At 38.5% G+C, this 144,179-nt stretch overlaps 1 protein-coding gene and 1 pseudogene across 3 annotated transcripts; one reads left to right on the top strand and one right to left on the bottom strand.

Moving 5' to 3' along the window:
- Positions 1-6,645: 6,645 nt before the first annotated feature.
- Positions 6,646-7,342, bottom strand: LOC129082223 (protein FAM220A-like; annotated as a pseudogene).
- A 25,682-nt stretch (positions 7,343-33,024) lies between these two features.
- On the top strand, positions 33,025-139,216 carry TEK (TEK receptor tyrosine kinase). Of its 3 annotated transcripts, none has more exons than XM_054588113.1 (23): positions 33,025-33,620; positions 73,537-73,848; positions 82,208-82,318; positions 84,853-85,005; positions 88,142-88,273; positions 88,729-88,869; positions 98,692-98,820; positions 101,739-101,890; positions 103,111-103,255; positions 108,026-108,187; positions 110,268-110,402; positions 113,476-113,763; positions 119,303-119,602; positions 121,414-121,565; positions 123,059-123,269; positions 125,551-125,661; positions 127,803-127,993; positions 128,541-128,654; positions 133,544-133,614; positions 134,641-134,681; positions 135,594-135,690; positions 137,265-137,364; positions 138,203-139,216. In XM_054588113.1, exons 1-23 carry the CDS (start codon positions 33,569-33,571, stop codon positions 138,275-138,277), a joined length of 3,375 nt encoding a protein of 1,124 aa, XP_054444088.1. In that variant the 5' UTR covers positions 33,025-33,568; the 3' UTR covers positions 138,278-139,216. The 3 variants fall into 3 exon arrangements, 2 of the variants coding, with proteins under 2 accessions (XP_054444088.1, XP_054444086.1); XM_054588111.1 differs by having other exon boundaries at positions 121,414-121,568; XR_008530416.1 differs by lacking the exons at positions 134,641-134,681; positions 135,594-135,690; positions 137,265-137,364; positions 138,203-139,216 and having other exon boundaries at positions 121,414-121,568; positions 128,552-128,654; positions 133,544-133,610.
- The last annotated feature ends 4,963 nt before the right edge of the window (positions 139,217-144,179 follow it).

Raw genomic sequence — 144,179 nt, 5'->3', positions numbered from 1 at the left:
AGTTTTTTTTTTTCCCCTAGTCTCTCTTTCAATGTGCCTACTTCCCCTGTGAGTAAATACTACTTTGAAAAATCTATTTGACTAAGGGTGCCTTTTAATTTAAAATAATATTTACATTGAGAACTAATATAGGATAGATGAAGTTCAGACAATTCTTAATAGGGATTTATTTTAACAATGTAAATTTTTTGTAATTGTTAGTTAACAGTGTTTAATATAGGCTGAATCAAATAAACTAACATTGCAGCCTGCTGCCTCGAGTTCTGCATGAAGCTCTCCCTGCCCCCTACCCAGGCACCTCTGGCTTCCCAGGCCTTCCTTTTAACCTCACAGATCTCTGGCACTAATCTCAGCAGAGGAAGGAGTGGGGATGGAGGCGAGTATATTAAAACAATGGGGAGGGGAAGAAGACAGAGTAGGCAAAGTACCTTGTGACCTTAAAATAACGAGCTGTGTTTTCCTGTGTGTCTGGTGAACTGTCTCTAAAGACAATTCCAAAAAAGAAGCTATAAAAATGTTTACAGTAAAGGCAACATCCTTGGGCTATAAAAGCCCTCCCTACCAGGCTTGCTACTTTGAAGCTTAAAACAGATTTGAATGCAACTGAAAAACAGATTTCATTATTTTTGGTTGGTAAGAAATGGGGGTGAGATGAGGATTAGTTTTACTACTAGAAAACCATTATCTGTAACTCATATTTTAATCTTTTGAAATAATTGATAAAAGAAATAGTGTTCCTTCTGATCCCATTTATTAGCAAAATTAATCTGGACTTCTTGGTTGAGATAGAAATAAATTCCCAGTTTTGTGATTCAGGGTGAAACTCTGCTGTTTACCTCCAATTTTTCCTAATTTTTCATTTTTTTTTACACTGAAGCAACAACATAGTGAGTAACATAGAGTGAAAAGTAAGATTTCTTAATAGCTATAGTAAACAAAGTAATATCCTCAAAAGATGTCCACATCTTAATTCCCAGAACCTGTGAAAATGTTTGTTACCTCACATGGCAAAAGAGACTTTGAAAATGTGATTGAGGATCTTGAGATGGGAAAATTATTCTGGGTTATCTGGGTGGGCCCAAGGTAATCACAAGCATCCCTTTAAAGGGAAGGCAAGAAGGACAAAGTCAGATAAAATGTGAAGATTAGAAGCAAATGTTGGAATGATGCACTTTGAAGGTAGAGGAAGGGGCTATGAGCCAAGAAATGCAGGTGGCCTCTGGACTCTGGGAAAGGAAAGGAAACAGCCTCTCCTAGAACCTCCAGAAAGATTTAGCCTGAGACCTCTCAGGATTCTGACTTCCAGAACAATAAGATGACACATAATGACATATGCAATGTATGCCTCAACCCTCTGCAATTATGTTTTCACCAACTATAGTTTCCATCTTTATACTTATTTATCATAATTTTATTGCCAATAACAGGAACTGCTAATGCTGTGAAGGCAATTGTATGGGGAAAGCAAAACATATCTGTATACATAATGGCACCCATACCAGCAAGTAAGGCTGCCTATTTCCATTTATCAAATGTATTCAACTAATATTTACTGAAAATAGATGTGACCAAAATCAACAAAATGCCTGCCCACATATAGCTTTCATTCTAATATAGAAGATAAACAATAGACAAATAATATAGTTTCATGAGATGATAACTCTTCTTGGTAAATGCAAATGCTGATTCTGAAAAATGAAACCAAGTGTCTCTTTGTAAGCCCAACTGACAAGTTCATGAGGCCTTTGATACTATATAAGACATGTTTTCCCAGGGACATTCAAATAAAAATCTCCAGGGGTTCCTCAAGATCTGACATCTCATCTATTTCATATCAACTTTCTTAAATTTGATTTCTAAAGAAGAAACCATAAATGAATATTACAGCCTCTGTTGCTGTGATCTACCTCTAGCCTAAATGCCATGTTATACTTATGTTGGCTTCAGAATCTTTGTATGGCGGGTTTTAGGGAATGGTAATCTCATCGAAAATGTGGCTAGGAGACTTCATCTTAAAGCTCTGTTTGAATAGCAAGTACAATATTTATTTCAGCAATAGTAATATGGATTAGGGGGTAGAATTCAAAGGCTGCCCCTAAACCGCACTTTGATATTACCACTTTAAGACAGGTAACTAGAGAGTTGAAGATCTATTCACTGCCATGGGCAACTTGGGAGAAAGTCTAATCCAAATGAAGAAGAAGGCTGAACTCAAGTGAATAAAAAAGCCTACCTAGTTCACTAGAAATATGACAGGTACCAACCAAGCTCTATGTGTGAGCCTTTATATTAACTTGGGAGTACAGCACCTCCCAAGGAGATGGGGGAAGTATAATTTTATTAATTATGTGCCTGAAATGATTAACCAGTAAGTTTCCAAGAGACACTTAATGGAACTCTACAAGTATTGTCATACCATCCATGTATTTGCCCAACAAGATCAAACTCTAAGCAGGAAGCAAGTCAGCATGCAAAACAGAATTAAAATTAAGAGACATCCTTTATTCCTTCCTTTCCCTTAATGCTTATATTCAATTCAAGAGCACTTCTAAAACTTTACCTCCAAGATATCACCTTATTACTCTTTTTTCTTTCCATTTCTATTATAATTCTAATTCAAGACACCATTGTGTTTTGATTGGACCTCACCTAATCTCTTGCCTCTCTATAATTTATTCTTTAAGAGCAGCCGTAGTAATGCTTTGATTTTATTGAAAAATACTGTCCTGGTAGAGTAGCTCGGTTGGAGCATTGTCCTGATGTGCCAGAGTTGCCGGTTCCATGCCAGTCAGAGCGCATGCAGGAGTCAGCCTGGGCACATGCATGGGTGGGTAGAGCAACAAATCAATGTTTCTCTCTCTCTTTTTCTCCCTCTCTAAAAGTCAATAAATAAAATATTTTAAAATAAAAAATTAAAAGTTCAGTAAATATCAAAAATTTTATGTGTACTTACCACCTAGAATTAGTAAGTTATTAATATTTTATCATTAAAGATATGAATGGCATTACATATATGATATAAATAGATGTTAGAAGTATGGTGATATCTTCTTTGTTCCTTTTCTTATTCTCAGAGCCCATACCTAATCACCTTAAATTGCTGTTTTCCCTTTCAGGCTGTGTTTACACTTTTACGCCATGTACGTATTTATAAACAACATACAGGTTTGTTCTGTATGCTTTAAAATTTTACATAAAAGTATCATTCAGCACCTTTTCTCCCCCAGTGAATATTACTTTGTTTGGAAGTTATCCATGTTGATTCTTACAGATCTTTTGTATTCATTTGAATTGCTGTATTGTATTTCACTGTATCAATAAACCACAATTGACTTTTTCCAATTTTCCTACTGATTGATATTTAGGTTGCTTTATATTTTTCTCTATTGGGATGCCCCAGTGAACTTCCTGGTATGCGATTCTGTGTGCATGTGCATGATTTTCATTACCTGGATGTGGAGTGTATAATTGCTAGATCATAGGCCCTGATAGGGTATGCACATTTTTAATGACCTTTTCCCAAAGTGGTTGTGCTGATGCACACACCCACCAGTCACCTCCTGGGCTTGGTGCTTTCAAACTTGAAATTTCTTAAACTGTTGTCTTAATGAGATTTCCATGATGACTAGTGAGGTCAAGAGTCTTTTCATATGACTATTGGACATTAACTTTTCTTCTGTAAATTACCTGTTCATATCTGCTGTCTACTAGTTTTTTGGATCATAATCACTTATGTTTTATATGTATCTCCTCTCAATCTATGCCTTATCTTTTCACTTTGTATATGATATGGTCATTCAAAATTTTTAATGAAAGTGATATTTTAAAAACATAAATTAGTTCACAGTTCTTCCCTGTTTAAAACCTCAATTGGCTTCCCACTGCCAAACATTTTGCTTTGACCCACAAGTCTGTTCTTCATGATCTTGAGGAAGCCTTTTCCAACCACCCAATCTAAGCTCCCCCTCTACACTCTATATCATCCTGTTTTATTCTCTTCAAAGCATTTATATATATTTTTTATTTCTTTCTGGTATGTTCTTAAGTGTTTGATTAATGTCTGTCCCCACTTTCCAACCAAACTAGAATTTGAACTCTATAACAGAAGGGAGTTTGTATGTCTTTTTTACTTTGGTACTCAACAGCGCCTTGAACAATGCTAGTAAGCACTTAAAGTTTTGTTAACAAGATGAAACAAAGGTCTTACTATAAATCCTGTATAGATTGTAGTATATATCAGTATATAACAGAATGTGGACCCATTCATTTTCAATAATGCCTAGAATAATGTTTTGTAAATAGGAGGCATGCAACATATATTTTTTGATAAATGAATTATTATTTTTATCATTGTCATAAAATCTGAATTAAACATGATCTGTGTTGGATAGTCAAAAAAATGTTGGATGGTGAACAAAACCAGATAAACAGCACTCATAGAATTTATCTTAAAGGGGTTTCCTTCTTTCTGGATATAACACACATCATAGAAGCCCCACAACCAGCCTTAACAACAGTGAAGAAGATTGGGCTATCACTACAACAACCATTCCAGAAGAACAAAGTTTTATATTACAGAGGAAACCTGGTTTCAGGATAATTGGGAACACATATAGAATAGTAGTCAAGAGCCTGGGTCCTGGAATCAGACAAATAAGGGTTTAATCCTGGGTCTGCCATTTATTGGCAGGGAAACACTGGACCCATCTTCTCTAATTCTCTGTTTTAGCTACTTCAAATTAAGGAAAACAATGTCTCCCCCATAGCATGGAAGTGAAATGAACTAACATAATAAAGCGTCTGCACAGTGCCTGACACCAAACTGTTCAATAAATGTTAGAAGTTAACATTGTAACATGAAAGTTATTATAGATTCCTGGATATTATTTAATAGCAATATAGAGATTTAAAATTGTAATGGCATTTAAAAATCATAATATAGTTATAATGTACTAAGGAATACTTATTCACCATAAGAACATATTGCCTTAGGTGATTTACTTCCTATCTTGATTTCTAGTTTCAAGTTATAGATTTGTGCAAAACTTCAGGTACTATTTCCCAAGTTTTTTATTTTTAAAAGATGTTTGTTTTTAAGTACATTTATATATAATTTTATATATAATTTTGAATAATGCATAAATATGATCAGACATATGATTTTATAATCAAGTTTTTTTAAATCTCATCTCTTCTGTTTCTTGTTTTAGCTTTCTTATATCCCATTCCCATGATAATCCATGTTAACAGCCTAATATATATCCACTCATTTTTTCTCTTTATTTATATAATTCTATGCAGATCTACTCACAACATACATATGTATATATATATATAAATACAGAAGTCTTATGATTATTAAATTTAAAAAATGGGACCATATTATTAAGCTTTGAGAATATGTTGCTTTTCTCATTTAATAATACCCAAAGGAAGTTTCTGCAGTTCATTTGAGGATAACATGAATTATTTTAATAGCAGCACAATATTCTGTGATTTAGATGTATCGTTGTCTACTCAGAAATCCGTAACTGTTGAGCATTTGTTTCCACTTTTTTTGGTGCTACAAATAACGCTAAAATAAACATCTTTATATGTCTTTATCTACTGATACCTTTATTTCTTTGGGATAGATTCCCAGGAGTAAAACTACTAGGTTGGTGGAGGATGCATGCACTTTAATTTTAATAGATATTGACAAATCTTTTCTTTGTGAAAACATTCATTATGTTAAAAGACAGATTTTACTTTTCATTTTCCCAAAACACTAAACTAATGCATGACATAATAATCTAAGATACAATATACACTGATAGTGCACCCATTATCTTGAAAATGGTGATCTTACTTTGGGAGTTTTTAAAAACATACACTCTTAAGGGACCTTTATTAAAGTTACCAATAAACAATCACAAAAAAAGGAGTTATTGCAGAACAACCTTAGAGTAAGAGATACCTTAACTCCTAGAAACTGGAAGCTTTCAGTAGGGGAATATCTGAGGTGCCTCTCCAAGACTGAGTCTCATGCTCACTTCTGTTTCAGGTAACACGGATAGGGGGTCCCAGTTTGAGAAAGGTTTGTTCTAAAGGTAAGTTTAATTTTGCAACTTTCACTGTAGGGCCTCCATTGTAACTGCATTTCACATGGAAGGAATAGGAGATGAGAAAATAAATCAAATTTTTCTGTAGATGAAAACTCTTCTACAAAATGCAGAAATGGTAAGCAGTTCACCATCAACTCAGCAATGCACAGCAGGTACAGAGGGGCTGATGTGTATAAGTACCCACTTTTGTTAGATGATCAGACAACCTGGAGTAATAGCATCAGGAACAGTAGCCCTTCAGAATGGGTGTGAATGTATATAAAGGGCTTTATGTCAAATCTTTATGGTCTAATTTGATATTTATATAGGATAAATTCATATTCTCCTGGAAATGGTCTCCCAATTCTGAATGTCTTTCAAGCATAATTTAAAACATGCTCAAAAATTTCCTTCTACATCAGCAAGGTTTCCATGAATTTAAATTCCACTTACTTGAAGCCTGTTTGGACATACAAACCAGAGCAGGAACTTAATGGAAAGAAACCATTCTAAGATAACTTTTAAAACCAATCTCACTGTTTTTTATTGCTTGTCTTATACCTTAACTATGGCATAATGGCTTGGCTACTTCAAAATCTTGCACATACAGAAATCCCAGTTATCTGAAGATCATTTGAGGTACTTTTTGCAATCGGAAGCATTCTCCTCTATTCTGCTGTTCGCTCTGAAAACACGGACTTTGAACTGCCAGGGGAAACACTCTTGTCTCGTCATCATTAGGGACTACTTTGGAATGTACGTGCAGCATATAGGCAGGACAGAACGCAGGCTAGCCGGAGCTTCTCCAAGAAAAGCACTTGATTCATCCTCAGAATGTCCCCTTTCTGACCTCGTTGGACCCCCAAGGCTCTCCTCTGCTGCTTCATCCAGCCAGTCCCTCACCAGGCCCTCCTGGACACCACAGGCCACCCCAGCAAAAAGTTCTGCCGTAGGAAAACACAGGTCCACAGTCTTGCTCTGAGCCACTCTGGAAGAGGAATTTCTTACTGATTCTTTTAAATACAGAAGCGCTTTGCTGCCATTGTGAAACAAGAGGTTGGCCTCACTCAAATCACTTTTCCAAAGATAATGTTTCATTTTGTTAATTTCCATGCACATTAATCACAGGCTTTTTCACCCAGGAAGGTGCACCTTGATGGGCGAGGGCTCTCCTGTGTTCGAAGGCGGCATAGTAGCTTGTGCCAGGCCTCTAGCTGCACTTTGGAGAGACACATGCGAGTCCCTCTGCCGTCCCTCATCCCGCGTTCTCTGTGCGGCGAACCCTATGACACGCCTGTGTTGGCGGGAGGAAGTCTTCAGTGGATCTCGATACCAACCTACAGCCGGACGCTGAACATCATGGAAGCCACGAGGCAGAGGCAGAGGAAGTTGGTACACAGCCTCCAGGCCCGGGCGAGGAAGAAGAGCAGAGCAGAGTGAGGGACAGCCCCTGGCGGAAGCCCCACAAGGAGCGCACGGCGGCCGAGCCCCAGAGCCGCCGCCATAGAAATCCGTGCCGACCGCCCGCCCGCTGCGCACCGACCGGCGTAGACCCTACCTGCTGCGTCGCCCGCGGGCTCGGCCTGGCTGTAGATCAACGCTCTGCGCGCTGACGGAGCCCGGGAGGCGGCGGGGCTGGCAGGCGGGCGGCGGGACGCCATACGTCCTTTCCACCAGCAGCAAATGATGTAAAAACATTTTATGTCAGTTTTATAGAAAATGACACTTGTACATTACAATTATGTAGCAATGTCCAACAAAGACTCTACTGAGATCTGTCCTCTTTCAAAAAAAGATTTAATTACATATGTCAGTGTAATTGGCGAGTGAGTTGGGTACGGGATGGGGACAGGGGACAGGGGACAGGAGACTGGAAGAAGAGTATCGAAATAGAAATCTGGAGCCAAGTTTACTTTCCTCAGTCAGTGACTTTCCCTCCGTAAGCATGCCGTCCTAACACAGGATGTCTGAGCATCTGGGTAGTACACAATCGTGCTTGTCTGTTTCACACTTTTTCTTGCAACTTCATTGGCTTCTTACTGTTTTGGCTAAATGTTTTGTGGTGTGCAGCATGCTGATATATACCACTTAAACTTTTTTCACTAATTTTCTGTGGTAAGGAATGGAGGAAGTGGGGAGAATCCCAAGCGGGGCCAGAGCGGGGAGGCGGTACTTGAAAGTAGAGATGGTGCTCTCAAGTCCTTCAGCAAGTCCAAGTGAAGACTTGACATAATTAATTGCTCAATTCACCAAGTTTAGAGTGTGCTTTTATAGGGAGGAGAATAAAATACTGTAATTTACATATGGGAATAAAAAATTCATAAATTTATCAGACCATTTATGTTAATAAAAAGAAAACTAACAGAGGGTGGTTAGCATTTTTAAAAGTTCTCCATTAGTAATATCCATAAGGAAATATGAGTTTTGTACACAGTAGATATATAAGAAAGATTAATGCACTTAATCTGCACATTTACTTAAAAATATGATGAGAAAATAAAAATTGGTTAAAAGGAAACTTCAAAATGATAAAAACTCAAAACTATAATACCTCTTTCCTACAGATTAACAAAAAGAGCTAAGTGAGCACTTATAAAGGACATGCAGGAAGATGAAATTTGGATCAAAATAGATATAAAATTTTAAATTATTTCACGAATAAGTCATACTCTCCTATAAACATATTTAATTAAACATGAAAATGTATATTTTTAAACATAAGCTTGTTTAGGTATTCTTATTAGCTTGCTTTCTCAACACATTGAGAAGCTGAGGTAATGAGAATAGTACCATGATTTCTTACCAATTTTATTTTCTCCTTCTATCACAATTACTCTTCTTAAGATGAGGCATCCTGAGGATATTTATATATATTTTACTGAAAACTTTGTTATCTTAAAAACACTAAAGAGGTTTGGCTTCATTGTTTTTAAAAAATTTTTAAAAATTATTTATTGAATTTATTGAGCTGACATTGGTTAATAAAATTATATAGCTTACAGGTACGCAATTCTATAATACATCATCTGTATACTGTATTGTATGTTCACCACCCCAAGTCAATTTTCCTTCCATCACCATTTATACCTGCTATACCCTTGTTTACCTACCCCCACCTCCTTACCCTCTGGCAATCACCATACTGTTGTCTGTGTCTGTGAATCTTTTCTTTTTTGCTTAATCCATTCACCTTTTTTACCCAGCCCTGCAGCCTACATACCCTCTGACCACTGTCAGTCTGTTCTCTATGAGTCTGTTTATATTTTGTTTGTTAGTTTACTTTGTTTATTAGATTTCACATATGAGTGAAATCATAAAGTACTTTGTCTTTCTCTGACTGGCTCTCTTAGCATAAAGCTCTGCGGGTCCATCCATGCTGTCACAAAAGAAAAGATTCCCTTTTTTTTTTTACCGCCAAGTAATATTCCATTGTATAAATGGAATATAGTTTTTTTAATTCACTCATCTACCAGTGAACACCTGGGCTGCTTCCAAACCTTGGCTATTATAAATAAGGCTACAATGAACTTAGGTGTGCATATATTCTTTCCAATCGGTATTTCAGGTTTCTTCAGATAAATTCTCAGGCGTGGAATCACGGGGTCATAAGGTGGTTCCATTTTCAATTTTTTGAGGAAACTGCATAATGTTTTCTCAACAGTGGCTGCACCAATCTGAATTCCCACTAACAGTGCATGAGGGTTAATTTTCTCCACATCCTCACCAACATGTGGTGTTTGTTGATTTATTGATGAAAGCCATTCTGACAGGTGTGAGGCGATAACTTGTTGTGGTTTTAATTTGCATTTCTCTGATAATTACTGATGCTGAGCAACTTCTCAAATGTTTATTGGCCATCTGTATGTCCTCTTTGGAGAAGTGCCCATTTTTTAATTAGAATGTGTGTGTGTGTGTGTGTGTGTGTGTGTTGAGTTTTATAAGTTGTTTATAAATTTGGGATTTTAACCACTTACCAGATATATCATTGGTAAACATGTTCTCCCATTCAGTGGGTTATCTTTTTATATTGTTGATGGCTTCCTTTGTTGTGCAAAACTTTTTAGTGTCATGTAATGCCATTCGTTTATTTTTTTCTTTTGTTTCCCTTGCCTGAGGTGATATATTAGAAAAATATTGCTATAAAAAAGTCCAAGATTTTACTGCCTAGGTTATCTTCTAGGATTTTTAAGGTTTTGATCTTACATTTAAGTCTTTAATCCATTTTGCGTTTATTCTTGTATATGGTGTAAGAAGGTGGACTAGTTTCATTTTTTTTTTTGCATGTATCTGTCCAATGTTCCCAACACCTTTTATTGATAGACTATCTTTACCTTATTGTGTATGTTTGCCTCCTTTGTCAAATATTAATTGACTCTAGAGGCGTGGGTTTATTTCTGGGCTCTCCATTCTGTTCTATTGATTATTGTGTCTGTTTTTATGTCAGTACCATGCCATTTTGATTATTATGGACTTAATAGTTTGATATTAGGTAGTGTGATTCCTCCAGCCCAACTTTGTCCTTCTTTCTCAAGATCGCCATGGTTATTTGGGGGTCTCTTGTGGTTCCATATACATTTTTGAAATATTTGGTCTAATTCTGTGAAATATACTATTGGTGTCTTGATAGGAACTATGTTAAATCTATAGATTGCTTTGGGTAGTATGGACATTTTAATGCTGTAAACTCTTCCCATGCATTAATATGGTATGTGCTTTCACTTATTTGTATCTTCTTTCATTTCTTTCATCAGTGTCTTATAATTTTTTCAAGTACAGATATTTTACATCCTATATTTATTTCTAGGTATTTTATTTTTTGATGCAATTGTAAAACAGATTGTTTTCTTTTCTGATAGTTTATTATTGGTATGTAAAAGTGCAACTGATTTCTGGGTATTGATTTTGTATCCTGCTACTTTGCCAAATTCATTTATTAGGTCTAGTAGTTTTTTTATGGAATCTTTAGGGTTCTCTATGTACAGTATCATGTCATCTTCAAATAATGACATTTTTACTTCTTCCTTTCTAATTTGCATGCTCTCTATTTCTTTTTCTTGTCTGATTGCTGTGGTTGGGACTTCTAGTACTTTGTTGGATAAGAGTGGTGAAAACAGCCATCTCTGTCTTGTTCCTGATGTTAAGGGAAATGCTTGTAGTTTTTTCCCATTGAGTATGATGTTGGCTGCAAGTTTGTCATATATGACCTTTATTACATTGAAGTATGTTCCCTCTATTCCCATTTTGCTGATAGTTTTTATCATAAATGAGTGCTGGATATTATAAAGTGCTTTTTTTTACACTTGTTGATATGATCATGCTCTTTCCTTCATTTTGTTTGTTCGGTATGTCACGTTTATTGGTTTGCATATATTGCATCAATCTTAAATCCCCAGAATAAATCCCACTTGATCATGGTGTATGATCATTTTAATGTATTGCTGGGTCTGGTTTTCTAATTTTTTTTTGAGGATTTTAGCATCCATATTCATCAAGGCTATTGGCCTATAATTTTCTTTCTTTGTAGTATCTTTACTTGGTTTTGGAATCAGGATAATGTTGGCCTCATAAAATGAGCTTAGAAGTTTTTCTTCCTCTTGAATTTTTTGGAATAGTTGGAGAAGGACAGGTGCTAGTTCTTCCTTGAATGTTTTGTAAAATTTATGTGTGAAGCCATCTGGTCCAGGGCTTAAGTTTGGAGTTTTTTGATTACTGCTTTAATGTCACTAAGTGTAATCTGGCTATTCAGATTCTTTAATTCTTCCTGATTTAGTTTTGGAAAATTGTATGTTTCAAGGAATTTATCCATTTCATCCAGATTGACCAATTTGTTGGCATATAGTTGTTCATAATATTTTCTTGCAATCCTTTGTATTTTTTTATGTCAGTTGTTACTTTTCTTCTTTTATTTCTGATTTCATTCATTTGTGTTCTTTCTTTTTTCTTGATGAATTTGGTTAAAGGTTTGTCAGTGTTGTTTATCTTTTCAAAGAACCAGCTCTTGATTTCATTGAGCTTTTGTATTGTTTTTTAGACTCTATTTTGTTTCTTCTTTAAAGATTTAATTTATTTGTTCTTAGAAAGAGGGTAAGGATGGAAGAAAGAGAGGGAGAGAAACATCATCGTACGAGAGAAATATGGATCGGTTGCTTCTCATGCACCCCCAACCAGAGATCTAGCCCATAAACCAGGCTTGTCTCCTGACCAGGAATCAAACTGGCAACCTTCTGCTTTGTGAGACAATGCTTAATCCACTGAGCCACACCAGTCAGGGCTATTTCATTTCTTTCTGTTCTGATCTTTATTATTTGCTTCCTTCTATTCACTTTGGCTTTTGTTTTTTGTTCTTTTCCAGTTGCTTTAAGTGTAAAGTTAGATTGTTTATTTGAGATTTTTCATATTTCTTGATATTTGCCTATAATGCTATGGATTTCCCTTTTAGGACTGTTTTTGTCATAGATTTTTGGTTATTGTGTTTCATTTGTTTCAAGATAACTTTTGATTTCTTCCTTCATCTCATTGCTAACCCATTCACGGTTTAGTAAAATGTTACTTAGCTTCTACATGTTTGTGTGTTTCTTAGATTTTTTCTTGTGATTGATTTCTAGCTTCATACCATTATGGTCAAAGAAGATGCTTGATATGATTTCAATCTTCTTATATTTATTGAGACTTGTTTTGTGTCCTAACATGTGATATGTCCTAGAAAATGTTCCACATACACTTAAAAAATGTATGTTTGCTGCTCTGGGGTAAAATGCTCTGAAGTTTTCAATTAAATCCATGTGATCTAGTTTGTCATTTAAGGCCACTGTTTCCTTGTTAATTTTCTGTCTGGAAGATCTACAAATTAATGTCAATGGGGTGTTAAAATCCCCAACTATGATTGTATCTCTGTTGGTCTCTCCTTTTATATCAATCAAGATCTGCTTTACATATTTAGGTGCTCCTATGTAGGATACATAAATGTTTACAAGGGTTACATCCTCTTGTTGGATTGCTTCTTTTATCATTATGTCGTGCTCTTCTTTGTCTGTTACTATAGCCATTGTTTTAAAATTTATATTGTCAGATACAAGTATTGCTACTCCAACCTTTTTTCCTCCCTTTTCATTTGCATGAATTATCTTATTCCTTTTTTTTTTTTTTGGTCTGTGTGTATCTTTTGTTCTGAGGTGGGTGTCTTGTAGATAGCATATATATGGGTCTTGTTTTCTTATTCATTCAGCTACCTTATGTCTTTTTATTAGAGCTTTTAAGGCATTTACATTTAAAGAGATTATTGGCAGGTACATGTTTATTGTTATTATATTCTTTTTTTTTCTTCTTTTTCTTAAAGAAAGCCCTTTAATATTTTTTGTAATACTAGTTTGGTCGTAATAAACTCCTTCAGTTTTTTATTGTCTGGTAAGCTCTTTATTTCTCTCCTTCAATTCGACTTCATTGCTTTCACAAAATATAACATTAATTAAAATTAAGTAGGTAATGCGTTCATGATAAGGGAGAGAAATTCTTCCTCAAACACTGCAAGAAGTCAGGGGTAGGATTTAATATTTTTTTTTGTAGTAACACTGAGGTTGTCTTTCTTAATTTAGCTGTAGGTTTGTATAAGTGTTAGGTCTGTTCATTATCAACTTTCCACTGAACTTAAGATACAGATCAGGCATATCTCCTAGTATGGGAGTAACTAAGAAGTACTGTATTTCTTCTTTTAAGTATAAATCTTCAAAGGGGTAATGATTACAGGGTAATTTAAAATACCAAACCAAGGAAATGCACATATCTAATACCTGTCAAAGGGGTGATTCACAACTTGGTTGCATAACTGGAGGAGAAAGAGAGTCTTTGGGATCTGAATGAGCAAACATATATATGGCAGTTGTACACGACCTGCCACACTCCAAATGGTTCTTCCCATTATTGGAGACTATTTTAAGAGAACCCTGGATATCCAGAGCTTATCTAGCATCAGCTCAAATTCAACACAAACCAGAGACATTTTCCCCCTAACCTGCTCCTCTACTTTTGAGTCTTTATGACTCAAAATATAATTAGTTGTGTTTTATTTATATTTTGTATTCCGCTATTCCTTCTGTATTTATAGAGAAATCAGAATGGGGCTATCCCCATGAAATTAACTGCTTAATAAATACTATGTAATATACACAACCCAGACTTCAGTTCCTCATTTGAGGAACCAAGCCTTGTATATAAAAAGACTATATAAAGACTATACCTCTCTGTTTATAACCCAACTCTACCACTTAGCATGTGTGTTGTCCTGGAAAGTTTTAACTTATCTGCATCAAAATTTCCTAGATCTAGCATTCTTTAACTTAATGATTTATCTGATGATCTTTCTATATTTGTTATTTTTTAAAGAAAATTCAATATTAGCTTTAAGAGAGCCATGAAATTAATGGACATAGATTGTGGAGCCTGTTTACTTGTACATTGTGGTTAAAAAAATTAGAGTTGAAAGACTCTTAAGAAAGTGCTTCAATCCACTTGACTTTTTATACAACCATGCTTTTGCTTGCCTCTATAACTGATTTTAGCCCCTTCCACCTGAAATGTCTCCTTACCCCAATATGTTTATATTCTATGCATGCTTAAAATCCCACCTCAACTCTTATCCTCTCTCTGAAGCCTTATCTGAAAATTTCAGTGGCCATTAAACTTTCTTAGTAAACACTACTTAAATGTGTTATATATTTCCACCTTTAGCAATATACTTTATAATATACTATTTGTCTTATGCATGACTTGTACTTAAATCATTCATTGTTTTATTTATTTCTTGTATATACTCACTGAAAATCTACCACATACTCTGTGATCTAGGACTTTATTCGTGGGATGCTTGTTTGTAAAATGGGAATGGAAATTCCTCTTTCAGAATCATAGGAGATTGAATAAGATAATGTATGTAAGTGTCTGGCTGTGTTTTAACGTAAGTGTTTGTTTTTAATTCTCTTTTATAAACACTATTTTTCTTTAAAAAAAGACTTCTTAACTTGTATTCGGAAGATTAAAGCAGGTTTAAGAAGGCAGGTTTCTTTCTTTGTCACAAGAAACATAACTAGCTCTGCTATCTTTATTAAAGTATTGTAGGATCTACTTGAAGATGTCAGTTGAAAAAGTTTCTAACTTTACTAATATTAATAGAATTTCATGATCAAATGTTTGGAATACTGGGATAAAAACAGTAAGTAGGTTCCTTCTTTTCCCCCCATCAGTGAGCTTGTTTCATACATTTGTAATACAGTTAGAATCTTTTGTTACATTCTGTATTATATCCTGAGGTCACCCTGGCCTTCTAAAAATATTTTTAAAATTTACATGCACCAAGGTTCACTCTTTGTGCAGTAAAGTTCTATGAGTTTGACAAATAAATACATAATGTCATATACCTACCATTATAGTATCATACTAAATAGTTTCATTGTCCTAAAAATCCTCTGCTCCACCTATTCAACACTCCCTCCAAACCTCTGGAGACTACTGATCTTTTCACTGTCTGTATAGTTTTGTCTTTTTCAGAATGTCATATAACTGGAATCATACAATATGTAGCCCTTTCAGGCTGGATTTTTTCATTTATTAACATGCACTTAAGATTCATGAATATCTATGTGTAGCTTGATAGCTCATGCTCTTTATTACTATTCCATTGTATGGATGTAATTGAAATATTTTAAAAGTACCATTGGTTCTTGTTTCATGTTTACAATGTCTTCTCAAATATTTCTGATATTAATATTAGTCCTTTTTATTTTGACATTTTCTTCTTCCTTAGTAGTCTCTATTTTCTCCAAGTTGCTTTTTTTCTGTCTGTTTTTATATACCTCTGTTTTTGAATGAAAGGTTTTCCTTTACTACCTGGTTGTTTTGGCTGTCTGTTTAGGAATGGGGACCCAAAAAACTGACTGGAAGCTCTAAGCCTGAGTTCAGTTTGTTGACTATGAGCCTCACTGTACCAAAGCTAGCAGAATGGTTCTGTTGGAGGCACTGTACTAGCATACCTGTTGGAGAAACATGAACATTGTCAGACCTATGTACTAAGACTATCATATTCTTCAGAGATCTGCTAAATTTCTATGTGGAGAAGAAACTCTCCCTGTTTTCTGTGAGCCAAAATGATAAGGAAGGCCTAAGGTTTAAATTCAGTTCAGGACTTAAGTTCTGATTCTACTGCCTGTAGCTGAATAGTCCAGAGAACCTCTCTTTTATACCCCCCAGCCCCAGTCTTCTATGTAATGGAAAAGGGATGGTTGTTTTACTGTGTGGAGTAGAAGAACTGCCTAAAAGGTCTAACCATTGTTTGGCAGGGGGACGTGTTTGGGACAGCTTTACTGAGCTGTCATCCATATGTTATGCAATATACCCATTGAAAGTATATGATTTAATGGTTTTTAGAATATTCACAAAGTTGAGTGAATTACCACATCAATTTTAGAACATTTTCATCACCTAAAAAGAAGCCCAAGTCCTTCGCAGTCACTTGCCTCCACTCTTCCACTCATTCTTCACTGCGCCCACCATGGACCTAGGTAAACCACTAATAATATACTTTGTTTCTCTAGGTTTTCCTAGTCTGGAAATTTTATATAAATGGATTTAAATAATATGTGATTTTTGTTTTTGGCTGGATTCTTCTACTTAGCATAATGTTTTCGAGGTGCATCCATGTAGTAGCTTCTCATTGGGTTTTATAAATAATGCTGCTATGAACAATTTTGTGCAAGTTTTTGTATGGACATGTTTTCATTTCTCTTGGGTTAGGAGTAGAATTGCTGGGTCATATAATAAGTCCATGCTTAACCTTTGGAGGAAGGGTTGGTCGGCTTTCCAAAGCAGCTGTACTACTTGCATCATCACCAGCCATGAAGGAGCGCTCCAGCTCTCCACAGCCTAGACACTTGTATCACCTGACTTTTTCTTTACAGCCACTCTAACCCATGTAAAGCAGTATGTCATTGTGTCTAACTGGTTTTCAAACATACTTGCATTCAGTCTCTTTAATTCCACTCTAACCCCACTTCCAGAGATACAAGTAGCTATTAATTTATCATCACTATATCACTATAGTATATACTGCTTTCCCCTCCACCAATTGCTTAGCAGTAGCATTTCTGTGCCTTTTAGATCAGGTAACTCTTGCCCAATGGTTTTCCAGCTTCTAGAATTTTGTAGGTTCTGTCTTCTCTCCCATTTTCTCTGTCTGGTTAGCCTTAGGTCCTTCAACAATTCACTTACTTTATTTTAATGGAGGTTAAGAGGGAGGGTTAGCTAATGCATATGATTAATTCACCATCTCTAAACTGGAAGTTTATTTTCAATTCCATTTATATGTTGAAGTTTTTAGTATGTTTGCTCGTTTTAAGGAGAATAAGGTTTAACAAACACTTCCTATTTCTAAAAGAGGTATTCAACGCATTAGCCACAGTTGAGTAAAACATTACTTGGGGGAATAAATGAAAACAGAAGCATTCTTGAATTATTTATGATGGCTCTTTTCTCATCATTTAAAAATTATACAAACATTACTGTATTGATTGTTTTTATCTTTTAAATTAATGACTGAGAAGATGGAGATGTAGGTAAACATGCTTTGCCTCCTCGCACAAGTACAGAAGAAATTACAACTAGATCACAAAACAAATATCACCCAGAACCATCAGAAAATCAAGCTGTATGGAAGTCTGACAATCAAGAATTTAAAGAAGCCACATTCATTCAGACAGGTAGGAGGGGTGGAGCTGTGGAACTGTGGGGGAAAAGCGTGGAGACACAGTGCGGTGCAAAGAGGCAGCAGAACAGGTGGTCCCACATTAACATGTGGTGGATAAAAATTGGGAGTGATACACTGGGAGTGAGGGATCCCAGCCCCAGGCCAGACCACACAGTCCAGGGTTCCAGCACCAGGAAGATAAATCCTCATAACTTCTAGCTGTAAAAACCATCGGAAGTTGGGGCAATGAAAGAAATTGCCGGATTTTCAGGAGACTCCTCTTAAAGGCCTACTGTGGACTTAGGACTTACACAGACCCATTCCCTCTGGGACTCAGCACCAGAGCAACAGCTCAAAGGGCACCAGTGGTATACAGGAAGAAAGTGGAGTGACTGGAAACAGGGTGAGTGCTGGAAACAGTTTCCCCTGGGCAAACCACCAGAAGCCAGGCAGCTCTGAGCCCACCCTCTACACAGAGCCACAAACAGAACAGGTTACACAGCCCTGGTGATTACCTAAGGCTCTGCCCCACACAATTTACAGGTGCCTTTTCCATTAGAGGCCATGCTACTAAGACAGAGAGTCAAAGCAGCTGTACCTAATACACAGAAACAAACACAGGGAGGCTGACAAATTGAGGAGACAATGAAATATGGCCCAAATGAAAAAACAGAACAAAACTCCAGAAAAAGAACTAAGCAAAATGGAGATAGCCAGCCTATCAGATGCAGAGTTCAAAACACTGGTGACAAGGATGCTTAGAGAACCCACAGAGTACGATAACAGCATAAAAAAGACCCAGGAAGAAATAAAGATTACATTAGGTGAAATAAAGAAAAATCTACAGGGAGCCAACAGTAGAGGGAGTAAAACTGATATTCAAATCAACATTTTGGAACAAAAGGAGGAAAAAAGCATTCAATCAGAAGAGCAAGAAGAAAAAGAATTTAAAAAAATAAAGAGAATAATCTAAGGATCCTCTGGGGCATCTCCAAATGTACCAACATCTGAATTGTAGGGGTGCCAGAAGGAGAAGAAGAAGAGCAAGAAATTGCAAACTTATTTGAAAAAATAATGAAAGAAAACTTCCCCTAATTTGGTAAAGGAAATGGACATACAAGTCCAGGAAGTACAGAGAGTCCCAAACAAGTTGGACTCAAAGAGAACCACACCGAGACATAGCATAATGAAAATGCCAAAGGTTAAAGATAAAGAGAGAATCTTAAAAGCAGCAAGAGAAAAGCAGAGAGTTATCTACAAAGAAGTTCCCATAAGACTGTCAGCTGATTTCTCAAAAGAAACTTTGTGGGCTAGAAGGGACTGGCAAAGTGATGAAAAGCAAGGACCTACAACCTAGATACTCTATCCAGCAAAGCTATCATTTAGAATGGAAGGACAGATAAAGTGCTTCCCAGACAAAGTAAAGCTAAAAGAGTTAATCATCACCAAGCTATTATTATATGAAATATTAAATAGACTTATCTAAGAAAAAGAAGATCAAAACTATGAACATTAAAATGACAACAAATTCATAATTATCAACAACTGAATCTAAAAAACAAACTAAGCAAAGGACCAGAACAGCAGCACAATCATAGATATGGAGATCATTTGGAGAGTTATCATTTGGTAGGGGGAAGGGGGAAAATAAGCAGAAAAGTGCAGGGATTAAGAAGAAAAAATTAGTAGGTACAAAATAGACAGGGGGATATTAAGAATAGTATAAGAAATGGAGAAACCAAAGATCTTATATTCACAACCCATGGACATGAACTCAGGTGGAGGGGTGGTTGCTGGAGGGAATGGGAGTACTGAGCAAAGAGAAAATTGGGACAACTAAAATAGCATAATCAGTAAAATATACTTTAAAAAATAATTTAATCACTGAGATACATTATCTTAAACTTCAAATGGTAGTTAGCAACTTCCTTTTTAAAGCTTTAACAATATTAATAGTAATATTTACTTTGCACATACTCTATCCCAGGTATGGTGCTAAGCATTGTACATACATTATCTCATACAATCTTCATAAGTATGACTTGAAGTAAATACTTTCAAACTGCTATTACAGATAAGAAAGCTGAGGCTTAAATATCTAGTGTAACATGCTAAGACATGGTGGGCTTAAGCATTTATGTTTGCTTTTCTGATTCTGAGACCTAATCTCTTAATAATATGCTATAAAATACTGGGGAGACCCTTGCTCACTCAACTTAGAGACACTCCAGGTTAGTTAATTTATTCCATAGCATGAATTGTGTCTATGTGTTTATACATTATGCATGGGTCTGAAAGTATTATTAATATATATCTACATTTAAATTAAACATATAAATGATTAAATAATTTTTTTCTACTTATGGATTTTCTGTCCTTTAATCCAGGTTAAAGTAAAGATAATTATCATCAATTAACATCATTAACTTCATATAATGCTGGAAAGACAGTTTCAGAAATCAATTCAAATAGGGACTTTCCAGTGTCAAAAAGTTTATATCACAGACAAACTCCATGCCCGAGACAGAAAGAGTATTTTGCCAAATGGAAGAGGAAAAAAAAATGCCTCCTTACTTATAAAATTAGTTTCTATTTTGAGTTGTTTTGTTAAATTCCTCATTACAGTTGTTCTGTGTGTGTGTCTGGATCTGATGAGAAAAACTGATTACTATCTCCTGGGTGGGTGTGGCTGAAGGGATGATACACAATCTAGCACTCCTTCCAGGGAATTTTCACTGAAGTGATTAATAGAAAAAACTTTAAGGACTAAAGGAAAACATATTACAAAAAGCCCAAGGGGGAAATGGCTTTTGGGGCTATGGGTTTAGGATGTTCCAGGAACAGTGGGGAGGCCATTGTGCCTCAGTGCAGAGGAGACAGTGAGTTCAGCTTGAGACAAAGCTGGAGAGGCTGGCATTATTCTAGATACTTTATATAAATTAAATGTTATTTAAAAATAGATGTTTCACCCTCCTTCATTTAGCTGATGAGGAAATGAAACTTCTCAGAACTAAGTTAGCCCAAGGTGAAATAGCTAGTGAGAGGGTCCCTGTGATTCCCAAGTCAGAGATTGTGAAACCCCCTACTTATTGCTTTTCTACAAACCAACTCTTGAAAGACTGGTTTCTGGATTGAATCAAAGGCAATTTGATAACTACTTTACCACCAGCTCTCTAAGGACATTTACACTGCTTTGGTTTTTGAATGGTCATAAATTGTCCTCTATAATGTGAGCCCTTCTGTGTTCACTTATCAAAATTTCATTGAATATCTGTGAGTAAAGCAGTGTATTAAATGTTAGAGATACAAAGATGATAAATACCTGGTCTTGACTCTGAAGCACTCATAGCCCGGGGGGAAAATAAGGAATTATAGCACAGAGTGACAAATCCATTGTTAGAGTCGTTTCTTCCTGCCTCAGAGTCATGTCTATCACACTCCTTTACTCCTCTTCCTTTATCTGTTCCTGATAGTCCAGGCTGCCCTGGCATCCTTCACTTGGCATGCCATCTAAGTGACCGTATTCATTCCTACAGCAATGCTCGATCCCTCTCATGAGTTTCAATGTATCCACTGCAAACTGAGTATTTATCCAGACTTGGCTATCCCATTCCCCACCCAAACCCATGTGTTTATCATAGAATTTTGTATCTCTCCACAAATGAGCTTCATGACCCAAGGCCCCTTCACAGTGAGGACCCATGTCAATGCTGTTAGATTAAACAACAACCTTGTGCTTATCTTAGTCTCCTTCCTCTGTGCCAACCTCAAGCAGTCAGTAAAATTAATATTTCTATCACCTTAACACTTAACAGTCTCTCTACCTCTGGTGCTACTATAAACTTAGCTCAGAATTATATGAACTTTAAATGCCACATTGCAATATTCATCTATCATGATTTTTCCTGGCGTTAATCTCTACAAATTTAACATGTCTCTCGCTCTCAAAGTTATCTTCCTAAAATGAAAACTTGATCATGATACTCCTTGATATAAAACCTTTGTTTCTCATTGTTATAAACTTTAATAGAGTACACCAAATCTGGACCCAGTTTGTTTAATGCACCTTGTCTGTGGCTAAGCCCTCCCTCACCCTATTTCAGCCTTGTTCAATCACTTTTATTTTCCTTAATATGGTATATTAATTCACACCTTCATGTTTTGACTCAAACGACTGGTTGACTTGTCAGAAATGTTTGTCTTAAATCCCTCCTTTCTATTGTTATGGTTTATTTGGAAAACACAACACCTCAGCTTCCAGTGCCAAGCTGCTGATTACCTTCCTTTATATGGCTCTTTCTAGAGTGGAGGTATGAATAAATAGGTAACTGTGAAGAAGAGAGAATAAATCTGCAATGATAAATTTCAAAAATCACCACAATATCAAAGTAGACTTCAGAAGAGAACAAGGAATATTATCAGAGATAAAGCTAGACATTAATTAAATACAGGTGAGTCAGTTTACAAAGACACATAACAATTCTAAATATGAATAAAGCCAAAAAGTAACCTTCAATTAAAGAAATATCAATACAGTTAAAAGAGTAAATACAAATCAATAATTAGAGTTGGAACCTTTAACACTGCTTTCAAAAACTGATATAATAGGTAGAAAGGAAATCAGTAGGAATATACATGGAAGATATAAACAACACTATAAACCTACTGGGTCTAACTGTAATTTTTGGAACACTCCAGCCATGTACAGCAGAACACATATTATGTTAAAGTGCAGATGGAACATTCACTAAGACCATATTATGGGCCATAAAACAAACCTAAACAAATTTAAAAGATATGAGATCATATAAAGCATGTTCACTGATCATAACAGTTCCAAGTTAGAAATCATTTACAGAAATACACCTAGAAAATTACCCAAATACTTACAGAATAAACAGCACACTTCTAAATAACTCATGAGGTAAAGGGAAACTGGAAAATATTTTGCACTAAATGAAAATGAAAATTCAACACACCAAAATGTGCAGAGTGCAACTAAAGCAGTGCTTAGAGGGAAATTTATAGCATCACATGATTATATTAAAATAAAAAAGACTCAAATTAAGGATACGTTTAAAAAACTAGAATATAAAAAATTCTATTAACAATTAAGTCCAAAGTAAGCAGAAGGATACAAAGGAACCAGAACAACTAAAACAATTTTGAAGTAGAAGAAAAAAGTTGGAGGACTTATACTACCTAATATCAAGATTTACTGTAAAGCTCTAGGAACCAAGACAGTATAGTATTCACAAAAGAGCAGACATGAAGATGAATGGTATAGAATGGAGAGCCTAGAAATACACTCACATGTTTGTGGCCAGTTGATTGTTTCTATTTTTTATTTTTTTAAAGATTTTTATTTATTTATTTTTATAGAGAGGGAAAGAGAGGGAGAAAGAGAGGAAGATATACATCAATGTGTGGTTGCCTCTTGCACCACTCCCTACTGAGGACCTGCTTTGCAACTGAGGCATGTGCCCTGACTGGGAATTGAACTAGCGACCCTTTGGTTAGCAGGCTGGCACTCAATCCACTGTGCCACACCAGCCAGGGCTGGCTTTTTATAAAGATGCAAAGAAAGTTAAATGGAAAAAAGATAGTCTTTTCAACAAATGGTGCTAGAATTACTGGACATCCACGTGTAAAAAAAAATCTGAATTTATACCAACACTTTATACAAAAATTTACTCAAAATGGGTAAGTAAGCTAAATTTAAAAATTATAAAACTTTTAGAAAAAACAGAAAATAATTAATCTTTGTGTTAAACAAAGACTTCTTAGTGGCAATATAGAAGCAATATTTAAAGAAGAAAAATTTGATAAATTGTACTTCTTCCAAATTAACTTTTTCTCCTACCAAAGACAGTGTTAAGAAAATGGAAAGAGAAGTCATAGATTGAGAGAAATTATTTGTAAATCACATATTTGACAAGAGTATATAAAAGGCTCTCAAGACTCAACAATAAGAAAGAAAAAACTGAATTAAAAGATGAGCACACAATTTGAACACTTTACCAAAGTAGATAAATAGGTAGCAAATGAACACATGAAAAGATGCTCAACATTGTCAGTCATTAGGAAAATGCAAATTTAAATTAATACAAGATATCTCTTCATACCTATTAGGATTGCTGGGGAAAAATATATCTTTACAAACCTAACAATGCCAAGTGCTAGGATGTAGGACAACAAGAATTTTTATATGTTGGTAGTGGAAATACAAAATGGTATAGCCTTGACAGAAAACAGTTTAGCAGTTCCTTACAAAGTTAAACATACTGTTACTATATAATTCAACAATCCCAGTTCCTGGTACTTACCCAAGATGTATGAAAAGCATATATTTACACAAAATATAGGTTTACAGATGATGTACAGCTTAAACTATACAGATGAATAAAGTTACACACTATTAATAATGACCCAGAACTAGAAACATTCCAATTAGTGAATAAACTGGCAAATAGGTAAACAAATTATGGTATCTTAATTCAAGAACATACTATTCAGGAACAAAGAAGAAAAAACTACTCATATATGCAAACACATGAGTGTTTCAAGTGAATTACACCAAATGAAAGAACCCAGATTCAAAACACTGTAGAATATATGGTTGCTTATATGACATTTTGAAAAAGTCAAAACAATGGAGATATAAACATATCAGTGATTGCCTGGGGCTCTTGGTTAGAAGATGAGATTAACTGCAATTGAGCCCAAGGGAATCTTGAGGTGGTGGAAATTGTAATGATTGGAGTAATGTTTAAACAAAGGTATGTATTTGTCAAAACTCATAGAACTGTACATTAAATGGGAAGCATTTTCACATGACCCACCATTAGGGTAGCTACTGTCAAAAAGAAAAAAAAAAGGAAAATAAGTTTGGCGTGGCTGTGGAGAAATGTAAACCCTTGTGCACTATTGGTGGGAATGTAAAACAATGTAGCTGCTATGAAAAACAGTGTGGAGGTTCCTCAAAAAATTAAAAATAGAATGATCATTCACCAATCTCACTTCTGGAGATTATGTGTGTGTGTATATATATTTTCAAAAAAAAATTGAAAGCAGGATCTCAAAGAGATGTTTACATATCCATGTTCATTGCAACTTTATTTTCAATAGCCAAGAGGTAGAAGCAATCCAAATGCCCATCAACTGATGAATGTACAAAAAAATGTGGTTATATACACAGTGGAACATTATGTGGCCCTTAAAAACAATGAAATTCTGTTACAAGCTACAGCATAGATGAACTTAGAGGACATTATGCTAAGTGAAATCAGCCAGTCACAAAAAGACAAGTACTGTATGATTCTACTCATATGAGATATCTAAAATAGTCAAACTCATAGAAACATAAAGCAGAATTATGGTTGCTAGAAGCTTAGAGAAACGGTAAGTGAACAGTTATTCAATCAGAATAGAATTTCAGGTTTGCAAGATGAAAAAATTTCGGGCATCTGTTGTATGGAATGTTAATATAGTTAACACTACTGAACTGTACACTTAAAAATGGTTAAGATGGTTCTGACTGGTGTGGCTCATTTGGTTGGGCATTGTCCCACAAAAGCAAAGGGTTGTGAGTTTGATTTCTGGTCAGGGCACATGCCTAAGTTGCAGGTTCGGTCCCTGGTTGGGACACTTACAAGGGGGCAACTGATCAGTTTTTCTCCCTCCCTTCCCCTCTCTCTATAAATAAGTAAGTAAATAAATAAATAATTGATTAAAATAGAAAACTGGTTAAGTTGGTAAATTTTATGCTGCGTTTTATACCTTAACTTTTTATTTTTTTATTTTTATTTTTTTAATTAATTTATTTATTTTTTCAAATACATTTGTCTCTGCTATACCTTAATTTTTTAAAAGTGGGGGGGGCATTGATTTTATGGCATATAAGTTGTATCTCAGTAAAATGACTTTTTAAAAAATTATCAAAACCTTTATTTTTAAAATTCTTGCCTTTGCAACTCTTTATATCCAAAGGTAAAATCTAAATTTAAAAAGCTTCTACTGTCAACAATGCTCTATCAAAGATTTTCTTTATTTATTTTTAGAAAGAGGGAAAGGGAGGGAGAAAGAGAAGGAGAGAAACATCCATGTTCTATTGGTTGCCTATAGTATGCGCTGCTATACCCCTGTGGGGACCGAACACACAATCCAGGCATGTGCCCTGACCAGCGACCTTCCCTTTGCAGGACAATGCCCAACCCAACGGAGCTACACCACTCAGAGCTCTTATATCAGTTTAAATCAAATACCAAGAAAACTAATTTAATTTTGTCCTATTTTCATCCTAAAGCTCTTTCACTCAATAGGTTATTGCTGCTATAAAATCGACATTATTAATAGCTTCTTCAATCAATAAAAAAATGCAAGCTGAAAGGTTATAGAATTCTTATTTTTGAATTAGTCTTTCCCAATTAAATTGACCTTAATTTTTATAATTTTTCTCCAACCATCATATAATATCTTAAAATAAAAAAAAATTGAAGTCTATATTTTTATCTTATGGATCTTGTCTTAGCCATGTGACTTGATTTGGTGACCATAACATGTCAGAAATAATGATGTGCCAATTCTAAGCCTAGACCTTGTTGAAAAGATAAACAGACATATTAAAATGTTAAGAGTTTGAGCAAAAATCATTTTAAGTCAGTCAGCATCAAACTGAAAGTGATTTAGAGTACTCCACTCACAAGAGCTGGGGAAAGACCTTTACAGTGAAAACATGAAAGCAAAGTAGAAAAATTGGCTATAGCTTTAACGCCTACTTGGCTGTTTATGATTGGTTGATCTTAGTGTTTTGATTTCCTAACTTTGAGGCATTTACAGGCTTAGATTTGGTTTGTTATATAGGCTATCAGGGCACAAGAACTACATGAGTCTAGGGGCTGCCTGAGTCCTGCTTGTTTAATTAATTTAACAGCCTCAAGGGAACTTGCATATTTCCAATCACTCTTGGATTTCTGAACCTGCCATATTAACAAGCCAGCTAGCTTTGCAGAAGATAAGAAATGTGTGGCTCCTTCAACCTTGTTGCCTCACAGCCAGTTCCTGAGGCTGAACTATGTGATGATTGACATGTGACTACAGACACATGAGGGATACCAAATGAGATCAGAACTGTCCAGGTAAGCCTGAGCTGTTGACCCACAGAATCATGAGCCACATAAATATTTGCTGTCTTTAAGCTATAGTTTGGTTTGTTGGTATTGATAGCTACAATTGAGAAAAGTTTTCAAAGATAAATGACACTTGAATTGCATCTTGAAGGATGAATAGGAGTTTCTTTTATTTTTATCTTTTTTAAAGGTTTTTTGGAGGGATGGAGTGGAAATAACCGCAGCCTCTTTGGTCTGCAAATTGGTCTTACTGATTTTAAGACAACCTAGTTACTCTTTCCTTTAAGCCATTGAAAGAATAGCACAGGATCACCTGAAATGAAGTACATACTCCCTGCCATAAGGGGCTTATAGTCTAGCCAGAAAGACATCACATGTGCTGAAAAGGAAGAAAGGCATGAGAATTGGTGTCTCATGGCCTAAAGGATACCAAAGCAAAGACTACCAAAACTTGTACTGCCAGTGACTACCCTTTGATATTTAACCACCCAATGCCTGATTTTGTTATTTAACCTTTCCTGCTATGATGCACTGTTGCCATGCTGGGATTGTGTTATTGTGAGTTTCAAAAACGGGGACCACATCTTCTATATTTGTGTCTCTTCCTGCAGCAACTAGCACAGTGCTTGCCATTTAGATGCTTTAAAAAAAGGTTTAGAGTAAATGAGGTTCAGAGGGGGTCAGGTATTTTCCATAGCCATCAGCTCCCTTCCAGAACAGAATAGGTGTTGCCATTTTAACTATGGTGTCCTGCCTGAAGGCCAAGACTTAATTGTTGATGACTCTTCCTTTTCTGCCAGCCACTGTTAAGTACAGCACGTTCTCCAAAAGTTCATTAAAGTTCTTGAGAAGCCAGGCATGATGGCTCTAGTGATTCAGTGCTCATGGCCCTGCAAAAGGCCTTTATTCAATATTTACTTGTGTCAGATATTGTGTATCTGGCTACATTGTGGGAAGTCAACACCTCAATTTATTTGCCTCACCTCCTGGAGGCTGAGGTTCCCTTGGATTATGTTTCTTATTTGCCAGGGGTGTTTTAAGGTATATACTATTGCCCTCGGTTAACTGTCTCAAGAACTACCCCTCAATCTTCCTCTCCGCCTTCTCCTCTTCCTTCTCCTCTCCTCACCTGCGGATGTGCTTATTGATTTTAGAGAGAGGTGGTGAGAGAGAGAGAGAAACAGAGATCAGTCGCCTGCTGTATGTATGTATGTAGGGGGGATTGAACCTACAATCTTTTAGTGCACAGGACGATGCTCCAACCAACAGAGCCACCCAGTGCTCTGTTGGGCACTCATAATTTTTCAAATGTTGAAATTATAGAACATTATAAAGAAGAAAATAAAATTTAGTTTTCAAAAAATCCAGAAATAATAACTTTTAATGTTTTGGTGTATATTTGCCTTGTGTGTGCATGTATGTGTATAAATTTTATGCCATTCAAATTGTATTTTTTCCAGTCAACAATATAACATAAATACCTTTTATATCTTTCCATGTCAATATGCCTCTGCCATAACATTTTGACATTTGTCTGGTGTTTCATTTTTTACCATGATTTATAGAAATAATTCACTTTGTTAGCTATTTAGATTATCTCCACATTTTTATTGTTATTAACAATGCTTCTATACATTTTGGGGCATGTCTTTGATTTTTGGATTGGTATAACTTAAAAGTGGACTTTCTGGGCGAAACAATATACATATAACTAGGATGTCCAAACTTTTGGCATCTCCGGCCACACTGGAAGAAGAAGAGTTGTTTTGGGCCACACATTAAATAGATAGTGACATGCAATCACAAAAAAAATCTCATAATGTTTTAAATAAATTTACGATTTTGTGTTGGGCCGCATTCATAGCCAACCTGGGCTGCATGTGGCCCGTGTGTGGCAGGTTGGACACCCCCAACTACACTACATAGTTGTGATACTGGCCTCTAGGCATGTGATACCAATTATAATTTCCACATCTCTTCAAAAGCATTATTTTCTTGTCCATTGATAATTTTGTCAATCTGTCTGAAAAATGTTTAATGTTTTCTATTGATTTTTTTTCATATGTAAAAGGCAGAAAGCAGAGAAACAATGAAATATCAGCCAAATGCCTTGTTTGTTTTGTTTGCTTGTTTGTTGGTTTGGTTTGGTTTTCTTGTCTTGTTCTTGCCTAAGTGTGTCTGGATACATAACATTAAACTGAGTAAGCTTGACTCATGAGGAAGCCCCTGTTTAACTCCCTGCTGCAAGGCAGTAGAATGACCACTGATCCTGAGAGTAGATATTACTATTTAGAAAGCACAATAAGAACTGAGGGCACTTCTCAGTGTTATCAGACTTTTCCATTACCTGTCAAAGTTTCATTTCAAATATTTTCCTAAGGTCTGGGTATACCATGTTGGTGTTTGTGATGTTTCCTATATTTCTCTTTACTTACTTTTCTGCACAGTGTGGTCCAAAGGTGAACTATGAAAAAAAAAAAAAGGAGCCACATAATAAACATAAAAATTGGAGGCAAAAAGATCAGGATTCTACCCGTAGCTAGGCAAGTTCTTTAGCCTGTGTGGAACCTCATTTCCTCATTGTAAATGATTCTATACAACAGCTCAAGAGTGGTGGTAATTGTTGTGAATAGAGAGGAACATCTAGAGAGCCTTTATTCAATATTTACTTGTGCCAGATACTGTGTATATATATGTATTATCTTACTAAGTAGGTATTATTTTTTTCTCCATTTTAAAGATGAAGAGTTTGAGGTTCATAATGTGAATTAAATTGCCCAGGTCATACAGGGAGTAAATTATAGCTATTACACATAATCTAGGTTTGCCTAACTCCAAAGCCTATTCTAGATGTGGCTATATGAACAACAATGGGAGTATTTTTATTTATTAGCTCATTGTATATTTATTTAAGACCTATTTGCCAGATACTGCGCTCAGGTCTGCGAATTCAGTGGTGAATAAATTAGATATGGTCCCTGCCCCTTGAAGATTGCAGTCATGTGGCTATAAAGAGACATAAAAAGATAAAGATAAATTTACAAATATATGATTACCACTTGTGATTGGTACAATGAAACAAAAGAACAGGGTGTTGTGAGAGAATAAAGGGGAGACCTACTTTGAATTAGGGAAGACATTTCTTAGAGTGAGAAGTAGAAGATAACTGGGAATTAACCAGGTAAGTTGGGGAGACCATTTCAGCCTTTCAAGGTGGATAGAGAAGCGGGAAGTAGAGAGCTGATCCAGTTGGACCCAAATAAGGCTCTTGAGGGAATGAATGGAGATGCCCTGATGACGGCCACAGCCAGCTTTCTAGAAAAGGGTTGTGGTCATGTCCAAGCATGTGGTATTTCCTTAACATGCTATGTACTGGGGAAAAATCCTAACAGACGTGGATATAGCCTCTCCCTTCCCTTGGAAGTCCTGGCATGCCATTCAGTTTTGCAACTTCCCAACATGCTGCCAGTCAACTCTTCTGCCCTGTTTGGCCCAACAGTACATGAAGTGCATATTATTGTTCCTTGAATGCTTCTCCATCTTCCAACATCCATATGGCAGGAAGCTGGAGCAAAGCACCAGGTTGGTCACTTTTATACACAAGTTGTCTTCACTTTACACCTGGTAATTACATGCTAAAGAGGCAGATGTCCCAGAGAAAAGTTGCTCAGCCTTTTGACTAGCTGTGTAATCATAGGCTCAGGAAATCCAGCAGTGATTTTTAAATAGAGTCAATATTCTGGATAATAGTGGAAGATGAGATTAAACTACATAGCTCTTTTGAATAGTAGAGATATAAACTGAGCAACATTTCTGAATTGCAAAGAGAAGAATAAAATGGAGTCACTCCTTCTGGATAAGTGAGGAAAAAAGAATTTGACTAATAATCCCAGGTAAGGGTAGATCTTTCTGGATGATGGGGGAAGGATGAAACTGAAATGCTTTTCTGGACAACAGAGGGAGGCAGCCCAGAAAACGAAGCAAGGCAGTAGCATCTTCAGCCCACAGAACTAGCCAGCAGGAGGGAGTGTGAACAATGATGGCTTCCTTGTATGGACATCAAGCACAGAGGAAGCTGTGCCCAGGAGGCAGGTCCACTGGAGTTGGTTTATTTCCAAGGCCTCTTGTTGCTGCTTCATATGTGGCCTAGACCCAGTTGACCTCACAAAATCTCAGCCACCCTGTTCCTAAAAGTAAAGCACATTTTTGACACTCTCAGGCTTTCACTGTGACAGAGATACAAAACTAGCATCTTCTTTGAACTGTCCAGATGAGAGGACCCTGGAATTGACTTGGGGATGCTGAAAGTGGGACAATTTAGTCATTTAGTCTTGTGAGATGTTGCATCAGAAGGAAAATTAGTCACGTCCAGTCTAACTCCTTCAATTTATAGTTGACCAACTGAGGCCTAGAGGTGGGAAAATAACTTGTCCGAGGCAAGGTCTCCCAGGCAGATTATGGCATAGCTGGGACTAGTAACCATAATCTCTGATTCTTAGATTGGTTGTTTACAGTGCCAAATTTAAAGCCATTTTATGCGATTAGAGAATGGCTTTCTGGCAGAAGCTCCTCGGACTGAAATCAGAAACAGACAGAAAAGACTAAAGAAAATAAATTCTGTGAATTAGGCACAGTGTCAGATATTTTAAGTATTTTTAATTTTCATTTAATCCTCTCAAAAACTCCATGAATAAGATATTATTGCCATTTTACACTTGTTGAGACTCAAAGACATTAAGTGTCTTGTCTCAGACCACACATGTGACGGAACCAGTACTTGAATTCTTTTTTATTTCTAGACGGAGAGAGGGAGAGGAACATCAATGTGTTGTTGCCTCTTGCATTCTCCCTACTGGGGACTTGGCCTGCTACCCAGGCATATACCCTGACTGGGAATCGAACCAGCGACCCTTGGGTTTGCAGGGCTGTGCTCAATCCCCTGAGCTACACCAGCCAGGGCCTGAGCCAGTATTTGAACCCAGCTCCACTTGAAAACAGAGGCAGAGCTTTTCTACACCAGCAGATTCGAAACATCAATTGGTCTCATGACCATTGCTGATGTGATAAAACCTGGGACAGAAATTAGGTAAGACTAGTAGGATTGGCCTTTTCCTATGGTGAGTAGGAAAAAGAGGAGCAGACAAGTCTTTCCTAGGGTTTGAGAGCAGGGTGATGAAGAAAGTATCAACTCCCTAAAGTCATAATTCATGTTATGGGGAAATTACCATCTAGATAAATAAAGTGCCTCTGATCTCATTTTAGGTATGGTTATTCCAATTTAGGTATGGTTATGGCTATTTTCCTTTTGGCCTATGTACTCTCTGCTCTTATGAATAATATTTATGTCCCAATCTGGTCACTCATGTTTGGTTTTTACACAGGTTATTTATTTATTTATTTATTTATTTATTTAAATCCTCGAGGACATGTTTATTGATTTTAGGGAAAGAGGAAGGGGGAGAGGGAAAAAGACAGTGAGAAAGAGAGGGAGGGAGAGAGAGAGAGAGAAAAAGAGAGAGACCTCCATGTGAGGTTGAAACATCTATTGGTTGCCTCCCATTTGTGCCCACACTGGGGATCGAACCTGAAACCTAGATGGGTACCCTGCCTGGGAATCAAATTCCCAGCCTTTTGGTGTACAAGATAACATTCCAACCAGCTGAGCAACCCAGCCAGGGCATATAGGTTATTTTTTAAATTTTGTATATAATTTTCTTCTGATATGTCATTGGCCAATAACCACAAAACCCCTCTCATTGCTAAAATTCTTGTATGTCAAGCTCTTTAATAAATTAGATCACCTTCAGATGAATTAGTAATAAAAATTAAAGCCATAGCTCGTAGCATGAATAGCTTTGGGATCTTGCCCAACAAGTAAATCATCTGTGTGAGAAAAAAACAGGCTCACAATTTTGGACTCTGGTCTCTGTGGCCACACTGAGCACTGACCTCACCGGTAATTAGCCAAATTGATTGCCTTTCAGATTGTGTCCTCTCATCACGAAAACTTCTTTTCCCAGTTCAAACCACGTGGGTTAAAATGAGAACACAAAAGCAAAAACTGCTCCCCACACCCAGAAGCCCTTTTTGTCAGGGATCCCAAGTGTACCCGGGAGAGCTGTTAGGAGGCAGAGGAGGGCCAGTCATCATCACATACCATACATAGGTGGAGGGCTTGTTGTTCTATTTCCCGCCTATGAGAGGATACCCCTATTGTTTCTGAAAATGCTGACCAGGACCACGCTTCCAACAAAAATTCCTCTACCCCCTACAACAGCAGCAAAAGCAGCAGAAGCAAGAGCAATAGATAAGTGTTTTTGATGAATTGCAAGATGGAGAGGGTTTCCAGTGCCCCCAGCCCTCTTGATACCAAATGCCTTTAAGATACAGCCTTTCCCATCCTAATCTACAAAGGAAACAGGAAAAAGGAACTTAAAACTCCCTGTGCTCAGAGACAGAAATGAGACTGTTACAGCCTGCTTCTGTACTGTTCCTTCTTGCCTCTGACTTGTAAACAAGACCCAGAAGAACATGAGAATGGAAAGCCACAGACCTCTGGGTGTTTGAAAAGATCCTCAGGACCTCACGCACATCTGCGGAAACTGGATGGAGAGATTTGGGGAAGCATGAACCCTTTCATCGGCTTAGTTCTCTATGGAGTCAGCTTGCTCCTTTCTGGTAAGATTTGGCTTTATTGTTTTGATTTAGTTTTGTTTTTTTTTTAAACAGTGATTCTGGGCTCTCTCACTATTTCTTAGTGCTGGTTAACAAGAAGCAGCTGTGGCATAGGCACTGTTTATTTAATATATAACACTCTATTTAATACATGTAAGGATTGAAAAGCAAAGTCCTTGTGGCATGAACTGGCTTTCCCAGTTTCTCTTTTGCATGATTGTCCCCTGTGTTGCCACATTCTCCATGAGGATTGATAAGGTCACTTTATTTCAAGTGATTTATTTATTTGGTGCATTATTTTACTGTTCCTCATTAGAGATTTTTCCCTTAATTTAAAAAAAAGAACAACAAACCTAGTTTTACCTACTTCAACAAAAATCTTCAGTAATTTTTGAAACAATGAAATTCAGGCTGAGAATTAGCAGCATAGAGATTGTCATTTTTAAATGAGAACAATATGTTTTTATACAGATTTCCTATCTGCATCCTATTTTATTCAAAGCAGTCAAATTAGTCTAAATAAACTTATTGTTTTTTTCTTATAGTTGGGGTCAGGAAGATAAGGGTGATATAATTTTTATCTAAACTATTTGGCATAAAATATTTATTTGCCCAAGAAATGAAAGTTTAAGCAGTTACCCAGCTCACTGGGCACAGGAGAGTATCAAGCCTGTTGTGGAATTAAGGAATGATTAACCTGAATGCTTTGAGATTTAGGTCTGTTGTTTAGGTTCTCTACATAGTGACACACCTCTGTAGTTTGCTTACTCGATGGGATACTGAATGAAAGAAGTATCAAAACCTGAAGTGCAAATGATGACAACTATAATTGCCATCAATTTCTCCCCTTCAGCTTGAAAGCATTCTAATTATTGTAATGAAAATGGAATTAATACTGGAGATTAATTTGAGAGAATTTATTGAACTTATTGGTGCAGGCTATATTTCATTAATAGAATTGGATCCAAATAGACATAAGCATCATTTTTATAGTTTTCTGTACATTTGAAATCTTTATTATTAAAAAAATTAACCCAATAAAATAATATAATTGAATATAAAGTAATTTGTTTATAGCTTTTCAGTTTGCTTTCAACAATGAATTACATTGAGGATTTAATCATATTTTTAAGACTAAGAATGTATAATACAAATTGCTAAAAAGGAAAGATTATCTGAGATGGTTTCAGTACTTATGCATAATTTTTTATATTAATATGGAAATAATGTTAATTTTCTTCTAATAATATGTGCCTTTAGACCAGATAATTATCATAATTCCATTTTGGCTTGTTTTTTCTCTGTAATATTTTTATCAGTGACGTGAAATCTAGAAGTGACTCTACATACACCAGGGATTATAGTAATCAAAGCCTAAGGGTCTACAGTTGCTCTGAGGTACATTTTAGGTTAAATTACACACACAAACACAATTATTTTAATTTACTTTTTTTCCCCCTAAAGTTACTATATATGGCAACATAGACTTAGAAAAGCTGTCATAAAATCAAACAAAAATGTTATGTGGCCAAAAGAGTTGCTCCATGTCTAGACCTTAGTTCACTAAAAATAGCACAGACTTCAGCAGGTAGAGGCACAAAGAGAAGGGTTTCAAGCTCTTGTTGAAAAGGGAGGGTAACACCAGCAAGCCTGGTTTCTGGGGTAGGTATGTTATGTTGAATCCTAACTTGCATTCCCAGTCTAAGCCTCAATGAGCATGAATACCCGAGGTTTGGTAATTATAGTAAGAATCCAGCATGATCATATCTATAGGCATAGAAACCCATTCGTCAAACCAAAAACCACTGGTAGACTGTAGTATGGGAGCAGGGGGCTTATGTTTATCTCTCTAGTCCAGTGTGTTGTATCTCATTCCTTTTTTTCCTGAACAAACAACTGAGGAATGATGTCACATTTGCCTCAATGAAGGTGGCTGTGAGTGGAAGATGCTCATCCATAAGAAGGTTGGAGGAGGTGTGTAATTTTCAAAAGACTTCCTCAAACCCACCTAGATTCTGATACATCCTCCTCCCAATTAAGAACCATGGCCAGTTTCTAATAAACATACCAACTTTTACCTACTTCCTCGTCCTCACCCAACCAGGCTGCTCTCTCTAAAGAGTTGTGTATACAGAAAAACAAAATAAGTAATTCTTTCTACTTTATCATAGTGTGTCCTATGTGATCAGCACTGATCCAAGAGGAAGTCTCTGGTAGCGAGCCTTCATACCCCTTTTCTGTCTCATTTGACATTTTAAATAACCTGGATTCAGAGATAGTAGGCATCTTTTCTGGAATGGCAGAGGAAATTCAGTCACAGGCACATCTTGGAGATATTGTGGGCTCAGTTCCAGATCATCGCAATAATACAAGTATTGCAATAAAATGAGTCGCAATCTTTTTGCTGGTGAAGGGTCTTGCCTTTAATTTGTAAAAACACTAAATCTGTGAAGCACAATAAAGCAAAGTGCAACAAAGTGAGGTATGCCTGTGTGAGGCCAGGGAGGTTGTTTCAGATGGAACTTCCTCAACGGTGCTGGTCTTGTAAGGCTAGTACCAAGTCTGAGTAATCGACGGTGGAGGTCTAGAAGCTGGGATCAAAGACACACCTGGGAATTATTTTTAAAGGGAGGAGTTTTGCTTCCTTCACAAATGCTCCCTCCTAATCATCGTCTTGTTGGGAGGTCTTGGCATTTCCTTTCAGCCCTACCCTGGGAGAGCTTCCCACAAGAGTCTAGTTCTTCTAAGACATCTTTCCAGAAGGAAAAGATACTTCCAAGTCTTCCTCAGAAGACTCTTGAGTATGCTCTGTCCTCTAGGGCATTCAGATGGGTGGGCTTCAAAGTTTTCTGACATCATCAATTTGTCTCCTGGGGCCCTACCCCTAAAAAATGTGTGTGTGACTGTGTCACCTGCTTATTCCCTGTAGATGGCTTATTGGTTAAGGCACAAAATCAGGCTTCAGATAGATCTCTCTAGGCTAGACTGGTAAATCAAACAAAAAAACTAGTATTTCAAAATAGGTAATGACAAGTTATGTAGTTGGGTATAATAAATAAATTATGTATGTTTAATTTGAGAGACTTGTTAAAAGTTCTAGTGTCACCAAGTATCACCAAAACTCACAGGAACCAACACATTCTCTGCTTGCTAAAAACATAATGCAATAAACTGTAACAGTTTGCATTGATAGAAATACACGGTCCAATTTAGAAATAGTCATCACTTCACCCTACTGCTTAGAGCGTATCTATTAAACACTGAAGACACGGAGAAATTTGATAGCAAACATAGTAGGCAAACAAAAAAATAAGTGCTTTAGAAACCACATCACACAGGAATATTTAGCCAGGAAAAAGAGATGAATAGCAGTGTTATTAAGGACTTCCATATAGAAGACATCATAGATTAACATTGTGTTTTGCCAGATCTAGGATCCAGGGGTGGAGGGAGTTGTACAAAGAGAGTTTGGCTTTACTAATGAAAACCTTCTAAAAATCCTATTCACATCCCCCTGAGGAGTGAGCTACCGCACTGGATAGTGTTCAGGCATAGGCTGGGTGATCATCTGTTAGGAATGTGAAAAGAGGGTGTAGACATACTTTTCATTTTACTGTCTGTCTGTAGCTCCTCACCGATTACTTAGCAGGTGGCTCAGGTGTCAGAAAAGCCACCAAGATCTTTGCCCAATTAAACCTACCTGGGTGTGTGTCCTGACTGTTAACCCAAATATAGTCACTTTACACTGAATTTTTAACTCAATGTGCCTTTTGAGAAAAAAAAAATCACATGAACATGAGCTATAATGACTCTTTTGAAGCCATTGCTCTGTGGGACTAAGGCAGAGCTAACGAAGAATGCAGGAGAAGGAGTTAACTGAATGGATCTTCAAGTCACAGGCCTGGGGTTAAGCACAAATTGGATGATTATGGAAAGTTATTTAACTTCTCTAAGCCACAATTTTCTCATCCTTTATATATGAGAATATCTATTTCCCAAACTTGTTGCAGGCATCAAGTGTAGTAATGCATGCAAAGTCTTTAGCCAGTAAGACTTCAATAAATAAAGCTAGAGTAATCAAAAGGGAAACATTGCTGTGAAGCTAATGCTAGTTCAAGACTGACCTAATCTTTGCAAGGTGCAGGGAATCACTTACTAGTCATAGAAACAGTTTCCTTTTAAAAGATCTCAACAAACTCCAGTTCCTCAAATTTCCCGTTGGTCACTCACCAGTTGACAAGCCAGAACACTTGGCCTACAATCCAATGCTATTCCTCACCTATCCATTCATCCCTTCTCACGGCCCTTCTACTTCAAACAGGCCCATCTTTACCATATATGCGTTCTTTCCTCTTGGCTCTTGTTCATGCTGCTCCCTCCATTTGGAAATGACATTCTCCATGCCCACACCAGACGCAATTCAACTCAACTTGCCTAGGCCAACTCTTCCTCATGATGTTCTTTTCCTAATTCTGAGTTTCATTACCTCACAGGTTGTATTTCTGAGCTTTGGGCACAGAGATTTCGCTGGAATAGCCTCTAACATTTTTGATGACAGCTTTAGAGGGCATGTATTTGATGTTCAGTAGTTTAATATGCCACAGTGAGAACTTAATATGCCTGAGCAGACCAGAAAGAAAGAAAATGTAGACAGGGTTTTAGCTACACTGAAAGAAAGAAAATGTAGACAGAGTTTTAGCTACACTGAAGTAACAACAACAACAACAGCAGTAGCAGCAATAAGTTGATTTCATATACATTGCAAATAGTATACACTATCTTAAAAGGATGCTTTATGTTAAATATTTGATGTAAATAAGTTCAAAAGAAAATCTTTTTCCCTTAGGTATGAAACATAAAAGATATACTCATAAAAATGTGTTTAACCTGAGATTTACCTAATATTAAGTATCATACAATTGTTGAGTACTACCCAGAATAGATACATACTTTTTATTCAGTAGACATTTACTGAGTTATTGCCTGCCTATTATTATTCATTCATTTACTCACCTATCATTTTAGTTAATGAAGACATATTGATTGAGGAGTTACTTGGTGCCAAGAACTGTACTGGATATCAGGAATCCAAAAAAGAATGAGTCTGTTTTTTCCCCTTGCTACACTCACATTTTAGGAAAAAAGATGAATATAAGTAATGAATAAATAATATGACATTGTGATACATGATATAATAGGGATATATATAAAAATCTATCTTTGCAAGAGCTACAAAAAATTTTATTGGCTCAAATCAAAAATGAAACTTTAAAAATCTAAATTAGACATAAATGTTGGACTAAATGTTTAAAAACACAATGTCAACTTCATTAATTGCTCAATTTAATATGAATAACATTAATTTTTCTCACTTTGTAAGAATTGCTAATAGCAGTGAATATTGTCAAAAAATTATGTCTAATTGTAGCTATAAATTACCCATAGGCAAGTGATTTTATTTTATTTTTATTTAAAAAGAGATTTTATTTATTTTTAGAGAGAGGGGAAGAGAGGGAGAAAGAGAGGGAAAGAAACATTGATGTGTGAGAAATATTGATTGGTTGCCTCTCACATGCCCCAAACTGGGGATGTGGCCAGCAACCAACGTATGTGCCCTGACTGGGAATCAAACTGGTGATGTTTTCGTTTGTGGGATGATGCCCAACCCACTTAGCCACATCAGTCAGGGCTAGACAAATGATTTTAAAACTAAGAAGATGAAAAAGAAAAGGAAGAAAGAACTTTCTATTAAAGGGAGCAAGGGGTGTGAAATAGAGCAAAATCCAGGAAGTTGAGTAAGGTTGGAATGTAGGGTGGAGGTGGAGAATTAAGATTGGGGCCATATTGGGAAGGGCTTTGTAGGTCATTTTAAGTAGCTTATACTTCATGGGGTACACATTGAAATTTAGCATTTTGTTTATTCTATTGTATCTGGTTTATGTCTTGGAATATTCACTCTGATGATAGTGTGGAGGATGAATTGACATGGCAGAGACTGTAGGCCTGGGCCAATTTGGCTTCCCAACACTTCAGGCAGGAAGGTCTGGGTGAAGAAGGAGCTTGAAAGTGTTTAGGAAGTAAAACTGTAGGGGTTGGTGATTGATTGCTTACAGGAGATTGAGAGAAAGGGGAGAGGATAAGCATTGCTTCGGGATTCTGGTTTGGGTAATAGTGGTGCCATTTCAGTGTGGTAAAACACAGCAGAAGGAACTGGTTGGAGATGGGCTGAAGTGGAGCAAGCAATTATTTTGTGTATGTTGACTTTGTTTCCATGTAAATGGAAATATTTAACAAAATTGGGTTTCCTGAGTCTGACACTTAGAAAAAGGGATTGGGCAAGGGAATTGAGATGTAGAAATCTTTGGGTTACAGTAAGTGAAGTTATGGGCATGAATATATCTTAAGCTTTATGTGAAAGGAAGAGAAAGAGGATATAGCTAAGTGTTGTATGAAGTAGTCAGGGAATTGGTAGAAGGAAATCCAATCAGATTCCTTTCCTGGGATTTTAGAAAATTGGCGCTGTGACAGCTAAGGAAGGAGAGAGTTTTAAGAAGGGGACAGTAAGATGGGGGCAGTAGTGTAACAGCCTCAGGGCCTGGCATGGGGGAACCAGACTGCAGATGTGTTGTCTTACAAAGGACCAGGTGCACTGATAGTATTAAGAACCTAAACTAGAAGGGATGTCAGAGGATCAGCTGGCATCACTCCCAGCCCTCAGGAAAGGGAATGTCTAAAGTTGCCTCCCTTATTTCTGGAATTTAAAACTGATAACCCAATTCCCACCAGTCTGGCCAAACTCTTTCTTAACTCACATCACACGTGCAGAATGTTTATTTAGATTGAGCCATGACTGCTTCTTTGTACATCCCACCCCCACTGCCTCCTTTTGCTCCTTCGGGAGGAATCTGACTATCCTTCTCCTTGTGTTCCTTCCCAAAGGCTACAGGGACAGGTGTGGGGACACGGGTCTGCCAGATGGACAGAGTTCTGACTCTTTTCAATACGTCTGTTGATGAGAGGCAGTGCATTCCCACTGCCTGGTGACTCTGTATCTAACATGGTATGAGTTTAACAAAGAGAGGGAGAAAATTGAAAGATGAACCAAAGGAACCCATCAGGCAGCCTGTTGAAAGGCATGGTGTGTGGCTGCTGTTTGCTCTCAGCTTGTCACAGACCCTTGTCCAGGGCTTGATCAGTGAGGTGTGTGTGGTGGTCACACCCATCTCAGTAGATCTGTCAGCTTTCCCGCTTTTGTTAGAGGGTGATATCATGTTTCCTGGGGGGAGCGCTGGAAGACAATGCTAGGCCACTTTCCTCCAGATACAATAGGCGGAGTCAGGAAGGCAGTATTGACATTGCTGGGGCTGGGGAGGCACTCACTGCTCTGCGGCCGTCAGATGGTGAACCAGCTTAACCTTGGCATACAGGGCCTGGGTTGTGCAAGGCGTCTGGCTGCAGAGCCAAGGGGACTCCACCCTGGGGACAGCAGTTCTTTAGACATCTGGGAATCTGGGATGGGCTTCAAATTCCGATCCCTGTGTCAAAAACAACTGTAAAACAATAATAGTACAAGTAATAACAAAAATGACTATCATAGATGAATATCTCTATGTACCAAATATTTAATATGATTTTAGTATCTCCCAACAAATTTACACAATAGGAATTATTAATTTTTAAAAATCTATGTTGAAACCCAGGTTCACAAAGGTTGTGACTTACCCAAGGTTTTAAACAGTTGTAGACATTCATTATTTTGTCTATATAATGAATATATATAGACAAAATATTCCTATTTCTAACATCCCTATTTTTTAAGAGCTGCCATGATTTCCCTCCATGTGATTCTGATGGGACTGCCAATCACTGATCACAGAGTGTTCCATCCATCTGACAACAGCAATTAGATCAGTTGGAGGGTGCCAGCCCCACATGGTCGGTTAGACTCTTCCTCTGGGAATTTATGAGCAATATGCTCTCTTTCTTCAGTGAGGACACTGTACACCTGGAGCTACCAGGTTCCTTGAGCACTTGAAGGAAGCTGGTCTTTGGTGAGAAAGAATGAGGACAGTAACAGAACCGGACCAAGACAGGCACTCTGACATCATTTAAGCACTGTGTCCAGTGGTTTTAGATCAGAGACCTGTCCCTATACTTCCAGTCATGGGAACCAGTCACTTTTAGTTTGCTTGTACCATATTGAGTTGGTACCGTGTCTTGAAAGTGAATAGTCCTGAGTGACCCCATGGTCTCAGTAGGAAATGATGGAGGCCAGAGTTCAACTGAGAATGATCTGAACCCAAATTCTGAATCTTTCCAAAACTTCACTTGTCTTCTAACTAGTAGTTCCTAGTCTCTTCGAGCTGACACCTGGAAAATGGGGCTGATAACAGTATCTATTCATGTGATTTTGGGGAAGATTTTAAAGGAGATGTTACTTAAAAGTACTTAGTACAGGGTTGGTACATGATGAGCTCTCAATAAAAATCAGATGCTCTTAATTATTTGCTTATAAACAAAGCTGGTTACTTTTATATTGCCAGTCTTTTCAAAGCACAGATCCATCCACGAAGATAGGTAGCTCTATATTCTGTGCCAGATGGAACTCCCTGGCTTCCTTGGTGAAACTCAACATTGGTACCCTAAGCTGGGCCTTGTCTCAGGGATAAGGAAAGAAAAGCTTAGAGCTGTGTGTTCTTGGGATTTTGCTAAAAATCTGGAGTGTCAGGTGGGGGAATTCCTACATGTGGCTCAATAGGTCACAACATGGTGCTCCCTACTTTTCTTCTGCCAGCCCCCCATTTCCTCTTGTCTCTGGCCCTGACTGACTTGAAGCTCTAGTGTGAATTGTCTTCTGTAGAACCCTATCTCATTTATCCCAAACCTAATTTTTAGTTCTTGATAATTTACTCTAGAATTGTCATTTCCAAGTGGAATGTGCCTCACTTCTGACTAAGCTCATTATTAGATTTTTGGGTCCATCTGGGAGTGAGTGAGTGAATGTGTGTGTGTATGTGTGTGTGACAATAGTTCTGTCCCCTTTTCACTACCATCTCTCCTCTAATGCCTTCTTCTCTCACGCTCAGTTCTCCTTGTGTCCAGCACCTCTTGAATCTATAAAGCACTTTCTAATCTTCTGGGGTTGATTTAAGTGTCCACCAATTTATGATTCATTGCCACCACTTCAGATCAAAGAGCAGAGTAGAGGTGGTAGTTGATTGTGGTCAGCAACATTTTAGGAGCCTTTCTTAACCTACCTCACCAGGCTCTTGTTATTCTCAGTTCCTCATGGTATGTGGAAGGCGTATTCCAGTCATACTAGGCTCTTTGCAGTTTCCCAGCATACACTTTGAAGCTTCCTTGCCTTTGTGTATGCTGTATCTTCTGCTAAGAATGCCCTCTTATTCTCTTCTTCCCCTGTCTGAGTTATTAATACTTTGAGGCCTATATCAGGTGTTATTTCTTCCAAGAAGTCTTCCTTAAACTCCTTACATGGGTGAGGGCCCTGCTATAGCCTGGATTCCACCAAAAACATAGCCTCATGTGCAAGTAGATTGTTTGGAAAGTGATCCCAGGGAGCAAGAGTAGGGGACTAAGTGAATACAACTGTACCAGGATGTGCTATCATACTGACCACTGCTATAGATTCCTGGTGCTCCAGACCTTCTGAGGAGCCATATGAAATGAGACTCAGAAATGTTCACCTGCAAAGGGAGAAAGGCATTCATCCTTTTCTATACTCTCCCTTTATTCATGAGTTAAGTAGATGTAAGAAGCTAGTGAATTACTCCTGGTTTCCTGTGCTGTTGTGCCAGACAAAGTTCTAGGGGAGGAAGTGAGGTCTACTCACAGGGGCTCTGAGTGAGCTACTTGGAGGTTACATCTGCTCGCAGCTGGTGGAGGCCTGCACAGAAGTGGCCCCTGCAGTAGCAGCTGACACAACAGCTGGGCAGGGGAGGATTTACTTTGATGCTCAAGAGATGTTGGATATAGGCACCCTTGTGCTTGCTCCTGTCATAGTACTTAGAAAATTAAATTACAATTTATAGTTTACTTGTTGGTTTTACCTGCTAGGCTATCAGCTATGTTTGGCATTTCAATAATCTCAGCATCAAACATAGTATACTGGTTGGCAGAGAAATGTTTTAATAAGTGGTTTTGCATTGGATTAAATGTTCTAACTTAGTGTTTCCCCAAGTTTGTAAATACAGTACTGCTAGCCTGAAATACGATTTTATGTAGCGCTTGGAGGAATATTTTTAATTATGATATTTGTTAGTATGTAGACACAGAGCCCCTGTGAGTCGTCCTCACTTCCTCCCCTAGAACTCTGGGGCAACAGCACAGGAAACCAGCAGTAACTCACTAGCTTCTTACATCTACTATAGTATGTAGTATATAATAAGTATGTATATGTATCATATCAGTCATATAATTGTATGACTTTTCTGGCTTAGTATGACTAAGGACAAAAAGGTGAGTTAAAGAAAATGATTACTAGAATATTTATACAAGTAACATGTAGACTCAGTAAGAATCATGACAGTGATGCATAAATTAATGTAGTTTGGGAAATGAAACTGTAAATGAGTCAGTCAATTATTTTAAGACTGTGTGTATGTCCAAATAAAAAAGAGAAAAGGAAGTGGGTATGTAATTAACAGAATCCAGTTATACAGACTATGTGAAAGTCTCAGTGTGATCAACCTGTCTCAAATGACTGTCTTGGACTCTAGTCTTGCTTCTCCTAGAAAATCTGCAAAGTGGACATTAATAAATTACAGACAAGACCTAGTTTATCCCGTGGCATATTGGGCATCCCTCAAAGTCCAGCAGTTAGCCAGCAAACCAATGAGCAATGCCCACCAGTGGAGAAGTGGGTGGGTCAGTTACAGTCATTCATTCAAGCTAACATATACTGACCCCCTTCTATGCACTGGGAATCTGCTAGGCATTGGAGTGACAGAGATGGTAAAGAGAGGGACCTGACCTCAAGTGGCCTGCAGTCTGGGGGATGAGAAGCTCTGATCTATAGAGCTGACAACGGACCCTGGGAACATGGGAGCTGCTGAGTAATCTGGGAAGAGGACGGGGTCTCTTTGGGAGGGTGACATTTGAGAAGGATGAGTAAGATTATGCTCTGTGGAAAATCCAGAGTGGATATGAGGAGTAGAGGCATTCAAGGCAGAGGGAAACACATGGAAAATGAGGAGAACAAAGTTTAACACTCTAGGGCACACTGAAGGAGGTGGCAGGAGGTAAAGCTGGGAACCTGAGTTGGGAAGAAGGTAATTTGGTTTGAGGTGGGCTGAGTGGGCAGGGACAGACACTTCTGGGTAATGTTAGGATGTAGGGTGAAGCTGTGTGAGGGAATAAGATTACCCAAGGGGTAGTTCTGGGAACAGCTATATCAAGGGTTAGAAGAAGAGAAAACTGAAGACATTCAATGAGACAAACCAAAGGAGGAGGGAGTTTCCACTACATCAAAACTTGCAGGGGCAGAAGCAGAATAAGGAGAGGGACTAGAGAATTTGGCAATTTGGTGCTGTTGCAAAGCATTCTTAGTGGATGGGAAAGGCTGGGATTTAGGAGTAAGTGGGAGGTGAGGACATGGAGTAGGTAAGCAGGGATTCCTTTCTGAGAGATGTCCCAGGTCCTGGCAGGTTCCTGTGTGCATACACTTTTCTGTAGACTTGATTCTAGGTGAGCTGGTAGGAGAAGCACAGAGGTCCTCCTTGCTGTCGCTGACTCAGGCACTAGGAGGATATGCAAAAGTTTAAAGGAAGTTGGGAAAGACCTCTTCCATAACAAACATTCCTCCCTTTCCCTGGATGTGTCCCCAAATTACCTGAATTATGAAATTATTATAGTTTCACAAATACATGGTAATGGAGGTAGAAGTTTTCATGGAGGGGCCACATACTGTTACCAAGGAAAACAGAATGTTAGAACTATCAAAGACTTAAAAGATTGTCTAGTGCAGTGTCTCTGTGCCTTCACAGAATGCTAATCCCAGGAGAAGCATAGAGTCTTTTTTTCCTAACATCACGTGGGGGTAGTGTGCTATAATTTGAGAAATGCTGATGTGATTCACTCTGCTCATTTCAAAGATGTTGACACTGAGACTCAGAGAGTTCAGAACTTAGCTCAAGCTCACTCAGCTCATCAGAGGCCAAGCTTCTTGACTTTAATAGAGGATATAGAAGGTAATGTAAATTAGAGATTAATTCATGTGCTGTATAGTCAGATGGGGCAAGATTGCATTCCATCTTTATCATTGTATTGGTTAGCCATTGCTACATAACAACTACTCCCTGAACTCAGTGGCTAAACCAGTGTTTACCATCACCTACACGCCTTTGGGTCATTTAAGCTTTTGCTGATCTATGCTTAGCACAGCTAAGTGGTGCTGGTTCAGGCTGCAGCAGCTGGGACAGCTCGGCTTCTTGCTGCAGGTGTGTGGGTTTTCTGGGTGATCCTGCTCACACGTACCTCATCCTTCTTGGATCAGTAGATTATTCATTGTTCTCATGGTGGTGGTAGAAATGCAGGAGGGCTCAGTAGAAACAAATAAACAAGTGAGACTTCTTAAGGCCTAGGCTCAGGACTAGCAAACCATCACTCCCAAAGTCATGTGCCATGCCCAACGTCAAGGGCTAAGAAGAACACTGTGTCCATGATGAGGCCAAAGTGAGCATGTGGATGGAAGAATTGGTGCCAACAATTCAATCTAATGCTAGTTTTGTGCTGTGGTGCAAGTTGTTTTCGGGAGGGATAAATTAGTTAGTTAATGTGAATCATTTAGAACAATGCTTAAACTTAGAAAACACTAGGTAAATGTTAGTATTTTTACTACTTGGATCACCCTAACCATCACTACTGGTACTGTATCCTACTTGATGGAGGATACTTGGGGTCTTTGTGATCAGAGTGGCTATGGGAGGGTCAGGGTTAGAAGAAACCTTCTGAAGAATCCCCAGATTCCTCATGCATGAATTCCTTTCTTTCTCTTCTAAGTGCCTGATGGCTGCAGATGTAGGGCCTCTGGCAGTGCGGCCTTTGCTTTGTGCTGACCGGCCCTCCCAGTCCCTTTTCCCTGTGTGTCTCACACCCAGAGTCAGCAGTGTTTTTCACACAAACCATCTGCCAAGAGGTGTGGAACTGGAGCCAGAAACGCACAACAGCTGCAGGAGCTCAGCCACGTTCAGAGGCCTGTAGTAATCTCCCAACAGGCCTAGCTAAGCACGGCCCGAGCCCCGACCACTGAGTGACTTTAGAGTACGTAAGCCATCAGCAAAGTGTGATTCCAGCATGAGTAATACATGAATTCTGCCAGCTGCTCCTGGAATCAAACAAAAAACAGTGCTGTTGCCAGCCACGCATAAAAATCACCATTAATTGCATCACTGTCTTCCCACAAAGCTGGGAAGAGCCAGTGACTCAGGCAAACTTCTGTTAGAGGCCCTCTTTTCCTATTCTAGAGATTGCTTTCTGATGGAACTCATGGCTTATAACCCCTACCAAACGTACCTTTTCATTTTAACCAGGTGGTTACGATTATAGGCTCTGAGGGCAGATGAATCTGGGCTGGAGCCCGCTCAACAATGTGATAGCTTTGTGACCTTTGACAAGTCATCTCACCTCCCTTTAGAGAGGGATAATAATGTCACCCACACTATAGAGTTGTGGTGATTGCAAGATATCAATATAAGCATATCAAATGCTTAGCAAAGTGCAGTTTCATAAAAGATGCTCAATAAATATTAGCTATCATTATTATTTCTTATGTCTCTCTATGCCACTATAGTTATTGCTCCTAAGAGAACCTTGTCTCCAAGAATCTGTATGTGTCACTCTCTTTCATTGCATCCCATTTCGACATATCTCATCCCTTCCCAACCCATTCTATTCTATAAATATTTTCTGAGCTCCTTCTCCATGCTTAACACTAGGTCAGTAGATAAAAGATGAATAAAATAAAGTCATTGCTGCTAAATAGTTGCTGTTGGGGTGACAGTTGAAGAGAGACATAGAGTAGATTCTTATTACTCATCGTAGTTTTGTTCTATAAACCATGAACACGGGGTTAGTTTCCCTCATATCAAAACTGTTTTATCAACCGATCAATACAAAAATTGGTTTTGTGTGTTTCTGTTTAAAGACAAATCATTAAATGTATATGGCTGATTCATTAACCCAAGCTTGTAGATAACAGCCCCAAACTCCTGCCTGAACAAAGCTTATCTAACACATGTATTTTCTTGTAAGGCACGTCACGGCATTCTTGTGCTTAGGAACATTAGATAGCCTTTTTTCACTGTGCTTGAGGGCCATCTTCAATGGTAAAATTGCCAATAAAAGGCACAAAAAGGTGAAAAAGTGGCACTAAATGTACCTCAAGAAACAATACTGGTTTACAGCAGGAGAGCTGAGTGCAGCGATGTCTCGTTCCACCTAAGGTGGTAAAGGTTTTCCCTGCTCTGCGTGGGTTCGAGTGACTGAATGACTGGGAAGTCACTATGAGTAGCAATTTTGAGGTATAAATAAATTGTAAGCAAACTCTCAGACATGGAATCAACAAATAATGAGGCTAGACTGTTTATGCAAGTGACTAAACAACTCAGACTGCAAAAATGTTTCCACAGAAGTCAGGGCAAGTACAGGATAGAGAGAAATTGATTCAGTGTAGGGCAATCAGGTTCCACTGAATGAAATCAGACTTTCAGATGCAGGAGGGCATTTCTGACAGATCATACAGAGATGGAAGCATGCAAGGCTGAAAACCTTGCAGCCAGCCCGACTAACCAGATTGGGGCTAGTGAGCAGAGGGATTTCTGCCTCCAGCACTGCACTGTGTAGCTCAGGTTTGCCTGGATGCTCTCAGAAGGCCCCTTCTCACCCATTAGCTATACCTGTCCAGTTAGTTATTCCTGACAGTATTTTTTCTCTGGCATGCATGACCCATGGTTTCTTTGGTTTTTACAGAGCTAAGTCAGTCCAGGTCCTAGTCACACTAGATATTCAATAAATGAAGAGATTTCTACTAAACTGATGATTTGGGGAAAAGAGACATCTCTAATGTTTTCCTCCACAAAGCTGATATATAGTTTCAATTATTGCAGTTTTCTTATATATTTCACAGCTAGGTTTTATAATTATCATTATATTAAGTTCTAAACATTTATCTCTAATAATTCTTAGCAACATCCCCAAAGATATCGTTTTTGAAACTTAATGAATAATTATGAGTTTTATCTTGAAGAATAAGCAGGCGGAATAGCTAAGAAAATTCTGGGAATGAAAGAGTAATGTCTTGGGACCAGCTCTACTAGATCTTAAGAGAGAGTAAAGCAATGTAATACAGTGGGGTACAGTCCAAGACCACGGACACACACATCAACAGACTAGAAAGGCCAGAACCAGACCCGAGTTTACATAAAAATTTAATATCCTAGAAAGGACACAAATCCATGGGGATGGGAATAATAGTTCTATGAAAAATTAGTTTTCTGTTTGGAAAAAAAGAATTGTTTGAAAAGCTCATCTGCTCCCACACACCAAGATAAATTGCAAATGGATTAAAGAGATTTAGTGAAAATTTAAGCCATCAAAAGAAGATGAAAGTGACTATTTATTGACTTTTTATATGGAGAAGGACTTTTTAAGTTTAAAAACAATGGGAGAAACCACAAAAATAAAAATCAATATACTTAGCTATATAAATATTCCAACTGTTAATCCAACTGTAAGCAAAATTAAAAGGCAAAGAACAAATGAGAAAAAAACACTTGCAACAAATATGGCATGTAAGAGATTAAAGTATTTTTGTAAAAGAAACTCATTGAAATTGATAGAAAAACATCAAAACATCAATAGAAAAAGAAAGTAACAAATAATTCACAAAAGGAGGAAATACACATGCTTAACAGTGTGTGAAAAAGTTCACCCTCTAGTTTAAAATTAAAACAAAATAAGGTACTATTTTTCTGTATCAAACTAGCAATGATTAAAAAACACATGAGACTACTCAATAATACATGGCTGGAGTTGATGAAATGTTCGCTCATACATTGTAGCTTTTTAGATAGAAATTTGGCAATGTAAAGTAGAATGTTAACATTTTAATGTTATTGTTATATTAAGTAAAAATTCAGGATATGAAATTGTATTTTGCTTTAGCCTAGGAAAAATCTAAGTGCTACTTTAGTTTCTGTAGTTTCTTTCTATATCAAGTTGGGGGAAAAAATAAAGGGCATATATCAAGTGTTAACAAGGAGAAAAATATTCCTTTTTAACCATTTCTTACTTCCCACTGTGTTTGGATAGGCCTGGACTGGTGTTTAAAGAAGGATTTCATATTAAGAAGATATATTTTAAAATACTTTATATTCTGAATATCCTAAAAAGACCTTTAAATATAGTATTAATTTGGTTTTAGAGATACTTTTTGATGATTATTTTTATTCTTAAGTTGTTATTACTTAACAAGATAAAAATAAATATAAAAGGACTCACATTTATCAGGACCACTGTATATTTTGCATACATAAAATGCTTTTTGACTGTAAGATATTAATTAATGCAGTGCTATTACAAAAAAAATAAAGAGATTCCAGAGACAATGTCTTCCTTGGACATTTTTATTGAATATTCAGGTGGCCTATTGAAATAAGACCCAGGGAAACAGTGAGAAACGTTTCTTTCACTATGTTCAGTTGATTTTTAAAGCTGGGGAACAAAAAATAATATACAAATTGGAACGCTGGATACTTATTTCAAATTATGGCATTTGTACGTTTTTCCTTCCTGAAAGTGTTTATTTCTCTGGTTACAAAAATAATTTATGTTGATGTAGAAAAATTTGGATACATGGAAAAATATTTTTAAAAATTCAGCCACTCAATTTACTAGACATGCTTCAAATGATATATATATATAAAATTTACTCTGAGATTTACTGCCTACAAACACAAATTTCTATAGGTGGTTGAGATGGAAACAACATGTGCAGTTGTTTTTCTCTCAGTTGACATTTGAGTATTGCTCCCCTTCAAACATTACAATTTTGAAATTAGCTACACAGACCTCAGCAATCAGGTTTTAATTTCAAGCATACAGAATAGATAGAGCACAGTTTTGGCTTTCTTTGAGTGTATTATGCAATCTAAGAATTAAAGTCAATTTAACCTAGTTTTAACTCCTTTGGAGACAAATTAGGAGTATGATAAATTCTGTTTGAAACCTCGGCCTCTGGCTGATTAGTTACATTTTAAATTCTGAGTCCAGGGATTTTGGACTTCAGTTTGCAGAGCATGTGATAAACCTGTTCTCCAGTTATGACCTTAGACTTTAAATGTGTGTCATCCTTAGATGGAGTCGTATTTCTTCCTTAGGTAAACTTAAAGCTAATTAGATAAAAATAAAACATCATGACCCCTCCCAGAAGTCAAGTCCATTTGAAGATCTAACAGACTGAGAGAACGGAGGCTTTAGCAATACAGTCCACAGTGCCAGGCCTTAGAAGGAGTGCGCTTCTGAGTTTTCAGAAACATATGTGCTGACTGAAGTCATTTCTTACCCATGTTTGTGTTTCTTCTTTGGGCTCTTTCAACATGAAAAAAGGGACAAAAGGCTTTAAAATAAAAGTTTAAAAGGATTCTTGTCCTAACGTACTATTATTGTGCTAGGTAGAATTCATTATTAGCTCACACCCTCTGGACCTCATTTTCTATGGATATGTCAGTAAGTTAAAGATTCTATTAAAAATGTTAGCTTTTCCCCGTGATAGGCTCTGCACATAGGATCACACCACAGCAGAAACTAGTTGTGACAATTTTTCAGGGGAGCAAACTCCATTTTCTCTTCATGAATCACACCTTTAGGGAATTGTAAATCATCATCATCATCACCATTTATTGACTATTCTACTATTTACCTCACACTCTTAACACATCATTCATAAAATTTATAAAGCATTTTTTCATACGAATGTAGAGCTGTACATTAATCCATCTCAGTGAAATGCTTGGAGGTTAGTATCATCAGCTTGACTTTACGGATGGCCAATGATGGGACAAAGGAAGCTAAGTAACTTGTGCATGGTCCTTTATTACATAAATAACATGTGGCAGACCCGGGATGCAGACCAAGATGGTTTCGTTCCCTAACCCCTGGCCACATACTGCATCCCTCTGCTGCTCAGCAGCACTAAGTTCCTGGTCCTCCACGGGTGATTCTGAGATACGCTGAGCCCCGTGCAGGGCACCTGGAGGTCCTGATGTTTGGACACATCATCACGATGAAAGGCACTACTATAAATCCAAGGCTTGCTGTGCACAGCACTAGCTGCTTGCCTTCCTTTCCAAGAATTCAGTTTTTCAAATGTTTATCTTTTTATTCTGTGTGTACAATACCACCAACTGGAGATAGGCACTGTTAACATTTTCCAGATAAGATTGAATTTTATATCCTCCCCGTGGAATTTAGATGTCCTCCTCCAGGTTTCCCCTGTGAATTCCCAGGGCATTTTCATTCTCACGGGTATGTCCCACACTGAGTGCTGACTGAAGTTTTGATTTTATTTAATTCAGACACCCCTGCCTCACTCCTGCCTGTGTGGTCTCTGTTTAAGCTGGTGTCAACTGAGAATTCAGCTCAGCCTTTTACATCAATTAAAAATAAGAATGACAATAACATCTCTACACAAAGACAGACCCACAAGTACAGAGAGACGCATGGACACAATCATAAACACAGAGAGAGATTTTTTTTGTGAGTATAACATACTGAACTGATGAGTTGAGACAAAGATGGGATTTATACTGGGGCAATGAAACTCACATCGAGTATTAGACACTGTTTGCTCAAGTCCTTCGGCTCCTGTCATATTACTTGGCCTTTCTCTTTTCTTCTCTTACCTTTTGTGTCACTCATTTGGAGTATGTTAAATTCATTAATTAATTTAGGAAGAGTTATCTTTTCACTTAAGGACACAAAAATCTCTCTCTCTCTCTCCATGTCTTTAAATCTGTTTTATCTTTTAGTAAAATTTCATACATATTTTTTCATATAGATCCCCTACACTTCCTATTGTGCTATTCAGTATTAAGTGATATATGAATACAATTGTGATATACTAAATCGTTCTTGCGTTCTGGGGATAAACCCATAGTGTCCACAGAAGATGAATCATTTAAAAAACTAATGAACTGATTTGCTAATATTTCATATGGAATTTTTATTTTTTCATAAATAAGTTTTCTAAGTAGAGTTTTTGGTTTATATTCATTAGTAAGCAAAGTATTTAAAACTATAAATTTCTCTGAGAAAGTAGTTTTGAATGCATTGTAGCATATTTGAAAACAGAGTTCTCTTCCATTTTCTAGAAATCTTGTCTTTTTAGTTATGATCTTTTTTTAGGATAAATAATTAGAAGACTGCTTTATTATTTTTAAGGGATTGGTTTTCTTTTTTATGTTCCATAATATATTGTTAAACTTGAATTATTGTATGTGGTATGGGATTATTTAATTTTGATTTGGAATTACTGCATGAACAATTAATTTCCCTTTGTTGGACTTCACTCTGTGTGTGTGTGTGTGTGTGTGTGTGTGAGAGAGAGAGAGAGAGAGAGAGAGAGAGAGAATGAGTTACTTGAAGGCTGATATTCCACTGTTTGTACTGATTCTGATTGTTAAGAGAGTTAAATAATTCTGCGCCATTTGGTAAATATCTGCTACTTGGGTTTCCTAGGTTCCCCCTGTCTTGCCACCTTGGCTGCCTAGGTCCCAATAATTGGAAGGTCCCTGGGCCTCCCAATAATTCAGTAAGTAAAGCATTAATGTCTGGTCTATTAGGATCTTTCATAACCTTTTCTGGTGCTCACATCAGTGTCTGTTTTAATTTGGTTGGTCCAGATTGTTAAATATTTTGAATATTTCTTTAAACCACATCGAACTTATTTAAGTTAGTCAAATTCAACTACTTGAGCTTGGTCTAAAAAACATACAAATATAAATAGGGCAGGTGATTTCACTTGCCCTTTCACTTCATGACCCCTAAACCGAGCTTAGTCCCTGTCCTGTGGCTTCTCATACTCCATTTGTGACATCTGTATGTGTGCCATCTGGTTCCTGGACACCAGCCAACTGCATTAGCTTCCCCTTATCTGTAGTGGATATGTTCCAAGACCCAGAGTGGATGACTGAAATTACAGGTAGTACGGAATCCTATATACATTCACCCCCCTGGAATCCATAGGGACTGGTTCCAGGACTCTTGATGATGTGCAAGACCTTTATATAAAATGGAATGGTATGTGCATATACCTATGCAATCCTTCTGTGTATGAATCATCTCTAGATTACTTATAATACCTAAGGAAATATTAGTACTATATAAATAGTTGTAATACCATATTATTACAGACCAACTTTCTGGAATTTTTCTTAATTCATGGTTTGTTGAATCCATGGATGCAGAATCCACAGATAGGGAGGACAGACTGTATACCATGTATTTTTCCTAAATATACATAATTTTCACTTAAAGGAAGTATTTTAAGACTTCTTTTTGGCATATCCGAATTGCCAGCATCACTACTCTTGCACTTTGGGACCATTGTTAAGTAAGATAAGGGTGACTTATTTTACTTAAAGTGCTGCAATACTGTGACAGCTAATCCGACAACTGAGAAGGCTTCTAAGTGACTAATGGGTGTGTAGTGTATTCAGTGTGGGTATGCTAGACAATGAGATGGTTCACGTCCCAGGTGGGATGGAGTGGGACAGTGTGACATATCATCATGTTACTCAGAATAGTGCACAATCTAATAATTATGCATTGCTTATTCCTGGAATTTTCCATTCAAAATTTCAGACTATGCTTCACCATGGATAACCGAAACCATGGAAAGCAAAACCACACATGGGGCGGGGGAGGGGGCTTCTGTACTTTATCTGGTTCTCATCCAAAGCAACAGTGATCTATTCCAGGGCTGGAGAAGAACCTAGATGTTACATTTGTGGATAAATGTTATAATTCCACATGATCCTTTACGTGTGCCTTAAAGGAATGTCAAGAGTAGTTTTGTCTATACACAAGTTTTATCTTACCCACTGATCTTTAGAACCCAGACTCCTATTAAATTCATTGCTCTATTTGGTATACTCAATTTTAGTAAGTACTGTATGAATGTGGAAAAATTCCACTTTAAGATATAGAGTTATATATACCTGAAAGATGTACACATTTGTATATATAATATCATACACATATATAACACAAATGCACATATATAGCATTTATCATATATGTAGTATATATGTGTATATATAGATGATGTATAATATATAATATTATTAAGTTGCATGTTTGGTTTTTAGCCTGCTTCATCAGTCAATATTTGAGAGAGATATGACAATATTCTGAACAACTATTGAGCTTTCCTCACAGTCTTTTTCCTTTTACTAATGTTAAAAAATATATTTGATTCTATATGATTTGGACTACAGTGATGCATAACCACTATTCTTTTATGGTAGACTTTATTTTCTCTAACATAATTGGTAGGCTTTGTTCCATTTCATACCTTCTATCTTGAATTCCACCTTGTCTGAAACTAATACATATTATCACTTTTGTTTTATTTTTCCTCATTCTTTTTTATTTTTGATAATTTTTTCTCCATCTCTTTGTTTTTAAGATTTTGTGATTTTGTTTTAAGTGAGTCTCCCAAAAGCATCAACCTGGGAGGTTTAATTCTCTTCTGAGACTGTCATTCTGTAGATGATTTTAAACATTTTCTTTAAATCATATAATAATATGTTTAAATTTAACTTCTGACATGCTGTTTTGTGCTTTAATTTTTTAAAAATTTTCTGTTGTACCCTTTTAGTTTTTTATTTTTTCCTGCCTTTTGCTTACTTGACTTATATTTTTCCATTTACCTTCTCTAGTCATTTTTATGTATACATCCTGTTTTATATTTTATTAAAATAAATAAAGTTACCCTTATGTTTTTAAAAATGCTCTTTAATCTATACTTCTCCAGTTATAGTGATAAATAGTTAAATTATATTTTGAACATATGTGTATCAATGAGGAACTCAGCACACATGAACTTTCTTCCATCCTTCCTTTAGCTTTCTAAGTCTTCACTACCTTAATATGGAAGTTGATATCCAAGATACTTTTTATGGTACATATTTTCAACTTTCAATTAAGAGAAATTTTTGATGTTAAAATATTTTAATTATGAAAATTCCTTTTACTGCCCAGTTCTTGGTGGTTATTAGATGCTGACGATAGGTTGGTTGACACGGAGGTTGCAATTCTTCATTTCTTTTCTTATTTTTAGTGGGAAGTTAAAAGAGGCCATCTTAAAGATGCTAATCAGATGACAATTTAAATCTGAAATTCAGGCTTCGGTATAAAATGGATATATTTCCATTTCATGATGCTGTTATTTAAGTATGACCTCACATTTGGCAAATCTTAAAATCCTTTGTTTTCTTTAATTCAAAAACAAGTGTAATGGGTTTAAATTTTCAGTTATGACAGTCTACAAATTTGAACTCGTTTTTTGAATTGCACGAAATAATTTTACACAAATTCCTGTTGCCATTGAGATTTGAACTGAGTCTTGGAAGAGATTGGACTTGAACCGCTAAATACATATAATAAGAGGCCGACATCCTCCGCGAAGGGATCGTGTCAACAGTGGCCAGGAAAGAAAAGTGTGCAGAGAGTTTGGGGGGAAAGAAACTAAAGGTACTAAAATTTTGCAGTAATTCAGCTAAGAGGGAATGATTGTGTGAAAAGGTGTCAAATATGACAGTACAGAGCTAGAAGGGCAGACTATGGGGTTTAGATACAAATAGTGAGGGGGAGAGAGTTGTTGACAATAACTCAGACTTTTTAAGCTTCTTGTTATTGAAAAGGTGAAGGCTTAAGAGATGAGAGAGGGATAGTTAAAAGAAGATAAGGGGCTGAATTCATTCTAGACATATTGCATTTGAGAAGCCTATCTAAGTGTCCAGTAGACATTTTATAATATGTTTATACCTGGGAAGACGTTAGCACTAGGGACCTAGATTTGGAACAAGTGATAACTGAAGTCTTGGGAGTTGGTGAAATCCCTGTGAACATGGGAATGGGGTCTTCTGTAGTAGGGGTCAGGCCATAATCACTTGGCTAGAGCCATGGCCACTTGCTGAGTTTTGGCAAGGAGGGTGAATGGGAAGTTAGATCCAAGAGAAAGTTGCTATTTTAGATTCATGGTGTTATGTAGAGTACTCATGTGTTACTAGTGGGATGATCGTAGTTCTAAGGTAAATGGATATGCAGTGAAACAATGCATATGGGGAACCTACAGTGGCAAGCTCTCTATGAGGGAAAAGGAAGAGTTATGAATGTTTTACACTTAAGATCTCATTTTGTCATCATTCTTGCTTATTTTGTCTAAATCAGTTCCCTCATCTGTGATATGGAGATATAAATAACTAATTCATATCGTTATTGTGAGAATTAAGTAAAATAATGCATACAAAGTATCTGAATGGTTGTAGGTATTAATAAGTTGTAGTTATTACTACTAATAATTTAATTCATGTGTAATTGACACACTGATATTGAAAAAAAGAACAAGCAAATACTTCATATTAGTGATTTGCAAACTGTACTTTAAAGAAACAGCAGCTCCAGGGAAGTACCCAAGGGACTGCTTCAAGGCTGGGGGAGTAGCTACAAAGCTGGGGTCCTCTCTCCCTGAGAAGCCACACAAAGCATGGTTTTATCTACTTAGTTATCAGACACCCGCACAGAATGTTATGTACATAAAGAGATCAACTGGAAAGTGAGCATTGCTTAAAATGAGCATAGACCTGAAGGCACAGGGGAAGGCAGTAGCAAGACTACCACCCACCTATGGCTTCTGTGAAAAGGTCAGTAGGGAGGGAGGGAGGAGAATAAAAACCCTGACCACACCCTCCTTCAACCCTGGGACTTCCTACTAGCTGAATCCAAGTGGACATAGCCTCCATGGAACCCAGAGCTGGGCGGAGGAGTTTGGAGAGCAGCTAGGGAGGGGTGTACTCTAAAATGCAGAGAAAAGCCAAAGAATAGCCTGGCCTTAGAAAGTGAGACTATGACATTTAAATTTGTGTACTAAATTTGACTTAAATACGGACCCTAGCCTAGGCCCAGAGTATCTCAAACATTCAAGGAAATTGCCTCTCTGGCTTTTATGTTTTTGGACTGTTTTCCCTCAAGTGACTGCACAGACAGGCAGACAGGCACTGTCTCCCTGCTGTCAGAAGAGCCTAAGTAAATCTTACACTGTCTACTTGGGATGGATGATAAAGGAGGAGTTGCTCTCATAAGCCATTGGAGCGATAAACTGCCCAGCAGCTGCTCTCTATAGGATCATGGCCTGTCACATTGCCATACCTATTAGGTACCATGTCTGCAGTCTGTAAGGCTCAGCCCCTGGGAGGCTCTCGGGGTACGTGAGAGCGTGAGCCAAGCCTTGGAGGCCAAGCAAGAATTATCCAGTTGAACATGGAAATAGGAGAAGCATTGGAGGACATTACAGGAAAGGGAATAGCTCATGCAAAGATTTCAAGAAGAGCTCCCAACATGTTTAGAATGATGTCATTACCACTGGAATGAATGTGGGACCTGGCAGGGACCCAAGGGGATTACACTAACTATGACACTCAGGGTTTCTCAAGAACTCTTTCTTAATGAAGACACATAGATTAGCACCTCTTGAGACATTCAGGTCTGCAATTTTATAATGGAAAAACTGACGTAGAATTGATTTGGAGGTATACAGGACTTTTTAAAAACACAGCAGAGGGAATATGACCACAAAAACTGCTTCTCAAATAGGTGATTTCTAATCACAGAAATAATTTATGTGAGGCCCGGAGGACAATAAGTTCTAGGAGTGTAAGACAGGCGGGGGCGGGCAGGGGGGCGCCTGAGCCCTCTTCCACTGCTTAAGTAAGATTGCAATCCCATTGGTGAGCCAAAGGGGTTGATGCTTCTGAATTGCTACTGTCCTATTTCAGAGCAAAGAAAAGCAAAGTGTAAGAATTATATTTTATCAGATTTTATGCAGACTCACTTTTGTAGACAGTGAAGAAAATGTAAGGAAGGGCTCTTGGCTCAGTGACACATGATGGAGGGTGTGGTGGGGCAGGATGAGGTGTAAGCTTGGGGTTAGGTAACGGGCCTCCTTGAGGGTCAGTTGGCAAAGGCCTGTGGACCACTGGCTTATGTTCATTTCCAAGTGGCCTCTTTATTCCTCCAAAGCTGCTGCCACACCACCAAGCTGTTTGTGAACCTGTTTTCCCAGAATCACTTACATGTGCAGAGGTTGGTTTCCTGTTGAGGTCAGTCCTGTGAGAGAAGGGGTGAGAATCAAAGGACCTTTGAAGGAAATGCAGGGACTCTTCTTTACCTCAAGATGGGCCTGTTTCCTGCCCATGTGGGGCTGAAGCATGCAGGGGGGTAGGCGCACAGCAGGACACAAAGCCATGAGCTGTTCTTCCTTCTGTGGGTGCCTTCGCTTTAAGACAACTTAAAAAACAAACAAAAAGAGAGACCCTTCCTCTGGGGCTGATGCAGACCTAGTGTCATACAGATTCACATCATCAAACTGGCTTCATGCTGTGGAAATTCAAATAGTCCTTTATGCAAGAGTCAATGATTTAGAGGTTATCCCTACATTTCACAGATAAGGAAGAGGAGACAGAACTTCAAATCTCTTAACGACTCCACTGTTTCATTGATAATATTAGGCAATTATTAATTCACAAAATAGTCACCTGGGTTAAAGATATATTACATTTAATTAGTGTTGAATTCTCCCTGCTCAACTTAAATGATTAAAAATATGCACTGTCTGTTAAACAGAGTGCTTGGTTCTTAGGAGTTGAAGATGAATCAGAGAGTCCTTTTCTTCAGGGAGCTCACTGTCTAAGGAAGGAGACAGACATGTCAATAATTAATCAGAACGCTGCCAACAGATAGATTCATTGTGTATGCTGTTCTAAAAATTAAAATCTGTATTTTAAAATTACAAAAGAAATACAATACTAAGTATGTAGAGCAGTAAGTGAACATCACCTTCCTCTCCCACCCGTGATCCCTAAGCCTGGCAACTTCATTAGCTTGAGGTACTCACTGATACCAGGTTGGTATATGACTTCTAGACTTTTCCCTGTATTTTGGTCCTGCATCTTATTTTCTTCACTTACTATACCAAGAACATAATTCCATGCAAACTGTGATATTCATTTGTATGTGAATCTTCTTTTATTTAGTCATGCTTCTGTCTATGAACTCTGTGCTGCTTTTAAGTTGTGGCTATAGTCTGCAATGAATATCTGTGCTATACCTTTGCATATTTTAACTGGTAATTATGGAAGATATATTTTTATTATAATTTTAAAATTAGTACACAGTATAATTAACTTGGATGTGTGTACAGCTTTATGAGTTTTAATGCATATGTAGATTCATGCAACCACCGCAACATGAGAAAGCAGTACAATTCCATCACTCCCCAAAATCTTCTTTGTGCAGCTTCTTTATAGTCAAACCTCGCCCATTACTATTCCTTGGCCACCAAACATCTGCTCTTTATCCCTATGGACTTGCCTTTTCCAGAATGTCATATAAATGCAGTCATACAGTATATAGCCTTCTGATATTGTTATCTTTTACTCAGCATAATGCCATGTCGTTGCAAGTATCAGTAGTTTATTCCTTTTTCTTGTTGAGTATATCCCATTGTGTGGATGTTTATATGCATTCATCAACTGAAACACATTTGGGTATTTCCAGTTTTGGATGATTACTAATAAATTAAACTGCTATAAATAATCATTGCAGGAACATAAATTTTCATTTCCATAGGGTAAATACCTAGGGATTGGTCACTGGATGACATGGTATCTATGTTTAACTTTATAAAAAACTGTTAAACCAACTCTGGACCATTTATTTTATGTTATCACTAACAATGAGTGAGAGTTAAATTGTTACACATTCTAGCTAGTGCTTGTTATTGTTGTTTTGTTATGGGCAGGGTGGACATGTAGTGATATCTCAGGTGGTTCAATTAGCTTTTTCCTAATGGCTAATGATGCTGAACACTTTTCTGTGTGCTTATTTGTCATCCGAATGTGTATCTTTTATGGTGAGGTGTCTCAAATCCTTTGTACATTTAAAATAATTGAGTTGTTTGTTTTCTTATTGTTGGGTTTTGAGGGTTTTTTATATATGCTGGATACAAGTTATTTATCTTATATGTGATTTGAAAATATTTTCTCTTCATCTGCAGTTTGTATTTTTATTTTAACAGTGTCTTTCATAAATAAAAGTTTTAAATTTTGATAAAATATAATCTATTTATATTTTTTCTTTATGGATCATACTTTGGTATCATAGCTAGTAACTCCAACATCCTGAAAACTTTTCTTCCATATCCCAAAAGTTTTATATTTTTATGTTTTACATGATCTGTTTTCAGTTAAATTTTGTATAAAGTGGGAGCTTTTAGTTCCAGATTTATTTTGTTTTGGCCTATGAATGTCCAATTATTCCAATAGTATTTGCAGAAAGGGCTAACCTTTTCCCACTGAATTGTTCGAAAATATGTTCTTGATATGAAAGGAAGATATATTCTTGATATGAACTGGTACAATATTAGTAATAATTTAATTATTAAAAGAATGGGTTTTGAAGCAAGTCTGCCTAAATTTGAACCTTAGTTCTACTACTGATTACCTGGGTGACAATGACTAAGTACTTAACCTCTCTTTACCTTAGTCTCCTTTTCGGAAAAATGGAGATAATCATAGTATCTATATAAGATTGTTATGATGATTAAGTGAGTTATGTGTTACATACTCAGAGCAGTGCCTACTGTATAATAGGTGATGGATTAGGGTTACCGTAGATATTGCAAGCATGTCATATCAATGCATTTCCTCGGAAATGCAATATTGTGACCATTTGTTTTCAGTCTATTACAGTTGGCTATTTGTATTTCTTCTGTGAATTGCCAATGATAATTGAATTATAGAATTTGTTTATATCTTATATATATATGAACTCTTTAAGTTTTACATATAGCAGTGCGTGTTTTTGTTGTTGTTGTTGTTTTCCTATTTGGCTATTTTACCAATTTCACTACCTACCACCAAGGTAGTTGCTTCTTTTTATTTGCTAGCACTAAATATTATGAACTTCTCTATTTTTGCCAAACTGATAGACAAATAATATGTCCTTTTTAATTTGTACTTTGGGATTTACAGTTAGGGTAATTATCTTTTCATATACTTACTGGTATATAATGGTAAAATAAACACTTATTATAACTTATGGTTTTGTAAGTTAGCCAAAAGTTCTTTGTTCTCACCTAGATTGGCTGAACTTTGTGGTCAGCTTATCTCTTGGCTGGAGTTGGATGGTCTAGTATGGTTTACTCACATATCTAACAGTTGGTCTATTGGGCCTCAGCTGGAATGGCTTATATCTACTCCATGTGGTCTCTCATCCTGCAGGAAGTTTTTGCAGGCTTTTCTCATGGTGCTTTCAGGGTTCCATAGAACAGCAGGAAAGGGAAAGCACTTTTAAAGCCCCTATTTGTGTCACATTTTCTAATGTTTTATTGATAAAGGGTAGTCCAATGGCTAAGCTTAGCTTCAAGGGGCAAAGAAGTAAAATCAATGCACTCAATGAAAGAAAATGCAAAATATTGTAATATTTTTTCCCAATCTAAAGAAGTTGGTTATTTTTGTTTCTTCCTCTGTGAATTTCCACTGATTTATTGATTTATATAATTTATTTATATTTTACAATTGATTTATAGAATTTATTTATTATACATATTAACTTTAAGTTTTACATGTAACAATATTTTCACACTTGGCCATTTATCTTCATTGATATAATCTCTCTATTTTTTTCATTGATATAATCTCTTGCTGTGTAGACACTTTGAGTGTTTTTAAGTATATTTTAATGATTATGCAATTACAGTTGTCCCAGTTTTCTCCCTTTGCCTGCCTCTGCCCACTATCCCCCTTCCCTCCAGGGTCCATGGGTCATGCACATAAGTTCTTTGGCTTCTCCATTTCCTATACTCTTCTTGACATCCCCCTGTCTATTTTGTACCTATCAGTTATGCTTCTTAATCCCTGTACCTTTCCCCCATTATCTCTCCATTGTAGCTGATAATGCTTAATGTGATCTCCAAATCTATGATTCTATTCTTGTTATAGTTGTTTGGTTAGTCTGTGTTTGTTTTTTAGGTTCAGTTGGTTGATAGTTGTGAGTTTGTTGTCATTTTATAGTTCATAGTTTTAATCTTTTTTTCCTTAAATAAGTCCCTTTAACATTTCATATAATAAGGACTTGATGATGATGAACTCCTTTAGCTTTACCTTGTCTGGGAAGCACTTTATCTGCCTTTCCATTCTAAATGATAGCTTTGCTGGATAGAGTAATCTTGATTGTAGGTCCTTGCTTTTCATGACTAAATACTTCTTGCCAGTTCCTTCAAGCCTGCAAAGTTTCTTTTGTGAAATCAGCAGATAGTCTTATGGGAACTCCTTTGTAGGTAACTCTCTTTTTTTCTCTTGTTGCTTTTAAGATTCTCTTTATCTTTCACCTTTGGCATTTTCATTATGATGTGTCTTGGTGTGGTCCTCTTTGAGTCCAACTTGTTTGGGACTCTCTGTGCTTTCTGGACATATATGCCTATTTCCTTTGCCAAATTAAGGAAATTTTCTTTCATTATTTTTTCAAATAAGCTTTCACATTCTTGCTCTTTCTTTTCTCTTTCCAGAATCTCTATAATTTAGATGTTGGTCCTTTTGGAGATGTCCCAGGGTTGACTTCTCTCCTCATTTTTTTGAATTCTTGTTTCTTGATTCTGTACTGGATGACTATTTATTTCTTCCTTATGTTCCGTGTTGTTGATTTGAATCTTGGCTTCCTTCCTTTCACTGTTGGTTCCCTGTTGATTTTTCTTTACTTCACTTAGTGTAGCCTTCATTTCTTCCCTTATGCATTTGCTGTACTCATTGAGTTCGCTGAGCATCCTTACCACCAGTATTTTGAACTCTGCATCTGATAGGTTGGCTATTTCTGTTTTGCATAGTTCTTTCTCTAGTGTTTTGATCTGGTTTTTTTGGGGGGGGCAGGGGGAGCTATATTTCTTTGTCTCTTCAATTTGTCAGCCTCCCCTATGTTTGTTTCTGTGTATTAGGTAGCACTGCTTTGACTCCCTGTCTTGGTGCACCTGTTACATTATAAGAGATGAAGACTTAGGTATTCACCAGGATGGGCAACCTGCTTCACCACTTTGTGGTGCTATATATGGGGGAGGGGTCAGAGAGGGAACAATGCCACTTGCTCAGTCATCTCCCTGTTTCTAGTCACTTCACCTATTTGCTGTATGCAACTGATGTCCCTTCTAGCTATTGCCCTCGTGGTGGTTCCCAGAGTGGGTGGGTTTGTGTGTGTTATAGGGCCATGGGGACCCTTTATATGGACTCTCCTGAGAGACTAGCAGGTTGTTCTGCCATCCCAATCCCCACTGTTTTTTATAGCCAGAGGTTGTGAGGCTTTATTTTCCTAGCACTGCAACCCTCAGTTGCGCAGTCTGGCCTGGTGCTGGGATCACTCTCTCCCAGATGCAATCCAAGGAGATTTAAAAAGCAAGTGTCCCTCTTGCTTTTTATCCACCACATGTGAATGTGGGCCCTCCTGTTCCACCAGCTGCCACCATTGCTGCCTCACTGCCACCACACCGCCTCCTCTCTGCCTTGGCCCCCTGTCTCTGCCCCTCCTACCTATTGGGTAAATATTTCTTTTTTACATCCTTAGTTGTTGGACTTCCAAATAGTTAGATTTTCTGGCAGTTCTGGTTGCTTTCTGTTTTGGAGTTTGCTGTGATCCTTCTTATGGTTGTACAAGGAGAAGAAGCATGTCTACCTACACCTCTGTCTTGGCCAGAAGTTGTCCGCTTTGGGCACTCTGTATAGTGAAATCTGTCAGTGTTTTCCTTTATGGCATTGAGTATATTCATGCCTTTGGGTGACCACACTATAAGCTTCTTGAAGGCAGAAACTATATATTATTATTTTTTCATCAAAGAATGCAGCATATAGCTCAGTTCAAGGTATTTACTACGTAAACAATTATGGAATGAATTAATTCACTGAAAGCTAATCTTGATTTCTCATTTATTTATGTTTATTCATTCACCAGTACCTATTGAGAATCTAATATATGTCAGGCACTGGCCTAATTGTTAGATACAATGATGGGCAATAGGCAAAATTGACTTCTTTCATGGTGCTTAGAATGAAGCGTAGTGGATAGTAATGGAATCATGGGTTTAAATCCCACCTTTCCACTGTGTGACCTTGGGCATATAACTAAACATCCTTGAGTTTCAGGGCATTTTTTTAATCTGTACGATGGAATATAAATACCTTCCTTCAATATTATTGTGAGTATCCAAGTGGAAAATGTTTGTAAGGCAAATAGCCTTATATTGTATGTAGTACATAACATACAATGTTACCTTTTTTCCTTATGTGGTATAATCTGAGACCTGCTAGGAAGGCTAGCCCTCTTCCCTTGTCACTCTCCTCTTAGCAACTCATGATCCTGAACTTCTTCCATTACAGACTTATTTCTTCTAATATTTCTCAGGGGGTTGTCACTTTAAGTTATTTTTGGTTTTTCTGCAAGCAAATCAATCAAATTCTGTTTTCTATTTGGAGCTGAAGTTCAGGGTACTGAAGTTAAAGAGTTTGTTTAATTCTGTCTTGGAGGATATAGATATTTGGTTGTGGGTATGGGTATGTACATCTTTGGGCAACATAAGGGCAGAGGGGAACTTGGCAGCTGATTGAACCAGAAGAGCCCAGGAAGAAGAGGTGTCCTGGCTCCAAATCAGTTTCCTCTCACATATGGTACCTTTTCTGGTCCTGGAGGAACATGGTCCAGTTAGAGAGCACCCCTCTCTCAGGTGAAATGAACAGGAAAGATTAAGAGGCAGCATTGTAAGGCTTGGGGAAATTTGTGAGCTGGGAAAAGTTCAGTTCCAGGTCTTCCCAGCCTTTCTGCCCTGTTCCTCTTTCAGCTTTGTGCTCCTCTCTCCTCAATGGCTTTCCTCCCTTTCCTTTCAGTATTGCTCCCAGGTCCAGGATTCTTCAGGAACCACCCTGTCATATTTGTAAACATTCCAAAATTCCATCACATTACAGATTTGTCCATTTATATTGCTACTGTGGAGTGACAGAAAGGGTCCTGGAGAGAAACTAGCACTTGACAGCTGGCTTTGCCACTACTCTTTGTGTGACCATTGACTAGTCTCTTTTCTATGACCTTTTTTGCCCTTTATAAAGGGTGAGGCTTGTACTAGGCAATCTCTCAAAACACTTTTGGTTTACACAATCCTTGATTTGATGGGACAAGTCTCCCTCCAGTCCCACCTCACAGAATGGAGTATGCATTTAAGTGTACATGTGTATTTTGTATTTAGTAAAGTCCTACTGTGTGGACTTTCTGTCTATTCCCTTGAAATAAAAAGCTTCCTGTCACTGACTGAAACTAATTCTAACTAGAACATGTGTTATTTATCCTGGATGGAAAATTTCTGGTGTTTAAATGTGGGAAGAGGATGCCATTTCCTCCAGCAGACAGACAGTTGTATTTGGCTAGAAGACAGGGATGGGAAATGGGCATATTCTCTGGGCAAACTGGCTTGCTGGGCACAATACCTGGGTGAGAACAGTTTGTTGTTAGAGAGAGACAGCCGAGTCACATCATGGATGTCCTTGCCTAACTCCACGCTTCCAACTACACCATCAAAAGTCAGCAACTTCCTTCAGTTATTTCCGATCTTAGGCATTTTGGTATCTTCTTATTAATTGCCCAACATCTTCTTGGAAGGAAACTTGAGGATGAAGCTATTGCTTAGAGACTTACTACATATATAAAAGGATCATGGAGTACAACAACAATAAAAACATTAGAGTCTTGGAAGCATGCCTGGGAACTGGATTTATTCAGGGGATACAAGAAGGCAGAGAAGACGCTAAAATATTTTAACATAGGCTCAACATTTAGAAATGGCTCCAGTAGTTCTTATGATCCAATAAAAAGAAATTAATGCCAACTTTAGGGTAGGATTAAGAAAGAACAATCTAGAAATGAGTTCTATTAAACTCTCATTTTCAAAATGCTGCTCAGCAGTACTTTTGGGAGAAGACTTTCCTGACTATCTTTTCATATCCCTTTCTCTTTGCCTGGGTAACTCCAACTCTCCTTCAGGCCAGGTGTCACTTCCTCAGGGAGACTTCCCTGATCCACAAACCCTTCACCCACTTCAACCAAGTCTGATTAAGTTCACCACTATGCTCTTCCATAGCATCTTGCAATTCTCTCTCATAGTACCTATTATGATTCCAGCATTATATATACTTATGTTCTTAGTTTTATGTATGTCTTTCACATTTGCCTGTCAACTACATGAGGGTTGACATCATATCTGCTTTATTCATTGTGTCTCTAGGACCAAGTGTAGTGCCTACCACTGGGAAGTACTCAATACATTTGTTTAGTAAATGCATGACTGCACATGTAAATGACTTAATGAGAGTTTTTCAACTAAAGAGAATTTTTCTTCTTGGACAGCATAAACAAATAACTAAACTAAAATCCAAATGTTTCCACCAAATACCCTGGAAAGTTTTGGGGTTGTCTTTGTTTCTTTGGCTCATTACTGAGGGCTTTGATTCCAAAAATACTTTTGGCTAGGACCTTTTCAGTTTATTGCCAAACCCTTAATTTCAAATTGCTTTTGGCCAAGGTAGTGCTCATTGGGTAGTGCCATTTTAAATATTTAAAACTTAAAGATATCTACTGCTGTTATAAAGTTGCAATGACCAAGAACACCCTTGGGAAATTTTTCAACATAGTCAATACTGGAATTCCAAGAAACCATGCAGACAGTTCTGAACACCCGGGACCTTACTCTAAATACATAGCAATGAAACTCCACACAACACTACAATGCTTGGGTGATAAGAACACAATTAAATAGCCTCACTATGCAATAATTTAACTTGCTTTTTCCTCTTAGCCTGCCAGCACTTTGAAGAGCAGGAAGCTGGGTTCATCAGAACTTGACTATCTGCAGCAGTGCTGAACTTGAATGTGGGAAGGCAGTGACAGGGAGCTGACTGGAATAAGCACGTTGTGCTGCAGTGAAATGTATTTTCGTTGATATTGCTATTTGGCCTTTCATGTTTTTCATGTTTTTAAAAAATGGAGTTAAAATGATGACTTTCAAGTTTATATGTTGTTATTTAAGCAAAATCATTATTTTCCCAAATGAAAACAATGTGAAGCCTGATGTAAAAAAAAAAAAAAAACAGATGAAAGTTGAGCAACTCAGTAAGAGTGTATATGTGTATGGGTGTGTCTGAAATCTACTCTTGATTTCACTTCCACCATTCTCAAAAACTTTTTAGGAAATGAGAAGTAACTGCTTGAAACACAGTTTGAGAAACACAGGTCTGTCTTTAATTTCTAATTCAATTTAGTTTTATTATATGGGTGGTGATTTAGGTCCACAATTATTTATATCACTATTTTTAAAGAAAATTATTTCCATGTCTTAGTTAACAGGACATTATTCAAAGCAATATTGGATACAAGAAAATCTAAATGCAAATACAAGATTTAAACAGCATTTTGAGTGTACCACAATGTGATTTAGGGAGAAAATGTTACTGTTTAGATTAGATGCTGATCACAAAAAGTACAATTAACAAAACAGCATTTTAGGATATTTTTATGCTTCAATTATGATGAACAATCATTGGTTAACTTGGCAGATGCCATGTCATGATGGCAAGTATTTCCTTGTGAACAAGACATATTTTATGCAAATAGTGACCACTGTTTGCAAGATCTTTGCTAAGGAAAAATACTATTAATCCCCCAAACATATGAGATGTATGAAATTCAATATGCATCTTACTTTTACTTATAACAAATTCTTAGCCTTGATGATAAAGTGTAAATTGAACTAATGAATTTGATCAGGACCCTTCAGACTATGGCTGTGATGAACTCAACATGACTAGAGAGGATAATGGTGTAATGTAGGAAAAGGCGTTAAGCACAGGGACTGATATTCGAGTGAGCCTAGATGGCATCTATCTTTTGGCAATTATTCTTAGGAAAATGTCTCTAAGAGAATATTCCAGCCATGCAATTGCAATCATAGAACTCTTTTTTTTTAAATCCACAGGCCACAGCTATACTCATTGCAAGAGAGCCTCTATTCCTCTATTTTCTTTAAAAGGCTAAATTTGGCCACCCTTGTTTCCCTTTTCTTAAATTTTATTTTAGCCCATGTTTTAAAATTTTTTCCAACATTGTGGAATGACATCACATTTCCTATTATTAGTCCAAAGTAGAGAGAAAGAGAAAATGCATTATTTGGATGCAATCCAAGGAGATTTGGAGAGGATGTAGGGATAAATGATGACAGACATATATATTTCTATGGCTCTTGATTCCCTTCCAAATGTGCCTTTTTAAGGGAAGGGCAATAACATTGACATTTTTTAAATTAATTTTTATATGCAGGTAATATCCAAATGGTTCAAAAGCCAGCACACATATATACGCGTGAAGAGACTTCCTCCCATCGTTGTCCCCTAACTACCCAATTCTCCCCTAATGGGTCACCCTTGCTCTTAGTTTCATGTATCACCTTCCAGAAATTCTTTAGGCATTTATAAACAAGTGTAAAAATGGACTTTTGTTTTAGGAGAACTAAATTGCTGATTTTTAGGATCTGACCCAGGAATCTGGTAAGGATTTCTTCTCATATCCAAAGCTCATTTCCAAAATCCTTTTGGTATTTTATTGTAAATGGCATTACAAATGACAGAGCATTTTCTGGTGGAAGAGGGCTTCCCATAACTGGCATGCTGAATACGGGTAATAAAATGTTGTCAGATCCAGACTCTTGGATATATAGTTTCCCTTTCTATCTCTGAAAGTAAAAGGAGAGCTGGGAGGAGCAAAAGGAAAAAGAAACCAGATCAATACCTAGAAACAATCTATAGATGAAGTGTGATTGTCTTTTTAAATCAACTGCTTTTTCTATTATTTCCTAAAGCCATTAAATAAACCATGGCCAGTGCCAATGCAGTTCAGTGAGTTCAGAGCCGATCCCTTGATTTTGGCAAATCACTCAACTGGCTCTAGAAATGGGACTGGATGGAACCAGAGCTGAAAGAATTACAGGGTTTCCTTCCTGTTGATGACTCTCCCTGGGAGCATGCCTGGAATGAGTGAGTGCAGGAGATGAGGTGTTCACTCAGAGGCAGGGCTGGATGTGCATGGGGAAGGGGGGCTCAGCTCTGGTGTTATTTTGGGATGCTGTGATTCCACCAAGCGACCAGCTTGTTCTTTTACAACATTTTTCTCATTGTAACCTATCTCCCCTCTCTTGGGTTCCTAAAGCCACCATCAAGGCAGAAAACAAGACAGGAGCTTCAGGATCAGGCTTGGAAACCCATTCTGGTCAAGATTTTCTCCCTTAATCCCGTGTTTTGAATTTTCATTCAAAAAAAATAAAAAATAAAAAGGAACCCTACCTCCTACTTAAATGGAGATTTAACTTTTAGAAATTCTTCCTAATTAGTCAGATAAAAATGTAACTCCTAGTAGGCTCATACTCAAACCTCACTGTGTTACCAAATGTGGACCTGTTCGGGGGTGGGGGGGAGGAGCCCCAGATGCTATTACCAGAACAAAGCCCTCCCCACTTCCCCGGGGTCCCTCTGTTCTAGGTTCTTTTGCCCGCCACCCTTAAAAATTATGGCTCTCAGAGGCAGAGTTCAGTGAAAAGGAAAGGAACTATTCAAAAGTTACATGTTTTGATTAATGGCTAAATATCACCATTAAATCTCAAAATCCCTTTAAAATACCCACCAACACACACAGTCCTGCCTTTCCGCCCTTTGCCCAGTCAGGACAGTCAAGGGTACCGTCCTTCAGAAGAAAAAGAACAGAGGGCCGGAGCTCACCAAGGGAGGCTTCTTGCTGTCCTCAGCACCGTCTGCTTGCATTGCCGTGATCGCCAGTTCTTAATTCAGAACCACGTGGCACCTTCTCATGGCCCATTAACAGTCTTTTCTCCCCTTTCCTTCCCGCATGGTCTTCACTTTGTTCCCTTGTGGCGTGGAGCGAACCATCTCCGATCACTCTTCCCCATGAGCTGAAACCAGGGGAGCCGTCTTGCATGGCTGCTACATCTCGCTTTCCTGCTTCTCAAGCCGCATGGTCAAGGGAGCCCCCACTCCACCCCCAAGACCACGTGGTCAAAAGTCTCTAGCATGGCTGCTGTAACTGTGTCTAAACCCTGGCGGGAATCTTCCCTTGCAACCCTATCTCTGAACCCCTCAGCAGGCGCTGTAACCAGGGGAGCTGCCTCTCAGTTACATCCTGCGTTTAAGTTGTGCAAACCTTCCTGGTTAGCCTTGTTGATATGCAAAATAATCATCTTTGCATTTGAGGTTTGAAGCTACTATTCTGTTATTGACATGCAAAACGACTCTTAATAATCCTGCTCCATACTGGTTTGAAGCTGGCCTGTTAATGGATATTCAAAGTAACTCTCTGTGTCTCCCATCCCCCATGGTAGCCTGCCTTATGGCAGGGAGAATATCCTATATTTTTCTTGGACACCCCAAGTTCTGGATCCCATTACAAATCCCCTTTGGGGACCTGGCTGCACCCTGTTACAACTGCATACCCCAAACATTGACAATTACCATTAAAAACAAGTTGTAGGAAGACTTCATGGCAGGTACAGTGCTTTGGCATAAGTAGACACTCAGAAAAGTTCTGGAAAATGAATACTAGTCAGCCCCAAATACTCAGCAACCATTGATCACCTTTCTATCACATTTTGTAAAAGCTGTAACATTTGCTTTTTTCGCCTATAAACTTACTATCAAAACAGTCTTTTAAATATAGGCAAGAAAGTCAATTTAGATTTAGGAGACTACTTTCATTTTTAACCTCATTAATCTAGAAGTGAGAGCTACATGAATAGATGCACTTGAATCAGACAGATCTGGAATAAAATGTGTCCATCCATCCAGCAAATACTTAACATTAAGTTCTGTATATGCTGAGACTAAGTAGGATATTCTCATATAAACCAACACGAACAAAACAGCTTCAGTCCTTGTCCTCATAAATTTACCATTTAGGGGAAGAGAAAGTAAATAAAATAATCACAGATTATGGTAATCTTATGAAACAAAGATGAATTAGAGGCTAATGAGATGAGAATGTGCAGATGTTATAGATAAGGTAAATAGAGAAACCATCTGTGAGAAAAGCGTTTAAGCTGAGACCCAAAGGATGAGCAGATTAGTCATGCAGAGTGCAGAACAGCATTCCAGGCACAGGGATCCCCATGTACAAAGACTTTGAGGCAGGAAAGGGCCTGGTGTATCCAAGGAACTGAAAGATATGCGAGAATTTGAATTTCAACTCTGACTTCAACATCTGGGGAAGACAAAATAAGCTATTCAATCTTTCCAGCCTTCACTTTTTCATATTTAAAAATAAGATAATGGTGCATACTTCACAGGGTTGTTGAGAAAACTTAATGGGTATTTAATGAGATAAGGTACAGCTTACTTGAATCACTTTACGTCTACACAGAGGTCTCTTAGACTCCAGTTAACCCTTGTTGCCCACCTAATGTGCTCCACCTCCTAATCACTTTATGCAGACTTGAGAATCAACCATTTCTGGTATTTCCACATTCAACAAGAGGAGAGAATAGGCACAGATTCTATTTGTTCATCTTAGAAACTTTAGAAATCAAAACAAGAGAAAGAGAGAAAGAAAGTGAAATGAAAGGATTTTCTTTTTTAAAATGTGCTTCATCATTTGTGGAATAAATTTTGAAGGTCAGGTAGGATTTTGTTTTTACATTCAAGAAGGGTTGAGGTTTGGGCCTAGGTGGTCAGAACATAGAATATAGAGAACTGAAATAATGGTCATTGTCTACCCCGTATGTAACAACCACAGGGCTTGGCAAGTTATGTCCTTTATCACTTTTAATCTTCCCAAGGATCCTGCAAGATAGATCTTTTTATCCTTGGTTTAAAAATGACACAAATGAAACTCAGAGAGAAATACAGATTTCACTCAGTCCCTGTCTTATCTTATGGAATTTAATATGAAATTGTGCAATTCCTTGAGAATGATGAGAGTCTTAAAGTTAGCATACAGTGATAAAGAGTTGACAAAGTACATTTACAGTTGTTTTTATGGAAAATAATACAGTAAATAATAAAAGAATAAATTCTGTTTCACATATTCACAACTGTAAATAACCTACTTGTATACTGTTGATACATTTCTTTAGAATATTATTTGACAGTACTGCATTATCATTAATTGATTAATAATATAAACAAATAATGACAATAATGCTATTATCATGAGTTTATCTCAACAAGCATTGACCAAATGCCTCACTAATGTCTTAGGCATCATAATGGATAATGAACAGCTTGTTTTGGAGAATGGAAAAAACTGATGGTCCATTGTAGCGAGGGTGTGCAGTGGTGCTGGAGTGGTTAGTCGGGTTGAGATGATGCCACAGTAAAGGGTTGTTGACCCTATTCTATGGCATATAGCCACCTGATCAGGGAAGCATTTCAGGAGGACTGCTCACATAGGTATTTTTAGACAAGGCTTTGTAAGCACCAGTTTATCTTGTGGGGGGCCATGGAAATAACCCTCCTCAAAGATTATGCTCCCTCTTTCTTTTTAGGAACAGCGGACGGTGCGATGGACCTGATCTTGATCAATTCCCTACCTCTTGTTTCTGATGCTGAAACTTCCCTCACCTGCATTGCCACCGGATGGCGCTCCCAGGAGCCTCTCACCATAGGAAGAGACTTTGAAGCCTTAATGAACCAGCACCAGGACCCACTGGAAGTTACTCAAGATGTGACCAGAGAATGGGCTAAAAAAGTTGTTTGGAAGAGAGAAAAGGCTAGTAAAATCAATGGCGCTTACTTTTGTGAAGGGCGAGTTCGAGGAGAGGCAGTAAAGATACGTACCATGAAGATGCGTCAACAAGGTAACATGTCCTTGAGTGATGGGCAAGTAAGGTCCACTGAGACACACACATGCCTTTTGTTTTGGCAGCTGCTCGTGGAGACTGGGCATGAGTGCCTGAGTGCAGCTTAAAGACCTTGTCTGCCTTTTTTGTAAGCATTGGTGTCTCTAGTACCAGTGAGAGTTTGAGATGAAAGAGACCATCTGGTCCAACTCCCTCACATTCAAGCCCATTCACTAGACATTGTGCCTAGTTCATAAACTGAAATGAAATATATGTTCTACTAAAGGATCCTTAGCCCTTATGGAAGTATGAACATGTTACATGTATATAATATAAAGGTTGCAGTAACAAAGACAACTGTGCGTTGCTGAACTGTTGGCTATTTTGAGCTTTCTCATTCTTGTTGATTTTTAATATTTGATTCTTTACTTTTTTGAGTTTCCCCTGAGTATTCTTAACAGAAGCTAATGTCTTGAGGGGGAAAAGGTAGTAGAAATAAAAATTAAAACGGGAAATATCTATCAATAACTCAACCCAATTGGTTATTGATATGTCAGTTACCTTCTGTTACAAGAACGCTATGTGACACACAACCACAGACCACAGAAGCATGCAAAAATAAGCATTTATTGCTAGTGAGTCTATGTCAGCTGAGTTGATTAGGTGGCTCTGCTGATCTTGGCTGGGTTTCCTCATATGCATGGATGTTGGCTGGCTGTCACCTTATTAGAATGTCCTCGGCTGGGCTAGCTTGACTCTGTTCCAGGTGCATATTAGCCTTTAGCAGGCTAACCTAGGTATTGCCTCATGGAGATGGCAAAAGTGCCTGAGAACAAGTGGGAACACTTGAAGCTTCTTGAAACCTAGCCTTAGTATTATTCTTTCTCACTTCTGCCTCATTTTATTGCCCAAAGCAAATCAAATAGCTGAACCTATCAGAATAGGAGGCTACTACCCAGTTAAATGGCAAAAAGTTATGGATACAAGGTGGGATGATGAACTGGGGTCTTTTTAGCATGCTACCATTCTTGGGAAAAGACCAGGATTTAATTTTAGAAGTCAAGGGCCCAGGCCCCGCTCACAGAACACAAGAACTTTGAAGGAGGGTGTTGAGAGCCTTCTGCAAGGGAGAGTACTACTCCTTGCTACTACCTTACAAGGCAGTGATGTGATGGAACTTTGTTCTTCAAATAGAAATAGGTCCAAGCTAAATCTTCAGGGCAGCCCACCAAAGTGATGACAGTTTGGAGCAGGTGGTACTGTAAACATTCTTTAATGATTCTGTTCTGTCCTAAGTGCCCCAGGCCTGGGTAGGCAGGGAGACTTCTGCATTTCTAACAAGGTCCTAGGTCATAAGGTATTCCAGAGAGAGAGCACCCTTTGAATAGCAAGTGTTTGGTAGGTCCTCTTGAAATTGCTTTGAATTTGCTAATGGTGGTAATTAAAAGATTTGAAAGCAGCAAGCTCATTTTAAGGTCAAAAGTGATCAAATTACTATTCATTACAAGTGAAGGAAAAGTTTTCTTAGCAAAACTGTAATGTTCCCCTTTAAATGACACTGGGGCGAGTGGGAAAAGTGCACAACAGACATTCCCAGGAATGCAGCTCTCCGGTGAGGGAAGAGAGGTTGAACAAAGGGATGTGAGGTGTGCCAAAGCTATCATGGCTGAAAAGTCACCTCTATTATGTTTTACATGTGTTATTTGGGATTTCACTTGTATAAAGAGTTATGTCCTTCTGCTGATATTTCCACATTCTGAATGAAGATAATCTGAGATTTGTGCCCTAATGGTTTCACAGGAATGAGTTGTGAAGTGCCACCGTGCCCTTTCTGGGATGTCCTGGGATTGTCCTTGACAATGTATAAATAAGAACCTGTCAAGCATGTTAAACCAGAACAATGGGAGTAAAAAACCAATTGTAATGATCCCTCCAAACTGAGAGTTCAGGTCAGCACAGATAAAGGTTAGAGTAAATTCATTAAGTGAGACAACAGCAGGCTTGGATAGTGAGAAACAGGTGAGAGAAGATGGTTTTTAGATTCATCTTCACCTGAATTTTAATTCTTTATCTACCACTGACTAGCTGAGTGGGCTTAGGCAAGTATTTAACCTCTGTAGGTCTCATTTTTCATTATCTGTGAAATGAGTATAATAATACCTCCAAAATTGTCTTAAGTTTTAAAGAAGATGCCATACACAAGAAGCCAGTTCCCATGAATGTATTTAAAATAAGATTTACACAGTAGATGTGTTCCTAAAAAGCATGTATAAAGTGAGACACTGCAGAATAAGTTAATAGTAATAACAATAGCAGTTTGTAAATGGTGGGAATGGGATTTGATGCCAAGCAATCTGATATCAGAGCCAGTATTTCTGACCACTGCACTACCTTTTGTATGTCACTTGCAATGTTAACCTCCCTCTCTTACTCTGAGCACTTATCTTATAAAGTACATCTCCAAATGAAACCCTGCAAAGCAACCCAGGGCACAACGTAGAGGTATGGGCATGGAAGTCAGCCATATGTGGGTTGAGCCCAGCTCTGTAACTGAATGATCTGACCCCGGGAAAACTACTTAATTAAAATCATAGTTTCTTCATCTAAAAACAAAAAAAGGGTAGAGATTGAACCACATGTATTTGAGAATCAAATGAGATCACCGACATTATCTGGCTAACAGTAAATATTCAATAATTATCATTATTGTAATGCTTTAGAATAAGCAATAATTTAGTGGGACTGTTAATTTTCCTGCTCAATTGTGAAAATATTTAATATCATCTATTTACATAATTGTGAGGGTTTATACAAAATAGAGAAATAGGTAGCGCTTTCCTATATTTTAATAATAACATCTCAGGCTGTTGAACTGGTTCTGTTTCTTTTGCTGACCATCCAGTGGCTGAAATATGTGTGAGGAAAGTGATATCCATTATAGTGAATCAGGAAAACCTCCAAAACTCTGTCTTCATGACACTATTAAGTCCCTGGTAGAACATCATGGGAACACCAGGGACACAGCAGGATAGCATAAACATCAATATACCCCTGCTTGCTGCTGACTCGTGCATCTGGGGAGGAAGTGGAAAATCCATTTGAGATGTGCCAAAACACAGCTTAAATTGGCTCTCATGTTCCTAACGGCCAACCTGTTTTTATCAATGGCATCATCCAAAACAATCTAAAGTAGTTTATTCAAACTGGACTGCTGATTTCATTTGGAAGTAGGGAGGTAGATATGGAGTTTGAGACATTTTCACATCCAAAGATCTGTGTCAGAACTTTCCATCGGAAGAAACATAGGTGATTTTTCTTCCTATTTTCATTTGAGAAATAGCTTTACTTTAAGAACCTCAAACTTTCCACAGAAGTTGAGAGGAGTGAGCCATTTTTATCCAAATAATACAAATGAACATGTTAAAAGCATAAAGAAAGTAAGGAAATATGAAATCAGGTTCATTCAATTATTCTTTCATTCTGCAGGTATTCTTAAGCCTCTATTGATGCCATACATGGCAGAAGCACTGATGTTCACATTTCCCTAATATTTATTATGTGTCCTAGCAACTTCACATATACTACCATATAATCTAGTCTTTACCAAATGTGCATCTGGTGAGGACTACTATGACCCCATATTAATAGATGAGGCTTGTAGCTACTGTAATAACTTAGGTACATTTGCACACCTGGTTCCCATTTGTTGGGCCTGGTATAGTTAACATGGCCCTGGTCCCAGAGGAAAGGCCCTACCCACCACCTTGTGCTGCCTTTCAATGACCCTGCCCTCCTGGAATGCTAAGTCTAGTATGAGTGATGAATTAGGAGTGGCACTGCAATGGGGAAGTGCAGCTATAATGACACTTAACCAGGGGTTGTGTAAGGCCCCTGGAAAAAGTAACATCTAAAAGAGGACTAATAAATGAATGGGTAGGAGTTGGTGAGACGTGGGAAAAAAGAAGGAGCGGGAAAGAAAGGAGGAACTTCATAATTCAGACATGAATGATCACATGGTCTGTTTGAAGAACCGCATGTAGTTCAGAATGGCTGGAATTGAGAGCTAAGGAGGCAGGCCTGGAGTATGGTGAGTCTGAAGAGCGGGTATTGTGGAACAGGCATGGACCTCTTGAAGTTGTGTCTTAACTTTCACATTTATGCAATGTTAGGAGGCCTTGAGTAAGAAACTTAGTTACCCTTAACTCTACTTCCCACATTGGTAAATCGTGGAGATCCTATTTTCACAGGGCTTTTGTGAAATTATGCAAAATAATAATGGGCATAAAAGTACTTTATAAATCTTATCACTCCTGGTCCTTAACTATCATTCAAGGAGACAACTGAAATTTTTATCAATTATATTTTATCCATGAAAAACATTTTTGTTTATAACGTACTACTATCTATATTCTCCTCCAGTTCTTAAGGATAAGTGAATTATGTTCTTAGTAAAATCCTGTTAGTTCCTTAGCTCATCTCAGTGATCCTGAGCAACTCACCTTCTAGCCTAGTCCTCAGCAGTCTCCTTTATAGAAGGAGGTGGTGGGACTTTAAGCATTTAGAGTACTAATACTATATAACCTATGAAAAGTCTCTGGAGCCAAGTTACCTGCTTCCAATCCTGGCTCACCCATGAACTTGCTATGTTACCTTGGACAGGTTACTTAACCTCCCTATACCTTAATCTCTTCATTTGTAAAATTAGGATAATTGTAGTATCTATTTCACAGAGATATTATGAAAGTTAAATATGTGTAAAGTCCTAAGAACAATGCCTAGAAGTAGTAGGCACTATTGAAAGGCCTACTTTCATGATTATTGTTTTCATGATCCAGTCAAGTCACATGACATCCATATATGTGTACCATGTCAAAGCTGGGCTCATGGGTCATTAGGAAGTTTGAAGGGCAGTGCTCAGCAAAGAGCAAGTAACCTAGAAACATTAATGCAGGAGGCAACAGGCTAGACACAGTGGAACTCTGGTGTGACTGGGTTCCTACCTAAGAAAACAGGGACCTTAAAGGGTATGAGTTTGAAATAATAAAGAGCCACAGATTGGGATAAAAGATAAGTACACTGGAGTTGAATGTGGTGGTGGTGAGGGGCGGATCTTGGTTCCTTTTCAGATACAATGTTGAGTGAGAAGTCCCATGGTTAACTAACCAATCTTCACAGAGTGGGGCAGAAAATACAAACAAACCCCACAGAAAGGAACAGCAGCATGAAATGGTCAGAAAAAAGAAATCACAGTAACCCAGGAACAGAGAGCAAGAGCTACACACATTGAGATTGCTAAATGAAGAGCCTTGTCTGTGTGAGCAGGAGCCCACCAAGTCCCCGCCTCCAGCCCCCTGCCTGCCTTTCTGGTGCGGTTGGTTCATTTCCAAACCCCGGTTGAGAAAGCGGCCATTCAAGTCCATGTTACAAATGTCAGTGCAACGGTGTTGCTCTTTATTTATATTTGGGAAGGAGATTGACTTCTTCCAAGCACGTAGAGGCTTTGTGTGCATCATTTAATATTCCTGACAACATTTTAATGTAAATATTTTTACTTACAAATTACAGATGAGGAAACTGTAATGTTCAAAGCTTAAATAACTTGCTCACAGGGGCCCATTATGTGGTAGAGGGCAGTGTAAAGCCCAGGATTGTCTTGGTCCAGGGCTCCCAGTGACCTTTGGTCTACACCATTTTCCCTCTGGGTTTGCCCATGTCACCGTTGGCACCAAGGCATTTATGAGGGAGACCTAGCAGGACACCATGTCTGGGTCGGCAGTCACAGAGGAAAACAAGCAGACAAACCTGAAGCCTAGATCCCCAGTGTTGCTCAGAGGCATCTTCTGCCCTCAAAGGTTAGTGCTCTAAGCACTTGCTTACCTTCTCAAGTCACCCAATCTAAAAGCTACTCCATAGGGATTCAGACATTAGGGTACAAGTTGCTTTGTTATTGATTTCCAATTTTGGTGTGTTCTAGTCAAAGAATTTGTTCTATAGGATATTGATTCTTCATTATTTGTAGAGCTGTGCTTTGTGGCTTAATAGCAAGGCAATATACTTCAAACTAACATGTATTCAGATAGCTATATACAGGGGCCCATGAATATCCAACAGATCTTTAATTGTGTTATTCAGATCTGTATTTGTCCTTACTAATTTTGGACTATTTGATGAATCAGTTCTTAAACATTTCTATAATGCTTGTGAACTTGTCACTTTTTTTGTTTAATTCTGTCAGTTTTTGTTTCGTGTGTTTGAAGCTCTCTTGTTAGGTGCTATATAGGTTCAGGATAATTTAATCTACCTGGTGGATTATTTCTTTTTCTCATCCTATAAAGACCACATTTATCCCTAAAATTTTGCTTTGGCTTTAGAAAAGGTTTTTCTTCTGATATAAATATTGCAGTATCAGTTTCTGTTAATCAGTTGTGCAGTATCTATTTTTCTAACTCTTTATTCTCAATTTTACGAGATCTGTCCAGAAAGAGTCCAACCATTGTTAATATACCGAGAACAGTTTGCACAACATTGATGTAACCTGGCAGTGAAGGAGAGTGGACTAGAATGTGCATGTGTGAACAATGACAACTTCACTGTACCGTTAGAGGGGGTGGTAGAAACCATTGAGAGAGTATGTATACTGTGTGGCTGTTGCATTCAAAATGACAGTGAGTAGAGCAATTAATCTGTATCAAATTTTGCATTAAAGCTTGAGCTTCCTCCCTGCAAACTATTTGGATGCTTTAGAACGCCATAGATGTGGGCAACTGGTGATTGGCAGCTTCATCAAGACAACATGCACACTCATGCATCACATCCCATGCAGAGTTTTTTGAGAAACATCAAGCCACCCAGGTGACTCAACCCCACTGCAGCCCAGATTTAGTGCCCTGTGACTTCTGGCTTTTCCCAAAACTAAAATCACCTTGGAAAGGGAAGAGATTTCAGATGGTTGATAAGATTCAGGAAAATATGACAGGGTGGCTGGTGGAGATTGGGAGAACTGTGTGAGTTCCCAAGGTGCCTACTTTAAAGGGGTCTGAGGCATTATTGTCTTCTGTACAGTTTTTGTTTTTGTTTTTGTTTTTGTTTTGTATCTTGGGATCTTTTAAAATAAATCTATTTTTCATATTACATGGTTGGATACTTTCTGGATAGGCCTCATATATGTCATTACACCTAATGTATAGTTCACAAAAAGAGCATATACTTACATATTTATATACTTACCTTATTCTGAGAATCTCTGGCTTTTAACATATACTTGTCATGGCTTCTGCCATGTTAGTCTGTCTTTTCTGTATGCCTTGATTTTTCCTTGTGCTTTTTTCTCTTTTTATGTTTTCTGGTTTCTTCCATTCTTTCTGCCCTCCATATTTAGGAAAGTTATATATTCTGCTTCTCTTCTTTTAGTGGTTATTCTTACATTTTTTATGTTGGATTAACTTCAATGTCAATTTTTCCTCAATAAAGCTGGCATTTAAAAAAATTGGCTTCATTTAAAATCTAGAATTAGTCTCCCTTATTCTCGTAGTTGTGGCTCTCTGCAGATTATTGTATAAGTTAAAGGAATTTAGGAACAATTGTAGCTGGGAGAATGTTAGAGGGTTTTGTTTATACATCTTGTCCCCCAAAACCAAGGAACTCAGGGAATGTTTTGTTCCAAACTTAAGGCAGAGACAGAAGTTTCCAAAATGATTTTATTAGCCAAATACACAATAACTCTTCCAGTTTCATCTCAGTACTTCAGTCTCATGACTATGTCAGATCATATATAGATAACTAAAGGACAAAAGGCAAGATATTGGACCCCATCTTTGCCTTATTCTTCAATATTTCAATATTTACACCATTAATAGTAAGTGCAGCATTGTATTGATTCTATCTGAGCAATGCGTGAGGTACTCTAAAACAATGGGAATTATGTGGAGCAACAACAACCCAAAAGGACCAAGGGGAAAACCATTTAGCAAATATTTGGACATTCATATTCTATTCAGCTTTGAGGAAACTTGTAAGGCATTTGAGAAGGATGGCAGATTCATAGTGAATATAGTTTATAGTTAATATTAGGTATTAGTTTGGCAATAGGAATTAACACAGGATCTTCACCTCCTCCCAGCTAGTTACACAGAAAAAATATACATTGTATGTATATATATTTTTACAGAGAAAAATAACCCTTCCTTTCATCAGATCCTTAAAAAAAAACCAACCTTAAATAAGTTAAAACCCATTATCTACCACTGTTTTTAATGTCATGAAAACCAGCAGACTCCTGCTCAGGGCTAGCCCTCATTGTCTGAAGTTCAAAGTTCAGTTGCTCCTGGAGGAAATGTGACCTCATTTTCTCATTTGTTTTCTCTCTCTTTCTCGAAAGCTTCCTTCTTACCAGCGACTTTAACTATGACTGTGGACAGGGGAGATAATGTGAACATATCCTTCAAAAAGGTGTTGATTAAAGAAGAAGATGCGGTGATTTACAAAAATGGTGAGTATGTGTTTTGTTTCCTTTTAGTACCATGGTGTGAAGTATCAAATAGCACAAAACATATTGGGTCATTATCTTATTGCAGTCTTAGGAACAGATGTTTGAAGTAAAGCTACTATGATACAAGCCAATCATATTGTGTGATAGGAGCTCTCTTTGGCAATGTGTTTGGTGGCTTAATCAAGTAAATTAGAGATTCATATACATATATTAATGCACAAGATGAATTATAAATGTACAGTAATCCCCATCGTGATGTGATAGGTGGGGTTTCAAATTCTGCCATATAAAATGTTTGCTTTTTTGATGTATAGATTCAACGCAATCCCTATTAAGATACCAATGACGTATTTCACAGAAATAGAACAGACATTTCAAAAATTTATATGGAACCATAAACGACCTCGAATAGCTGCAGCAATTTTGAGAAAGAAACACAAAGTAGGAGGGATCACAATACCGGACATCAAACTCTACTACAAAGCCACTATACTCAAAACAATCTGGTACTGGCACAAGAACAGACCCATAGACCAGTGGAACAGAATAGAAAGCCCAGAAATAAGCCCAGGTCTCTATGGACATCTAATATTTGACAAAGGGGGCAGAAGCATAAAATGGAGCAATAACAGCCTCTTCAACAAATGGTGTTGGGAGAGCTGGACGGCTATGTGCAAAAAATTGAAATTGGATCATCAGCTGACACCATACACAAAAATAAACTCAAGATGGATAAAAGACTTAAATATAAGTCGCAACACCATCAAAGTCCTAGAGGAGAACATTGGCAGGAAACTCTCAGATATCCCACGCAGCAATTTTTTCACTGATATGTCTCCTAAAGCAAGGGACATAAAGGAAAGAATAAACAAGTGGGACCTCATCAAAATAAGAAGCTTCTGCACGGCTAAAGAAAACATCAGCAAAATGAAAAGGGAGCCAACCATTTGGGAAAATATATTTGCTAATGATACATCAGATAGAGGTTTGATCTCCAAGATATACAAAGAACTCACTCGACTTTACTCCAAGAAGACAAACGATCCAATCAAAAAATGGGCAAAGGACCTGGGCAGATGCTTTTCTAAGGAGGAGATACAGAGGGCCCAGAAGCATTTGAAAGGATGCTCTGCATCACTAGCCATTAGAGAAATGCAGATCAAAACCACCATGAGGTACCACATCACACCGGTCAGAATGGCCATCATAAACAGATCCACAAACAACAGGTGCTGGCGAGGCTGTGGAGAAAAGGGAACTCTAGTCCACTGTTGGTGGGAATGCAGACTGGTGCAGCCACTATGGAAAGCAGTGTGGAATTTCCTCAGAAAGCTGAAAATGGAACTGCCTTTTGATCCAGCGATTCCCCTGCTGGGACTATACCCTGAGAACACCAAAACGCCAATACAAAAGAACCTATGCACCCCAATGTTCATAGCAGCACAATTTACAATAGCCAAGTGTTGGAAGCAACCTAAATGCCCATCAGTAGATGATTGGATCAAAAAATTATGGTACATATACACAATGGAATACTACGTAGCAGAAAGAAAAAAAGAAGTACTAAACTTCGCAACAGCATGGATGGAACTGGAGAGCATCATGCTAAGCGAAATAAGCCAGGGGGCGAAAGACAAATACCATATGATCTCACCTATAAGCGGAACCTAACCAAGAATGCAAAGAAGCAAGGCAAATATGGCCAGCAACACTGAAAGGAAAAGAAATCAACAGAGACAAGAGGGAAGGGGGGGGCAGGGAAAGGGAAGGGAAGGGGAAAGTCAAGGAACATATAGCAAGGACTCATGGACAAAACCAAAGGGGAAGAGCTGAGGGAGGGAAGGTGGGAGGGGGCAAGGGAAAGGGGGGGGGGGAAGGCAGAGACAAATGTATTTAAAAAGTAAATAAATTAATAAAAAAAAAAATTACAAAAGTTAAAAAAAAAAAAAAAAAAAAAAAAAAAATAAAATGTTTGCTTTTTTGATTGCAAAGTTAAGAAAATGACCAGAGTGAGCCTGGAAAGCCAACTCGCAATCTTTCTGGGGATCTTAACTATGCAATCCAAATCTGTCTCCATCTAACTATTGTTTGTCTCCACTTGATGGCAGTTACCTGATTCAGCTAAAATATTGCTGGGGACTATCCTGAGTTCTGTGGGTGGATAGGACTTCCAGATTGGAGTAGTAATTCTAGGTATCTTCTGATTAATTGATTAGTTGGCAGGGTTATCTGACTTTTCCCACCCCGATTTGCTTGTTCACCTCTCCCTGCAGATGATAAGAACTTTAGCCCACTCCCATCTTCATTTGTTTGGGAGTAGATCCTGTACACTGATAGACTGTCTGCTCTATCATCATACCTCTCTTGACTGTTGGAGAGCACTGAGCAACTCAGTCTTTTCATTCTTCTCCCACATTCGGTATGCTAGAGTGTATTTTCTATTGGGTCATGGAAAGCTTATCGAGTCGAGGAGGCAGACAAGGAAACTGGAGTGTTTGGGTGTGACCCATTATTCTCTACTCCTCCTTCACCAGGTTCCTTCATCCACTCAGTGCCCCGGCATGAAGTACCTGATATTTTAGAAGTGCATCTGCCTCATGCTCAGCCCCAGGATGCTGGAGTGTACTCGGCCAGGTACATAGGAGGAAACCTCTTCACCTCGGCCTTCACCAGGCTGATAGTCCGGAGTAAGTGACTGAGACGCCACCATCTGTGATGGTGTAGTTGTTAGGACTTTTAGTTGCAAGGAACAAATTGACTCTGGCTCCTTTAGCAAAAACCAGAAACTTGTTGGAAGTATACTAAGTACTCTTAGAAAATTGATGGAAAAGCTGACAAGTAACTTTTCAGAAAAGACAGGATCCAGGGATGGTCTGGGGCTCAGCACTTGCAGGGAAAAGCAGACTTTCTCTCTAGGATGCTACCTACTATTCCCCTTTATTTCCACGTTTTGAATTCCTATGACAGAGAATAAAACTGGTCTGACTAATATATGTCAGATGTCTATTCACTTAGACCAAAAAGCTCTAGACAAGGGTGGAGCTGCATACTGTGGTGCCGGCGCTAGGACCTCATACTTGAATAACAGCACCATTCCCACGCAACGGGGAAACCACAGTGGGCTGGGCAGCCTCCCTGGTAGGTGTCCTACGGGGGGATGGGGTGGGCCTTCTGGGCTGGTCTAATATCTTGTTAAACAATAAGTCCCCTGTAAATCCCACACTGTCCAGAGTATTTAACTCTCAAGTGTGGTTTCTGTTTTCAGGTTTGAAAAACGTAAGAGTTAGAACTAATGAAATTACCCCCACCCCATTATAGCTATCAAAATGGGAAATAACCATCACTGGTAGTTTTTACAAGAAATTGATCTGTAGAAAACAGAAAGATTGCCCTGAGTTTTCCCCAGCTATGTGAGGTATCCGTGATATTTAATATTCAGGCTTCAGGCCTAAGTACATGGGATGTTTGTTATTCCTCTAATGATTGGGATCTCTAACTCATGAAGAGTATTTATTTTGCTTTGTATTATATTCATTCATTCATTCAGCAAATATGTGTTGATTATAACTGTTTATAACTGTGTCAGGCATAGTATTGGTGTTGAGAATACAAGGAAAATAAGATGAGCCACTGTCCCTTGGCTAACCCCCAATTAGAGCAGGTATACACATAAATAAACATATTGTGATATGACTGTAGAAGTATGAAAAGTGTGCTTTATCTAGTTTGGGAGGTGAAATCCCCTTTTACTCCACTACACTCATGGAAAGTCTGAATGGCAAGGGCACAATTCATATTTATTTCTTAGATGGTTTCTCTCCAATCTGATATAGCACACGTACCACGGTGCTCAGAGTCTGGGATAAATGGGCAGGTTTTCCACCAATATCAGAAATGTCAGATGTTGATATATGGTAAGAAATTTAAAGCTTTAGAAATTGACTTAGCATAGACTGGAATTTAAAATTCACCTTTTAAGATAAAGCAAAAGACTTTAAGCACATTTTGATCTTCAAGTTGTCTCTTTCCCAGATTGCTAGGAACACATGTTTATTCTCTTTTGCTCTTAGGAGTATTTCAGTGAAACTGTTTTAGAATTACTGCTAATATCTAAAATCATTCTAAGAAGTTTGCATTTTAGTGTGGTTAGCCCATTTAAAAGTATTTTTCCCCAGTATGACGTCTCCGATGTTTCAGCATCTGAAGGCATTCATCCATTTCTCATAACCGCAGGGGTCTCTCTCCAGGATGAATTGAAGCCTAGGAACAGTCAGTGAGTGTGTAAAGATTGTGTAGTAAAAATCACCCTGGTTATGTTTATAGGATTTCTTTTCCTTATAAGTTCTCTCCCTGCCAAAAGATTCTTCACAAGCACCAAGTTTACAGGATTTTTCTCTGTGTGCCATGATTACATGGTTTCCTAAAGTACAAAACCATGAGGCTTTTTAAGTAAATAATGAAGCTTAGTTGCATACTTGTTACTTAACAACAAACTCTTTTCCTGACTTCTCCATCCCCAAGACATCACCGCAGTTATTCCCTTGAGCTGCATTTGCTCCTCCTTCCCAGGGTCTGGTGTAAAGCTGGGCAGATCTACAGATAGTTAAAGGACTAGAGACATAGTTTAATGTGACAGGAAGCCTATTTTCATCTCCAGCATTTGCCATCATTGGTCTTGATCGTGGGCAAATAGCCTGTGGTCAGGCTCTTAAGAAATCATGAATAGTATAGAATCATTGTTCCCTTTACATATTAAGGCACGTAAATATTAGCTTTTAGACATTTTGGAGCTTTATCTAGTAAGTGGAAGCTTATAAGAAAAGGTCTGTGTTGACAGTCTTCCTCATTATTTTAGAAAAAGTGCTGATAACCAGTAGTTCTTGCCAAAGAAATTACAAGGTTATGTCAGCTGTAGGCATAGGTCCAAGCTTAACTGTCATGAAACTAACATTCAGAAACAAAGATGTTCAGAAGAAAAATTAAATAAAATCCCTGAGCACAAAAGGTCATGCCAAACTCCCTGGATTTTCCTTATGTTGGAAGGTATCCTTGGACCTAATTAACAATCTAAAGTCATCAAGTGCTGGAGAGAAGTAACCAGGAAATATGAATCTAGGTGCATTTTATCATCCATGTACTTTAGGTTTGTGTATCTTGTTTCACTTTTTATGTTTTCTGCCTGAAAAATGGGTGGATGCTACTACCTTCCACTTCCCATTTTAGCCATAGCACTTCTCCACATACTCTTTCACAGAAGTCTTCAAACTCTGGCTTGTATCAGAATCATCTAGAATACTTGTTAAGTTTTAATTGCTAGACCACCACCAGAGTTTCTCATCGGTAGGTCATGGGTGGGGAGTCTAAAATTTGCATGTTTAACAGATTCTCAGGTAATGGGGATACACTTTGGGTTAAGGATCACACTTTGAAAACCACTGCTCTAGTTAGTCCCTAACCACACCTGCAGCTCCCTGAGTATGCCAAGCTCTCCTTTTGGCCTCACCTTTACCAGGAACACACTCTGCAGTCCTATCTTCTTTGCTACTTAGGTGGTCCTGCAGATTCAGCTCATGTACCACCTCCCTTGGGAAGCCTTCCTGTATGCCCTTTTCCATTCCCAAGACAAGATTTGGTACTTTTTGTCTTTGTTTCTATCATTATTTCCTGTTAATATATCTGAATCCCCCAAGTTCAACTATTAGCTTTTAAAGAGAAATTCATATTTTATTTATATTTATTCACTAGTGTCAACTAAAATGACTCTCTAGTAGTAGAATTGTCCATGTGCTTTACTCACCACAGCCTTGCTTTTCTTATCGAAAGGATGTGAAGCTCAGAAGTGGGGACCTGACTGTAACCGTGTGTGCACTGCATGTATGAACAATGGTGTCTGTCATGAAGATACTGGAGAGTGCATTTGCCCTCCTGGGTTTATGGGGAGAACATGTGAGAAGGGTAAGTCAAGAGTGCTTGATCAGGGAGTTGTGGATTTAAAAAGACATCATTGGATCTAGAATTTTATATCTGGACAGAGTTGGGAATGGAAGTTAAATGGCCTCTGTGACGCATGTGGTACCTTTGTGTGATTTTTTTTTTTTTAAAGTGCCCTTTCCTAAAGGCTTTTTATTGTCAGCTATTGAAAAGTTGCATTACATAAATAAGTCTACAGTCTGTGACGTGAGTGTCACCCCCTAGGCTTGGGCTGTATACAACCTGCATTACTGTGGGTTGTGGGGCAGTTTCAGTGTCTGTAAAAGGGACCATACGGGTGTGGTCACCCTGCCGTGTCACAGCTGAGATTACATTATTTTCCATGTTCAGTGGTCTAGGAGACACTCTTTTAAAAAAAGAATTATGTATTTCAAAGGGTTGCATATTTGACTCTTAATCATCTTTTTCTCCCCTCTAAGCTTGTGAACTGCACACATTTGGCAGAACTTGTAAAGAAAGGTGTAGTGGGCCAGAGGGATGCAAGTCCTATGTGTTCTGCCTCCCAGACCCCTATGGGTGTTCCTGTGCCACAGGCTGGAAGAGTCTGCAGTGCAATGAAGGTATGCACCAATCACTCCCCGGAACAGAAGTTCTAGCAGGTCTATCGAGGAGATCTGGCTTGTTGGAAATCATAATGTAGGATATACTTGGACTTCTCAGTCAACTCTCCATCCAAGGCTGAACTACAGGGTTTTGCATCACAGATGAATTCATCAAAAGTTAATTGTGCTTTCACATGAAGACTCTGGACCTCATAGAAAAGTGTTTCTCATACACGCCACCTGGGGATCTTATTAAAACACAGATCTGATTTCATGGGTCTGGACTGGGCCCTATGGATCTGCATTTCTAATGAGCTCCTACATGGTGCTGATGCTGTTGGTTTTCAAACTGCACTTTAAGTTGGGAGGCCATAGATTTCTTTTCTCAGTGCATCATAAATATCAGTACTTTCAGGTCAGATCCAGACAAGATTTGGAATTTGGAAATTGAGAAAGTTAAACCCTTATCTTTTGTGGACGTTACTCATGCAGTGCTAACTTCTCCTACACAAAGATTCCCTCTGCCCTTCCTAAAATATACTATCCCATTTGATGAAGCACAAGGTATGTGTTTCCCATCCATTTTGCACTATGTGTTTCACATCTACTGTAGCACAGTAGCTTAACATGAACCTGACCCTGAAGCCAAATTTGCCAGATCTTTACTAATGAATATTTACAGAGTGAATTAGCTAGAGCTCAAATGATGTTCAGTTTTTACCTCACAAAGTCAGCCTTTTCCACATCTGGCACTACTGGGAACTACGATGGGGTCCCAGCAACCTGGTAACAATGCCCGAGGGCAGAGCAGTTCAATAGAAATAACAGCAAGACACATCTGTGTCTGAAATTTTTCTAGTAGTCACATTGTAAAGTAAAAGAAATAGATGAAATAAATTTAATGCTTGATTTAACCCAATATGTCAAAAATATTTCAATAAGTAATCAATAAAAAATGTATTAATGAGATGTTTTATGTTCCCTTTTTCACACTAAGTCCTTGAAATCTCAATTTGGATTAGCTGTATTTTAAGTGCTCAATAGCCATACATAGCTAAGTGGATACTATACTGGACAGCATAGTGTTAGGGGCTTGGAATAGACGGCAAAGAGAAGAGTTGCAGAAAAGTAAACTGCAGCTACCTACAAAACCTCACTCAATTCCCTCTTAATGTTCTACCTGCCATGGTGGAACATTGAAGAAGCCATAGCAGTGTAGGAATCATACCTGGTCTCAGAAATGTGCACCTGATAGTAAAAGGTGCCCCCAGGTGGCAGCAGTCCAGTCAGTGACCTTTCAAAAAAAGGAATAATACAATCATATGATTTAAAAAATATGCACATTTAAAAAACATACACATATTGTAAACACTGCAAAGGCCTGGGCAGGGGTGCATCCCAGTAGGAATCTAGAATATAAGCTTCGTCAGCTTCATATTGAATGTCTCTAGATCCAGTTTTATAAGACTACATTTATTAATTCATCCCAGCCTATGCCTGGCTCAAGAATCACTAAGATTTTATGAATGGGAATGTTGTAGTGTTCTCCCAGACTCCTTCCTAGGACCTCCAGATACTAATGTACTAGACTCTTTGTGTTGGTCCCTTAAGTCGCTCAGACTATTCATTTCTTTCTAATTTTTCCCTGTCCATGTTCTTCAGACTGGATGTCTATTGATATAGCTTAAAATTCATTGTTGCCTTCTTCTGTTATCTCCACTATGTTTCTAAGTCCACAATGTAATATTTTTTATTTCAGTTGTCTAGTTGTAGAATGGGGTTTTCTTGGTTACTTTTAAAAAAATTGTTATTGAATTTATTGCGGTGACATTGGTTAATAAAATTATATAGGTTTTAGATGTACAATTCTATAATATATCATCTGTGCATTGTATTGTGTATTTACCACCCAAAGTCAAGTCTCATTCCATAGCCATCTATTTGTCCTTTACCCTCCTCTACTCCCTCCACTACCCATTCCTTCTGGTCATCAGCATACTGTTGCCTGTGTCTATGAGGGTCTTTTCTTCTTAATACCTTAATCTTTTTCACCTAGCAACCCAACCCCCGCTCTCTGACAGTTATCAGCCTGTTTTCTGTATCTGTGAGTCTGTTTCTATTTTGTTTGTTTGTTTACTTTGTTCATTAGATTCTATATATAAGTGGTTAGATTCCAATCACAGGGTGGTTGTCTTTCTCTGACTGGCTTATTTCACTTACTATAATTCTCTCCAGGTCCACCCATGCTGTCACAAAAGGTAATATTTCCTTCCTTTTTATAGCCAAGTAGTATTCCATTGTATAAGTATAACACAGTTTTTTTATCCACTCATCTACTGATGGGCACGTGGGCTCCTTCCAGATCTTGGCTATTGTAAATAACTCTGCAAATTGAACATAAGGTGCCTATATTCTTTCAAAACAGTGTTTTGGGTTTCTTTGGATATATTCTTGGAAGTGGAATTGCTGGGTCATAAGGCAGTTCCATTTTTATCTTTCGGGAAACTCCATATGGTTTACCACAATGGCTGCACCAATTTGAATTCCCACCAACAGGGTACAATGGTTCCTTTTTCTCCACATCTCTGCCAACACTTGTTGTTTGTTGATTTATTCATGATAGCCACTTTGACAGGTGTGAGGTGATAACTCATGTGGTTTTAATTTGCATTTCTCTGATGCTTAGTCACATTGAGCATTGTTTCATATGTCTATTGGCCATTTGCATGACCCCTTTGGAGAAATGTCCTTTCAGGTCCTCTGCCCATTTTTACATTAGATTGTTTGGGGGTTTTTTTGGTGTTGAGTTGTATAAGCTCTTTATATATTTTGGATATTAAGCCCTTATCAGCTGTATCATTGGTGAATATGTTCTCTCGTTTGGTAGGCTGTCTTTTCATTTCGTTGCTGGTTTCCTTTACTGAGCTAAAACCGTTTAGTATGATATAATCCTATTTGTTTATTTATTTATTTTTTCCTTTACCTGTGGAGACATATCAGAAAAACATATTGCTGTAAGATTTTACTACCTATGTTTCTTCTAGGATTTTTATGGTTCAATTTAACATGTAAGTCTTTAACTTATTTTGAGTTTATTCTTGTTAACGGTGTAAAAAGGTGACCTAGTTTTTTTTTTTCTTTTTTTGCACATATCTGTCCATTTTTCCCAACATCATTTATTGAATAGACTACCTTTACCTCATTGTATGGTTTTGTCTCCTTTGTTGAATAGTAATTGACCATAAAAGTATGGGTTTATTTCTGGACTTTCTTTTCCATTGATCAATATATCTGTTTTTATGCCTGTACCTTACTGTTTTGATTAGTATGGGTTTGTAGTGTATTTTGATATCGGGTAATGAGGTTCATCCAGTTTTGTTCTTCTTTTTTAAGATTGTGGTGGTAATTTAGGGTCAATATAAATTGTTGGAATATTTCTTCTAGTTCTATGAAATATGTTATTAGTACATTGATAGTGATTACATGAAATCTAAACATTGCTTTGTGTAGAATGGACATGTTAATGATATTAATTCTTCCTATCCATGAACATGGTACATGTTCCACTTATTTGTTCATTCTTCAGTTTCTTTCTTGAGTATCTTATAATTTTTTGAGTACATGTCTTTTATACCCTTGGTTAAAATTATTCCTGGATTTTTTTTTTTTTGAAGCAGTTGTGAATGGGATTGTTTTCTTAATTTCCCTTTCTGATAGTTCATTATTGGTGTATAAAAATGCCACTGATTTGTGGATATTCATTTTGTATCCTACCATTTTACTGAATTCATTTATCATTTCTAGTAGTTTTCTGGTGGAATTTTTAGGGTTTTCTATATACATTATTATATCATCTTCAAATCATGACAGTTCAACTACTTCTTTTCCAATTTGGATGGCTTTTCTTTCTTGTCTGATTGCTGTGGCTAGGTCTTCCTGTACTCTGTTGAATAAGAGAGGTGAAAGTGGACATTTCTTTCTTAAGGGTGATGCTTTCAGGTTTTTCCCATTGAGTGTGATGTTTGCTGTGGTTTTGTCATACATGACCTTTATTATGTTGAAGCATTTTCCCTCTATTATCACTTTGTGAAAGTTTTTATCATAAATGGGTGCTAGATTTTACCACTTTTTTTTACATCTATTGAAATGATTATGTGATTTTTATTCTTCATTTTGTTTTTTGGTGTATCATGTTTATTGGTTTGTGGATATTGTACAAACCTTGTATCCCTGGAATAAATCCCACTTGATCAAGGTATATGATCTTTTTAGTGTATTACTGGATCTGGTTTGCTAATATTTTGTTGAGGACTTTAGCATCTGTATTCATCAGGGATATTGGCTTTTAATTTTCCTTCTTCATAGTGTCTTTACGTGGTTTTGGAATTAGGATAATGTTGGCTATGTAAAATGAGCTTAGGAGTCTTCCCTTCTCCTGAATTTTTTAGAATAATTTGAGAAGGATAAGTGTTAGCACTTCTTTGAATGTGTGGTAGAATTCACTTGTGAAACTGTACAGTCCAAGACTTTTGTTAGTTGGGAGTTTTTGGTTAATGCTTCAATTTCATTAGGTGTAATTGGTCTGTTAGAATTTTCTCATTCTTCCTGATTAAGTTTTGAAAGATTGTATGTTTCTAGGAATTTATCCAATTATGCCAGGTTGTGCAATTCATTGCCATATAGTTTATAAAAATATTTTCTACAGTCCCCTATATTTCTGTGGAGTAATTTGTTAACTTTTCATTTTTCATTTCTGATTTTATTTATTTGGGACTTCTCTCTTTTTTCCTTGATAAATTTGGTTAAAGGTTTGTTATCTAATTTATCTTTTCAAAGAACCAGCTCTTGGTTTCATTGATCTTTTGTATTGTGTTTTACACTCTACTGCTTTTATTTTTCTCTGATCTTTATTATTTCCTTCCTCCTACTACTTTGGGTTTTGTTTATTGTTCTGTTTCAAGTTCCTTTAAGTATAAAGTCATATTGTTTATTTGATATTTTTGTTGTTTTGAGATAGGCCTGTAATTCTATGAATGTCCCGCTTAGGACTGCTTTCATTGTGTCCCATAGATTTTTGGTTGTTGTGTTCTCATTTTTATTTATTTCATGGTATCTTTTGATTTCTTCCTTAATTTTATTGTTCATCCATTCATTGTTTAGTAACATGTTATTTAGAATATATGTGTTTGTGTGTTTTCAGTATTTTTTTCTTGCAATTGATTCCTAGTTTCATACATTGTGTTCAGAAAAAATCCTTGATATGATTTCTGTCTTTTTAAACTTATTGGGACTTGTTTTGTGTCCTAACCTTATCTCTTCCAGAAAATGTTTCATGTGTGCTTGAAAAGTATGCATATCTACTGCCGTGGCATGAAATTCCCTGAAGATATCAATTAAATCTATCTGATCTAGCTTGTCATTTAAGGCTGCTGTTTACTTGTTGATTTTCTGTCTGGAAGATTTATCCATTGATGTCAATGGGGAATGAAAATCCCCTACTTTGACTGCATTTCTGTTGCTCTCTCCCTTTATGTCCATCAAGATTTGCTTTGTATATTTAAGTGCTCCTATATTGAGGGCATACATGTTTACAAGAGTTATATCTTCTTGTTGGATTGATTCCTTTTTCATGATGTAGTGTCCTTCTTTGTCTAATAGCCTTTGTTTTAAAGTCTATTGTGGCAGATATAATTATTTATTCCCCAGTTTTTTTCATTTTCATTTGTGTGAAGTATCTTTTTTTATAACTTTACTTTTAGTGTGTGTGTATCTTTTGATCTGAGATGGGTCACTTGTTGACAGCATATATATAGGTCTTGTTTTCTTATCCATTCTTCTAACCTATGTCTTTTCATAGATACGTATTTATTACAATTTTATTCTTTATAACTCTATTCCTCTGGTGTTTCTTTTTCTCTTTTTCTTCTTTCTCTTAAAGAAGACCTTTTAACATTTCTTAAAATACTGGTTTTGGTGGTAATGAACTCCTTTCGCTTTGTCTTTTCTGGGAAGCTCTTTATTTCTCCTTTAATTTTAAATGGTAGCCATGCTGGGTAAAGTAGTCTTGGTTGTGAGTCCTTATTTTTCATCACTTTGAATATTTCATGCCAATGTCTTCTGACATGAAGTGTTTCTGCTGAGAAGTCAGCTGACAGTCTCATTGGAGCTCCCTTGTAAGTAATTGTCTTTCTCTTGCTGCTTTTAAGATTCTCTCTTTGTCCTTAAACTTTGCCATTTTAATTATGTTGTGTCTTGGTGTGGGCCTCTTTGAGTTTATCTTGTTTGGGACACTGTGTGTTTCCTGATCTTGTGTCTTTTTCCTTCACCAGGTAGGAAGTTTTTCAGTCATTACTTCTTCAAATAGGTTTTCCATCCTTTGATCACTCTCTTTTCTTTCTGGTACCCCTATGAGGCAAAATTTGTTACACTTTATTTTGTCCCAAACATTCCTTAACCTATTTTGATTTTTTAATTCTTTTTTTCTTTTTGCTGCACTGATTGTTTTCTGCTACCTTGTTTTCCAAATCGCTGATTTGATTTTTTTGCTTAATCTATCCTACTGTTTATTCCTTCTAGTATATTCTTCATTAAGATATTGCATTCTTCATTTCTGACTGGTTTTATAATGGTTCCCATGTTCTTTTTATGCTTGATACCTCCTTGTTGAAGTTCTTACTAAGTTCTTTGAGCATGCTTATAACCATTTTTTAAAAATCTATATCTGGTAAATTGCTTGCCTCCATTTCATTTAGCTCTTTTTCTGGAGATTTCTCCTCTTTTTTCATTTGGGGCATTTTTCTTTGTATTTTTGTTTTGGCCACCTCTTTATATTTGTTTCTATGTATTACTTAGATCTACTATCACTCCTAGTCTTTGTAGGTGGTCTTATTAAGTGTCCTGTGGGACCCAGTAGTGCAGTCTCCTTGTTCACCAGATCTGGGTCTCTAGGAATGTCCCTTGTATGGGTTATGTGGGCCCTCCTATTGTAATTGAGTCTTGTTTTCTATTGGCTTATTTCTCTGTGGAGTTGGCCCTCAGACTGGCTGACTGTGAGGATCAACCCTGGCCACAGTGTACGAACTGCTGTGCAGGTGCTGAGCACATGAAGTGGAATTTGCCTCAGCAGGATCTGATGCCTACTAAGATCTCCTTTTGGACATGCTGCTTGTGAAGCAAATTGGATCATGTTCTGATGTTATCTGAAGCTGGTCACTGGGTGTATTTGTTCTGGGACTTCTTGGGAGGGACACTGGTGCAGACCAATGTTAGATGATGCATATTACTGGCTCTGGGCAATCTGTTTGGAACTACAAAGTGATCTACAGTTTAGGGCTACCTCTGCTGGGCCTCGGCGTTCTTAGGAAGGACCCAGCTGAGCATAAATGCTGGCTTTTTTCCAGCACTGTATCTAGAGGCAAGTCAGCAAAAGTCCCAAGGCACTGTGAGACACCTCTGCTTGCTGGCTGCCTGATAGGCTCAGTCACTGAAAGAGACTTGACAGTATTCAATTGCATGGCTTAGATTCTCAGTGAGTCATCAGGTAAGAACAAGCAGTAATCACCTGATTGACACAGGTTTAAGCTCAGTGCCAGTCGAGCCTGAGGCCACCCAGCAAATGTCCCAGGGTATACCAAGTCTAGCTGCCACCCACTGGGTGCCCACACAACTTTGTGGTGCAGCAGGGTCTCAGGGAATTGTCCAGGTGATATCAACAGAGTTTATCATGTTTAGACAGACCCAGATTTGGCTACATGAAGAGAGTGCTCTGCATTAGTTGGGCATGCAAGAGAAAAGTGGTCCCTGTTCTATAGCCACACAACTCAGTCTGCTCATGAATCTGCCAGGAGCCTGAGCTCAACAGGGCGAGACTGCTGGAAATCAGGAAGATGGGGCTAGTGGATCCTTTATGAGGAGGTAGGGCTAATCAGTGCTAATCAGGCTTGGGGGAAGGTGGGAGGAGTTGCTCCCACTCTTGAGCCACACAACTCAATCTGTCCTGGATTCTGTCCAGATCTCAGCAGGGCAAGGGCTACCTGGAGTTGGGAGGGAGGCACCTGGAGCCCAGAGGGTGGGGCTAGAGGATCTCTCATGAAGGGGAAGAGCCAGCCAGGTTCACAGAAAAGTGGGGGCAATGGACCTCCTCCAAAGCCACACCACTCAGTCACTGACACCCACTGAGTCTGCTCAGACCTCTACACACTCAACCTGGCAGCTGTGTCCTTCAGAAGGGATGAGATCCACAATGTTGGGGGACAGGGAGCCCAGAGTGTGGGACCTCTGCATTCCCCCAGGCTGATGCCATAAGGAGGTGGGTGCCCCATCCAAGAAAAATGGTGTCTACGGTGTGGGAGAATTACTTAGCATAGAGGTTCTGGTGGCTCTACCCTCAGCTTTCTCTCCAGAGCCATGACCTGTCTCTTCTCACACAATTCCAGTCTGCTCTGCTGGAGCTCAGGGTGAGTGTGAGTACAGTTTTGTGCATTGGCCCTTTTGGGGTATGCCTGTGTCTTTGGCAGTCTCTTGTCTCTCCTTGGCAAACCGAATCCTCACTGGTTTTCACACCCAGACTTTATGTGAGCCCCTCTTCCCAGTTCTCGCTTTCTGGCCTGGGGATTCTGGCATGGGGTTGAGACACATCCTTCAGGGGGAATCTTTCCAGCTGAGATATGCTTCTGGAATCTTGGCCACCACCCATGGGAGCAGAGAGCCCTTTTTGCATCTCCACCCTTCCTACCAGTCTCAGTGTCTTCTTCTTTAACTCCTTGGTTATAAAACCTCTATTCAGGAGTCTTCAATTGGATGTTCAGGTTGATTGTTCTATATTTTAGTTGTAATTACAATTTGCTCCTGAGAGGAGGTGAGTGTTAGTTCCACCTAGTCCGCTGCTCTCTTGGATTCTCTTTTGGTTATTTTTTATAGTTTAAATTGTCTATTTCTCATTGTTTCATTTGTCGTGAGCACATTTTCTTTTATCTCACTGAGCATAGTTATTATGGTTGCTTTAAAATTTATGTCTACATTTTCTAGCATCTGGATCATCAAGGTTGGTTGGTCTTTGTTTATTTTCTTTTCTTCTTATGCTGAATAATTTGGAATTGTATCTTGGACATTATGAATGTTACATTGTGGAGGCTATGAAGTGTGATATGAATGTTGATTTTGTTTTGTTGTTTTAGCAAGCAATTAACTTGGTAGGACTCAAACCGAATACTCTGACTCTTAGATATCAGCTCAAGCTCAGTTCAGTTCTTTTATTCTTAGCTGAGCTGCTTTGGAACTGCACTTAGCATGTGTGGTTGAGGGATCAGACAAAGATTTGGGAGTTCCTCTCTCTGGCTTTCCCTTTCTGGATTTTCCCTCTCACTTTCTAGTGTCTGTGGTTTCCCTGACTCCATTTTTTGGTTCTTTAGGTCAAAAACCTACAGGTTTTCTTTGGGGTTTAGTTTCCCTACTTGGTATCAATGTGCCCAAACATTAGACTAAAAGCTAAAAAATGGGAAGCACAGTATGCCCAGCTTTCAAATGTCAATTCTGCTTTAGAATCTGCCTGGTTCCACTCTTCTGTGTTTCAGGTAGGTTTTTTTTTTTGTTTTTGTTTTTAAATACAGTTGTTATTTATAAGAAGGTTGACCTGGTAAGAGCTTATTCAATTCTCCTAGAAGGAGAATTTCCCAATCCTTTAAATTCCTGGTATTTCAGATAAATAACACTGATAAATCACATACTACTTCAAATGAAGCAACAAGGTTGATTGGAGAGAAAAATGAAACTAGCCATCTATAGCCTGAGTTTTCTCCCTTCTCCTATTTCAGCAATGGTTTTTGATATCTTTGTTTACAGCATGCCAGCCTGGGTATTATGGGCCAGACTGTAAGCTCAGGTGCAGGTGCACCAATGGGGAGATCTGTGATCGGTTCCAAGGATGCCTCTGCTCTCCAGGACGCCAAGGGCTCCAGTGTGAGAAAGAAGGTAAAGCAAGGTAACACTGTAGTCAGGGCCATGTTCAGCACATTTGAACCAAGCTTTGCTGGTATCATTCTTGTCCCAACAGCCCAAGATTCTCAAGCCTCTTTTGTTTCTATCCAGAAGCTGGGAAGATTATATCCCAAGTTCTAAAGGACAGCTTTCTGTTTCTTTTCTGTGGACCCTTATGGCTGGACCTCATTTCCTTTTCCACTAGAAATAAAACACATGCTCTTTGTAGCACATTAAGTGATAATTGGCCAGCTGAGACCTCTGCTGACCTCTCCTACTCTCTTCTCTCGGACCAGCCTTTTTCCTAGATATGAACAACAGGAAAAAACTACTTTGGAGGTATTTAGACAAAGGATATTTTTTAAAAGAAAGATATAAAAAAGCAGAAAAGATTACTCTCAAAATGAAATGTTAAATAATTCTAGTTTGGAAGTTACCACAGAGCAGAGGTTAGCAAATACCCACAGATCACAGCTGGTCCATTACTTTTTAACATTTTTATTGAGATATACCTTTTTATACCTTGAAGTTTATTTCTTTAAAATGTACAGTTCTGAGGTTTTAGTATATTTATGGAGTTGTGAGTCCATTGCCATAACCTAATTTTAGAATATTTCCATCACATCAAAAGAAATCATGTACCTGTTAGTGGTAATTCCCATTCTTCCCTCCTTCCAGCCCCTGGCGACTACAAATTTACTTTCTGTCTGTACAAATTTGCTTATTCTTGACAGTTCATATACCATAAATGAGATCATATGTGTTCTTTTGTGGCTGGCTTCTTTCACTTATGCTGTTTCTGAGGTTTATCTATATTGCAGCATATATCAGTACCTCATTCCTTTTTATTGCCTCACCATTTCTTGTCATAAAGAAGATTTTATTGGAACACAGCCACACCCTGTTGTTTATAATATATTGTGTATGGCTGCTTTTATACAAGTTGAATCGTTACTGGAGAGAACTTCTAGCTTGCAAAGCTGAAAATACTATCTAGCCCTTAACAGAAAAAGTTTGCTAATCTCTGACCCAGATTTTACTTTTATAAATTAAAGCAAGTATATTTTCAAAATTTAAAAATAATATACATATATCACTTTTTCAATCAAATAAGTAGGAATGCAATAAAAGAAACACACACCAAATGAAATCTAAGACATATATGACCTTTGCTCTGTAAGTTTAAAACATTAGAACAATTATAAAGAAAAATACCAACAGTTTTTTTTTTTTTTGCAAAGGCTTTAGATTGTCAGTTTTACACTTTCTCCTCTTTTCCCAGTGTTTGGACTTTGTCACAGGGCAGGAATCTGGGAGGGTCTAGGAAGGGAAGGAAATGCTTTGGGGCTATCAGAAGACTTGATTGAAAATGGATAACTAACAAGATTTAGGATTTGCATTTTGTGTTTTACTCCTTCCTTTCTGTTCTAAGGCTGATGTTGCAAAAGATGTGAGAAATCTCAGACCTAGATGCAGACCCTGAGCTTCCGGAGAGCAGCCTTCTTTCCCCTAATTAACACCACTTCATGCTCCACCTGCACATCCACCTTCACCTCCATCCAACTGCAGAAAATGCAGTGAAAGAAAGAAATGATTTAAAAGTGCCAAAACACTTTCTAAAATTGCTATATGAATAACTACCTAAGCTGAAAAATTTGATAATTATTTTTATCCTCAGCCAAGGATATGCCCAGTGATCTTAGAGAAAAGAGAAGGGAAAGAGGAATAGAGGAAAAGAAACATGAATGCAAGAGAGAAATGCTGATCAGTTGCCTTTTGTATGCAACCCAAGCTGGGCGATGAAGCCCGCAACCCAGGCATGGGCCCTGACCAGAAATTGAACTCATGACTTATTGGCTTATGGGACGATGCTCCAACAATTGAGCTACACTGGCAGGGCTGATCAATTTTCTAAATACACTCTCTCCAATACTACAGATATATCAAGGACATACCTTTGTGGTCATAGATCCTTTTCTCTCCTGCTGCACACACCTTACCTGTTTCATTCTAGGTCTGAGAAATAGGATATCAATATAAACTGTCACTATTTATGTGTTTACCATGACCCCGCCTTGTCCCCAGCACTGATATGGAACAGCATGGAAGTGACTACAGTTCTTGGGGTACCTCCATCTCCTCGTAAAGAATGTGTTGGACTGTTTTCAATGATGTCTCACATTTAGTTATAGTGGTCCAAGGTTCTCTAAGATCCTGTAGTTCAGAATAAAATAGTTATTCTGGATTACATATTCAGAATTATTTATTCTCTACTCTATAGATACTAGGCAAGGGATCCTGATATCTTTGTTGCAACCACAGGTATTTTTTCTTCTTTCAATATTAGAAGCAACATTTTTGATTTGGCTGTTGACTACAAATTGATTTGGGGGAGTTATATGAGTTATATGCCACTTTACTTCTTGGATGTAAATCTGGCTATTAATCTTCTGCCACTTGAAGACTTCCCAATCAATGAGACATCAATCATATATCAAAACTGATGATCATATTGTTAATCAGCAATATCACAGGGTTGTTCACTGAATGGAAAACTAGTTTTTGTTTTTGTTCTCGTAAAAATTATTTTAAAATATAGGAAAGAGGCTGATAAGTAAGGGCAGGGGAGTTGTGGCCCTGATGGGTCAGGTAGCACAGGGTCTTGGTTAACATTGCATATTATGGGTTCATAAAGATATGAGCTTTAATCTGGGCTCTGAGCCTCCCTCTCATCATCTGTAAAATGAGTTACATGGTAGGACTACCTCACAAGTTTCTTATATGATGATAAAGCAATATAATATTTGGAAAGTTTTTTCCCAGGTGTGATCTGCTAACAGGTAGCTAGTTTCATTATGGCTATTCCTGCTATGTTAAAGATTAGATTTCACAGTGCTGTTTTCTTCCTTCAGGCATGCCACGGATAACCCCAAAGATAGAGGATTTGCCAGATGACATAGAAGTAAATAGTGGTAAATTTAACCCCATCTGCAAAGCGTCTGGCTGGCCACTACCTGCTAAAGAAGAAATGACCCTCGTGAAGCCAGATGGGACAGTGCTCCATGTAAGATTTATTCTTAATCTGCTCTCCTGATACCACTAGAAACTTTCAGTGTGGTCATCAGCACGCCTAAGGCTAGATTCCATTTAGAGGTTGCATTCTTCTGGGATAGGATGTTCCTAGCTTGACTCTAGATAGACCTGTTCCTATGTCTGCAGTTCAGAAACCATGATCCATCAAGTCCCTGAAGATGCATGCATCCCTTGGGCCTTCCTACCCCTTCATTTTGCCCTCATTGCTGGTGCTCACCACTGGTTAAGGTGCTATGACAGCAGTTCTTTGCTGGAAAGACTAAGCTACTTTCCAGTGCATTACCCTTTTCTCTCTCCCAATATCCCAAATTTCTTTGTTTCACAAATGATTCTCAGGAAACTAGTGTATTTTCTTATCTAAAGATTTTGGAACAGTTATCTTATATGTCTCTTAAAATGACTGAAAATCAGCTTGACAGGAAGGCAGATCCAGGTGACATGTTGGGGGCAGGATATGTATTAGGTAGAACATGCCATTATCCATGTCTCCATGTCAGATGTTCCTGATTCCACACAAACAACCCTTTAGGTAGTGATGCCAGTTGACAGCTTCCAAAATCTTGTTGGCCTTTCCAAAGTTAATGGAAGCAACAGCTACCATCTAGTGAGGGCCACCCATATTGTACTTAACATTGCCTGTCCCCTTTTTGTAGAAGTGAAAACTGCCTGGGTGAATTTAAGTAATGAAGGAATTGGTCACAAGTGGTAGAGCTGGTATGTGAACTCAGGTCTATGGGTCTTCAGAGCCCTGGCTTTTCCAATAACACCTCACTTGACAGCGCCCCACCCGCGCTCAGCACCGCCCCCCTTACCGCCCCCCCCCTGCCCCCACCAAATACCTGAGAAAGCTGTTTTATCCTCTCACCCAGCCATCTCTGTGTTAGACCAGAACGGAGCAAATGTTGCCAGAAGCAGTTTAAAAGGAATTAGACTTCTTGTCCGTAACTATTTACCCCACTATCCAAAACACAAATACAACAGCAGGATCTGTGAGGGCGTCAGCCCAATATAAACTTTCAGGGCTACTACAATAGCTTTGGAAATAAGCCAATGATTATACAAGCATTGCATTGAACTTCTTAATCTCTCCTAGAAAACTTCTTACTAAACAATTAGATGGGGTCAGTGTTATGAACTTTTGTGTTTATACCTCCCTAGAAGTTTTTATTGTTTTGTATTTGACCTTTCCAGCCAAAAGACTTTAACCATACAGGCCATCTCTCAGTGGCTACCTTCACCATCCATCGGATCCTCCCCCCTGACTCAGGAGTCTGGGTCTGCAGTGTGAACACCGTGGCCGGGATGGTGGAAAAGCCTTTTAACATTTCAGTTAAAGGTACGCTTCATTTTCCAGAAGAAGAACTTGTATCCTTCATGATTTTAGTTTATGCACTGCTGTGTGCTACTTCTAGATAAAAATGTTATCTGACCACTAAAATGTCTTTTGAATATCTTCCAAGATACTAAAAATCTATAACATTTTTTTTATGTGCATGAAAATGGAAAAGAAGGATTAAGTATATGATCTCTTCACATAGCCTGGGGTTTGATTTTTGTCCCTGATAGCTAGTAACTGTGTGTGTGGCCCTACGCACATGAATTTAACTTGTCTGAGCCTTTGTTTATTTGCAAATGAAATATAGTTTATCTGACTCTCGTGGTTATAATAAAGATTTATTGCGTATATAAAACACTTTTTAGGATTGTGTCTCATACAAAATGTCTGGTCATATTTATATTTTATAAAATGTTTCATCATTGTTGTGACTTCATATTCATTGTTGTAGAGAATAATTTGGAAAATTTTTGAGGATTACTCACTTAGTATGCAGCCCAGGCTATCCTATATAATTAACATAAATGAATTTTTCACATAGTTAATATTGTGAGTATTTATCCTGCTACAAATTTGTTTTTCAAAATTCAAATTCATCTATATGGGTGTGTATGTATTTGTAGCTTGAAGAGAAGAAATAAAGTCAAGATAAATCAAAGTTACCTTGGCTGGTATACATAGATTAAACAAGGAATTTTAAATTTGGAAGTTACTTATGAATCCATTTAGACAAAGACACCTAACAGCTTTTGGTATATATTCTTGGAAAAGCACTGAGCTAACTACTTCACATACTTCATCTTATTTAATCTTTCTAAGAAACTTATGAAATAGATATTGTTGTCCCCACTTTACCAATCAATAAACAGATTCAGAAGGTTTAGTTAACTTGTTTAAAGTAGGATATCTGGTAAGAAACAAATCCTAATTGTGAATCTGGGTCTCCTGACTCCAAATCCTCCATCATTTTGCTTTCTGAGTGTCTTGTATTACAGATGAGGAAGCAAGATGACCAAGGTAGATTTCTATTTGACCTACTTTATTACTTGATTAGGAATCTTTGGGAGAACCATGAGGTCTTTTCTATAAATGAAAATAATGTAAAAACCTATAATTTAATCTTTTTTAAAAGGTCAATCACAACAGTAACATAAATAGAGCTTCACAGATTTGGATTCTCTGCCCTGGGAATCCATGTGAACCACCCTGGTATCCTCAATATTCTTTGGATTACTGGAAAAATCCCAGATATGTTTTATTTAGAATGTCCATATTATCAAAATAATTTCTTACATTTTATATGCTCTTGAAAGAAAGGAAACACCATACAGAAAAGGAAATTATATTATTTTTAAAACTTCTTGGAATATTTGTTAATTTGTTATCCATGGAAAATAAATAATAATGATTAAAACCAAAGCATGTTGCTAAGATTCAGGAGAATCTTATTGTTTATCTTTTTAGTGAAAAGATAAACACAGCAAATGATGTCAATGTATAGATGTGTCTTTAGTCCTAAATCACTGATGCCTCTTCACTGTCATATTGATTGACATTCATGAAATGGAAATAGCCATTAGTAAATTAATCAGTGTCTTTAAACATAGTATTAAGAAAATAGGTACTAGACTTTATATTACCAGAGTAGACATTGGTATAATGACTTTGGGAAACTGGGAATATAAACTAAAGCCAATCATACCCATATCCTATCATCTAGCAGTTTTACTCCAAGGTATATGCTCAAAAGAAATGTATGTGTATGTTCAAAATAGACGATTTCAAGAATGTTCAGAACAGTTTTATTCATAATAGCCCCAAGCTGAAATTAACCCCAATGTCCATCAACAATAGAAGGGATAAATACATTGTGGTACATTCATATTTATTGCTTTGTTAGGACTGCTGTAACAAAGTACCACAAACTGGGGCCTTAAACAGCAGAAATTGATTTCTCATGGTTCTGGAGCCTGGAAGTCCAAGATCAAGGTGCTGACAGAGTTGGTTTCTTCTAAGGCCTCTCTCTTAGTCTTGTAGTGGATCTTCTCCTTCTATCTTTGTATGGTCTTCCCTATGTACAGGCGTGTATCCTAATTTGATCTTCTTATGAGGACAAAATAGTCATATTGGATTAGAAACTGCTCTAATAACCTCATTTTAACTTAATTACTTCCCTAAAGACCCTATCTCTAAGTAAACTTACATTCTGAGGTACTGGGGGTTAACACCTTAACTTAGGAATTTGGGGATGGGAGACACAATTCAGCCATAACATCATACAGTGAAAAACTAAGCAGTAATTTAAAAAGAATCAATTCCTGCTACATGATAATGTACAAATGAAAGTACATCCTTTATGGCTCTACTAACATAAAGTTAAAGAACAGGCAAAACTAATCTATAGTAACAGAATTCAGGAGAGTAGTTCCCTATTGCCTGGGAAGGGACATATGGTATTTGGTGTATTGGGGGGAGGCGGGGCTGGAAATGTTCTCTATCTCAATCTGGTTAGTGGTTACATGGGACTCTATGTAGGTAAAGTCCCTTGAGCTAAATACACTTAGATTTTTGTGCTTTATAATATGTATATAAGAATGATTAAAAGAAAAAGAACAAAATGATAAATTAGTAAGAGGAAGCTTTGGGGGCAAACTTCTTACCTTTATCAAATTATCTCTTTTATAAAGACTGGCACCAATGGCCATAAATAAACATGCATTTTGATCATTTAAACAAACAGATGGTCCTATTTGATCATATTCAGAAATCATAGCTTAATGAATGAATTTACTCCCTTTTTTCAGAGTGCTCTCTTCAGAAACTGATCTAAGAAAATGTGTATCCAGACTCACCTGACTTAACACTGGCACAATTGGCCTCCAATGAGGGCATACTGCTCAATTCGGCTTCTTACTGGCTTTATTATCCCGACCTTAGTCAACTTACTCTTCAGTCTTTATTGAGTCAGTCAGTAGAATTTACTAAAGGACTATTAAGTTCTAGATTTGGGAATATAGCAATGTGCAATATGAGAAAAAAAGAAAAAGCTCTTCCATCATGGAGTTTCTTTTCCATGGAGGGATATAAACAATGAACAAACACATAAATAAAATATGTGGTTTGTGAAGACATTAAGTGCTATGGAGAAGAATAAGCAGAAATAGGGGTAGAGAGTGCTAGGGAGGGCTGGAGGGGTGGCCAGTCGTAAATGAAGTAGTCAGGCTTCCCTGAGAAGATGCTATTGAGCAAAGACTTGAAGGTCATTTTTGTGGATAGTGAGATAAAACATTAAGACAGAGAGATAAAGTAAAATTATTGAACATTGTAATGTCTCCTGAAATCTGAAAGAGTCTATGCTATATAATATACACTTTTGTGGAAGGGAAAAAAAAACAATAATTATGCATTTCTAAGAAGGGCTGACTAACAGAGCTTCAGACTTCACTGGAAATTCAGTTGGCAAACAATTATTCAGCACCTGTTGAACAAACCTACATAGTCTTTGCCCTAATGGAGTTTACAGTCTACTGCAGTGTTTTACAAACTCTTTATCATTATCCATTAAGGAACCCTCTTAGAAATTTTATTCCAAAACTCTATTTCTGTCACCATAAAATGTTAACATCGCAGATGTACTATATATCTGTTTATGTACTGTGGCTCTTTGGAAGGCTAAAAGCCATTATAATAGTTAAGATTTTTTTCATTCCCCCAGAACCACTTGTCACCTCCTTGGTGGGGTGCTATTGTCCCCACTAAGAACATATGGTCTTTGAGATGGGGAGATTATTCTGGGTTATGTAGAGGGATCCACTCCAATCACATGAATTCTTAAAAGCAAAAGGCCTTCCTTGACTCTAGTCAGAAAGATATGTTACAATGAAAGAAGGTCAAAGAGATACAACTTGCTGACATTGAAGGTGAAGGAAGAGGCCATGAGCCAATGAATGCAGGTAGTTTCTAGAAGCCAGAAAGGACACGGAAGCAGATTCTCCCGTAGAGGCTCCAGAAAGGTACACATCCCCTCTGACACCTTGATGTTATCCCTGGGAGACCCAGGCCTGACTTCTGACTTTCAGAAATGTAAGATAATTTTGTGTTACTTTTAGCACCCCCCGCCCCACAGAAAAAGATAGAATACATCGTCTAGTAGGAAGACCAATATCAAATAATCTTATAAAATCACAAAGGATAATAAATTCTGAAAATTACAATGAAGCAGAAGTATAAGTTCTGTAAAAGCTGACTGAGATTCTAGGATAGCCCTTGTGAAGAAGTCCCATTGGAGGTGAGAGCTGAATGATAGGTAATAGTTAAGTAGGGAATAGTGGGTGGTGAAGCACCCCTTTCCCAGAGAACATCTACAAAAATATGAGACAAAAAGGGGCCTGGGGCATTGTTAGCTGGATGAATTGAAAGTTGTTCGGTGAGATGGGAGGGTGTTGGGTGAGGGGAAGAGGAAGCTGGAGGGAAGGCAGGGGCCCACTTGTGCAAGGCCTGGCAGGTCAGAGTACAAATTTTATATTTTATTCTAAATGTAATGGGAGTCCATTGAAAGCCTCTGAGGAGTGCTCATATTTTAAGAAAGCCCTTTGACTGAGGACAATGGGTTGGAGAGGCAAGAGCTAAGTGGGGAGATCACAGAGCAGGTGATTACATTGAATTTGAGCACAGAGCTGTACGAGGGTGTTGTTGGAAATATAAAGGCACTTAAGAACAATGGAAAACCCTAAATGTAAAAATTAATTTGATTGCTGAAATTTTGTTTAGTTCTCCCAGAGCCCCTGAATGCCCCAAACGTGATTGACACTGGACATAACTTTGCTGTCATCAACATCAGCTCTGAGCCTTACTTTGGGGATGGACCCATCAAATCCAAGAAGCTTCTCTACAAACCTGTTAATCATTATGAGGCATGGCGTCACATTCAAGGTAAGGTTTGGACAGAAAAGGCTGTAGCTGGAGGTGTGGCACCAGTAAAATGAATTTTCCTCCAAATATAGAAATCCTTCTCCTTGCCTCAACCCTCTACCTTGTGCTGGAGGCTGTAGCAGAGAATTTCATTTCAGAGTATTCAACATAGAGTGTGATAGGGCCCTCTGAGTTCTGAGGCTAATTTCTGAAAGTTGGAGTATCTATGGAACACAGAATGGACTACATCAAGAGTTACTAGCTACAGGGTCCAGCACAAATAACACCCCTTTTTCTATTACAAAATTTAGTACAAAATCATAAGCATGTCATTCTGTAACACCACAATATCACACTCAAGTACACCATATGACACTTTAGGTGTAATGTGCAAATTAAAACTATAAATTATCACACCCATGTTATTTACCCTACCAACCACACTCAAGCAGGCATTACTTCTGCTGGACCCTATATACCAATATTTCTTTTTCAGGATTCTCTGGCTCTCCAGTCCTCTTTTCAGTTACTATACCTTGGTTGGTCATGGTTAAAGATATGTGTTTGTGCCATAAACATGATAACAGGAAATTCCACGGGCTGCTAGAGAGACGAAGAGACCCGATCTGCTTACATTTGAGGGGTTATTGTTGCTGCTCTATTGAGTTGCCTGTTCTTTTTTTACCTTTCGGTCTTGCCCTGTCCTGCAGGATCTTAGCCCACGGAGATTTTGAGAGGAATATGGGCCTGAAAATTTTAGATTGTGGCAGACTGGACTGGAGTGGGGGAGGAGGGAGAGGGGTGAGAGGGGTATGGGCAGAGTACATGCTCCTCCCCCAACTCCCTGAAAGGAAAAAATAGTTCCACAAAATGTGATAAAATGTCAAAATTTCATGAAAGCAGTTTAATGAATTAATTTGTCAAATTTATTTTGAAACACAAATTAGAGTTCTGTTTGTTGCATGATGATGTAAAAATCATTTTAAAAAGGAAAACTGATCATTATCTTGACAGTGCTGCTTGAATTGTGCCATGTGTAGCAAGACCTGTGATATCACGTTTGTAGGGAACACACCTCTCTCCACCAGGGCTTTACTCTCATTGTGCTTGTGAACTTCTGGAAAGGAGTTCACTGTGTATAGATAATTAAGGGAGTTACAGAAAAGGAAAAGAAAAGGAGGGTTTTGGGCTTAATAATACTCACTGATCTGGGTATGTTGAATAAAGTCAGGGTATTAGTACTAGGCTCTTCACACGCTATTGTAGACTCAGCTGAAATTCAGAATCCCAGCAAAAGAAGGCTGATGGATGGCATTGCTACTTCCAACGTTGATGGCTAGGTCTTATTAAAAAGCAGCTTTTAAATAAATATGTTGGTAATAATTCATAGTCACTTTTTACAAGTAGACATCCACAAAATAGTCTTCTAGAGACTCTGAAACACAGCCCACTTTTATCTTACTCACTAGGAATTTATTAGACAGTGAGGCAAAAATCTCCCTTTGCAGGGTCCGCAGAGAAAGTGGCTGGCTGAAGCCAACAGCTAAGAAGAAAAGCAGCATGTACCATTTGTTAATGGGATCTGTTTTCCAGTACTCCAGATCCCTTCGTTTGTAGTGGTACAACCAGTACAAATTTGTTATTCTGTCATTGTGAGCAAACCCTCAGAGCTTTCTCCTCTTGATAGCTTGCTTACAATCACTGTATGTACTTGAAAACAGAAATTAAATTATTTGATATCATTCTAAATTGAGATTTCCCCCCTACATCAGATTGACATTCCATATAGTTGAATATTTGTGTGATTTTACTCTACAAATGAGTAGAGTAAAATCACACAAATAGAGCAGAAAAGATTAAGTGGCACAGAAATACTCATATTAGTGTACACAGCATAACCTGTCAACTTCCTTCAAAAAACCTTATTTTCCTTATATTAGGAATGGTGAGGACCTGACGATGGAATTGCCTCTCTCTGTTTCACTAAGACATTGTGTTTTTAAAAACCTAACATTAGTTCACATCACAATAACAACATTCCAGTTTAGAGACTTTGTAAAGGAGTGCCAACCTAAGTTTCCTGAACTTTCCCTCTTCTCAGTGACAAATGAGATTGTTACACTCAACTATTTGGAACCTCGAACAGAATATGAGCTCTGCGTGCAGCTGGTCCGGCGTGGAGAGGGCGGGGAAGGGCATCCTGGACCCGTGAAACGGTTCACAACAACTTCTATCGGTCAGTCAAAGCAAACAGCATTTATTCACGAGCTGGGTGGGAGGGGGAGGAAGGGGAAAGAGGAAGGAAGACCAGGAAGGGTGGTGGTGGGTGAGTGGGTGGGTGGGGATGGAGGTGGAAGGAGCTCTCTTTTGAATGGGTGGGAAAGTGACAGGAAGGGTAGGAACTTGGAGCCAAACCGATCCTTTATTTGGGCTGCACTCTGGTCTATCTCCCTGGGGGAGGGGGTATGTGGCAGTCCAGGAGGACAGAGAAGGAAGCAGATGAGCCTTCAGGAAGGCAGGGACATCCCTTAGGAGTTGGGATTTACTTAGTAGTGACTGTGCTGAGCCTTGGCTGCTAAGTTTTACCAACAGTTTCCTGTTTCCATCTTAAGGGTCCAGGCCAGGTTCTTGCCACATACACTTCAGAAATCCCAGTTTGTTTATTTTTTAAAAATAATTTTTAATTTTTCAAAGAAATTTGTGCACATAGTTAAAACATCAAATAAAATGAAAGGCTTTTATCTGAGTAATAGCAGCCCCCTGCTCCTCCCCGCAGCCCCCTGCTCCTCCCTGCACCTCCTAGTCCTGCTTCCTATAGGCAGCTACTTTCATCTCCTTAAGCTATGTCTGAAAGTATGTACCTCCACGTTTCTAAATCGCTGGTTCTCAAACATCAGTGTTTATCAGGATCACCTGGAGGGCTTGTCTAAACATTTCTGAGCCCCACCCCAGAGCTTTGGTTCCATAGGTTTGGATAGGGAGTGGAGCTCAAGAATTTGTATTTCTTAAAAGTTTGCAAGTGACGGTGGTCCTGGGTCCACACGATCTAAGTAACTCATGCAGTAGTATTTCTTGGTTAATTGTTAGTCACTATCTATTGGTCTTCTGTTGTGTTCATGGAAGAGCCCTTAAATTTGTGAAGTTTCCTTGCTGCTAACCAGGGCTCCAGCTATCTGCTACCCAGATGTTCTCTCCTGGAATCATCTCTTGTCAAGTTCTCTTTCTAGTGTTTACTGTGTACAATCATCTGTTACTATCCTGGCCAGTGCTTTAGGCTTTCAAGCTCACATAGATTCAATTCATATTATTTTAAAGGATAAGAATAGGCTTCCTTATTTTATAGGTTGAAAAGTAGAGTCTCAGAGTGATTAATAACCTGCCCATGGTGATGTAGCTGATGTATCACCATACTAGATACTCAGATATAGTATTTTTTGTTTCTCCAATTACTGTTTTTACCTGGGAGTCCAAGGGCACCGTTTCTTTACACCACTTGAAAAACGCTCCTAATTTTAGTCCATTCACTCAGGACCTGCTCGCTGGTCCCCTGGCCTAAAGCAGCCACAGCTGGAGTGAGTGTCACTCTCCCCGTGGATGGGAGCAGACCCTTCCTCTCACTTCCAACCAACAGTCAGAGCATAGTTTCTCAATCTTTTTACTTTTATTTTTAAATTATCACCCCCAAGGAAATTTTAGATTTTTTTTTGTGCTTGGGAAAAGTGGCTATTTTGTGCTAATGTCTCTCCTGCCACAAATTTTGATACTGCAAATCTGTTTATAATATATTGCGGTCCTTCATAAACCACTGTACTATCTAAAAATTTCTCATACCTAAGAACTAATTTTTGCCACAATAAGGGCAATAATGTCCCCACTGAGAATACATGAGTTAGAGAGTCTCTATTCTATGTTTTTTTTTCCTTTTTAAAAAAATACTCACCCCAGGATATGCTTCTTGGTTTTAGAGAGAGGAATTAGAAAAAGAGAAACATTGACTGAGAGAGAAACATCTCTTGGTTGCCTCCTGTATGCCCCCTACCCAGGGATCAAACCCACAACCTAGGTATGTGCCCTGACTGGTAATTAAACCCACAACGTTTTGGTGTATGGGATGATGTTCCAACCAACTGAGCCGCCCAGCCAGGTCTCTAGTCTATGTTTTGAAAATGCTTTATCCTTTTAAAATCAATTTACTATTATTAACTGAAAACATGCAAATTTGTCTTCTGTCCACCGACACAAGATATTTTAGGAAGGAAGGGAGGAAGAGAGAGAGAGAGAGGGAGGTCATGATAATAGAGCATCTAACACATTCTAAATATATTTTCACATCCATTATCTCATTTATTTCTCCTGAGTCTGGGACATGGGTATTTTCATTTTGTGTTATATGTGAACTTGGAGAAATTGTGAATTTTCCCAAGGTCACAAGGCTAGAGGGGCATGCCTTTTGATTTGAAAACCCACATTGTTTCTATTCCGTTACCTCTGGCAGCCCAGGTTCCTGTGGGCGACCCTGCCAGCGGCATGCGCTGCGAGCCCCTACCTTCCTGGGATGAGAGCAGGGCTAGGCCTGGCCCTGCCACCGCATCTGTGGCCATGACTGAAATCCTCCTTAAGGGGAAGCAATCGCAAAATTGCTTTAAAACGTGTTGCTCAAAAGGGTAACACAAACACTCACCTACAAACTCATAAACTTGGCAAATCCACTGTTTTCATTTTTATCAGTTTCCTTCCTATCTTTCACCCATTATAGACATGACTTTTACCAAGTTGCAATGGGAGTTTTTTCCCCTCATGTATTATAAATATTTTTATTGGGTTTTCATACTTTCCCCAATTATCTATTTTAATCCATTGGATGGCTATATCATACTTTATTAAAGCATTTTCCTATTTTGAGCATTTAGGTCTCTTCCAATATTTTGCCATTATAAATAATGTTATAATGAACATCTTCATACACACAGGTTTTCTCTTTCTTTGGATTATCTCTTTAGGGTAAATGACTGGTAGTCAGATTAGAGGGCTAAAGTATGTATAATTCTAGAGCTCTTGAAAACTACTCCCAAATTATTCTCCAAGGGGTTGTAGTTCTATATGACAATTATCCAAACTACGTATTAGAATCATTTTCAAGGTTTGCTATTTTGGTTGCAAGTACTGAGTGGCTACTAGCTTGTGTTTATTTGATAGCTTGTGAAATTGTATATCATTCTAGGAGGCAAGGTTATTCTGCAGAGTTGCACTTGGAGGTTGTTTGTTACCTTCACCCTGTGTAAAAATAATGATTTTCCTGGTTCCGCCAGGTCTCCCTCCTCCAAGAGGCCTCAGTCTCCTACCAAAAAGTCAGACTACTCTAAATTTGACCTGGCAACCAATATTTCCAAGCTCAGAAGATGACTTCTATGTTGAAGTTGAGAGGAGATCTGCACAAATGAAAAGTGATCAGCAGAATATTAAAGTGCCAGGCAACTTGACATCAGTGCTACTCAACAACTTACATCCCAGGGAGCAGTACATAGTTCGAGCCAGAGTCAATACCAAGGCCCAGGGGGAATGGAGTGAAGACCTCATCGCTTGGACCCTTAGTGACAGTAAGTGACCCCTGCTGCCCCAGTCTCTCCTGAGTGACTTTTGACTACTGTCCTTTGAACTTAGGTACCATCACTTCCAGACTGTTTCTTAGAAATCATAAAAGGTATTTACTTGTGAATGGAGGCTAATCAGTGCCCGGCAACATATAAGAAAACTCCATGTAAATGGGTTTGCAATTATTCAGTCAGGACTATGCTAAGTTTACCTTCCTTTGGTATGGAGTGATTTATTCAATAAATTAGTAAGAAGAATAACGTTATGTAAGGCTCATTTAATCTGTTATAGGACAGTTTTCAGGATTATCATGTATCTATATGTACACATATGTCGATTAATTAAGATGGGTCTTTCTTAATCTTAGAAGCCAAATAACATTGCTTGAAAAATAGTCTTAGACAATCTTTGGAGCTACAGTATATATTTGAGAGTAAGAACATGGCTTTTCTTTTAAACTATTCCGTAAATTAGGCTTTTCTTAATTTCAGATTGGTCTTTTAAAATTATTCAATACTTGGAACTTCTTGGGTTTCTTTGTAGTAATTAATGAAAGTGTTTTTTTGTCATTAAGCAGAGAGTTCTATTTTAACTCATAGCTTTAGAACTCTGTCTGTGCGTTTTGAGACCTTGGAAAGGTTTGCAGTGTCTTGGCCACACTAGCAGCCACTTACATCAGGACCGTGTGTGGTCCCTTGCCCGCCCCCAAGTCTGAGGCTCTCTTCTGCAGCTGGGTCTCCACTTCCCCAGGAAGGGGTTTGGCCCCCAGCTTGATGTTTCTCCAGCCACTCTCTTCTTGTATCAGTGACGTTTTGTCAGTGTTTAGGGATTCTTCATCACTTTAAAAAAATACTGTGAAATTTAAAAGTTATAGATGAGTATAGAGAATAATACAACAAATACATTCCTACAACCCAGAATTAACAATAGCTAATATTTTGTCATATTTTCTTCCAGCTTGTTGATTTGTGGAAATAATAACACAAGATGGGAATACCAAAATCCCCTTTGGCCACCATTCCTACTGTAATTCTATTCTCCTCTCCTTAGAGACAACCAAAATTATGAGTTTGTTATGTATCTTTCCATTCAATGTTGTATAATTTTAATACATTATACTCATATATATCATAAGGGTACATATGCATACATATCATTCTTTATCTTGCTTTTTTGAATAAACATTGTTATTTTTTATCTATGTTAATTTGCTTAGATCTGGCATATGCTTCTTTAACTTCTGCATAATAGTTTATGTTATAATATATCATCTTTTTTTAATCCTTCCTTTTTACCTAGACATTTAGATTTTCTTTTCTTTTTTTTATTTTCTATCACAAAAATTCAGTGACCATCCTTATACATGTCTTCTTGTGCATAGGTGTCAGAGCTTTTCTAGGGAGCATGCCCAGAAGAGGAATGGATTGGCTATCTCCCTCTAAAGTGTCTATTCACTGTGTACTATGTTCCAGGAGTGTGTGCTCATACTCTTTTCCCTATATCAATCTCTGTATTCTTTAACTATCTTGATATTGCTTGATATTGTCAGACCTTTTTAATTTTGTCAACCTCAAAAGTAAAAAACTTTCCCTCACTGTTAATTTCAATTTTCACTTCCTTAATAACTAGCAAGGGTAAGCATCTTTTCTCATGTATTTGGGTTTCTTTTTTTTTTGAGGTTATTTAGATTTCCTCTTGTTTGATATATAGAGTCTGGCACAAGTAATCCCCTTTTTAATTACAAAATCTTATTTTACAAAATCATAAGCATATAATTCTGTAACATAACACTATCACACTCAAGCACACCATATGACATTTTAGGTGAAATGTTCAAATTAAAGCTATAAATTATTATACCCATATTATTACCCTACCGACCACACTTAAGCAGACGTTACTTCTGCAGGACCTTTATTTGCAGATATACTTTGCCCATTGGCTTGGTTGTCTTCTTTTACTAAGTTGATAAAACTGTTTATATAATTTGGATACTAATCTTGTTATGTATGTTGCAAATATATTCTCCTAGTCTCTTTATTTTCACCTTCTTTGTGTGTTTTTTTTTTTTACCTGATTACAGTTTACATGTAATCAGACCTGTCATATCTGCCTTTGTGGTTTGTACTTTTTGTATTTTGAAATTATTCCTTACCCAAGGACATAAATATGTTCTCTATATTTTTCTAGTAGTTGTGGTCTTTTGGCTTTTGCATATATAGATATTTAAGATATAGGCATGTTATTTTGGGGTATAGTGTAACTATTTTAATCTTTTTGAATTTTAGTTTTATTTATTCACATAGGGGAAGCCAATGACCCCAAAGCCATATATTGAATATTCTCACTAGAGACTTGTGGTACTTTCTGTATCTTATGCCATGTTCTCATATTGCTTTCGCATTAATTTCTAAGCACTCTGTTTTCCTCCATTGACCTATGTGTTACTGTACAATTTCCAACCTGTTTAAATTACTATAGATTTGTTAAATGTTTTGATACCTGTAGGGTAAATTATTATTTTCTTTCTCAAACTTGTCTTAGATGTACATTTACTATTCTATATAAATTTTACCCTCACTAGAATTATACACTATCAAGTCACATCATAATTATCATAGTTATAGAATTAAATAAAAACTCACTAGTAATCACAAGGAATTGCCTTGTGTGGAATTTGATGGGGGTGGGTAGGTGGGTGGGGATTATACTGGTGGTGGTAGAAATGTTGGGGTTAGTGAGGTAGGATCCAGTCCCTACAGGGTCAGGAAATTAGGGCAAAGAGTATATGGATGAGAACATTTCAGTTCTAATTGATATATTTGTTAATATGCTATGTTGTTCAGAAGTCAAATTAATGCTTCTAGTTTAGAGTTTATGTTGGTGCCCAGCCTAGCAATTCTATCTGGACCAAGTATAAGGAGTGAAATGAATTAGATTTGGCATATGGCCTCAAACATATGTAAAGTAATAAATGCATGTAATGTGTTCCTGCATGTGTGTATGTACAGTGTCTCTTTTGACACTTAAAATGGCTTTATGAGCAAATTAGAATAAGAATTATCATCACACTTAACAGATAGGGAACCAAAGACTCAGAGAAGGGTAACTTGACCGAAGTTCTACAGCTAGTAACTCATGGGGTTAGGATTCTAACTAACACTTCAACTCTGTTTTGCTTACTTTCGCAAAATCATGCTACTCATTTGTGCCTTTGGATGGGCAACCAACTGCTTCAAAGCAACTTTGGTTGTTGGAGAATTTCCTTCCACAGTTTTTTAAATTGTTTACAATCTAAATAGCATTTCCTAAAGTTTTTATTTTATATTACTTCTATTTTTCAATTACAATTGACATTAAATATTATTTTATATTAGTTTCAGGTGTATTGAGTAATGGTTAGATATTTATATAATTTATGAAGTGACTCCTCCAATAAGTCTAGTACCCACCTGATGCCATAGTTATGTAAGTATTATTGACTATATTTCCTGTGACTATTAGGTGACTACCAATTTGTATTTCTTAGTCCCTTCACTTTTTTCACCCAACTCCCCAACTCCCCCTTCATCTGGCAACCATCAATTTCTCTGTACCTATGATTCTGTTTCTGTTTTGTTTGTCCATTTATTTTGTTCTTTAGATATCACATATAAGTGAAATCAAATTTATTTGTCCTAAAGTACTTTAGAATCATTTGAGGGATCTGCTGAAACGTAGATTATTGGGCTCAGACTCACTGAAGCTAAATGAATCCATTAAGCGAGATCAAGACTACTAGCAGGCATCAGATGGCTACATTGGTACATGCAAACTTAGGATTTTTAATTGGCATGAAAATTATATTCATTATTCTTTTGGTTGGTGTTTGCAAGGCATTGCTTCTTTTTTAAAAGATTTTATTTATTTAATTTTAGAGAGAGGAAGGGAGGGAGGAAGAGAGGGAAAGAAACATCAATGTGTGGTTGCCTCTTGAGCGCCCCCTACTGGGGGCCTGGCCTGCAACTCAGGCATGTGCCATGCACTGGGAATCAAACCGGCCACCTTTTGGTTCACAGCCTGTTGCTCAATTCACTGAGCCACACCAGCTAGGGCAGCACTTCTTTTGATAACAGTTTTAGAATACTGTTGGTTTATGAAATTGAATTTTTTGATATGAAATGTTAATATTCCTAATGCTCTGTAATCCCTTGTGGGAAGGAAGGTTATTTTATATTTTTTCAAAGATATACAGAAAGCTTGGTACTGGATCACAGGAACTTAAGACATGTTGTTAATTAATTAATTGTGATTTTGGATAAGTTACCACCTGTTAGCCATAGAAAATACAAATCAGATTTGGTAGCTCAAAATCTACTACCTGATTCTTGCAGATTGCCATGGTTACCTAAGGAGTTTAATAGAGAGAATCAACATCAGGGAAAGAGGTAATTTAGAATGAAGAAAACTCTCTGAGGAACAAAATACAAAGAATGTACATCAAGACATTTCTTGAAGGTTCTAATTTGCTTATAAGCTTTCATTTTTTATGAAGTAAAATGGCCTGAGTCTACTACTTGCTTACTGGGACAGGTACAGATCCCTTATATTGTGAAGCCTCAGTTTTCTCACCCCTAAAATTGGGATAATTAAAACTTCAGCATTGGTTACCTACCTGCCTGTGTGATTATGAGCTTCAAGGGAGAGCCTGCATATGGAAGCACCTTGTAAACAATGTCACAGTAGAAAGTACAGTTAATATCAAGGGCACGACCTTGGAGTCATTCTTTCCTTGAGTGAAAGAGTTTTAGGCTCTACAGAGTTACAGAGTTTTCTCAGGCCTGCGTGTTTTGTTTGAAAGGAGTCAGAGTGGGAGTGCGAGAATGATTTGTGCATGTCACCTTCCCATCTGGAAAACCTCAAGGCATCTCTCTCTCATCCTACCTATGATCCTCATGGAATATTATCTCTTTCTCTCAAATCCCTATAGCAGTTTGTTTACAAAATGCATAACACTGCCATGCTGCTGCTCCATAAATGCATTAAGAGCAAGGATACACCATGTGGGACAGTGGCTAGATTATAGACTGTGGCATCAGATTGCCAGGAATTGAATCCCGTTCCTTCTACCCAATAGCTGTGTGACCTTGGCCAAGTCATGTAACCTCTCTAGGCCTCAATACTTATGATAAGAATGTTGTGAAGATAAAATGAGTCACTATGTGGAAGGGCCTAATAAATGCCAGCTCTTTTAAACTTTCTATCTTCCCTTGAATCAAGAATAGTATAATATATGTTTCTGCAGTCACAGAAGTTTTGAGGCTTTAATTTAGTGTAAGGATGACGATATGTGACATATGTGTTGTTATTTTCCCATCTTGTGTTACGCCATCAAGCCTGCATGGAGTCCACTACCCATTGTTTGGAATTACCATCTGAGAAAACACCTCTTAGCTATTCTCAGTTTATGAGCTGACATTAACTATCTCTCAAAAGCATAATAATCCAAGAGATGGTAGTATATCTTAAGTGAAATATTGTTTTGCTTTTTTTTTAAATTTCTAGTTCTCCCTCCTCAACCTGAAAACATCAAGATTTCCAACATCACAGACTCTTCAGCCATGATTTCTTGGACCATCTTGGACGGCTATTCTATTTCTTCTATTATCATTCGTTATAAGGTTCAGGGCAAGGATGAAGACCAGCACATTGATGTGAAGATCAAAAATGTCACTATCACCCGGTATCAGCTCAAGGGCCTAGAGCCCCAAACAGCTTACCAGGTGGACATTTTTGCAGAGAACAACATAGGGTCAAGCAACCCAACTTTTTCTCATGAACTGACCACTCTCTCCAAGTCCCAAGGTTGGTAGAGCGGACAGGATCGAGAATTATTTCTGGAGACTCTCAGAAATGCTGTATCATGTTAAGATATTAACCCCATATTTGTGTCATGGAACACAATTCATCTGTCCTAATAGGCTTCACTATCTGTAGATAGGTCCTTAAAATGAAAATGCCTCTGGGAAGGATACCCTGTTGCTCCTTTGTCTATTATTAAGCCTTAGGCTGAATTAGCCTGTCAGCATTCCCCATCCAGTGGCTGAAGCTCTGAGGAATATGAATTTGATTCTGGGGAGAAAGAAGAATATGGAACCTGTTCAGTGGAGACACACCTGTGCAATGATTCAGTGGGAGGCTTCTAGAACCACACTACATTCTTTCTCAAAATGAACTGCTCTTTTAGCTTGGGTGACACTGTGCTATTCCGAGTTTTCTTCTACTTTTTTGTATCCAGGTTATTTGGTCTACACATCTGCCACTAACCCTTATCCCAGAGAGAGTAAACTCTTTGAGATAGAGAACCCTCATTGTGCCAAGCACACTCTGTCCAAGGTTTGTGATTGGTAAAGCCTGTTGAATGGAACTGAATGAACAAAGGTAGGCAGCTGGAGGTAGAGCAGGTGCCGCAGCATGTAGAACGCCTTTCCTTTGAAGTTTATCTGAAATGGCACCTCGCAGTCCTCTGCATTTGTGAGATATGCAAGGGAATTAAGATAGAAGGAATGGTGATTTCTGAAAATTTATTATTTGGACTAGAGTTTATTTTTACAGGAAATCTTATAGCACTGATAACTTCTTGCTTCTTTTCAGGGTTACCTAGGGCTTAAGGAATAAAATCAAATAAGCTGTGTTTTCAGTGCTGATTCTTTGGAATGTTTTTGAAAGTTCCAAGGAATCATGAGCCTGCCAACTATAGAAAAATCATAGTTTTGAGGTCACACCCTTAACAAATGCATCACTTTTATAGATACTTGTGTTTTGATAAAATGCATACAAGCTATACCTAAAATATAAACAGAAAAATTAAACAAAGCATAACAAAACCATCCCTCACCCTTCCATTCCAGACATTTCTTCATGTAAACATGCACAGCAATGGAAGGAAAGATATATAATCACAAAAGAATCCCTGTAAGAAGATGAGGTCGTGCTCTACATGCTGTTTTTCATAAAAACACATTGAATTGAATTTCATTTGAATTTAAATAAGGGACAGAAATAGAAGGATTAGAGCTTAGTCTGTAATAGTTTATTTTGACTTGAACCCTAAGTCTGCCTCCTCCCTCCCTTCCTCCCTCCATCTCTCCTTTCTTTCTTCCTTCTTTCCTTTCTCTCCCATTGGTATCGTCAAGTTTTCTCCACCAGCTTTTTAAAACAAGGAAAAAAACCAAACCAAAACATCTTATTATAGACTCTAAGTTCTTAGCATCATGAGGCTTTTATAAGTGGGGAAATTGTGCCAGGAGGTTTAGTCACTTTCCCAAAGTCACGCATCTAGCTAGCCATTCCCACCGTTAATTCCCACTTGCTGATGTGCATCTGCTTGGGCTTCTACTTGGAAGTAAAAGTTGAACAAATGACAACTAATGATTAGCACACTGCCATTTAAAAAAGCACTTTTGCACTTTTTTTAAGGATCTTAACCCCATGAGTCAGACTCATCTCCATTGAGTTTCAGAAAATAAATGGGCAGCCCTGGGTCACATAGCAATCAGGTGGCAGGACCTGGGCTGCCATCACATTCCCACTCCACTGCGACCTCTCGCACAGACGGTCTTGGCTTCTCTCTATGTACACTAACCCTGCTGCTTCCCCCGTGTTCCCCCGCACAGCACCAGCAGAGCTCGGAGGCGGGAAGATGCTGCTCATAGCCATCCTCGGCTCGGCGGGAATGACCTGCCTGACGGTGCTGTTTGCCTTTCTGATCATGTTGCAGTTGAAGAGGGCAAACGTTCAAAGGAGAATGGCCCAAGCCTTCCAAAATGTGGTAGTGTCTCTCCTTTTCTTACTAGTTAGTTAATAAGTGCAAGTCCACACACGTACAGAACCTTCACTTTAAAGAGGTGCACCAGACAATTTATTTGTAAAGGAAACATTTCCCATAGGCAAGTCTCATCTTCTCTTTGGCTTCCATTATTAAATGGGAGGTAATAACGTAACTATGGGATTTCTTGTCCAAAATGGAACAATTTTGAGAGTGAAAAGGTTGCTCTTAATAATTATGCAGGATACCACACTTAAAACATGACTGTTTTGCTGCCAAAATGATAAGTCACCAGAGAGTAATCTTGCGATATAAAGAACTGAACATTTTTGGTAAGGAATGACATGAGGGTAACCGGACCTCAGCGTGCTAGGTGATGGTGTGTTGAATTAGGCAAGTTATCCCCACATTTTTCTATTTCCTGTTCCCATTTCTTCTTCTAACACCTTCCTCAATTTTACCATTCCTCATATGTGTAAGCAGGATATATACCTGTGTGTATTTCCCATTCCTGTGTACCCTTTGGTGTGCCATCATGGCTCATAGCACTTGGCATGGCCTCTTTCTTTCATCTAGGAATTCTGACCAGTAGCAAAGGTCTACAAATCCTACTTTGCCAAAAGACATCCCATTGGAGTTCTTTGGTGTACTATGGCGTGAACATTAGACCATGGTTTGAGACTCTGTAAAATTAGTTTGTACCCAAGTTTATCAGTTCTGTGTATAAACCATTGAGTACAATTACATGTTCCAAAGGAGGTATATCTTGACGTGCACATGTCCTCAAGATTCTGCTCCTTGGGGTCAGGGAGGCTTCGTTATTTGACTTTGTGCTGGAGCTGACTCCTCTCAGGCTGTCCCTAGAGGGGCAGGGCCAGCAATAGGGTTGGCAGTGCTGGCGCTCGTCGTAATGCAGTCAGCAGCTCGCAGCAAAGGAGACACTGTGCTGGGCTTTGCTCTAAGCATCAGTCATCCTGGGGCCAGAGTCTGCCCCCAAGTGGGCCTGGGAGGTTCTAAGCTTTAAGATCAGTGGGAGGGGGTGGGCAAGAGTCAAGAAGGGACCAAGGGAAAGCTCTCCCAGAGGCCTATCCTGTGACTGCCCAGAGAGAATCTTCGTGTTCTTCTCAAATCAGGACCAAACACTTGCTCATTCCACAGCAGAGTGGAAACGTAGGCGTGACTAACTCAGGAGAGTGCCATGCCCTGGCACACATTCTGTCATCCCTGGTCCCCTCACCCTCTATAGACATTATTAATCAGTTGTGGCATGCTCCCCACTGGGGCCTGGAGCTGAGCCCATGCATCTCTGTGGACAGCAGCTCATCAGAATGGGTTTGTTGGATAATACCTATTTCCACCTCCATTCTAGAATTAGATACATTTCTTTCTTCACCTGGTATGGATACAACCAGGAGGTACTAAGTTCCCTAGAAAGATAAATAAAATAAAATAAAATAAAATAAAATCCTGACACGGAAAACCTCTTTTTGTAGAGGGAAGAACCAGCTGTGCAGTTCAACTCAGGAACTTTGGCCCTGAACAGGAAGGCCAAAAACAACCCAGATCCTACAATTTATCCAGTGCTGGACTGGAATGACATCAAATTTCAAGATGTGATTGGGGAGGGTAATTTTGGCCAGGTTCTCAAGGCGCGTATCAAGAAGGATGGGCTACGGATGGACGCTGCCATCAAACGGATGAAAGGTCAGTGTATGGCCAAATCGAGTCAGCATTTCAGCAGGGTGGGGAGAAAACTTGACTTCCTGTTGAATCTTTCCTCTGTGGTCTTGCATTATTTAAGCAAAACATTGGCACGAGGTCAGATACAGCTCTTACGTGCAACTGAAGGCGATATTTCCTTTGAGGTCAGCCAGTGATAGGGCTGGGATGTAAACATGAAGGCATGAGCTATTTAAACCCCACTGTCTTGATTCCTTGGGACACGAGAATACAGATTCTCAGTCATACACTGCTAACTTAATGCAGTTGTTCTCAAAATTCAGCATGCACCAGAATTTCCTGAAAGATTTGTTTAAAAAACAGACTCTTGGGCACCACCCCCATAGTTTCTGATTCAGTAAGTCTGATGTAAGGCAAGGGAATCTGCATTTCTAATTAGTTCCCAAGTGATACTGATGCTGAGGGTACAGAGACCACACTTTTCAAACCACTGTCTTCATGGATTATCTGCATCAACATCCCTGGAGACTGTGTGAGAAATTCATCTCCTTGGGCTTCTCCCATGCCTGGTTCTACTGTATTTGAATTCTGGGGTGGTCCATGCAAATCTGTGTTCATAAGCTTTCTTGGTGACTCTTCTTTGCATTTAGATTTGAAAAACCACTGATCTGAGATCACAAGAACTAAATCTTTTTCAGTTGTGTTCCTTTCAAGACTGCTTTGTGCTTACCCATTTAACAAGATTGGATTATAAACTTCTTCTAGGAAAGCAAACTGACTAGTCCCTTGGCAATACTACTGTTTCCTGTGTGAAATGACAGTCTATAGAACTCGATTGTGAAGCTGTACCCTTACAGCATCAGGCAGGAGCAGTGGGGTATTAGAGCCAGGAGTGTGATTACTGGGCTGCTCTGCGAGGTCACCAATGGGTTTTCCCTCTTTTTTGACGGCAGTACTGAGCCTCACAGGAGAACTAACTAAATCTCATTCAATCACTGATGTTTTCTGCATGTTAGAAAGCAAACAAAAAATAAGCAAAATATTAGCTAGGCTTAGAGATAGTAATGTTTCAGCATGCATGCATACATACATATACACACGTACCCCTTGCTTAGCAGCCAGCAAGCCCTTTTTGGTTTTGCTACCTTAGTCACAGGGAGTTTGGGGGAGCAGTAAGGATAGTGAGAGAAGAGAGGGTATGGGACCTTGTAAAATCTGTTTTTGGGGGGATCTGACCTGAGGCTGATTTTCTACATCATACTCATGTGAAGAGGTAAAATAGCTTAACAGCACCAGGACATAAAATTTCTGTGGGAGGAGTGATACATCCAAATCAGGGCAGTTCCTCAAGTAAGGGGGCAACCTCATTATCAAGAACTTCACTTCCGAAATGCTCCCAAGGCACTTACTATCAGGCTGCTGTGGTATGAATAGGATTGCCTGCTAGTTAGTCTTACAGGTACCCTTAGCCCACACGGAACAGGCCCATCGTTTGTATGCACACGGACACTAGTACCCCTCTGTTATTTTCCTAAAAACAGTACTAGCACACTGTCACCAGCTTAATGCTGGTCACTTTGTGCATCAGTCAAAGAGCCTTCCCTCCAGCCTGGTTGGTGCCTGATGATTCTCCCTCTGATCAAAGTGCCAGTGGAGAGACAGGACTCAAAGAAACAAAAGCAAGTCAGTTTCCTGGCTACCAAGCAACTTGTATATAAATGTCACTGGGAGGAGAGTTTTTCACAAGACTGGTTTGTGGGAAAGCAAGCAAGTTAAAATCATCAAATAAAGTGAGGGGTGTGTGTGTGTGTGTGTAATTGGTGAGGTTTACATAAAATTTGGTCCTATTCCGCAGCATATTTGTCTTGGGATGGTGGATTGAGCCGGAGGAGCTAGAGTCTAAAAGTGGAGACAGTTCCTTCACTACCAAGTGATTCCTCTGGGTATTTGAGAGCTTAAGCAAGAAAATTTCAGAGCAGTGGTTCTCAACCAGGGGTGGTTTTGCCCCCTGGTGGGGGGTATTTGGCAATGCCCGGGTACATTTTTTGGTTGGGCTTCTGGTATCTAGTGAGTAGAGGTTAGACATGCTGCTAAACATCCTTCTTTGCCAAACAACACAAAAATACCAGCCCAAAGTGTCAGTAGGGACAATACTCTTTCTTAGTGTAGAAATCTGTGATTTCTATACAGTTTTCCAGACCTAATGGTGGCTCAGTGTACTTGAAGGTCCCAGGGAGGAGGAAGAGTCAGTTGTTTCTGAAGAAGAATAATAGACAGGGATCATAACTCTTGACTTTCTTCCCAGAATATGCCTCCAAAGATGACCACAGAGACTTCGCAGGAGAACTGGAGGTTCTCTGTAAACTTGGACACCACCCAAACATCATCAATCTCTTGGGAGCATGTGAACATCGTGGTAAGATGCCTTTTTCCTGTCTTTCCTAACAGATTTCTTTTTTAATTTGAAACACACACATTCCATATTGGAATTAGGAAAGATAATAACCTTAAGAATATTACCTATTTTTTAAAGTTACAGTTCTAATCTGAATAACTAGTCTCATTTATAGTTTGTGCTGAGCTTCAGCATCTTTTTGGAGGTAGAACCTACAGCTGGATCATTTGCCTTCTGATGTGGTTCAACCATCACTGCCCAAAGGTATCCCTGGCTCCCACATGCCCCTGTGCTTGCTAATCCAGAGGTTTGCTCAGCTACCTCTACTAGGTAGACTGGAGAAGGCCTCAGTACCAGGAAGAGTGAAGTGCACAGGTTCTTTTTAATTGTCTGTCCTCTCATTTTCCTACCAGACTCAAGCAAGTGACATTCTGCATGTTAAGTCCATGAATGCCAATAATCTACTGTAACATGAAAGCATTTGCCGTAATACTTAGGGTAAAATAATAATAATATGCTTATATCTGATAGAGCTTTGTTATTTCCAACTTGCACAATTTCCTGTACATTTACATTAGGCTTTACAATTAACCAATGTTGTACATATTCTTAAAGCTCAACTTATATTATTAATTCAAATATTTATTGAGTATTTCTATTGAGTATTTAATACATTATTAATTGAAATATTTATTGAGAGATTTACCTCTGCATGCAACCAAGGACTGTATTTCGGAATCTATGTTTAAACTTAATTTCTCATGGAAAAGTTTTCTTCTACAAAAAAGCTCCACAGAGTAATTATTTACAAACTTGACAACCACTTGTTGACTTTGCAGCACAAAACCAACAATAGAAAAGAGGCTATTTCCCTTTCCTCAATTTATTAAACTAAAAATACTGGTAAGGCAAACAATATATCATTCTGTGATCTAATAAGGGTGTAATTCTAAAAGTCAAATCATGTCCCTTACGTTAAATAATGGAGTAATGACATTTATTTTTGAGCCATTTCCCAAAAACAGTAATCAGCATGGGGCAGCGATAAATGAAAGTTAAAAAAAATAATAACCCACAACAGAAAAATATATAGCTTTTAAAATTTTGCTCAATCATCATATTAGTATATAATTGGTTGGTTCTTAAAATTTATATTTCAGTAAATAAGCAAGAAAGCATATTTTTTACAGAAATTATGTATATCTTTTCTTATAATACAGCAGGATTCAGTGCTAGAAGGTCACTTTTTTTTTTCTTTTGGCTAGAATTTCAGTTTCTTAGGATATCTTTTAAGTTCAAAATCATTCAACATTTTAAATGTACAAAATGGTATATAAAATAATTTCCCTTTAAAAGATAATAAAAGCATTCTACTTTTCACTGGCTCTAATGATCAATGTTTTATCAAAAAAGATTACTTTTTATTAAAAGAAAAAAACAATTTGTAATAAAAATAAGACAATGGATCAAAATGTGTTCTAGAAACTATTGTTTTATTTTTTTCCTGAAAGTTTGAGTTTTCTGGTTTCTGTAAGCATCCCTGATCTGGGACTCTGCTGCCCAGCGACCTAGTCAGGATATGGTGACTTACTGTGGGTTGTAAATTTGTACATTTAAAATGTTGAATGAGGAGGGAGTAAGTTATCTGCGTGAGTCCTTCAGCTGTAGATGGTTGGTTAATCATTGTTTTGTTGTTTTTTTTAATTCATTTTTTATTTTTTAAATAACCTCAAGAAAAGTAGAGACAGCATGACTAGCTTCTATTTGGTTCTCAATCAGTAATGAATTTAAAAAAAAAAAAAAAAAGACGACATGGGCTAGCTCTTTTAGATTCCCTGGAAGCAAATGCTTTGATTTACTGTGACTATTATTACCGAGTAGGTTGAACGCATTCAGGAAGCTTTGCCTGTTCGTCCGCACTTGGTGGGAGAGGGGAGGGCAGTGGAAAGAGGGCGCCCTCTAAGTACGGCGCCCTTCGCGTACTGCGGAGGGGGTTACTCGTCTTTCTGCTGTGCCGGGTATTGCCGAGGTTGGCCCAAATAGGTAAGTTACTTTTAGATGAAATGGAGTTTTACAAGCAGTTCCCAAGGACGAAGCACATCTCAGCAATTTCAAAGTTTTGGGGTCTACTGGTTAGGTCGGGTCTCTCCATCTCCCCGCAGGGTACCTGTACCTGGCCATCGAGTACGCCCCCCACGGGAATCTCCTGGACTTCCTGCGCAAGAGCCGCGTGCTGGAGACTGACCCTGCGTTTGCCATCGCCAACAGCACTGCCTCCACTCTGTCCTCCCAGCAGCTGCTGCACTTTGCCGCGGATGTGGCCCGGGGTATGGACTACTTGAGCCAGAAACAGGTTTGTCTTGAGGGAGCTGATTTAGACATCTTTCCTTCGAAATTCTCTGTAAAATCACTTTAAATTAGTATTTTTCTTTTGTCAACCTTTCTTCTTTAATTCCTCTTACAATATCCCTAACTTTAATCTCTTTGTTAATATTCCATCTATTTACGTAGAAGTTAATGGTCAACACTGACAATATGTTTATCTAGTAAGTCTCATCATATGTATTTGATGAGGTGATTTAACCCATCTTAGCCCAAATAATGCTCAGTAGCAGAGGACTTATAAGGCAGCAGAAAATCTAATGACTCGGCTTTTTTGTTTATTTGCTTGTTTTGTTTTTTCTGAAATGCTTCTCCCAAGATTTGTCAGAGTCCACCAACTGATGTTTTAGAGAGCAACTTTAAGGGAACTGGATTCTGGTGACTTTTAAAAACCCATTTTCATACTATCCTCTCATCTCTAATTCCCCAAATGCTTGCCCCTAGGGCACTGAGCTAACAAAATGAAGTAAAAAAAGCAAATAAGCTGAAAATACATGATGTTTTTTTTAAAATTTCAGTTTATTCACAGGGATCTGGCTGCCAGGAATATTTTAGTTGGTGAGAACTATGTAGCCAAAATAGCAGATTTTGGATTGTCCCGAGGTCAAGAAGTTTATGTGAAAAAGACGATGGTAAGTTCAAAAGACACCAAAAACATCCTTTCAAAGGCACCCCTCCCTGTCCTGATGTTGCTTCTCTAAGACCATTGTTCCACGGTGACTTAGGCATCTGACTGTGGATCCCAGTAGATATTGTCCTGGCCCAGCAAACATCCTTTCTGAGTTTTGACTCCTAAAATGACTGGAGGGCCCATATTACCAGCCAAGAAGCCACTATGACATGTGGCCAAGCACTTACACAGACAAGCCTCGTGGTGCAGGGGCGCAGGTCTGAATCCAGTCCAGACCCTAATGTGTCTCACCTTCTGAGACACTTCTGAGGAGTCCATTGTAACTAATGCTACAATACATGATGCTAAGTGAAATAAGCCAGTCAGAGAAAGACAAATACCGTATGATCTCACTCATATGTGGAATCTAATGAACAAAATTAACAAGCAAAATAGAGACAGACTCATAGATAGCAGGCTGACAGCTCTGGGGGTGCAGGTGAGAGCAGGAGGGATGGAGGAAAAAGGAGAAAGGACTCATGGACATGGACAACAGGGTGGGGATTGTGGGGGGCAGAGTGTAAGGGGGGTAAACGGTAATGGAAAAGATAAATAAATTTTTAAAAAGTTAGATAGAAAAAAAAGACTAAATGGAGAAATCCTACGAATGAATAATGTAAGTACTAAGTTATTTTTAAACAGAAATAAAGACAGAAACTTTTAAGAAGTTCCCACTCTCTCTTTTCACACACAGCAAATATAGGAGGGGCAAAAAGAGACATTTAACATACTTTCCAAATATAAGGGAAGTAAATTAATGAGGTTCCTAAATCACAAGGAGGCCCTAAGGAGAATGTGTGAACTTCTAAAGGCCCACATAAGACTTCCTCTTTGCCAAAAGTTCCTCACTTTCCCTTTAAGCCCAAATCTATCCAATTCACTTTTACCTAATGATACCTAATCTCCCAAAGAGTAATATTTTATCTCAAGTCTAAGATTTTGGGAGAACCTAAGAGCAGTGTTAGCAGAAGAGAGAATCTTAACTCATTCTGCCTTTGCTGCCCACCCTGGAGTGATAAGGCCCTGGAAGTGCCACGCCCTGGGTATTAGTACTGTGCCAGTGTCACCAGCAAAGGGGTCCTGGGCCCCATCCAGGACAGAAATCAAGAGAGGAGATGAAACAGGCTCAAAAGGGGGGTTACCAAAAACAAGGTAGAGGGAAAGGAGAAAGGGAGGGAGCTTGATGTATCAAGGGAGCACGCGCGAATGAACAGTGTGTCTCCCCAAACTGCTGCTGGGCCCGGCTTGCATAGGCCTGGGCTCCCACACAGGCGTGGAGTGCATTTCTTTGTTCTGCAGGCTCCCCTGTGGACTGGCATCGACTGGCACAGGGGCAGACACATCCCTTTGGGGAGTGCCTGAAGAGAAGCTTTAGTCTTATCTAGGAGAGGCTCAAAAAAATAATTGAAGAGCATTCTCAGTTTGTTTCACCGACAACGTGCCACCACCGCCTGATTTCACTGAGTGGTGGGCAAATGTACGGCCTCAGGGTGGCAATTCCTGTTGCTTTTCCTTGTGTTCGTAGGCCCAGTGCACTGGCTAGTTCTCCCTTTTCTAGGTCTGATACACATTACCTGGGCTCAGCTTTCCTGGGACAATGCCAGTTTTCATGACATAGAGGTTCCTTTTACTTTTGTGGGTACCAAATTGCCTCCAAAAGACTCAGGTTTCTGTATTTATCCTCAAATTCAGGTTTCCTTTCTTTTCAATATACTTATTTTACTGGTTGACAAGATAACACAGAAACAATATTCAAGAATGTTTTGAGAAGGAAATGACCCATAGTTCACTACCTTGACACATTTTTTTTCATGTTTCACTTATTGCTTTTCACAAGCATACACGTTTTTACAGTTACAATCACAGTGAACATAACCATTTTGGACCTTTCCACTCCCTTTCTTGATACGGATTTGAAGTGAGGTCCCTTTGGCTCTTAGAGACACCACACAGCCTAGCCCTGGGTGCTTATTAACGGGGACACATTCTGAAGCCATAGATGTCTCCCTGAGGGCTACTTTCCAGGCAATACTTGTTCCCTAAGATTTTTGGAATTTGCCCCACTCAAAGCAGATGTTTCTTAGCTGGGCTGGTCTTAAAGAAGCAGGACCCATGCTCACCCCCCTATGCTGGCTGCCCCCTCCTCCTGTGCCACCTGAAGCTTCCTGTCTCCTTCGCAGAATCCCTTTCCTTGCTCACTCCTGCATTTGGGTGATGTGGTGCCCTTGGTGAGGGAGTGGGGGAAGGAACAAAATGTATTCCCACAACCTCCCCCTGCTGTTTGGATGCTCTCAGGTCCCCAAGGCAAATGCTGGTGTGCTTGGCATTTCATAAAGGGCAGGGATTTATGTAGCCTTGGGAGGTAAAGAGGAATTCTAGAGGAACATAGCACCATTCAGGGCTTCACTCTGTTTCTTAATGTCAGGGTAGTGTCCCCTGGTGGCAGGGTGTCTGAGGAGGAAACGTACAGGGTGAAGGAAACAGGGGGAAAGGAGAGGGAATTGGAGAGAAGCAAGGTCCCTGCAAGAAGGTTGCAGTGCAGAAAGGTACCACCAGAGGGCAGAGTGGCCACCTCCTCTTGTATTGTTTTAAGTCAGAGATTTTTAACTTTCATTGTGCTTCGGAATCATCTGGGGAACTTAAAAAGAATACAAATGCTGAGTCCTACTGCTTAGATATTCTGATTCAGTTGTTCATGTGGGGCTCCTGTATCAGTTTTTTAAAATGTACTAAGTGATTTGGGATTTTATTTTCATTAATTGATATATGCATGCCTTCATAACTGATTGTTTTTACTACAACGTTTACTACAAAAGTTTGGAGGTAAATAAGTCAGACACAGTCTCCACCTTCAAAGAGCTCACAGATAAACACATAATGAACAATTGCCACAGGTAACAAATGCTGAGGGCTGGGAAAGCACAGGTGCCATAGGAACACAGAGAAAGCACACCAAATTGAACATGTGGGAAATCATGGAAGGCTTTCTGGAGGAGGCTAACCCCTGAGTTTCACAGTGGGCATTAAATAGGTAGTGGAGATGTGAGAATGGATCGGATGATCTGAAGGGGTGCAGTTATATATAAAAGCCTAGAGGTAAAGGGAAGTATGAAACGTTTGGTAGTTAGATAATTCAATATGGCTGGAATGTCATACAAAAAAAAAGTGTTAAACATTCATAGCTGGAGGGGGAAGCAGGGATAGTATCTTCTTGAAGAACTTCAAGTTCCACCTGAGGATTTTGAACTAAGCTAAAGATGTGGGATCTTGGGACAATAGGGGCATTAAAGAACTTCAAGAAAAGGAACCACATGGTTGGATTTGCCATTTAGCATGATCATTCTGATTGCAGTCAAGAACAGATCCTTAGGGAGGGAAACTGAGGCAGGGAGACCAGTTAAGAAGTGGTTGTCATCAGGTAAGAGATGATGGTGGCCGGAGAGTCGTAGGTGATAGTAGTAGGAACAGATGGAAGTGGACAGATCCAAAATAAGAAAAAGAAAAAAATGAAAAGGTGCACATGGAAATTAATAGTTAGGAGATATGAGATCAGGAGGCAGCAGGTAAGGGAAAGCAAAGAGAAAACAGCATGTAGATGACTTTCCATTCTTTAGCTGGGAAGGGGGAGAGAGAACGACAATGACAGGTGGGGGTGGGGGCGGGTGGACGAGCAGGGAAGCGGGGTGGGGATGCTGAGATTATTGAAGCTGTAGATGTGCGAGAGGACGCTTTCATAAGCCAGGCTTAAAGTCTGGAATTACCATTTGGGATTTATGGTCAGCTTCACATCACTGCCAGTTCACAGAGACCTGGGAGAGAATTGAGCACTCAGGTGTAATCCCAGGGGTGGGGGCAGGGCTGCTCTCATGGACGGGTGGTCTGGGAGAATGCCTGTTCCGGTTTCAGGGGGCTGAGAAAGATCCCCTAAATGCTCCTGACTTTGCCCCACCCTCTGACGAATGTGGCTGAAATGCCACTGTTAGCACCTAGACAAATCCCAGAGGGGGAGATATCTGTCTCTCAGCAAGGTTCATCGATCCCTGAGGTAGACGGATAGAAAGGGACTCCAAAATCATAATGAATTTGAGGAAATTAGGAATAAAACTCAGAAGTCACACTCCCCTATGTCCAGTCCACATCTCACTTTTCCCAGACTGGACTCAACTAGCCAAATAAAGGGGACACCCCAGAAGGAGTCAGGGCCAGGCACCCAAAGGATAAGTGTCTCTCATCCCATCTCCATACACAGTGTCAGCCTCGTTGGCTAGAAGCTCTTCCTCCCCTGGTGGTATATGTGCACCTTGTTCCCTTTGGCCTGCCATGCTCTCTCTCCCCCTACCCACCTGCTGAAGCCTGCACATCTCAGAGGACCAAGCTCCAATGTCCCCTTCCCTGGAAATGCTCTCCCACCCCCAGGCATGGTTGGTCTCCTCACAGCGCTGCGGCCTTTCTCAGGTTACAGTTTAATTCTTAGTTTCTATGCCTGTCTCTCCCCTTTCAAACCTCTGAGTGGCTCTGAGAGACACAAAGGGCATCAAAGAATAAATGAATGACTACCAAGTACATACATACATTCATACTCTCACACACACATTTTTCTCTATGTAAAACTGCAGTAGGATCCCTCGAAGTAAGTAGGACTTACATTATTTGCATGTCTTTGACTTTGAAACCACACTTGTAGGCGGAGCTTATACAAAACAACAGTTCCTGAGCCTGTCATTCCTTCTGTCTGGGGAACCCCAGATAGGGTGTCCTGTGGATTTGGGTGGGTCACAGCCTTGGGCAAGCTGCCAGCCTTGTGAAGGGGCCCTGCCCCACTTAAGTGGCGTCTCACTTTGTTTTGCCCAGGGAAGGCTCCCGGTGCGCTGGATGGCGATTGAGTCTCTAAATTACAGCGTATATACAACCAACAGTGATGTGTGAGTAAGCCTCATGACTGAGGGTTTTTCCTTTTTTCCCCAGAAAAATACACATTTGACAGATGATTTAAGGAGAAGCAAGGATATTATATCCCTCTGGGAACAAAGCTAATCAATAAGCCCAGGAAATACATTCATGGAATAAATGAAGCCACAGTGTGGGCAGTTTTCAGGGTGTGAGTCATGGGTGGCTGGCTTTCGGTTTCCTTCTGCTTATCAAGGAGGGACATCAGTGGCGATGGCTTGGTCTCCAGAGGAGCAAGGGGCGTGCCGACCTGCCTGGCTCCACTCCCCACACTGAGCTCAGAGTGTGCGGGACCGAGCTCAGAGGAGGCCGCCCAAGCAGCTGCTAAGGGTCAGAGGTGGCAGGAAGGTCAGACGGGCAGACCTTCTCCGCTTCCAGCCTGCAGTGACAGGGAGCAGGCTGACGGTGGAAGGGAGGCTTGGGAGTGACGCGTAGGCCGTCTTGATCACATGCCCCATTTCCAGGAGGAAAAACTGAGCCCAGAGCATCGAGGGGACTTGTCCAGGGCTTTTTCTTACACTGGGGGATAAGGAGGAGGCTGGCAATGACTGTGCCTGCACTGTGTGCATGGCGCCTTTGATACGCTATCGCGCATCCTCTCTGCATAGCTTTGAGGTGGGAATTGCCCCGCTTTTAGAATGATATACTCAGAGGCCTCAGGGGTTCAGTAGCTTGTCGCAGGTCACATGAATATCAGGTGGCAGAGATGGGATTTAACGCAATCTGTCTGGCCTAGGATGTCACCTGCTTTCCACAGTACCACCTCACCTTCTCTACCTAAAGTGAGTGACGGCTGTGGAAAACTAACACTGTTTCCGTGTTATAATCCTCCCCTGGGCCTAAGAGGACAGAAATACATGCTGTATAAAGGTCCTATCCCAGCCAGCAGACATTTAACATTTTCTGACAAAAGGTCAGTCATCCTGGCTTTTGGGGCAGACAATATTATTTCACCTTTTTAATGATTGCTGATTATTGGTGTCCCTATTTCCCATCCACAGATGGTCCTATGGAGTGTTACTATGGGAGATTGTTAGCTTAGGTGAGTATCCATGTCTCTCTCCCAGGTGAGGCTCTTGGCAAGGGAACGGGCCCTCCCTGTGTTCCCTCATGGTACAATCCCACAGGAACCATTTGCATGTGGTGCCAACAGATGCGACTTGGAAATAGAATGTACGGGTTTCTGTCTATGAGTGTGTTTTATTCCTGTATTTCTCTATATATAATGTCATATGTAATAGTAAACCTGGTGGCCATGAACTTTGTTGTAGGTTCATTGCCTCTGCTTGTGCAAAGATGTCGCAGACATCTTTCCAAGTTTATTCCAAGTTTATTTCCACAATTTTAAGGTGATATATTATGCAGCCAAGAAAAAAAAGTCACATTTCGAAGGCCACCAATTCACCTGTGAAAATGTGCACGCCAAAAAAAAAAGTTTCATGTTCATCATGATCCCCATTTTAAAAATATTACACTTTAAAAAACTGAAAGGGCTACACAGAGGGTAGAAAAGCCATTGTATTTTTTTCTTAATGCTTTTTTATATTTTTCAAGTTTTCTACAATAGCTATGCATTGCTTTTATTGTATAATTAAAATTGGACAATAACTATTATAGATAGAAGAGGGATTACAAAACTGCACACTTCCCATTAGGAAAAAGATACATGTCATGGTACAATAGGTGTGCTGTGTGTAGACAGACCTGGAGAAGAGAACTAGCCCTGTAAGGCAGGCGCGCTTCCGTGGAGCTTCCCGCTGAAGGAATGGCTGTACCTTAGTGTGGTCTGCAGAGTGAGCGCAGTGGGTTTGCTCAGAGAGGAAAATCACGCTGGGTGCGCATGGCAGACACACCCCTTTGTTCTTGCAGTCTTCTGGCTTCTGAGCCCCTGGGCAGAAGACTTTGCGTTCTGCACCAGAGGGGGCTGAGGACACCACCATTTTCTGTCTTCCAGGTGGCACCCCCTACTGCGGGATGACGTGTGCAGAGCTCTACGAGAAGCTGCCGCAGGGATACAGGCTGGAGAAGCCCCTGAACTGTGATGATGAGGTGTAAGTTGGGCCTCTTCCTAGGGCCACTTGGTCTTAGTCTCCCTGCTGTTCCCTGGAGACTCTTACGGAGAAATCACCTGATTCGTGCACATATACGCATACCTACATGCATATGCATGCATACACCCATGGAGATCACAAAAAAGCCAGAAATACAGGGGTCCTTTAAACTAAGACTGTTATGCAATGGACAGGGAATAAGAGCTTTCCAGACATAGAAGTCCAGGAGGAATTTAAGGTGATGATTCTTGTGAAGGTTGAAATGACGAAGGTGAACAAATGCAGAAAAGATCTGAAATGAGTTGATGAAATTATTCATGAATAAGTAAATGTATAAATAAATAAATAAATAAATGGGGGTAGCGATTTCAGAGCTGTTACATTAAGGAAGATGGATTTTTCTTCGTGGAATTTTGCTTCTATAGAGATTACTTTCTAGAGGAAGAATTATTTTGAGGGAGAGAATGATTATTAACTTTAGTGATGCCAGAATCCCCACAACTTAGCTGAGGGAGAATCTGCCTATTTGGTGTAATTTGCAGAGTGGAAGGCTCTAGGTGGAGTAAATAATGTATCGTCTAAACTGAGCCATTTCCAAGAGTGAAAGAGGATGCTATTCATTTTGTTACTGGTACAAGAGATGTAAATCTATTCCATCCTGGGCAAAGCCTGGATGCACTTGAACCATCACTGGACCAAGTCTCCAAAAGTCCACCTTTTGAGATTCATTCCATGAGGAGTGTGACTTTTCAGTTGTTATGAAATTTCTGTTAAAGTACAAATTGTTATAAAATCTGTGACACCTGAGGCCAATGGTTGATAGTGTTCTGTGCACATAGGATCCCCTGAGGCATTTGCTCAGCATGTGAATCTCAAGCTCCATTCCGAGGCATTGTGACTCAGTAGGTCTAGTGTGGGTCCCAGGAATCTGCATTCTGATAGTGCAAGTGGTTCTGACCACATTTGAGAGAAAGTACTTCCTTAAACCAGTGCTTCCCCAGCTATGTTTATGGAACATGCAAGATATGAATAAATAACACAGGGAGAAAGGAGTTCTGTGGTCAATTATGTTTGGGAATTGTCATGATAAACCTGGTTAAACAGGTTTTTTGTTTGTTTGTTTTTAATGGCAAGGCTTCTCAAGATTTTACCATGCTAACCCCTGAGATGGAGATGAGGGAGATGGCATTTTGCAAAGTAATTTGAGCTTGAAGCCATTTTTAAAAAATGAAACACCAATATTTTGAGAGATATTGTATCCCAAGGAAAATGTTGCCCTGGAAACATAACCCAGTTCCTTCCAGAAGATCAGAATAGCTGAGACCAAGGTGCTGCAGGAATGATACCCAAGGCAGGCACCAGATCTACTGGGAAAAGAAAGGGGACTTGGATAGGAGGTAGGAGGCCTAATAGAAACTTTCTAGGTGCTGCTCCTCTGTCTTCTGCTGGTTGAGCTTAATGACCATGTGTTGAATGGCTACATTCTCCTCTCTTGTTTCCATCCTCTGCACTTGACCATGCCCAGGGCTGCAGCAGAGTCATAGAATTAACCCTTTAACTCTTTGTTTTCAAAGGTATGACCTAATGAGACAATGCTGGAGGGAGAAGCCATATGAGAGGCCCTCATTTGCCCAGATATTGGTGTCCTTAAACAGGATGTTAGAAGAACGAAAGGTGAGTATGGAGTTCAATGCAGGGGCTCTTTAATTGGAATTCCTCATGTGTGGTTAATAAAAATAGCTGATACAATTCAAAAAATTCTTCTGTACATAGCCCTAGGTATTATAGGGACATAAGAGATGTGGCTCCCAACTTTGAGGAAGTTAGAATTCTGGAGGAAATAAGATCTCTATGCAAGTATAGTCACACACAGAACAACACATAGAGTTAGCTATTTGAGTTAGAAGGAATCTTAAATCTTATCAGTCATATAGCCTGACCCTTTAACTTTATAGATGAAGAAACAGACTCAGAGTTAAAATGACTACTGGTCCAAGGGCACCGGCATATAGTAGGTAGCACCTGAGCATGGTCTACAGGTTACTATGGGGAGGGTCAAGAATTCTACAAAAGTTTCTAGAAGGTAGCTGACTCCATGTATCTTCAATTTAAAAGACTAATCTAGGTTGGGGAAATAGATTTGGGGAGTCAGCAAAACCCAAGTGGTGGTTAAACTGGAGATGTGGACGCAATCGAATGTGAAGATGAGAAGTAGACAGAGGAAGGAACCGTAGAGAGCTGGGCATTTCAGGAGGGACCAGTGAGAGACAATGAAAAAGAGGAGTTCAGACTCTAGGGAAAGTGAGAGGATGAAATCTTACTGGCAGAAGCCAAGGGCTACATTCCAGAAAGAATGTTGTCATATACAGAAGGAACTGAGGACAAAAAAATGTCCCCCAAGTACCTAGTATTTGAATTCAAACAAGCTAAGGACACCAGAACATTACTGTAACTGTCCTGGGGAGGCAGCACTGGGATAGCCTGCTTTGCTGAACCACTCTTGTTCTCCTAGACCTACGTGAATACCACGCTTTATGAGAAGTTTACCTATGCAGGGATCGACTGCTCTGCTGAAGAAGCCGCCTAGGATAGACCATCGTTGTCTATGTGTTCTGTTTCCCCTTCGCTGGCGGGAGAGACCCTCGATGCCGTGGTGCCAAGGAAGCAAGCAAGCCTCTGCCAGAAGAGGTGGCCTAGAAAATTGAAGTGTACATACGTTGCTGTATGTCTGGGACTTTCACCACAAAGACCCCCACCTGTGAATCTGTAGTACACTCTGACTCTAATAGAACTGTATATACTCTTTTGAGTAAGAATGTGCTGAAATCAGAATGCCTGTTTGTGGTTTCATATGCAATAATATATTTTTCTAAATATGTGGATTTTAAAGGAAGGTGAGAAAGTACAATGACTGTAATGCATAACTCGTTATTTCCTAGATATTTTTTATATTTACCTTTATATTGAATGCTATAAAATGTTTTGCTGTATAGAAGTAAAATATTGTTAACAAACCTAACACTGACCCTGATAGCACAGGTAAGAAAAGTGGAGGAGTTGTATGACTCTTAACAGGACATAGGTTAACATTAAAGAGACTGAAAAATCCATGTGATGTAAAACAGATTCCTCTATCTCTCAGTTCTCTCCCTCACCAGGAGAAGCCATCTGATTTCACTGAATCATTTGACATCTTTGGTCACATGTCTCCAGTGCCCACCAGTCAGTCCAGAATGTTAACATCTAAAAACAGCTTTATCTCATTCCTTACATGTCTAAGCCCTTTTAGATACGTATAAGAATGTTTAAAAGATAAATTAATGGGATTTGGTTTTAGTTCCTTTTGTACATTGACTTGTGTATTTGAAGAAATTAAAATCGGAGGCCCAGAGTTATATTTGGGAGATATGTGACATTTATCATGTCAGATTAACATCCCTAATGTATTATTGCACATTGTAAAAACCTTTAGTTTTGACCGGTTGTATGTTTACCATTTATACAGTAAGTGAATAAATGTCTTGCCTACCCACTTTTTTGTCCAGGAATGTGTCTCATAGGTATTTCCAAATGTCTTCATTGTACTTTAAAGAAAAACATGTTACATGACCATCCTCTAACTTGTCAGTAATATGCATGTAGAGTAGTTGCTGGATATCCTCCACCAGGCATGGTATATTAAGCTCACAAGGTTGGAAACGTCTTCTGTAAGTATTGTACCATATAGTCCCTTTTCTAGTCCTAAAGCAGCACACCACTAGTAGTGTTCCCGTGTGAAATTTGAGGGCTTAGTACTGGAATCCCTGTTAACTGTGTTACAATGTTAAATAGTCAACATGCCACATCATGTCCCATATTCCTGCCATCTAATCAACCATATGTATTCAGAAACGATGAGCAGGAAATTGAATTTATCCCAAAGTCTCTTTATTCACAATAGCATATTCAAGTGGAGACAGAGTAAAAACCAACACTGCTGGTGTGCCGATTATTCACTCAAGTATTCCATGACTCTTAACAGGACATAGGCTAACATTAAAGAGACTGAAAAATCCATGTGATGTAAAACAGATTCCTCTCTCAGTTCTCTCCCTCACTGGGAGAAGACATCCAATTTCACTGAATCATTTGACATCTTTGGTTACATGTCTCCAGTGCCCACCAGTCAGTCCAGAATGTTAACATCTAAAAACAACCTTAAATCTCATTCCTTACATGCCTAAACCCTTTTAAATATGTATAAATAAGTTATATACAATTAACAGGGATTCAAGTCATAGGAAACTTGAATGAAGAACCATGGAAAATAGGTCCAAATATAGGTGACCCTTGGATATCGTGGGGAGAGATGGGTGCAATCAGGGGTGCTGTCCCAAGTAGTTGAAAGTCCATGTATAATTTTTGATTCCCCACCAAACAAATACCTTACTGTCAACTTGAAGCCTTACTGGTAACATAAACAGTCAATTAACACACATTATATATGTACTATATGCTGTATTCTTACCATAAAGTAAGCTAGAGGAAATTTAAAAAAGAATTATTAAGAAATCATAAGGAAAAATATGTTTACAGTATTTGTTTAAAAAATCCATGTATAAGTGGACATTGCAGTTCAAACCTATGTTGCTGAAGAGTTAACTGTATATATAACATTTCCCTTTGTTTTTTACCCAAATTATGTAGAGATACTCCTGGTAAGTCTTGGTTTGCATGTTCATGGAACTGAACAAGGATGAGGATGATCTGAAAACACAATTTTACATATGGTTTTGGAATACACAGCAAGGTTTTTCTTATTATAGTTGGACTTTGGTTATCTATTCAAAATAATTAAAATTACATCGTTATGAATTATCTCACACCAAGTACATGACAAAAGAGATGGCTAAGTACTTATGGTAGCAAGAAAAAAGGTAGTTAGTGATAATTAAGATTTACTTGTAAATTCAAAATACCAAAGCAGCAAACCTGTGGTGTGCTCACTGAGTGCACATCATCACAACTGACTGGCAGAAAACGACCAGCTTCCTTCTGGCCCAGAGGTCATGCTATTGATCACTCTGTGACTCATCTATACCATGTCAAAGAAACCTCTAGTTTGGTAGCATGTTGCCAGATTAATATCAAAGATCTATGGACTTTTACTTGAAGAAAGATAGTCAAATTGAATGTTTCCGCATTTAGTTTCCACATTATCAAAAAGCAATTAAGAAAGAATGATTTCCCTTCAGAGAGAGTAGACAATTCAGGTATTAGGAATATAGATTAAAACTTACTGTTTTTAAAATATACTCCCTTAAAAATTCAGCGAGTTGTTGATATGAATTAATAAGCAAGTAACAGTACACCAGTTAGAATAAAAACACATTGCACTACAGCCATATTACCGAAGCTTTTATGTTAACAGGGCACACTGGAAAGTTTATATTTCCTTTCATCTATTTTGTAAGGAAAAACTGTACTTCTATTCATATACATAGGAGACCTAAAGAAAACTGTTAAGACCATCTTTAACAAAATTGTAACTCTAAGAAGTACAATGGTTTTGGGTATTTAGCGAGAAAGAGAAATGCAGGCCACCTGAGGAACAACCTTTAGGAAAGTCAGGGACCCATTCCTTCAACTTCAGCCCATCTTCCACTGTGCCCTGCACACGGCCTGTGAAGGTGAGTCCGTCAAAAATCCAAACCAACTAAATTCCTCTCCCGCTACCCTGTCACAACTTTAGAAATCACCATGGCAATTTAACATTTAAAATGTCCTAAATAAACCTCGACAGCAATTGTCCTCCTCCTCTTTCCTTGAAACTGTCAAGGAACCTCATGCATCTAAAAACAACCTCAAATCTCATTTGACCAAACTACTGTCAGCAGCGGAGTCCTGGGGAATCATGATATCACAACACAGAGATTTAGGATATTCTTGGGCAAAGTGATTTCTCTTTCCGTTCAGATCTTCTTTTACCTTCCACAGGACCAGTTCCAGGTAAGCAGTAGCATTTCCACTTGAATCCTGACCTCCAAATAGTACAGGATATGAAATAACACATTAGACATAAGCTGGCTATATCTGTGACGTTACCTATGAATGTTCTCAAAACAAAGCCTTGAGTTTGTTTATACCAAAATTAACACTGGCCACTTACCCAAATATGACTTTTAACACCTAAAAGCCCCCTAATGATTGCTTTATAAATGTTTTTATAAATATAGAGTAACAAACATCTCCCTTTTTTGTGTAGCATGTCCTGTCACAAGGCCACTACCTTGCTGTGACTGGATGCCATGTCGGTAGCTTCTCTGCGCACCTGTTTTCCAGACAGATATATAACAACAAGGTGACAGCTACCCTGAAAGAACAGAAATCAGCCCAGAAGCTGGAAATACGGAATGCTAGGAAAACTACACCTCTCTCACCAAAATAATGACATCAGATACAAGATTACATGGTTTTAGAAAATGATGAAATTTACCCAAAATATAAAACCTATGGTTCTGATGAGAAAAATAAATGTCTGACATTAGGTGAGAAAAGTCAGATGGCCCATATTTTTAAAATGGTATAATATTTTTCATTTCTGTCTTTGTGTCTCACTTTGAGAAATGATGGTATATAACTTTTAGGAGATTTTGTTTTTATAGTCTATTTTTTGTTGTTTAGTGAAATATTTTTATATCCATGATTCAAGATTGTAATTAACAGAACACACTATAAATTTTATAATAGAATTTTATGGGAATTCTTTCTGCAATTCATTTTTAACAAAGCAGATAATGTAAATTAAAGACCAACCGTCAGCAAGATGGCATTAGTGTCTAATAGACATACAGAAATGAGAGAATAAAGATCATAGGATAAAATTTGTATTTTTGTACAATAACAGAATCAGAGGAGCATCCCATATATTAAGTATCTTTAGAAACATAGAATTGTAACATAATTTTAATATACTCAAAATTAACCTTTTCTTCTCTTCTTGTACATAGGAGGGGTGTATATGTGTATGCAAGAATATATAGAGTAACTAAGCTCCATTCCATGATAGGCATCAGTAACCTGGGCATACATAGCCATGTCATTAACAGGGTAGTTGGTGGGTATATTTGTTGCACTTGATTATCTTGTTTAAAGTTGGTATATTTCAGCAGAAAAACCAAAAGGGAAAACAAGTTCTGGGAGCAAGACATACTCATCTGGTATAAAGCAAGGACATGTATAACAAACCTACTGATTTTAAGCTATACTTTTTTTTAAATTTATTTATTTTTTCAAATACATTTGTCTCTGCCTTCCCCCCACCATTTTCCCTTGCCCCCTCCCTCACTCCCTTCCCCCCTCAACTCTTCCCCTTTGGCTTTGTCCATGAGTCCTTGCTATCCGTTCCTTGACTTGCCACTTCCCTTTCTTTTCTCCCACCCATCCCTCTCTCCTTCTCTCTTGTCTCTGTTGGTTTCTTTTCCTTTCAGTGTTGCTGGTCTTATTTTCCTTGCATCTTTGTTTTGTTGATTAGGTTCCACTTATAGGTGAGATCATATGGTATTTGTCTTTCACCCCCTGGTTTATTTTGCTTAGCATAATGTTGAGATATACTTCTAACAACACACACTCATAATTTACTCTGGGTCACATAACCTGCACCCAGTCAATTTTAGAATCTCATTTTGCTTAAAGAAAAGTATATATGAAAAGAGGTACTCAGCAAACTTCAGAATGGAATTGGATCTCCATACCAACTGAAGTTTTATGCACGAATATAAACTAGGCCACCATGTGCTGAAGAATTATCTAGCCACTGTTCTCAGTGTAATTGCTGTTTCAGTGCCAATGGAACATCCAAGACTATACAGGTAGTGGGCGTTTAATGCCTTTTATACAAGCAGATGCTTTAGTTTCCATGGGTTTAGAGAACCCACAGAGAACAATCCACCATAAGCATTTCAGACATCAGACTCTTACCACTACCCCATGGTCTGTCCAGTCAAGCCAGACAGAATTCTGGTAGTAATCATAAGCAAACAGTTCCCTATCATTATCCTGAATGAGTCTCTGCAGGTAGTCAGCCACTAGACTCTCAAGGGATCTTTTGTGAGGCAAGACTAGCTGATGAGGGAACATAACTGTTGTGTCCACAACTGAAGTATGAATTAAAGAAAAACCTATCAGAAGCTCTTCCCAAAGAATAAGGACACTGATAGCAGTAACAGTAACTGTAGCAGAAATAACTGGTACAATGGCAAGTAAAACAGAGCAGTTAAGAAGTCAGTCCCTAAGCACTTTACTTGGATTATCTCACTACACCCTGCTGAGCAACATAGAGGTATTACATTGTCCCTTTTTACAGCCAAGGAAACTGAAGCTGAAAGAGGTTAAAAAAGTTGCCTAAGCTGAGTTAGTAGAGTTGAATAAAATCAAATCTAAGCAATCTGACTTCCGAGTCCACTTTCCTACCATGAGAGCCCCAGGGGGCAGCATAAGTAGAGAGAGGT

Source organism: Pteronotus mesoamericanus, unplaced genomic scaffold, assembly GCF_021234165.1.
Source record: "Pteronotus mesoamericanus isolate MK-2021 breed Mesoamerican mustached bat unplaced genomic scaffold, CSHL_Meso_final contig_124, whole genome shotgun sequence".
NCBI classification, from domain to species: Eukaryota; Metazoa; Chordata; class Mammalia; order Chiroptera; family Mormoopidae; genus Pteronotus; species Pteronotus mesoamericanus.
This window is presented reverse-complemented; position numbering and strand designations above follow the sequence as displayed.

Bases quoted from the DNA above. Each gene is read 5' to 3' on its own strand.
- TEK (XM_054588111.1), top strand. From the start codon at position 33,569: ATGAACCCTTTCATCGGCTTAGTTCTCTATGGAGTCAGCTTGCTCCTT. The intron at 88,870-98,691 runs GTATGCACCAAT...CTTTGTTTACAG, and splicing joins GAGTCTGCAGTGCAATGAAG to CATGCCAGCCTGGGTATTAT. The intron at 123,270-125,550 runs GTCAGTGTATGG...CTTTCTTCCCAG, and splicing joins TGCCATCAAACGGATGAAAG to AATATGCCTCCAAAGATGAC.